Here is a 144,179-nt window from a genome sequence, read left to right on the forward strand (position 1 = left end):
GCACCTAAGAATTAAATGTATCTGCTCTACTAATGAAGCATTTGGTCGATAAGCAAAAGATCTCTACCAGTGATTCCGGGAATGTAGTTATAGCCACAGACACATCCACAAAGAATATAAAAGGGCATGCAATACCCCTCGTAAGGACTTACTATATAAAAAAGAAGGATAATTCTGGGGGCAATTCTGAACAACAAGTTAGACTAATCACACCATACAATAGTTAATGGGATGAACTAACCAGTATCATCTCCAAACATTGAAACATTTTGAAAACAGACTGTGTTAAAGCAAATTCTTCTGCCGAGACCACTAATCAGGACAAAAAGACCTAGCAATCTTTGTGATCTTTTGGTATGTAGCCTTTAGTCACCAGAGCAAAAACAAGCTGGATCTGTGGCAGGTTCCATCCAGGGATTTTTTCCAAGCACTTTCTGTAAAGCATGCAAGAACCTAGTAAATAGCAAAGAATTCAGAAATTCTGAGGGTACTCATGTTTACAAAATTTTACATTTGTTAACCTGTGCGTCTAAGAGTGTTATTTATCGTGCCCAATACCCATGTAAAAAAAATCTATATTGGCATGACTACTCGAGAACTGAAAATCAGAACAAGAGAACATATCAGAGATATTGAAAAAGCAAGAACAGCACAAAATGATGAACAATTGAAAACTTTGTCCAAGCATTTTGCCCAATGTTTTCACAACTGTGACTTAAGTAAACTGTTTATAAAGGCTATTGACGAGATTTTACTGTGACCACGAGGTGGGGACTAGAGATGAGTGAACCTTTTCAAGGTTCGATTCGGTTCCGATCGAAGAATTTCCTAATGTTCTCCAAACAGTTCGCTTAACATATTCGAACTCTATTGAATTCAATGGGAGGCAAAACCAAACGCATAGACAACACCTTCAAAGGGGCCCCAAAACTGGCAAAACAGCTTAAATTAGGGGCAGACACCAGGAAACGTGGCATCAATTGACCCACAGTCGAAATTTTATAATGGCACAGCACCATTCAGCCATGGACCACGTATGAGGTATCAGGGTCTGGGCCAGCATTTACAGACTTGAATTTAAGTTCAAATTAAGATGAAGTGGGTGAGGGATCGGTGTAGGCCTGCTGAGCTGTGAGCCCTGATGCCACACGCAACAGCTCAAGCTGCTTTTATGCTCAGCCACACTCAGGTGGCACAAATATCAATTTTGTAGACTAGTATTGCTGGAAAAATTTAAGGATAGTAACACAAGTAGTTAACTGTAATTGTAGGCCAGCTAGTCTGGGAGCCATACTGCTACAGGCAAGACACATGAAGGAGACCTAACTTGGAGTCTTCACATTTCAAAAAATTATTGCCATACAGCACTAAAGTGGCATCAATTTCACCAAAGTAGAAATAATATAATGGGGCACTGACACTCCTTCCACTACAGGAAACACACCAGATGGGACCTAACCAGGAGTCTCCACATTTCAAAAAATGAATGCCATGCACCACTAAAAAGGCATCAATTTCACCAGAGTAGAAATAGTATAATGGGGCACTGACACCTCTTCCACTACAGGAAACACACCAGATGGAGACCCAACCAGGAGTCTCCACATTTCAAAGAATTATTGATAACATCAGCAGCAGTAGCAACAGCAGGCATATAAGCCACTAAAAAGCTGTCACAGGCTGCAATAACGCAAGATCAATGCAGCACACTAAAAACTACACCATCGCCTCGTCTGCACAGTCTGTGATTGGGGTGCAAAAGTCCTTGGAGATCCATGACTTTTTCATCTTGATGAAAGTTAGGCGGTCTACACTTTCAGGGGACAACTGGATGCACTTATCCATCAGGACACCACAAGCAGCGCTGAAGACACGTTCTGATAGAACGCTGGCTGCCCAGCATGATGAAACCTCCAAGGTGTCACAGGCGAGCTCAGGCCGTTCAGCCATGTTCGAAGACCAAAATTTAAAAGGGTCCAAACCCTCCCTGATGGCATTGATATTGAGCTCGAGATACTCCTACACCATCCTCTCCAGTTGTTCACTACGTGTCAAACTTGTACTCTGTTCTGCTGGGGTGCACAGGCTGGTCTAAAAAATGTGTGAAACGACTCACAGAAATTGCTTCTGTCACACTGCTGCTGCTGCTAATGTTTTTGCAGTGATGAATTGACGTTCCCGGGGTTGGAAGTCTACAACTGTGATGCGCACTGTGTGCCTCACTGCTGTCTTGGGGAAAACCAATTCTTAAGGTTGTGTAAAAGCTTGTTTCGATACTCCAGCATACGCACAGGAAGCATCTGGAAAAATTTACTCTTGCACCATGGATCTAAGAGAGTGGCAACCCAGTAGTAAGTACTATTTCAAATCCTAACAATACAGTGATCATGTTGCAGGTAGTGCAGCAAGAAGGCGTTCGTGTCTCGGGCTCTTCCATGAGGTTTTTTTTGTTGGCAGGGTAACACTTAAGCTTGCTTCCTCGGTCCCCTCTTGCAAACCAGGAACAACAGAGAGGGGATCATTATCCTCTTCATCTCCTGACTGTTGCTCACTCATTACCTCTTCCTCCTCATGCTCTTCCATTTGTTCCTTGGCTCCTGCACCTTCACTAACAGTTTGTCTGGTACCATGAGCCCCATTGATCGCTGTAATCCACCCTCCCTTGACACCCACCTGTGCGACGACAGTCTGGAACTTAAGAGATTTTATCCTCTCCCAATCCTCCTCTGCTTCCTCCTCTTCCTCTGGGACCACCATCTCCTCCCGCAGACTATTCAAAGTGTGCTCCAGCATGTAGATGACCGGAATGGTGATGCTGATTATGGCATCATCAGCGCTAACCATCTTAGTAGCCATTTCAAAACTGCGCAGAAGGGTGCAGAGGTCCTTAATCTGCGCCCACTACAGAAATGTGATTTGTACCGGCGTTGGCCCAGGCTATGATAAATGAGATACTGCGTGAGGGCTCTTCATTGTTGCCACAGTCGCTGCAACATGTGTACAGTGGAATTCCACCATGTCGGCACATCGCATATAACCGATAGGGCCAAAAACCTCTGTAGCGATGCTGAAAGGGATGCAGCATTTCTTGAGTACAAGATCCACACAACTGACAGACCATAAACAATTTGTTTACAATCTTATGTCCTTTATCCTTACCTATAACCATTTTATTTTTAATGGGAGGACCTAGCACCAGCTCAGGGGGACAGCAATGGGAAGTCCCTTTGCCCCATCGAATGTGAATCTTTTCCTGGGCTGGTGGGAGGAGACTGTTGTGCTGCAGGAGGATGCCTTGCGGTTTCCATATATTCTTCTATGGACCAGGTTCATAGATGATGTGCTGTTATTGTGGTGGGGATCCATGGATGAGTTCCATAGATTTATGCAATGCCTGAATATCAACAGGATAGGCATGAGATTTACGTAGAAAATCCAGAAACATGAAATTACATTTTTGGATGTTACAATAGGCAGGGATCAGGAGGGATTCATTACTACCCATACCTTCCGGAAACCTACCTCAGCCAACAGTCTCCTCAGATGGGAAAGTCATCACCCTGGTCCTCTCAAGAGGGGTATCCCCAAAGGGCAATTTCTGTGTATAAGGAGAAATTGTTCCAATCAGGGGGACATTGTCACCCAGGCCCGTGATTTGAGGTGCCGCTTTAAAGAGAGGGGTTACTCGGATGGGCTTTTGGACTCAGTTTATTTACATGTGACGCGCCCCCTGGGCCGTGGGGTACTCGGCAGCCGGGCCTCTGGTTGCTGGGGAATATCACGGTAGCTGGCCCGGTCCATGACCCTGGGCGGTCAACAAAAAAAGGGGGGGTTATTTATGGGGAATTTGGAAAGTTTGTGACGCCACCTGTGGATTGCGGCTAAAGGGTGCCGCTGCTGCGGAGCAGTCCTCTGGAGCTGGCGTTACAGCAGCAGGGATGGTGTGGCTCTCCACAGGTAGAGCTGGCTCGAGGGCAGTGTAGGACGTGTAGGTTACGCTGGGCGCTGTAGTGCCGTGAGGGAGAGATGGCGCAGATGAAAGGAGGGACGGAGACAGTGCGGTGCAGTCATCCGAATTTTTACTCACAGTTCTTATGACGGTTCCACTGGTGCACTGTACAGGAGTCAACCTCCCACGTCGTGCTGCGTTCACCAGGCAGGGGTTCAGCACTTCCTCAGGCAGATCAGGAGTACCTGGCAGAACCCCACTTCTTGTGTTCCTAGCTAGACTGTCTTCACGCTGGGTCTTTCTCCCTCCTGCCCTGTGCTTCCCACTCTCAATCCCGCTAGGGTGCTTTGAAGTCCCTCCTGTCTCGTCGGAGTTCCCGGACCTGCTTGACCCTCACGGGGATTAGAATGAGGCTTCGGAAACTGACTATATAAGCCAGAAGCCTCCGGTTTTCCCAGCCGAGACGTAGAGTAGCACGGCTGGACCAGGGGCCGGTCCCCTTCTTGCGGCCTATGATCCCTCTGTCTTCTGACAGATGCGGGGCGTACGGGTGCCGTCCTGCACTCGCATACCCCCTAGGATCCCTTCTTAGAACGGAGCCTACTCCTCTGCTCCTCTCCTGGGCCTTTAGGACTGGGCCCTGCTTGTGGAGCAGAGCTCCTAAAGAGACTCTGCTCCCTGACAGACTGACGCACTCTTCTCATCTGACCATTCTGTTCTGCCACCCTAAGATAGCTTCCCTTTATATACCTCCTTCTATGGTGCTCGCTCAAACTACTTCCTCCACCCACACCTATTACTGGTTCCCCCTACCTTTGGGTTCCCCCCACTCCAGCCAGCGACAGGGCTCAGCAGCTACGCACATGCATGTTGCCCTTCCAGCTGGCCTGGAGCAGTGTAGTGTTGGATGCAGGTGTTGGGGTTCCGGGCAGCACTCCCTCCTTACCTGAGAGAAGGAGATACCACACCTCTGGGTGAGATGCAGTACCTCTGTGGCGACTGAACAATCAGGGGCGCCACTCTTGCACATAGCCAAAATAGACAGACCCTTCTTAGCCCCAAAAATAGAGAGGTTAAGAATGACCTACCGAGAATTATTGGCACCTTTGTTAATAAAGCCAATGAAATTTTTGGTATCATCAAAAGACACTGGAGTATCTTAATGGCAGATCCTGACTTAAAGGGGTTTGTGTCACCGCATCCAAACATATCATATAGAAAGGGGCATTCAATTAGGGACTTAATGGTACATAGCCTGTATAAACAACCCACTAAGCCAAGGACATGGCTGGACCGCAAAACATGTGGGACATTCAGGTGTGGTAACTGTAAGTTCTGTTCCTGGATCAAACCATATAAAATTTTCTCTGGTACCCCCATGGGCAAGGTCTTCTACATGACGGACTTTGCCAACTGTAAATCGATGGGGGTAGTATACATGGCCATGTGCCCCTGCCCCTGTAACTATGTTAGAAAACCCAAGAGGGAGTTACGGAGGCGAGTGGGGGAACATTTGGGAGATGTGAGACATGAGAGACACGCCCCTGACCCGACATGTGAGGGAATACCAATAACCCCAAGTCGATATCATTTTGTGTACTAGAGGTGGTCAGAAAAAATATCCGGGGGGAGGGACTGGAACAAATTGCTTCTTCAGAAAGAGTGTCAATGGATATACAGACTGCGTACTCTTGTGCCGAATGGCCTTAATGAGCAACAGAATTACTGCTGCTTTATTTAATTCTACGACCCATTTGTATCAGCCTCCATAGTTATATTTATCTATATTTAATATTTGTAGCATTTATAAGAGGAATATATCAGGACATTAGAACGTATATCTAGTTCAACATGATACATTCTACTATGCCATAGATACCTCTTTTTGAACAACGCATATAGGATTATGAATACAATGACCCTCCTGCTTGCTGTGCATATAGTATGATCTGGGATGGTTGCATAATGAATGTATACTTTGCTAAGTCCATCTATTGTATGTGCAGGTATGTCACTGTAGACTGATGCTGTCGACGCATGCGCTGATGCGATATACTGCACCAAACAGGCACTACATGCGCAGGCGCAGAAAGGCTATGGTCAGTAAATGACTGTCATGGGTGTATCAGAGGTGACAGACAGTTGCCCTGCAGATGGTTGCAGCAGATCTCTACCTTTGGCATTACAGACATCTTAGATGAGAGGCTGTCTCTAGGACATAGCGGCTACCTCCCACTGGTAATTAGCTCCCTGGCCTGGATGTATATATACCTGGTGTGTCTGAGAGGGAGGTGCCGGCTATATTCATTTCTACTTGTGAAGGCTTAGCAAGAGCCGTACTTCATCCTCTCTGGAGCTTAAGGCCTAGTTTGCATTTTTCTGGAGTCGTCTAAAGCTAAGCATTCTCCCCCTGTTGTCTATAGAGTTTAGTGGAGATTGACTGGTGCTCATCTCCTCCCATCCCTAGCTTTAGCCATATGCCAGGGAAAGACAGGGTGAGGCACGCGTGCGGCGATTGCTGAAGAGCCAATATAGAGACAGTAGTTGATACAGGGTGCCACTAAACCAGACTAGGATGTCTCCACTTCCCCCTTTCCCTAGAGTCTGGGCTCCCTTTCCCTCTTCCCTCTGTGTTGCACTAAGTCTTTCCCACACCTGGCGTGACAATGACATAATATCGGACATGCGCGGAGGTGCTGGTAGTATCCGCGGCTATATGATGGCTCCGAGGACCTCTAGTGTCGAAGGTAGCGGAAGCCATGCTCAGTGCTGCAGGGGGACAGAAGTCAGCACCAGCTACCTTCCTTACCTGCATCCACTCCAGACGGAGTGTTGTTTTGTTTTTCACCCAACCCTACCCATATTGGGGGGCAGCACTTTTTGAGAAGTATATTAAGTTGATATCTGTGTTATCATAGGTACTGATTTTTATTTGGATAGTACTATGGTGCAAGTGTCTATTCTTATGCTGCTAGTCACTTGGATGTTATGAGATTCATACTGTTACATACAGCATTTAGAAGTACTGTCAACTTCTTACAGGGGTTTGTATGTTATCTATACATTTGTGCATAGAGATTATTCTATATCCACACTGCAACTATCATTAGGTTCTCCATACCAATTATACCTTATGGGATATAGTAAGATAATAACTTGTCTCAAGGGGGAGTATAAATATCGGTTGGTTATATCCTCCACCCTAAGTTGTAGTAGGGTATAAGAGACAAGATTGATACACTTTCTATACACATCCAGCTGGTTTTATATTAGTGACTCGGTGTATACACTGTGTGTGTTTAGGTTATCAGTGTTCTGCATAGAAATATTTATTCCCCAACAGGGGTACTATATTTATAGAGTGTACACCTAATTATATTTATAGACATTTTGATATAAGCTCTAATCCTTGCTTGTCTATTATACTGGGTATTTTGCATTGTACTGTGTCACTTTTTAGCACTGCACTTTATTCGTTTGAGTGTGTTATATGTGTTCAGTTGAACATTTTAATCTTACTTATTAAAAGCTTATCTTTTATTCTAGTGGGTTCTTTTTCGTTAAACAGCCATCACTTAATATTGAGCAGAATTAAGTATGCTGACATCCCTTTATTTACCGTTTGAACCTGAATACAGCCCCTTCGTATGAGCCCCCCACATTCCCTTATATACAATAAGAGCCCCCACACAGCCTCCCCATAAACACCATGAGCCCCACACAGCCTCCCCATATACAGCATGACAGCAGGAGCCCCTCACAGCCTTCCGATATACAACATGAGCCCCCACAAAGCCTCTCCATATACAGCATGAGCCCCACATAGCCGCCCCATTTACAGAATGAGCCCCACGCAACCTCCCCATCTCCAGGATGAAAGCCCCATAGCCTCCCCATGTCAAGCCAAACATCCCATACCCATGAAAAAAAACAGACCTTGCCGGACAGGCCTAATAAAAGTACCAGAATGCCCTTGTTGTGGAATTATTCAAAAAATTTCCACCTGAAAACGCTGGCGGCAGAGGTCACAGTTCGTTGAACAACCAAGGAGTACAGACTAGAGTGACACAAATGCAATCCAGCAGAAGCAGGGGAACACTGTCAAAGTTCTGGGACAGTTTTCTCAGACCCTCTCATGGCACAGGCCCTGAGGCGCGGGGTACTTTCACAAGGAGTGCAAAGTTTTGGAAAATGCTGAGGGAGTACCTTGCCGACCGTACCAACGTCCTTTGTGATTCCTATGTGCCTTATAATTATTGGGTATTCAAGCTTGACACATGGCATGAACTGGCTCTCTACACCTTGGAGGTCCTGGCCTGCCCTGCCGCTAGTGTTTTGTCAGAGCGGGTTTTTAGTGCTGCTGGTGGAATTAGAACCAATAGGTGTATCCGCCTGTCAACTGAAAATGCTGACAGGCTGACTCTTATAAAAATGTAAAAATGAACAAGGGCTGGATTGGGCCAGACCATGCCTTTTTTTTTGGAGGTCTAACTCTATTGGCATGCACCTCTGTCTTTATACCCAGACATGAGCATAAGCTTCCTGATTTTGTCTATTTGCTCTTGTCCTCCTCCTTCTTCTCATTCTCATCCTCCAGCACCATATCACCACAATATCTACTATATCACCATATCTACGTTTCTTGCAAGGGGCATTGGAGTTCCTCCAAATTTTTGGCAACCGTTGCATTCACTGCATAGGCAAACAGTATGGGAAACCCACTGCTTTTTAATGGGAACATGTCGTTACTGTGACCCAGCTCTATGTGTCTTTAAATTCTTATTGGGGTATTTTCTAAATTTTGGCAGCCGTTGGACTCGCTGCATACCCTATAACTGTATAGCAGACCCGCTCCATTCTAGGGAACATGTCGTTACTGTGGCCCAGCTCTGTGTGTCTTTAAATTGGTATTGGTGTTTTTCCCAAATTTTGGACGCTCTTGCAGTCACTGCATGGGCATTACCACAATAGGAGACCCACTACTTTATAATGGGAAAAAATTTTTTACTGAGACCCTCCTCTATGTCTCTTTAAGGGGGTTTTAGGATGCATCCAAATTTTTGTCAGCCCTTGCCGTCACTGCATACGCAATAACAGTAGAGTGCTCTATAATAATGGGAACAACAAAGCATAGCCGACTGCTGGCCCTTTAAAAATATTAACCACTTCGCGCCAGAGCCTGTTTTTGCCTTCGTGACCGGGCCAATTTTTTCAATTCTGACCACTGTCACTTTATGAAGTAATTACTCTGGAACGCTTCAATGGATTCCCCTGATTCTGAGATTGTTTTTTCGTGACATATTGTACTTCATGATAGTGGTAAAATTTCTTCGATATAACTTGCGTTTATTTGTGAGAAAATCGGAAATTTGGCGAAAATTTTGCAATTTTCAAACTATGAATTTTCATGCCCTTAAATCAGAGAGATATGTCACACAAACTAGTTAATAAATAACATTTCCCACATGTCTACGTTACATAAGCACAATTTTGTAACCAAAATTTTTTTTTGTTAGGGAGCTATAAGGGTTAAAAGTTGACCAGCGATTTCTAATTTTTACAACAAAATTTACAAAAACATTTTTTTAGGGACCACATCATATTTGAAGTCACTTTGAGGGGTCTTTATGACAGAAAATACCCAAAAGTGACACCATTCTAAAAACTGCACCCCTCAAGGTGCTCAAAACCACATTCAAGAACTTTATTAACCCTTCAGGTGCTTCACAGGAATTTTTGAAATGTGGAAGAAAAAAATTAACATTTAACTTTTTTCACAAAAATGTTACTTTATACCCAATTTTTTTTATTTTCGCAGAGGTAACAGGAAAAAATGGACCCCAAAATTTTTTGTGCAATTTCTCTTGAGCGCGCTGATACCCCATATGTGAGGGAAAACCACTGTTTGGGCGCACTGCAGGGTTCGGAAGGGAAGGAGCGCCATTAGACTTTTTGAATGTAAAATTTATTTGAATAATTAGCAGACGCCATGTTGCGTTTGGGGAGCCCCTGATGTGCCTAAACAGTGGAAACCCCCCACAAGTGACACCATTTTGGAAACTAGACCCCTTAGGGAACTTATATAGATGTGTGGTGAGCACCTTGCACCCCCAGATGCTTCACAGAAGTTTATAATATTGAGCCGTAAAAATAAAATTTTCACATTTTTCCCACAAAAAATGTTTTTCATCCCCTAATTTTGCATTATCATAAGGGTAACAGGAGAAATTGCACCATTAAATTTGCTGTTCAATTTCTCCTGAGTATGCCGATACCCCATATGTGGGGGAAAACCACTATTTGGGTACACTGCAGGGTTTGGAAGGGAAAGAGCGCCATTTGACTGTTTGAATGTAAAATTTGTTTGAATAATTAGTGGACGCCATGTCGCATTTGGGGAGCCCCTAATGTGCCTAAACAGTGGAAACCCCCCACAAGTGACACCATTTTGTAAACTACACCCCTTAGGGAACTTATCTAGATGGGTGGTGAGCACATTGGGAGACATAATAAACAAATCAGTAGCAGGTGAAGAATTGGTTTTATTTATTTTTTACGCCGTTCCTCGTGCAGTATAAGTGATGAGATTACTTTATTCTTCGGGTCGGTGCGATTACAGTGATACCAGATTTATATCGGGTTTTTATGACTGACAGCTGTCACACACTAAAAGACGCTTTTTTTTGTAAATTCTAGTTTTTGCGTTGCCATATTTTGAGAGCTATAATTTTTCCATATTTCAGCCAACAGAGTAATGTGATGGCTTGTTTTTTGCGGGACGAGTTGACATTTTTATTGGTACCATTTTTGGGTACGTGACATTTTTTGATCGCTTTCTATTCCGTTTTTTGGGAGATAAAATTAACAAAAACCAACAATTCAGGAATTGTTTTTTGAGGGTTTTTTTTATGCCGTTCTGCGTGTGGTAAAAGTGATAAGGCAGCATTATTCTTCGGATCAGTACGTTTACAGCGATACTACACTTACTGTATATTTTTTTATGTTTTGGCGCTTTTACACAATAAAACAATTTTATAGAAAAAATATTTTTTTTGCATTGCTTTATTCTGAGAGGTATAACTTTTTTTATTTTTTGGCTGATGGAGCTGTATGGCAGCTTGTTTTTTGCAGAACAGTATGTCGTGTTCAGCTGTACCATTTTTATTTCCATTTTGCTTTTTGATCGCATTTTTTTCCACTTTTTGTTTGGCGATATGAGGAAAAAGCATAGTTTTTTGCTCCGTTTTTTTTTTATTATTATTACTGTGTGCACAGAAGGAGTTAATTAGTTTGACAGTTTTATAGCTCGGGTTGTTTCGGACGCGGCGATACCAAATATGTGTACTTTTTTTGTTTTTGCATAAATATACGGATTTATCGGTTTAATATTTTATTTATTTATTTTTATTTATTTTGTGATTTTTTTTAAGTAGTTTGAAAACATTTTTTTTTACTTTTTTTTACATTTTTACTTAGTCCTTGTATGGGACATTAATTTTTATTTTTCTGATCACTGATCTCATGTAATGTAATAGACATATATTACATTACATGAGATCTTTGCTGACTGTTTCACAGTCAGTGTCTCCTGCCAGGCTTCAGCTGCAGGCTGAGCCTGGCAGGACACCATATATGGCAGATCTGGAGGCGGTCATGTGACCTCCAGCTGCCATAGCAACGCCAGGTCCTGGAAGGTATCAGGGGTCGTCAGAGAGGTAAGTAGACGACCCCCTCTCCTCCTGCTGTCTTCTATATGCCTCGATCACTATAGATCGGGCATATAGAAGACAGCAAAGGGTTAACATCACTGGGACCTGATCCAAGCAGGTCCTGATGATGTTCCCTGTCAGAGCTATCGCTCTGCACCGCACTCGCAGCGCTTGCAGGACCCTCGGGGTCCTGAGCGCTGCGGGACCACCCACCGTTTTTAAACGTCCGCGCTGCACAGAACCCAGGCAGTGCGGACGTTTATCTACAGTGGGCGGTCGGGAAGCGGTTAAGGGCTGCCTGATGGCCCTATAAAAATAGTGTGTGTGACTTTCAGAGTCCCTCCTTCATAGATGAAATAGGATGTGTTTGATGATGTCTCACTCACCACATGGCCAGATAAGGTAGTAAAATGTTAAAATTACATTTCCTGGTGAATGCATTGTTCACCCTTGAAAGCAATGCAAAAGTGCAAAAACGCATCAAAAATGCTTTATGTGAACATAGCCCAAGGTGTGGAGGAGCATTTTTGTTTTTGGTTATTTATTTTGCCTTATATACAAGTCATTACCCTGGAAAGGATGTTCCTTAACATTTTTTCCAGGAAAATCCATTTTGGTTTCGTTTTTGCATGTTTTATTGTGAGTCCGTAAAAGTAGCGTAATACCTCTGACAACGTTGTTGACAGTAGTGACCTGGGAGTCAGAGATGCTTCCAGGGGCCTTCCCCATGCTGTTCCCATGTCATTTGAGCACTATTTCTGTCGATTTGGGCAATTTTTAGGCCCTCTGCAGACTGCCGGGAGGGGGGGCGCAGGAAAAATGATTGAGTTTCCCATAGAGGTCGTTGGGGTCGTTACTCGGACTGAGCACTTGAGCATTCCAATTTGCTCGACCTGAGCATTTTAGTGCTCGCTCATCACTAATAGGGACCTTACTCTGAAAGAAGCCTTCAATAATGTCGGGGTCATAAACGGGGTGGCACTGGAGCCAGGGGCTGACACCAGGTTTCCCTATTTTATGATAAGTGGGGAATTGTTGTATTGGTTCACGAAAGTGGGGGAAGAGTTGGTGGAACAGTTAATAGTGCCGGGTCCCTATAGACGGGAGGTGTTGGACATGGCCCATTCGCATATCTTGGAGGGACATCTAGGGGTGGAAAAAACGCAGGAATGGATTATGCAGAGGTTCTACTGGCCTGGGTGTCAAATATTAAAATATTGCAGGTCTTTCCTACGTGCCAGTTAACCGACCCCAGCTCTCACTTTCGAAGCCCCGTGGTGCCATTGCCCATTATTGAAGTGCCATTCGAGAGAATCTCCATGGACTTAGTTGGTCCCCTGGTTAAATCTGCTCATGGGCATCAATATACCTTGGTCATCCTGGACTATGCCACACGCTATCCAGAAGCAATTCACCTGAGAAACTCCTCCGCAAAGAGTTTAGCCCGCAAATTGGTCCACATTTTTTCCCGGACAGGTTTACCAAGGGAGATCCTGACCGATCAGGGGACACCTTTTATTAGGAAGGTGATCCAAAATTTGTTGTGCAATTTTCCCTGCGCACGCAGATACCCCATATGTTGGGGGAAACTACTGTTTGGGTGCACGGCAGGGCTCGGAAGGGAAGGAGCACCATTTGACTTTTTGAATGTAAAATTTGCTTCAATAATTAGCGGACGCCACGTTGCTTTTGGAGAGCCCCTGATGTGCCTAAACAGTGGAAACCCCCCACAAGTGACAACATTTTGTAAACTAGACCCCTCAGGGAACTTATCTAGATGTGTGGTGAGCACCCTGAACCCCCAAGTGCTTTACAGAAGTTTATAACATGGAGCTGTGAAAATAAAAGAATCAAACTTTTTCCACAAAAATGATGTTTTAGAACCAATTTTTTTATTTTCACAAGGGTAAGAGGAGAAAATGGACCCCAAAAACTTTTGTGCAATTTCTCCTGAGTACGCCAATACCCCATATGTGGGGAAAATACAGTGTTTGGGTGCACGGCAGAGTTCAGGATGGAAGGAGCACTGTGTGACTTTTTGAACCCAAAATTGGCTGGAATTGAGAGCAGACGCCATGCCGCGTTTGGAGAGCCCCTGATGTGCCTAAATAGTGGAAACCCCCCACAAGTGACCCCATTTTGGAAACTACACCCCTCAAGGGGTATACAGAACATTTTGAACCCAGAGGTATGACACAGAATTAGATAACATTAGGTCATAATATTGAATAAGTTGTTATTAGTCTTGAGCGCAAGTGCTCGCTACTTGAGTTTGCATCGGGAACTCAAGTATGCACCATCTATCGCGTGTGCTCGAGTGACATGCTCGAGTCCCCGCCCGCATGTTTCACGGATATTATACACCCCAAAAAAAACATGCGGAGATCACTCGTGCATGGCAGGCAATCCCCGTGAGGTTTTTCTGGCCGTGAAGGATATGGGGCAGAGACTCGAGCATGTCACTTGAGCACCCGCGATACTCAGTGCATACCCGAGCACCCGATGCAAACTCAAGTAGCAAGCACTTGTTCTCAACAGTAGTCGCCATATCCTTATCTTTTTTTTTTATTTTGAAAAAAATCCAAACCTCAACCCTAATACAACCCCAACCCTAACCCTAGCCCCAACTCTAACCCTAGCCCCAACCCTAACCCCAACCCCAACCCTAGCCCAACCGTAACCCTAACCCCAACCCCAACCCTAGCCCAACCGTAACCCTAACCCCAACCCCAACCCTAGCCAACCCTAACCCTAATCCAAACCCTAGCCCAACCCTAACCCTAGCCGAACCCTAACCCTAGCCCAACCCTAACCCTAGCTCAACCTTAACCCTAACACCAACCCCAACCCTAACCCTAGCCCAACCTTAGCCCAATCCCATCCCTAGCTCAACCTTAAACCTAACCCCAACCCTAACCCTAGCCCGACCCTAACCCTAACCCCAACCCTAACCCTAGCACAACCCTAACCCTTACCCTAGAGTTTATTTTTTACGCCGTTCCTCGTGTGGTATAAGTGATTAGACGACTTTATTCTTCGGGTCGGTGCGATTACAGCGATACCAGAATCATATCGGGTTTTTATGATTGACAGCTGTCACACACTAAAAGACGCATTTTTTTGTAAAATCTAGTTTTTGCATCGCCATATTTTGAGAGCTATAATTTTTCCATATTTTGGCATGTGTCGGCTTGTTTTTTGCGGGACAAGTTGAAGTTTTTATTGGTACCATTTTCAGGCACGTGACATTAATTGATCGCTTTCTATTCCGATTTTTGGGAGGCAGAATAAACAAAAAACAACAATTCAGGAATAGTTTTTTTTTTAAATTTTTTTATACTGTTCCGCGTGTGGTAAAATTGATAAGGTAGCTTTATTCTTTGGGTCAGTATCTTTACAGCGGTATCACATTCATATCGTTTTTCTATGTTTTGTCGCTTTAGCACAATAAAAGCTATTTTAGAGAAAAAAAAATTTTTTTGCATCACTTTATTCTGAGAGCCATAACTTTTTTATTTTTCGTCTGATGGAGCTGTATGGCAGCTTGTTTTTTGCGGGCCAAAATGATGTTTTCAGCGGTAACATTTTTATTTATATTCGTCTTTTTGATCGCATGTTATTTCATTTTTTGTTTGGCGGTATGATGATAAATCATCGGTTTTTTTTCATAATAATATTTATTGATGGGTACATTATATTTTTTATTTTTGGTGGATTATTTTTATTTATTTATTTTTTATATTTTTACAAAAAAATTTGTTTTTTTTTTACATTTTTTAACACATTTTTTACTTTTATACTTTGTCCCACTATGGGATTTCACTTTTTTTTACTCTGATCGCCTGTATAGCATAGGGAGCACCATCCCTGTGCTATACAGGGTGTCAGCGCTGCAGATGCAGAAGATACTTTGGTCATGCACTGCGCATGACCAAAGTATCTTCCTGCTGTCTGGTGACCCGGATGTTGTCATGGCGACATTGGGTCATCATGGCCACATGCGGGAAGCCGCGGCAGACAGCGTTGGATGCCATAAGGAGAAGTGAGTGTCGCGATCACCTCCCCTTGCCCCTGCAATGCTGCGATCAACTTTGATTGTTGGTTAATGTGCGTGGAGCGGTGCAGGACCACTCCCAGCACATAGCACCGGGTGTCAGCTGTGACAATCATAGTACCCGGCGGTGATCGCGCCCGCACAGCCTGTGTGCGGGCAAAATCAACAACTAATACGTAACTGGTTCTTAAAGCCCAGGGCGCAGGTATGTATTAGTACATCTTGGGCTTTTAAGCAGTTAAGAAAGAGTTTATACTCCAAATGGACGCCTCAGATGTCAGTTTAGGAGCAGTACTTTCCCAGGAGATACATGAGGAGGAGTACCTTGTTCTTTACCTGAGTAGGAAGCTGTCATCATGTGAGAGGAATTATTCAGTCATAGAGAAGGAGTGCTTGGCCATAAAGTGGGTGGTGGACACATTACGGTACTATCTGGTAGGACGTAAGTCTAGATTGGTATCCGACCATGCCCCACTCAGATGGTTGAGGGAAACAAAGGGTAAAAATGCTAGGGTCACTCGCTGGTTCTTAGCCCTACAAGATTTCAACTTCCATGGAGAGCATAGAGCAGGGAAGCTACATGGTAATGCCAATGCCCTCTCGAGAATCCCTTGTCTGGTAGTAGAAAGTGCCTAGCACCACGGCTTTAGGCAGAGAGGAGAGATATGTAAGGTTGCTAATGGTTGCATAGACGAAGGGAGTTATGTGTCACAGAGATGGCTGGTCTCTGTGATGTAACCCTGAGTGTTTTCTCTAGTGTAAGCAACCACTAAGAGGATCCTTTGGTGCACCTGGGAGCCCGGGTTACGGGTAGTTTAGAGAGATGGGCGGGTCTAGCTACCCACATACCTCACGTCTGGGTGTGGTTAACAGCCTATATAATGGAGACTGTTGTTTGGCACATGGTCTGTGTGTCTGGAGAGAGAAGGCCTCCTGTGGGTGGCTGTTACCAGACTGAGCCGTGTACTGGATGCCTACCAGCCTGTGTGACTACAGCACTGGCAAACCAGAGTCTTTGCTCAAAGGACTGTTTTTTTGTTTTTGTCTGCACTAAAGGTTGTTGGTTTGCATTTTGCTTTTTGACCGGTTTATGAAGGCAATGAACTGTTATGGACACTTAAAGGAACATACATCTTGTTTGCCTCTCATTGCACCTGAGTGAGTACAATCCGTACAATACACATACATATACAGTGGGTCCGGAAAGTATTCAGACCACTATAAATTTTTCACTCTTTGTTTCATTGCAGCCATTTGGTAAACTCTAAAAAGTTCATTTTTTCTCATTAATCTACACTCTGCACCCCATCTTGACTGAAAAAAACAGAAATGTAGAAATTTTTGCAAATTTATGAAAAAATAAAAAATAAAATTTCACATGGTCATAAGTATTCAGACCTTTTGCTCAGACACTCATATTTAAGTCACATGCTGTCTAATTCCTTGCGGTCCTCCTTGAGATGGTTCTACTCCTTCATTGGAGTCCAGCTATGTTTAAATAAACTGATAGGACTTGATTTGGAAAGGCACACACCTGTTTATTTAAGGCCTCGCAGCTCACAGTGCATGTCAGACCAAATGAGAATCATGAGCTCAAAGGAACTGCCCAGGAGCTCAGAGACAGAATTGTGACAAGGCACAGATCTGGCCAAGGTTACAAAAGAATTTCTGCAGTACTCAAGGTTCCTAAGAGCACAGTGGCCTCCATAATCCTTAAATGGAAGAAGTTTGGGACCACCAGAAGTCTTCCTAGACCTGGCCATCCAGTCAAACTCAGCAATCGTGGGAGAAGAGCCTAGCCTTGGTGTGAGAGGTAAAGAAGAATCCCAAGATCACTGTGGCTGAGCTCCAGAGATGCAGTAGGGAATGGGAGAAAGTTCTACAAAGTCAACTATCATTGTAGCCCTCCACCATTCAGGCCTTTATAGCAGAGGGGCCCGACAGAAGCCTCTCCTCAGTGCAAGACATATGAAAGCCGGCATAGAGTTTGCTCAAAAACACATGAAGGACTCCCAGACTATGAGAAATAAGATTCTCTGGTCTGATGAGACGAAGATAGAACTTTTTGGTGATAATTCTAAGCGGTATGTGTGGAGAAAATCAGGCACTGGTCTTCACCTGCCCAATACATTCCCAACAGTGAAACATGGTGGTGGCAGCATCATGCTATGGGGGTGTTCTCTGCTGCAGGGACAGGACAACTGGTTGCAATTGAAGGAAATATGAATGCGGCCAAATACAGAGATATCCTGGATGAAAACCTCTTCCAGAGTGCTCTGGACCTCAGACTTGCCCAAAGGTTCACCTTCCAACAAGACAATGACCCTAAGCACACAGCTAAAATAACAAAGGAGAGGCTTCAGAACAACTCTGTGACCATTCTTGACTGGCCCAGCCAGAGCCCTGACCTAAACCCAATTGGGCATCTCTGAAAATGGCTGTCCACCAACGTTCACCATCCAACCTGACGGAACTGGAGAGGATCTGCAAGGAAGAATGGCAGAGGATCCCCAAATCCAGGTGTGAAAAACTTGTTGCATCATTCCCAAGATGACTCATGGCTGTACTAGCTCAAAAGGGTGATTCTACTCAATACTGAGCAAAGGGTCTGAATACTTATGACTAGGTGATATTTCAGTTTTTCTTTTTTAATATATTTGCAAAAATTACTACATTTCTATTTTTTTCAGTCAAGATGAGGTGCAGAGTGTACTTTAATGAGAAAAAAAATGAACTTTTTAGAATTTACCAAATGGCTGCAATGAAAGAGTGAAAAATTTAAAGGGGTCTGAATACTTTACGTACCCACTGTATATGTATATATACACATATATATACTGTATATATATATTTTATTTTTCCCAAAAGGTATAGATATGTGTGTATAGATAGATAGATATGTATTCAACATATTATATATAATAATGATATATATAATTATTATTTTTAATTTACTGAAAATTACCCAATTATGGATACTGTATCTCTAAGAGTCTATATACAGCATCACAAAAACATTTGGAGAACATTATTCTAAATCTTGGTATTGCTACTAAATTCATCAATATGGTTGAATTAAAGTTTCAACAATGTAAAAAAATTCCATCAGAGTTATTTACAGTAGTTCCTTACTCCAACACTACTGAGCAGGAGGTCAATTTGTCAGAGTGTCAACGTACTACTTGGCTGTAAGGAACACTAGATTGATTTATGCAGCACTTTCTGAGTCTTCTGACACCTAGCATCAATTTTCTTATTCTCTCTGAGCTGTATGATACATCAAACACACAAACTTTTATAATTACATTTTCTAGAGAATATTAAACTTTATTTTGTATGTTTCTTTTAGAATAGTAGGAAACTTTGTTTACTATGAGTATAAAAAACAAATTATTTTAGATTTCATAATTTACTTGGATTTTATGCATGTAAGCAAACAAATTGCTCAATTTTCCGGTATGACTGGATTACATAAGTGTTAACAGGTTAAAAGGAAATACAAGAACAAGTCACTTCAATGATAGCAACTTGGGTTGTATTGTCACAAAGGATTGAGGGATTATCCTAAAATAGAAAATATTATTAACTTCTGCTCCTCCATTTCTCTCTTATTATATTTGCGTTATCAAACAATCTTGATATCTGAGCTACAGATATATTTATTAACGTTGAGAAAAAAGATTCCTCGGTAGTCTGTGGCCATTGGATCAGAGCCCTGTGAACCCCCTCACACCTGCCAGCATTCTCATGGCTTCTAACTATCATGTGCTGTGTGGCATCATAATTGTGTCACTTTTGTTAGCCAAATAAAAGGTATCATAACTACAAGATTATTATTTTGTCTTTCCCACTGAGAGCAATATTTTTTCAACTGGCTAACATGGTAACAAAACCTTTTTTTTCTGCAATGATGATGTGGTACTGGGCCTACCATTCAGAAAATTCACATGGCTCCAGTCTGTTGGCCATGGATTACCGATGTGACCGCTGAACCAGGGCCCTGCAAATCGTTTTGTTTAACTCTAATATTTAAACTTAAGTGAAGTCATGATTTGCAGTCTATTTTGCCAATGAAAGGGACCTAATAGTATACTAACGCTGCATGAATCAGAAACCTGCTACATTATAAGGTGGGGAAAATAAGTATTTGACTCACTGACAATTTTGCAAGTTTTCCCACCTACAAAGAATGTAATTTTTAATGTCATTTTTGTAGTAGGTAAACAAACTGTGAGAGAAAGAATCTTGAAAAAAAATCATGGTATGATTTTTAAATAATGAAATTGCATTTTATTGTATGAAATAAGTATTTGATCACCTTCCAACTAGCAAGAATTCTGGCTCTCACAGACCTGTTAATTTTTCTTTAAGAAGCCCTACTACTCTGAACTCATTACCTGTATTAATTGCACCTGTTTGAACTCATTATCCATATAAAAGACACCTGTCCACAAACTCCTTTAATCACACTCCAACCTCTCCACTTTGGCCAAGACCAAAGAGCTGTCTAAGGACACCAAGGACGAAATTGTAGACCTGCATGAGGCTGGAGTTGGCTACAGGACAATAAGCAAGAAGCTTGGTGAGAAGACAACAACTGTTGGTGCAATTATTAGAAAATGGAAGAAACACAAGATGACTGTCAATCTTGCTCGGTCTTGGGCTCCATGCAAGATCTCGCCTCGTGGGGTAAGGATGATTCTGAGAAAGGTCAAGAATCAGACCAAAACTACATGGGAGGACCTGGTCAATGACCTGATAAGAGCTGGGACCACAGTCTCAAACATTACCATTAGTAACACACTATGCCGTCATGAATTAAAATCCTGCAGGGCAAGCATGATCCACCTGCTCATGCCAGCATATGTCCAGGCCCATTTGAAGTTTGCCAATGACTATCTGGATGACCCAGAGGAGGCATGCGAGAAGGTCACATCTCAGATGAGACCAAAATAGAACTTTTTGGTATCAACTCCACTCACTGGATGAGTACAACCCCAAGAACAACATCCAAACCATGAAGCATGATGGGAGAAACATCATAGTTTGGGGTGCTTTTCTGCAAAGGGGACAGGACTACTACACTGTATGGAAGGGAGGATGGATGGGGTCATGTATCGTGAGATTTTGGCCAGCAACCTCCTTACTCAGTAAGAGCATTGAAGATGAGTGGTTGCTGAGTATTCCAGCATGACAATTACCTGAAACACACAGCCAGGGCAACTAAGGAGTGGCGCCGAAAGAAGCATTTCAAGGTTCGGGAGTGGCATAGCTAGTCTCTAGACCTGAACCCAATAGAAAATCTTTAGAGAGAGCTGAAACTCAATCTTGCCCAGCGACAGCCCCGAAACCTGAAAGATCTGGAGAAGATCTATATGGAGGAGTGGCCAAAATCCCTGCTGTAGTGTGTGCAAACTTGGTCAAGAACTACAGGAAACGTTTGACCTCTGTATTTGCAAACAAAGGTTTCTGTACCAAATATTAAGTTCTGTTTTGTATTTCTTGCAATAAAATGCAAATTAATTATGTAAATATCAAACAATGTACTTTTCTGGATTTTTTTTTAAGATTCTGTCTCTCACAGGTGAAGTGTACCTACAATATAAATTGTAGACCTCTGTATGACAGACAATACCCAAAAGTGACACCGTTCTAAAAACTGAACCCCTCAAGGTGCTAAGAACTACAGTCAAGAAATGTATTAACCCTTCACGTGCTTCACAGGAACTGAAGCAATGTGGAAGGAAAAAATGAAAATTCATTTTTTTTCCACAAAATGTTTACTTCAGACTCAAAATTTTTATTTTAACAAGGGTAGCAAAAAAAATGGCCACAAAATGTGTTGTGCAACTTCTCCTGAGCATGCAGATACCCCATATGTGGGAGAAAACCACTGTTTGGGCACACGACAGAGCTCAGAAGGGAAGGAGCACCATTTGACTTTTTGAACGCAAAATTGGCTGAAATAGGGAATTGACAGTGGACGCCATGTTGGGTTTGGAGAGCTACTGATGTAGTGACCCCATTTTGAAAACTAGACCCCTCAAGGATTTTATCCAGGGGTTTTAGTGCTCATTTTGAACCCACAGGTACGACACAGAATTTGATAACATTAGGCCGTCATATTAATAAAGTTAATATTTTTCACAAAAATCTTGCTTCACTCCCAAATTTCTCATTTTTTGCAAGAGGTATCACCAAAAAGTGGAACCCACAGGTTCTTAGCCATTTTATTCCGCGGCAATACCCCACATGTAGTCAAAAAGTTCTGTTTGGAAAAACGGTAGGGCTCGGAGCAGAAGGAGCAATATTTGAATTTTGGAACACAAATTGGTTGAAATAGATTGCCGGGAACATGTCATATTTGCAGGGCCCCTAAGGCTTCTAAACAGCAGAACCCCCCTACAAATGACCCAGTTTTGGAAACTAAACCCCTCAAGGATTTTATCCAGGGTTGTAATGAGGATTCTGAACCCAAAGATATTACATAGAATTTGACAACATTTGGTCATCATATTGAATATGTTGTCATTAGTGTTGAGCGCAAGCGCTCGCTACACGAGTTTGCATCAGGTGCTCAGGTATGCGCCGAGTATCACGAGTGAGATGCTTGAGTCCCCGCACCACATTTTTTGCAGCTGTTAGACACCCCAAAAATACATGCAGGAATTGCCTGTGTATGGTGTCTAACAGCAGCAAAACATTTGGGGTGGAGAATTGAGCATGTGACTTGAGCAACTGTGATACCCAGTGCATACCTGAGCACACGATGCAAACTCCAGTAGCGAGCACTTGCGCTGAACATTAGTTATCATATTGTCATCATTTTTCTTTTTTCTTTTGAAAAATCCTAAGCCTAAGCCCAACCATAACCTCAACAGTAACCCATAGCCAACCTGTAACCTTAAGCCCAACCCTAACCTCAACCCAAACCATAAGCCCAATCCTAACTCCAACCCTAAGCCTAACCCTTAGCTCAACCCTAACCCTAAGTCCATCCCTAACCCTAAGTCCAACCCTAACCCTAAGTTCAACCCTAACCCTTAGCCCAACCCTATCCTTAAGCCCAACACTATCCCTTAGCCCAACCCTAACCCTAAGCCCAACCCTAACCCTAACTGCAAAAAATGAAAGAAATAAAAATTATAAAATAAAAATAATCTAAAGGGATAATACAGGGGGTTACATACTAATTATTGGCTTTTGATCACTGTGATGGGGTCTAGCACAGTGATCAAAATGAACCAATAGGAAAAATATCTTTGATGTTGCCGGATGCCGGCCAGCCGATCTCATCGAACACACTTCGCATGCGCCTGCCATTTTGTTTTCGGGAAGATGACATGAAGGGCCGTGGGATGGATCAGGAGGCACTAGGGGATGGTGGAGGTATCAAGGGGGCTCGGGAGACATCATTTCTCTCTCCTCGGACATGTATATCATGTCAGAAGAGAGAGAAATCTTTTTAACAGCCGGCACAGTTTTTTTTTTTTTTATAATCGCCGTTATCTACTGATTAATGGCGATCACATGCTCAGGGACCGGAAAATCTGGCCCTGATTATGTTCTCCAGGGTCTCTGCTACCAGGGGAAACTGAGACCTTGGAGATTTTCAGACTCTGGGGGGCGATTCAGCCTCCTTCCCGATCGCTGTTTTAAAACAGCAATGAGAGAATTAGGCAGTTTAACAGCCGCCGTTTTAATGCGTATCAGCAGTCTTTAGGGGGTTAAAATGGAGAGGTGTTGACTACTTGGTGCTTTTTTCCCTTGAATTCATTGGTTATGCAAGTCATATTAACTTTTCTAATGAGGTGATTTGATCAAAGTAATTGTAAAAGTTTTATTATAAATATGTAGCCTTCATTTATGCTAGAACAGATTGATGTTTAGCTGGTGGAAAACTATGCTGTACAGTGCAGTGTGTGGTCTTTACATGAGACTGACAGCTTGCCCCATATACACACGTGGTCAAAATTGTTGGTACCACTCGTTTAATGAAAGAAAAACCCACAATGGTCACAGAAATAACTTGAATCTGACCAAAGTAATAATAAATTAAAAATTTATGAAAATGAACAAATGAAAGTCAGACATTGCTTTTCGGCCCTGCTTCCACAGAATTTTTACAAAAATTAAACTCATGAAATAGGCCTGGACAGAAATGATGGTACTCTTAACTTAATATTTTGTTGAACAACCTTTTGAGACAATCACTGCAATCAAACGATTCCTGTAACTGTCAATGAGACTTCTGCATCTCTCGACAGGTACAGTTAGGTCCATATATATTTGGACAGAGACAACATTTTTCTAATTTTGGCAGAGCATCAAAAAGGAGGAAACACAGCAGCGTCTGGTGATGTCCATGAGTTCAAGACTTCAGGCAGTCATTGCCAACAAAGGGTTTTCAACCAAGTACTAGAAATGAACATTTTATTACAATTATTTAATCTGTCCAATTACTTTTGGTCCCTTTAAAAACAGGGTGGCACATGTTAAGGAGATGAAACTCCTAAACCCTTCATCCAATTTTAATGTGAATACCCTCAAATGAAAGCTGAAAGTCTGAACTTCAGCTGCATCTGAATTGTTTTGTTTAAAATCCATTGTGGTAATGTCTAGAACCAAAATTAGAAAAATGTTGTCTCTGTCCAAATATATATGGACCTAACTGTATTTTGGCCCATTCCTCATGAGCAAACTGCTCCAGTTGTCTCGTGTTTGAAGGTTGCCTTTCATTGATGGCATGTTTCAGCTCTTTCCAAAGATGCTCAATAGGATTTAAGTCAGGCCTTATAGAAGGTCACTTCAGAATAGTCCAATGTTTTCTTCTTAGCCTTCACAAGATCAGACCTAATATGTAGCCCAGTTTTCTTGCAGCTTGTATAGATGTGGTCAATATATCCTAGTCTTCCTTAAATGATAAAACTTAGAGTACACTAAAATATCAGCTGCCAAGTACGGATGGTATTAATGCTACATTTGCATAAGCGGATCTGCTTGTTCCTAGCAAATCATTTATTCGAAAAGAGCTTAAATAAAAAAGCATAGTATAGTAATAAAACCTAGAATATAAGGAGGTAATTTAGGTTACATTGTTCAGACTAGGTTGTAAGGTTAATTGACATTGGCACGGAGCTCTAAATTCTTTAATACTGAAGTTTCTTTATCACTGACAAAAACAATAGGAACATTTAGGATTCATCCTGTTATCAGTTCATCCACACGTATTTGTTCAAGTGCAATAGACACCATGGCTCCCTCATAGGACATAATTAACCTCCATAAGCATACTTTGATGCCAGACACATTGGTATTTTTAGTGCATTTTCATATGAACCATTGAAAAGAAGCAAATGTAATTTGTTAATGAAACTGGCTTCTCACCTTTGTTTCTAACATTAAATTATCATTCCAAATGTATTTTGATTTATTCAGTCACTCAACCTGCATCTATATTGAGCTACATGTTGTAAGATGCTTGTATTTAGTTGTGCAAAAATAAAATAATCCAAATATTTTTATTTTGTCTCTCGGTTACAAAAAAGGGCAAAAGGCAATCAATAAACCAAAAAGAACACCTGACATTACTGCTGGATATAGTAGTATTATATTAATTACATCAGTTCACTTAAGGTGTTCGTACACTTTTACTAGTTGTAAGATGAGAGAACTACTTTCCTGACACCCTCCTTACACACTTGCATGCTCGACTCGGCCAAATGTGCACATGTGTTCAAATGGGAAAGGGTAATAAGCCCTACCAGACATCTTTGAGAGATCAAAGCATTGGGCATGTTAAAATCTAGCATGCCTTACCTTTTATTATTCTTGACATCTGCTACCAGGAATTTCTATGGAAACACACAAATTAAGCAACCTACCAGTCTTGCAGTAATCAGTGAGTTCACCTACCATTCATCTAATCTGTATGGTTGCCTTAGGGTACGTTCCCACGATCCGAAGCCCCCTGTGGCCCCGACGCTGCAGCCGCAATTTTATTTTTTCACATGCAGACTTTCCTCAATGATGTTAGTCTATGGTGAAAGTCAACATGGAGACCCGCAAGAGAAATTGACATGCTGTGGGTATAAAAGATGCACCGCATGTCAGTTTCCGCAGGTGATATGCAGATGCACAAGGATTACATATAGAAAAAATGGGCTGTATCTGATAAAGTAATAATGGGTGCTATATCCTGCATTGTTTATGACAATAAATAGCATCAAGAGAAGAAAGAATCAATGCTCAGGACGGATATGCACACCAAATTGCAAGCGAATGGTATAAAAAATAATAGCTTTATTAATGCACACTAGCACACTAAAAACAAAAACAACGACCAAAGACCATGATGTAAACCATATCCGAGGAATCACCCTTATTGATAATAAAATACATGAGTCAGAGACTAATGTGCCTCCACAGTGTTATACAGAGTATATACCGTATAACCAGGAGCAGTAGACAACCATAGTATCAAAATGTAGCCACAATATTAAGGAGACTCTTGCTATATAAGTAGCTAATGAGGGTAGTACATATACACATATATAAACCCAAGCCCAGGCGTCCCTGGAAGGGGATAAGCAAGCACCAGAGATATTTTAGCCAAAATGCATAGTCTCATGTGAGAATGTAATAACATGTAGCAGTAAGAGTAGAGAGACAGGCTAAGAGATAAACTATAATGCAAGACCTAGTGTGTCCAGGTCAAGGTTGTTCAAATAAGCCCCTGTCAGGTACAAGTCAGGACCGACAAGGTAAAAAAAACCTGTGGGGAACACAGTATTAGACAGGTGGGTCTACATGGGGCACACGCATATCGCCGTCCCAGCGGCTTCGTCAGGACAGGTCCTGTCACACTGTGTCAGTGTGCACATATAAATACATACAGCGTAATTACCTTACTCAGTGCAGCATTGTGTGGGGCACGCCACCACAGGCAAGAAAGTGGGGCGGGGCCAATTGTGAATCACATGTGCAATGTCATGTGATCACAACCGATAGTGCTACAAGAATGGGCATCAAGGATTGGCCACACAAGATCCAGCCTGCAGCAAACAAGCATGCTCCCAAAAAAAAAAAGAAGGGGATGGAGCGGAGTGAGAAATAACACCCCCCCCCTCCCGAAAAAAAAAAAAAAATCTATCTATCTATCTATCTATCTATCTATCTATCTATCTATCTATATATATATATACTAGCTATCGAACCACCCGTTCTACGCCCGGGTGGCGAGCATTTTTATTGGTATATGGTCTCCCATGCTGGTATGTGCTGCCCCCATCCTGTCCCCACCATCCAATCCCGGTATGCGTGGCTCCCCTCAACCCCGATCCCGGTATGCGTGGCTCCCCTCATCCCCGATCCCGGTATGCGTGGCTCCCCTCATCCCCGATATGCGTGGCTCCCCTCATCCCCGATCCCGGTATGCGTGGCTCCACTAATCCCCGATCCCTGTATGTGTGGCTCCCCTCATCCCCGATCCCGGTATGCGTGGCTCCCCTCATCCCCGATCCCGGTATGCGTGGCTCCCCTCATCCACGATCCCTGTATGCGTGGCTCCCCTCATCCCCGATCCTGGTATGCGTGGCTCCCCTCATCCCCTATATGCGTGGAGATATATATATATACTAGCTATCGAACCACCCGTTCTACGCCCGGGTGGCGAGCATTTTTATTGGTATATGGTCTCCCATGCTGGTATGTGCTGCCCCCATCCTGTCCCCACCATCCAATCCCGGTATGCGTGGCTCCCCTCATCCCCATTTCCGGTATGCGTGGCTCCCCTCATCCCCATTTCCGGTATGCGTGGCTCCCCTCATCCCCATTTCCGGTATGCGTGGCTCCCCTCATCCCCATTTCCGGTATGCGTGGCTCCCCTCATCCCCATTTCTGGTATGCGTGGCTCCCCTCATCCCCATTTCCGGTATGCGTGGCTCCCCTCATCCCCATTTCCGGTATGCGTGGCTCCCCTCATCCCCATTTCCGGTATGCGTGGCTCCCCTCATCCCCATTTCCGGTATGCGTGGCTCCCCTCATCCCCATTTCCGGTATGCGTGGCTCCCCTCATCCCCATTTCCGGTATGCGTGGCTCCCCTCATCCCCATTTCCGGTATGCGTGGCTCCCCTCATCCCCATTTCCGGTATGCGTGGCTCCCCTCATCCCCATTTCCGGTATGCGTGGCTCCCCTCATCCCCATTTCTGGTATGCGTGGCTCCCCTCATCCCAATTTCCGGTATGCGTGGCTCCCCTCATCCCAATTTCCGGTATGCGTGGCTCCCCTCATCCCCATTTCCGGTATGCGTGGCTCCCCTCATCCCCATTTCCGGTATGCGTGGCTCCCCTCATCCCCATTTCCGGTATGCGTGGCTCCCCTCATCCCCATTTCCGGTATGCGTGGCTCCCCTCATCCCCATTTCCGGTATGCGTGGCTGCCCTCATCCCCATTTTCGGTATGCGTGCCTCCCCTCATCCCCATTTCCGGTATGCGTGGCTCCCCTCATCCCCATTTCCGGTATGCGTGGCTCCCCTCATCCCCATTTCCGGTATGTGTGGCTCACCTCATCCCCATTTCCGGTATGCGTGTCTCACCTCATCCCCATTTCCGGAATGCGTGGCTCCCCTCATCCCCATTTCCGGTATGCGTGGCTCCAATCATCCCCAATCCTGGTATACGTGGCACCCCTCATCCCTATCCTGGTGTGTATGGTATCCCTCATCCTGGTATGCATGGCACCCTATCCCTCACTCCCAATCCCGGTATGCGTGGCACCCCTCACCCCCAATCCCATAATGCGTAGCACCCCTCACCCCCCAAATCCTGGTATGCGTGGCACCCCTCACCTCCCAATCCTGGTATGTGTGGCCTCCTCAACCCCCCCAATCCTGGTATGTGTGGGCTTCTCAATCCCCCATTCCTGGTATGTGTGGCCTCCACAATCCTGATATGTGTGGCCTCCTCAATCCAAGTATCCTGGTATGTGTGGCCTCCACAATCCCCCATCCCTGGTTTGTGTGGCCTCCTCAATCCCCCATCCCTGGCATGTGTGGCCCCCTCAATCCCCTAATCCCTGGTATGTGTGGCCTCCTCAATCCCCCATCCCTGGTATGTGTGGCCTCCTCAATCCCCCATCCCTGGTATGTGTGGCCCCCTCAATCCCCTAATTCCTGGTATGTGTGGCCTCCTCAATCCCCCATCCCTGGTATGTGTGGCCTCCTCAATCCCCTAATCCCTGGTATGTGTTGCCTCCTCAATTCCACATCCCTGGTATGTGTGGCCTCCTCAATCCCCTAATCCCTGGTATGTGTGGCCTCCTCAATCCCCTAATCCCTGGTATGTGTTGCCTCCTCAATCCCCCATCCCTGGTATGTGTGGCCCCCTAAATCCCCTAATCCCTGGTATGTGTGGCTTCCTCATCCCCCATTCCTGGTATGTGTGGCCTCCTCAATCCCCCATCCATGGTATGTGTGGCCTCCTCAATCCCCCATTCCTGATATGTGTTACCTCCTCAATCCCCCATTCCTGGTATGTGTGGCCTCCTCAATCCCCCATTCCTGGTATGTGTGGCCTCCTCAATCCCCCATCCCTTGTATGTGTGGCTTCCTCAATCCCCCATCCCTTGTATGTGTGGCCTCCTCAATCCCCCATTCCTGGTATGTGTTGCCTCCTCAATCCCCCATTCCTGGTATGTGTGGCCTCCACAATCCCCCATTCCTGGTTTGTGTGGCCTCCTCAATCCAAGTATCCTGGTATGTGTGGCCTCCTCAATCCACTAATCCCTGGTATGTGTGGACTCCACAATCCCCCATCCCTGGTATGTGTGGCCTCCTCAATCCCCCATCCCTGGTATGTGTGGCCTCCTCAATCCCCCATCCCTGGTATGTGTGGCCTCCTCAATCCCCCATCCCTGGTATGTGTGGCCCCCTCAATCCCCTAATCCCTGGTATGTGTGGCCGCCTCAATCCCCCATCCCTGGTATGTGTGGCCTCATCAATCCCCCATCCCTGGTATGTGTGGCCTCCTCAATCCCCTAATCCCTGGAATGTGTTGCCTCCTCAATCCCCCATTCCTGGTATGTGTGGCCTCCACAATCCCCCATTCCTGGTATGTGTGGCCTCCTCAATCCAAGTATCCTGGTATGTGTGGCCTCCTCAATCCCCCATTCCTGGTATGTGTTACCTCCTCAATCCCCCAATCCTGGTATGTGTGGCCTCCTCAATCCCCCATTCCTGGTATGTGTGGCCTCCTCAATCCCCCATCCCTTGTATGTGTGGCCTCCTCAATCCCCCATTCCTGGTATGTGTTGCCTCCTCAATCCCCCATTCCTGGTATGTGTGGCCTCCACAATCCCCCATTCCTGGTTTGTGTGGCCTCCTCAATCCAAGTATCCTGGTATGTGTGGCCTCCTCAATCCACTAATCCCTGGTATGTGTGGACTCCACAATCCCCCATCCCTGGTATGTGTGGCCTCCTCAATCCCCCATCCCTGGTATGTGTGGACTCCTCAATCCCCCATCCCTGGTATGTGTGGCCCCCTCAATCCCCTAATCCCTGGTATGTGTGGCCGCCTCAATCCCCCATCCCTGGTATGTGTGGCCTCATCAATCCCCCATCCCTGGTATGTGTGGCCTCCTCAATCCCCTAATCCCTGGTATGTGTTGCCTCCTCAATCCCCCATTCCTGGTATGTGTGGCCTCCACAATCCCCCATTCCTGGTATGTGTGGCCTCCTCAATCCAAGTATCCTGGTATGTGTGGCCTCCTCAATCCCCCAATACTGGTATGTTTGGCCTCCTCAATCCCCAATACTGGTGTGTGTGGCCTCCTCAATCCCCTAATCCCTGGAATGTGTGGCCTCCACAATCCCCCATCCCTGGTATGTGTGGCCTCCACAATCCCCCATCCCTGGTATGTGTGGCCCCCTCAATCCCCTAATCCCTGGTATGTGTGGCCTCCTCAATCCCCCATCCCTGGTATGTGTGGCCTCCTCAATCCCCCATTCCTGACATGTGTGGCCTCCTCAATCCAAGTATCCTGGTATGTGTGGCCTCCTCAATCCCCTAATCCCTGGTATGTGTGGCCTCCTCAATCCCCTAATCCCTGGTATGTGTGGCCTCCTCAATCCCCTAATCCCTGGTATGTGTTGCCTCCTCAATCCCCCATCCCTGGTATGTGTGGCCTCCTCAATCCCCTAATCCCTGGTATGTGTGGCCTCCTCAATCCCCTAATCCCTGGTATGTGTTGCCTCCTCAATCCCCCATCCCTGGTATGTGTGGCCCCCTAAATCCCCTAATCCCTGGTATGTGTGGCTTCCTCATCCCCCATTCCTGGTATGTGTGGCCTCCTCAATCCCCCATCCATGGTATGTGTGGCCTCCTCAATCCCCCATTCCTGATATGTGTTACCTCCTCAATCCCCCATTCCTGGTATGTGTGGCCTCCTCAATCCCCCATTCCTGGTATGTGTGGCCTCCTCAATCCCCCATCCCTTGTATGTGTGGCCTCCTCAATCCCCCATCCCTTGTATGTGTGGCCTCCTCAATCCCCCATTCCTGGTATGTGTTGCCTCCTCAATCCCCCATTCCTGGTATGTGTGGCCTCCACAATCCCCCATTCCTGGTTTGTGTGGCCTCCTCAATCCAAGTATCCTGGTATGTGTGGCCTCCTCAATCCACTAATCCCTGGTATGTGTGGACTCCACAATCCCCCATCCCTGGTATGTGTGGCCTCCTCAATCCCCCATCCCTGGTATGTGTGGCCTCCTCAATCCCCCATCCCTGGTATGTGTGGCCTCCTCAATCCCCCATCCCTGGTTTGTGTGGCCCCCTCAATCCCCTAATCCCTGGTATGTGTGGCCGCCTCAATCCCCCATCCCTGGTATGTGTGGCCTCATCAATCCCCCATCCCTGGTATGTGTGGCCTCCTCAATCCCCTAATCCCTGGAATGTGTTGCCTCCTCAATCCCCCATTCCTGGTATGTGTGGCCTCCACAATCCCCCATTCCTGGTATGTGTGGCCTCCTCAATCCAAGTATCCTGGTATGTGTGGCCTCCTCAATCCCCCATTCCTGGTATGTGTTACCTCCTCAATCCCCCATTCCTGGTATGTGTGGCCTCCTCAATCCCCCATTCCTGGTATGTGTGGCCTCCTCAATCCCCCATCCCTTGTATGTGTGGCCTCCTCAATCCCCCATTCCTGGTATGTGTTGCCTCCTCAATCCCCCATTCCTGGTATGTGTGGCCTCCACAATCCCCCATTCCTGGTTTGTGTGGCCTCCTCAATCCAAGTATCCTGGTATGTGTGGCCTCCTCAATCCACTAATCCCTGGTATGTGTGGACTCCACAATCCCCCATCCCTGGTATGTGTGGCCTCCTCAATCCCCCATCCCTGGTATGTGTGGCCTCCTCAATCCCCCATCCCTGGTATGTGTGGCCCCCTCAATCCCCTAATCCCTGGTATGTGTGGCCGCCTCAATCCCCCATCCCTGGTATGTGTGGCCTCATCAATCCCCCATCCCTGGTATGTGTGGCCTCCTCAATCCCCTAATCCCTGGTATGTGTTGCCTCCTCAATCCCCCATTCCTGGTATGTGTGGCCTCCACAATCCCCCATTCCTGGTATGTGTGGCCTCCTCAATCCAAGTATCCTGGTATGTGTGGCCTCCTCAATCCCCCAATACTGGTATGTTTGGCCTCCTCAATCCCCCAATACTGGTGTGTATGGCCTCCTCAATCCCCTAATCCCTGGAATGTGTGGCCTCCACAATCCCCCATCCCTGGTATGTGTGGCCTCCACAATCCCCCATCCCTGGTATGTGTGGCCCCCTCAATCCCCTAATCCCTGGTATGTGTGGCCTCCTCAATCCCCCATCCCTGGTATGTGTGGCCTCCTCAATCCCCCATTCCTGACATGTGTGGCCTCCTCAATCCAAGTATCCTGGTATGTGTGGCCTCCTCAATCCCCTAATCCCTGGTATGTGTGGCCTCCTCAATCCCCTAATCCCTGGTATGTGTGGCCTCCTCAATCCCCTAATCCCTGGTATGTGTGGCCTCCTCAATCCCCTAATCCCTGGTATGTGTGGCCTCCTCAATCCCCCATCCCTGGTATGTGTGGTCCCCTCAATCCCCTAATCCCTGGTATGTGTGGCCTCCTCAATCCCCCATCCCTGGTATGTGTGGCCTCCTCAATCCCCCATCCCTGGTATGTGTGGCCTCCTCAATCCCCTAATCCCTGGTATGTGTTGCCTCCTCAAACCCCCATCCCTGGTATGTGTGGCCTCCTCAATCCCCTAATCCCTGGTATGTGTTGCATCCTCAATCCCCCATCCCTGGTATGTGTGGCCCCCTAAATCCCCTAATCCCTGGTATGTGTGGCCTCCTCAATCAAAGTATCCTGGTATGTGTGGCCTCCTCAATCCCCCAATACTGGTATGTTTGGCCTCCTCAATCCCCCATCCCTGGTGTGTGTGGCCTCCTCAATCCCCTAATCCCTGGAATGTGTGGCCTCCACAATCCCCCATCCCTGGTATGTGTGGCCTCCACAATCCCCCATCCCTGGTATGTGTGGCCTCCACAATCCCCCATCCCTGGTATGTGTGGCCCCCTCAATCCCCTAATCCCTGTTATGTGTGGCCTCCTCAATCACCCATCCCTGGTATGTGTGGCCTCCTCAATCCCCCATTCCTGACATGTGTGGCCTCCTCAATCCAAGTATCCTGGTATGTGTGGCCTCCTCAATCCCCTAATCCCTGGTATGTGTGGCCTCCTCAATCCCCTAATCCCTGGTATGTGTGGCCTCCTCAATCCCCCATCCCTGGTGTGTGTGGCCTCCTCAATCCCCTAATCCCTGGTATGTGTGGCCTCCTCAATCCCCCATCCCTGGTATGTGTGGCCTCCTCAATCCCCCATTCCTGATGTGTGTGGCCTCCTCAATCCAAGTATCCTGGTATGTGTGGCCTCCTCAATCCCCTAATCCCTGGTATGTGTGGCCTCCACAATCCCCCATCCCTGTTATGTGTGGCCTCCTCAATCCCCCATCCCTGGTATGTGTGGCCTCCTCAATCCCCCATCCCTGGTATGTGTGGCCCCCTCAATCCCGTAATCCCTGGTATGTGTGGCCTCCTCAATCCCCCATCCCTGGTATGTGTGGCCTCCTCAATCCCCCATCCCTGGTATGTGTGGCCTCCTCAATCCCCTAATCCCTGGTATGTGTTGCCTCCTCAATCCCCCATCCCTGGTATGTGTGGCCTCCTCAATCCCCTAATCCCTGGTATGTGTTGCCTCCTCAATCCCCCATCCCTGGTATGTGTGCCCCCCTAAATCCCCTAATCCCTGGTATGTGTGGCTTCCTCATCCCCCATTCCTGGTATGTGTGGCCTACTCAATCCCCCATCCCTGGTATGTGTGGCCTCCTCAATCCCCCATCCCTGGTATGTGTGGCCTCCTCAATCCCCCATTCCTGGTATGTGTTGCCTCCTCAATCCCCCATTCCTGGTATGTGTGGCCTCCACAATCTCCCATTCCTGGTATGTGTGGCCTCCTCAATCCAAGTATCCTGGTATGTGTGGCCTCCTCAATCCATTAATCCCTGGTGTGTGTGACCTCCACAATCCCCCATCCCTAGTATGTGTGGCCTCCTCAATCCCCCATCCCTGGTATGTGTGGCCTCCTCAATCCCCCATCCCTGGTATGTGTGGCCCCCTCAATCCCCTAATCCCTGGTATGTGTGGCCTCCTCAATCCCCTAATCCCTGGTATGTGTGGCCTCCTCAATCCCCTAATCCCTGGTATGTGTGGCCTCCTCAATCCCCTAATCCCTGGTATGTGTGGCCTCCTCAATCCCCTAATCCCTGGTATGTGTTGCCCCCTAAATCCCCTAATCCCTGGTATGTGTGGCTTCCTCATCCCCCATTCCTGGTATGTTTGGCCTCCTCAATCCCCCATCCGTGGTATGTGTGGCCTCCTCAATCCCCAATTCCTGGTATGTGTTACCTCCTCAATCCCCCATTCCTGGTATGTGTGGCCTCCACAATCCCCCATTCCTGGTATGTGTGGCCTCCTCAATCCCCCATCCCTTGTATGTGTGGCCTCCTCAATCCCCCATTCCTGGTATGTGTTACCTCCTCAATCCCCCATTCCTGGTATGTGTGGCCTCCACAATCCCCCATTCCTGGTTTGTGTGGCCTCCTCAATCCAAGTATCCTGGTATGTGTGGCCTCCTCAATCCACTAATCCCTGGTATGTGTGGCCTCCACAATCCCCCATCCCTGGTATGTGTGGCCTCCTCAATTCCCCATCCCTGGTATGTGTGGCCTCCTCAATCCCCCATCCCTGGTATGTGTGGCCCCCTCAATCCCCTAATCCCTGGTATGTGTGGCCGCCTCAATCCCCCATCCCAGGTATGTGTGGCCTCATCAATCCCCCATCCCTAGTATGTGTGGCCTCCTCAATCCCCTAATCCCTGGTATGTGTTGCCTCTTCAATCCCCCATTCCTGGTATGTGTGGCCTCCACAATCCCCCATTCCTGGTATGTGTGGCCTCCTCAATCCAAGTATCCTGGTATGTGTGGCCTCCTCAATCCCCCAATACTGGTATGTGTGGCCTCCTCAATCCCCCATCCCTGGTGTGTGTGGCCTCCTCAATCCCCTAATCCCTGGAATGTGTGGCCTCCACAATCCCCCATCCCTGGTATGTGTGGCCTCCACAATCCCCCATCCCTGGTATGTGTGGCCTCCACAATCCCCCATCCCTGGTATGTGTGGCCCCCTCAATCCCCTAATCCCTGGTATGTGTGGCCTCCTCAATCCCCCATCCCAGGTATGTGTGGCCTCCTCAATCCGCCATTCCTGATATGTGTGGCCTCCTCAATCCAAGTATCCTGGTATGTGTGGCCTCCTCAATCCCCTAATCCCTGGTATGTGTGGCCTCCACAATCCCCCATCCCTGGTATGTGTGGCCTCCTCAATCCCCCATCCCTGGCATGTGCTGCCCCCTCAATCCCCTAATCCCTGGTATGTGTGGCCTCCTCAATCCCCTAATCCCTGGTATGTGTGGCCTCCTCAATCCCCCATCCCTGGTATGTGTGGCCCCCTCAATCCCCTAATCCCTGGTATGTGTGGCCTCCTCAATCCCCCATCCCTGGTATGTGTGGCATCCTCAATCCCCTAATCCCTGGTATGTGTTGACTCCTCAATCCCCTATCCCTGGTATGTGTGGCCTCCTCAATCCCCTAATGCCTGGTATGTGTTGCCTCCTCAATCCCCCATCCCTGGTATGTGTGGCCCCCTAAATCCCCTAATCCCTGGTATGTGTGACTTCCTCATCCCCCATTCCTGGTATGTGTGGCCTCCTCAATCCCCCATCCCTGGTATGTGTGGCCTCCTCAATCCCCTATTCCTGGTATGTGTTACCTCCTCAATCCCCCATTCCTGGTATGTGTGGCCTCCACAATCCCCCATTCCTGGTATGTGTGGCCTCCTCAATCCCCCATCCCTTGTATGTGTGGATTCCTCAATCCCCTAATCCCTGGTATGTGTGGCCTCCTCAATCCCCCATCCCTGGTATGTGTTGCCTCCTCAATCCCCCATTCCTGGTATGTGTGGCCTCCACAATCCCCCATTCCTGGTATGTGTGGCCTCCTCAATCCAAGTATCATGGTATGTGTGGCCTCCTCAATCCCCCAATACTGGTATGCGTGGCCTCCTCAATCCCCCATCCCTGGTGTGTGTGGCCTCCTCAATCCCCTAATCCCTGGAATGTGTGGGCTCCACAATCCCCCATCCCTGGTATGTGTGGCCTCCACAATCCCCCATCCCTGGTATGTGTGGCCTCCACAATCCCCCATCCCTGGTATGTGTGGCCTCCAAAATCCCCCATCCCTGGTATGTGTGGCCCCCTCAATCCCCTAATCCCTGGTATGTGTGGCCTCCTCAATCCCCCATCCCTGGTATGTGTGGCCTCCTTAATCCCCCATTTCTGATATGTGTGGCCTCCTCAATCCAAGTATCCTGGTATGTGTGGCCTCCTCAATCCCCTAATCCCTGGTATGTGTGGCCTCCTCAATCCCCCATCCCTGGCATGTGTGGCCCCCTCAATCCCCTAATCCCTGGTATGTGTGGCCTCCTCAATCCCCCATCCCTGGTATGTGTGGCCTCCTCAATCCCCCATCTCTGGTATGTGTGGCCCCCTCAATCCCCTAATCCCTGGTATGTGTGGCCTCCTCAATCCCCCATCCCTGGTATGTGTGGCCTCCTCAATCCCCCATCCCTGGTATGTGTGGCCTCCTCAATCCCCTAATCCCTGGTATGTGTGGCATCCTCAATCCCCCATCCCTGGTATGTGTGGCCTCCTCAATCCCCTAATCCCTGGTATGTGTTGCCTCCTCAATCCCCCATCCCTGCTATGTGTGGCCCCCTAAATCCCCTAATCCCTGGTATGTGTGGCTTCCTCATCCCCCATTCCTGGTATGTGTGGCCTCCTCAATCCCCCATTCCTGGTATGTGTTACCTCCTCAATCCCCCATTCCTGGTATGTGTGGCCTCCACAATCCCTCATTCCTGGTATGTGCGGCCTCCTCAATACCCCATCCCTTGTATGTGCGGCCTCCTCAATACCCCATCCCTTGTATGTGTGGCCTCCTCAATCCCCCATTCCTGGTATGTGTTGCCTCCTCAATCCCCCATTCCTGGTATGTGTGGCCTCCACAATCTCCCATTCCTGGTATGTGTGGCCTCCTCAATCCAAGTATCCTGGTATGTGTGGCCTCCTCAATCCATTAATCCCTGGTGTGTGTGACCTCCACAATCCCCCATCCCTGGTATGTGTGGCCTCCTCAATCCCCCATCCCTGGTATGTGTGGCCTCCTCAATCCCCCATCCCTGGTATGTGTGGCCCCCTCAATCCCCTAATCCCTGGTATGTGTGGCCTCCTCAATCCCCTAATCCCTGGTATGTGTTGCCTCCTCAATCCCCCATCCCTGGTATGTGTGGCCTCCTCAATCCCCTAATCCCTGGTATGTGTTGCCTCCTCAATCCTCCATTCCTGGTATGTGTGGCCTCCTCAATCCAAGTATCCTGGTATGTGTGGCCTCCTCAATCCCCCAATACTGGTATGTGTGGCCTCCTCAATCCCTCATCCCTGGTATGTGTGGCCTCCTCAATCTCCTAATCCCTGGAATGTGTGGCCTCCACAATCCCCCATCCCTGGTATGTGTGGGCTCCACAATCCCCCATCCCTGGTATGTGTGGCCTCCAAAATCCCCCATCCCTGGTATGTGTGGCCTCCTCAATCCCCCATCCCTGTTATGTGTGGCCTCCTCAATCCCCTAATCCCTGGTATGTGTGGCCTCCTCAATCCCCTAATCCCTGGTATGTGTGGCCTCCTCAATCCCCTAATCCGTGGTATGTGTTGCCTCCTCTATCCCCCATCCCTGGTATGTGTGGCCTCCTCAATCCCCCATCCGAATCCCCAAAATCCTGGTATGTGTGGCCTCCTCAATCCCCAAATCCTGGTATGTGTGGCCTCCTCAATCCCCCATCCCTGGTATGTGTGGCCTCCTCTATCCCCCATCCCTGGTATGTGTGGCCTCCTCAATCCCTCATCCCTGCTATGTGTGGCCTCCTCAATCACCTAATCCTGGTATGTGTAGCCTCCTCAATCCAAGTATCCTGGTATGTGTGGCCTCCTCAATCCCCCATCCCTGGTTTGTGTGGCCTCCTCAATCCCCCATCCCTGGTATGTGTGGCCTCTTCAATCCCCTAATCCCTGGTATGTGTGGCCTCCTCAATCCCCTAATCCCTGGTATGTGTGGCCTCCTCAATCCCCTAATCCGTGGTATGTCTTGCCTCCTCTATCCCCCATCCCTGGTATGTGTGGCCTCCTCAATCCCCCATCCGAATCCCCAAATCCTGGTATGTGTGGCCTCCTCAATCCCCAAATCCTGGTATGTGTGGCCTCCTCAATCCCCCATCCCTGGTATGTGTGGCCTCCTCAATCCCTCATCCATGGTATGTGTGGCCTCCTCAATCACGTAATCCTGGTAAGTGTAGCCTCCTCAATCCAAGTATCCTGGTATGTGTGGCCTCCTCAATCCCCCATCCCTGGTATGTGTGGCCTCCTCAATCCCCCATCCCTGGTATGTGTGGCCTCCTCAATCCCCCATCCCTGGTATGTGTGGTCTCCTCAATCCCCCATCCCTGGTATGTGTGGCCTCCTCAGTCCCTCATCCCTGGTATGTGTTGCCTCCTCAATCCCCCATCCCTGGTATGTGTGGCCCCCTAAATCCCCTTATCCCTGGTATGTGTGGCTTCCTCATCCCCCATTCCTGGTATGTGTGGCCTCCTCAATCCCCCATCCCTGGTATGTGTGGCCTCCTCAATCCCCCATTCCTGGTATGTGTTACCTCCTCAATCCCCCATTCCTGGTATGTGTGGCCTCCACAATCCCCCATTCCTGGTATGTGTGGCCTCCTCAATCCCCCATCCCTTGTATGTGTGGCCTCCTCAATCCCCCATTCCTGGTATGTGTGGCCTCCACAATCCCCCATTCCTGGTATGTGTGGCCTCCACAATCTCCCATTCCTGGTATGTGTGGCCTCCTCAATCCAAGTATCCTGGTATGTGTGGCCTCCTCAATCCATTAATCCCTGGTGTGTGTGGCCTCCACAATCCCCCATCCCTGGTATGTGTGGCCTCCTCAATCCCCCATCCCTGGTATGTGTGGCCTCCTCAATCCCCCATCCCTGGTATGTGTGGCCTCCTCAATCCCCCATCCCTGGTATGTGTGGCCCCCTGAATCCCCTAATCCCTGGTATGTGTGGCCTCCTCAATCCCCTAATCCCTGGTATGTGTTGCCTCCTCAATCCCCCATCCCTGGTATGTGTGGCCTCCTCAATCCCCTAATCCCTGGTATGTATTGCCTCCTCAATCCTCCATTCCTGGTATGTGTGGCCTCCTCAATCCAAGTATCCTGGTATGTGTGGCCTCCTCAATCCCCCAATACTGGTATGTGTGGCCTCCTCAATCCCCCATCCCTGGTATGTGTGGCCTCCTCAATCTCCTAATCCCTGGAATGTGTGGCCTCCACAATCCCCCATCCCTGGTATGTGTGGGCTCCACAATCCCCCATCCCTGGTATGTGTGGCCTCCAAAATCCCCCATCCCTGGTATGTGTGGCCCCCTCAATCCCCTAATCCCTGGTATGTGTGGCCTCCTCAATCCCCCATCCCTGTTATGTGTGGCCTCCTCAATCCCCTAATCCCTGGTATGTGTGGCCTCCTCAATCCCCTAATCCGTGGTATGTGTTGCCTCCTCTATCCCCCATCCCTGGTTTGTGTGGCCTCCTCAATCCCCCATCCGAATCCCCAAATCCTGGTATGTGTGGCCTCCTCAATCCCCAAATCCTGGTATGTGTGGCCTCCTCAATCCCCCATCCCTGGTATGTGTGGCCTCCTCAATCCCTCATTCCTGGTATGTGTGGCCTCCTCAATCCCTCATCCCTGCTATGTGTGGCCTCCTCAATCACCTAATCCTGGTATGTGTGGCCTCCTCAATCACCTAATCCTGGTATGTGTGGCCTCCTCAATCACCTAATCCTGGTATGTGTGGCCTCCTCAATCACCTAATCCTGGTATGTGTAGCCTCCTCAATCCAAGTATCCTGGTATGTGTGGCCTCCTCAATCCCCCATCCCTGGTATGTGTGGCCTCCTCAATCCCCCATCCCTGGTATGTGTGGCCTCCTCAATCCCCCATCCCTGGTATGTGTGGCCTCCTCAATCCCCCATCCCTGGTATGTGTGGCCTCCTCAATCCCCCATCCCTGGTATGTGTGGCCTCCTCAATCCCCCATCCCTGGTATGTGTGGCCTCCTAAATCCCCCATTCCTGATATGTGTTGCCTCCTCAATCCCCCTTTCCTGCTATGTGTGGCCTCCTCAATCCCCCATCCCAGGTATGTGTGGCCTCCTCAATCCTTCATCCATGGTATGTGTGGCCTCCTCAATCACCTAATCCTGGTATGTGTAGCCTCCTCAATCCAAGTATCCTGGTATGTGTGGCCTCCTCAATCCCCCATCCCTGGTATGTGTGGCCTCCTCAATCCCCCATCCCTGGTAGGTGTGTCCTCCTCAATCCCCCATCCCTGGTATGTGTGGCCTCCTCAATCCCCCATCCCTGGTATGTGTGGCCTCCTCAATCCACCATCCCTGGTATGTGTGGCCTCCTCAATCCCCCATCCCTGGTATGTGTGGCCTCCTCAATCCCCCATTCCTGGTATATGTGGCCTCCTCAATCCCCCATTCCTGGTATGTGTGGCCTCCTCAATCCCCCATTCCTGGTATGTGTGGCCTCCTCAATCCCCCATTCCTGGTATGTGTGGCCTCCTCAATCCCCCATTCCTGGTATGTGTGGCCTCCACAATCCCCCATTCCTGGTATGTGTGGCCTCCACAATCCCCCATCCCTGGTATGTGTGGCCTCCACAATCCCCCATTCCTGGTATGTGTGGCCTCCTCAATCCCCCATTCCTGGTATGTGTGGCCTCCTCAATCCCCCATTCCTGGTATGTGTGGCCTCCTCAATCCCCTAATCCCTGGTATGCGTGGCCTCCTCAATCCCCTAATCCGTGGTATGTGTTGCCTCCTCTATCCCCTATCCCTGGTATGTGTGGCCTCCTCAATCCCCCGTCCGAATCCCCAAATCCTGGTATGTGTGGCCTCCTCAATCCCCAAATCCTGGTATGTGTGGCCTCCTCAATCCCCCATCCCTGGTATGTGTGGCCTCCTCAATCCCTCATCCATGGTATGTGTGGCCTCCTCAGTCACCTAATCCTGGTATGTGTAGCCTCCTCAATCCAAGTATCCTGGTATGTGTGGCCTCCTCAATCCCCCATCCCTGGTATGTGTGGCCTCCTCAATCCCCCATCCCTGGTATGTGTGGCCTCCTCAATCCCCCATCCCTGGTATGTGTGGCCTCCTCAATCCCCCATCCCTGGTATGTGTGGCCTCCTCAATCCCCCATTCCTGGTATGTGTTGCCTCCTCAATCCCCCATTCCTGGTATGTGTGGCCTCCACAATCCCCCATTCCTGGTATGTGTGGCCTCCACAATCCTCCATCCCTGGTATGTGTGGCCTCCTCAATCCCCCATCCCTGGTATGTGTGGCCTCCTCAATCCCCCATTCCTGGTATGTGTGGCCTCCTCAATCCCCAAATCCTGGTATGTGTGGCCTCCTCAATCCCCCATCCCTGGTATGTGTGGCCTCCTCAATCCCCCATCCCTGGTATGTGTGGCCTCCTCAATCCCCCATTTCTGGTATGTGTGGCCTCCACAATCCCCCATTCCTGGTATGTGTGGCCTCCACATTCCCCCATTCCTGGTATGTGTTGCCTCCTCAATCCCCCATTTCTGGTATGTGTGGCCTCCTCAATCCCCCATTCCTGGTATGTGTGGCCTCCAAAATCCCCCATCCCTGGTATGTGTGGCCTCCTCAATCCCCTAATCCCTGGTATGTGTGGCCTCCTCAATCCCCTAATCCGTGGTATGTGTTGCCTCCTCTATCCCCCATCCCTGGTATGTGTGGCCTCCTCAATCCCCCATCCGAATCCCCAAATCCTGGTATGTGTGGCCTCCTCAATCCCCAAATCCTGGTATGTGTGGCCTCCTCAATCCCCCATCCCTGGTATGTGTGGCCTCCTCAATCCCCTAATCCCTGGTATGTGTTGCCTCCTCAATCCTCCATTCCTGGTATGTGTGGCCTCCTCAATCCAAGTATCCTGGTATGTGTGGCCTCCTCAATCCCCCAATACTGGTATGTGTGGCCTCCTCAATCCCCCATCCCTGGTATGTGTGGCCTCCTCAATCTCCTAAACCCTGGAATGTGTGGCCTCCACAATCCCCCATCCCTGGTATGTGTGGGCTCCACAATCCCCCATCCCTGGTATGTGTGGGCTCCACAATCCCCCATCCCTGGTATGTGTGGCCTCCTCAATCCCCCATCCCTGGTATGTGTGGCCTCCTCAATCCCCTAATCCCTGGTATGTGTGGCCTCCTCAATCCCCTAATCCGTGGTATGTGTTGCCTCCTCTATCCCCCATCCCTGGTATGTGTGGCCTCCTCAATCCCCCATCCGAATCCCCAAATCCTGGTATGTGTGGCCTCCTCAATCCCCAAATCCTGGTATGTGTGGCCTCCTCAATCCCCCATCCCTGGTATGTGTGGCCTCCTCTATCCCCCATCCCTGGTATGTGTGGCCTCCTCAATCCCTCATCCCTGGTATGTGTGGCCTCCTCAATCACCTAATCCTGGTATGTGTAGCCTCCTCACTCCAAGTATCCTGGTATGTGTGGCCTCCTCAATCCCCCATCCCTGGTATGTGTGGCCTCCTCAATCCCCCATCCCTGGTATGTGTGGCCTCCTCAATCCCCCATCCCTGGTATGTGTGGCCTCCTCAATCCCCTAATCCCTGGTATGTGTGGCCTACTCAATCCCCTAATCCCTGGTATGTGTGGCCTCCTCAATCCCCTAATCCGTGGTATGTCTTGCCTCCTCTATCCCCCATCCCTGGTATGTGTGGCCTCCTCAATCCCCCATCCGAATCCCCAAATCCTGGCATGTGTGGCCTCCTCAATCCCCAAATCCTGGTATGTGTGGCCTCCTCAATCCCCCATCCCTGGTATGTGTGGCCTCCTCAATCCCTCATCCATGGTATGTGTGGCCTCCTCAATCACGTAATCCTGGTAAGTGTAGCCTCCTCAATCCAAGTATCCTGGTATGTGTGGCCTCCTCAATCCCCCATCCCTGGTATGTGTGGCCTCCTCAATCCCCCATCCCTGGTATGTGTGGCCTCCTCAATCCCCCATCCCTGGTATGTGTGGCCTCCTCAATCCCCCATCCCTGGTATGTGTGGCCTCCTCAATCCCCCATCCCTGGTATGTGTGGCCTCCTCAATCCCCCATCCCTGGTATGTGTTGCCTCCTCAATCCCCCATCCCTGGTATGTGTAGCCCCCTAAATCCCCTTATCCCTGGTATGTGTGGCTTCCTCATCCCCCATTCCTGGTATGTGTGGCCTCCTCAATCCCCCATCCCTGGTATGTGTTACCTCCTCAATCCCCCATTCCTGGTATGTGTGGCCTCCACAATCCCCCATTCCTGGTATGTGTGGCCTCCTCAATCCCCCATCCCTTGTATGTGTGGCCTCCTCAATCCCCCATTCCTGGTATGTGTGGCCTCCACAATCCCCCATTCCTGGTATGTGTGGCCTCCACAATCCCCCATTCCTGGTATGTGTGGCCTCCACAATCTCCCATTCCTGGTATGTGTGGCCTCCTCAATCCAAGTATCCTGGTATGTGTGGCCTCCTCAATCCATTAATCCCTGGTGTGTGTGGCCTCCACAATCCCCCATCCCTGGTATGTGTGGCCTCCTCAATCCCCCATCCCTGGTATGTGTGGCCTCCTCAATCCCCCATCCCTGGTATGTGTGGCCTCCTCAATCCCCCATCCCTGGTATGTGTGGCCCCCTCAATCCCCTAATCCCTGGTATGTGTGGCCTCCTCAATCCCCTAATCCCTGGTATGTGTTGCCTCCTCAATCCCCCATCCCTGGTATGTGTGGCCTCCTCAATCCCCTAATCCCTGGTATGTGTTGCCTCCTCAATCCTCCATTCCTGGTATGTGTGGCCTCCTCAATCCAAGTATCCTGGTATGTGTGGCCTCCTCAATCCCCCAATACTGGTATGTGTGGCCTCCTCAATCCCCCATCCCTGGTATGTGTGGCCTCCTCAATCTCCTAATCCCTGGAATGTGTGGCCTCCACAATCCCCCATCCCTGGTATGTGTGGGCTCCACAATCCCCTAATCCCTGGTATGTGTGGCCTCCTCAATCCCCCATCCCTGTTATGTGTGGCCTCCTCAATCCCTTAATCCCTGGTATGTGTGGCCTCCTCAATCCCCTAATCCGTGGTATGTGTTGCCTCCTCTATCCCCCATCCCTGGTATGTGTGGCCTCCTCAATCCCCCATCCGAATCCCCAAATCCTGGTATGTGTGGCCTCCTCAATCCCCAAATCCTGGTATGTGTGGCCTCCTCAATCCCCCATCCCTGGTATGTGTGGCCTCCTCAATCCCTCATCCCTGGTATGTGTGGCCTCCTCAATCCCTCATCCCTGGTATGTGTGGCCTCCTCAATCACCTAATCCTGGTATGTGTGGCCTCCTCAATCACCTAATCCTGGTATGTGTAGCCTCCTCAATCCAAGTATCCTGGTATGTGTGGCCTCCTCAATCCCCCATCCCTGGTATGTGTGGCTCCTCAATCCCCCATCCCTGGTATGTGTGGCCTCCTCAATCCCCCATCCCTGGTATGTGTGGCCTCCTCAATCCCCCATCCCTGGTATGTGTGGCCTCCTCAATCCCCCATCCATGGTATGTGTGGCCTCCTCAATCCCCCATCCCTGGTATGTGTGGCCTCCTCAATCCACCATCCCTGGTATGTGTGGCCTCCTCAATCCCCCATCCCTGGTATGTGTGGCCTCCTCAATCCCCCATTCCTGGTATGTGTTGCCTCCTCAGTCCCCCTTTCCTGGTATGTGTGGCCTCCTCAATCCCCCATCCCAGGTATGTGTGGCCTCCTCAATCCTTCATCCATGGTATGTGTGGCCTCCTCAATCACCTAATCCTGGTATGTGTAGCCTCCTCAATCCAAGTATCCTGGTATGTGTGGCCTCCTCAATCCCCCATCCCTGGTATGTGTGGCCTCCTCAATCCCCCATCCCTGGTAGGTGTGTCCTCCTCAATCCCCCATCCCTGGTATGTGTGGCCTCCTCAATCCCCCATCCCTGGTATGTGTGGCCTCCTCAATCCACCATCCCTGGTATGTGTGGCCTCCTCAATCCCCCATCCCTGGTATGTGTGGCCTCCTCAATCCCCCATTCCTGGTATGTGTGGCCTCCTCAATCCCCCATTCCTGGTATGTGTGGCCTCCTCAATCCCCCATTCCTGGTATGTGTGGCCTCCTCAATCCCCCATTCCTGGTATGTGTGGCCTCCACAAGCCCCCATTCCTGGTATGTGTGGCCTCCACAATCCCCCATCCCTGGTATGTGTGGCCTCCTTAATCCCCCATTCCTGGTATGTGTGGCCTCCTCAATCCCCCATCCCTGGTATGTGTGGCCTCCTCAATCCCCTAATCCCTGGTATGCGTGGCCTCCTCAATCCCCTAATCCGTGGTATGCGTGGCCTCCTCAATCCCCTAATCCGTGGTATGCGTGGCCTCCTCAATCCCCTAATCCGTGGTATGTGTTGCCTCCTCTATCCCCTATCCCTGGTATGTGTGGCCTCCTCAATCCCCCATCCGAATCCCCAAATCCTGGTATGTGTGGCCTCCTCAATCCCCAAATCCTGGTATGTGTTGCCTCCTCAATCCCCCATCCCTGGTATGTGTGGCCTCCTCAATCCCTCATCCATGGTATGTGTGCCCTCCTCAGTCACCTAATCCTGGTATGTGTAGCCTCCTCAATCCAAGTATCCTGGTATGTGTGGCCTCCTCAATCCCCCATCCCTGGTATGTGTGGCCTCCTCAATCCCCCATCCCTGGTATGTGTGGCCTCCTCAATCCCCCATCCCTGGTATGTGTGGCCTCCTCAATCCCCCATCCCTGGTATGTGTGGCCTCCTCAATCCCCCATTCCTGGTATGTGTTGCCTCCTCAATCCCCCATTCCTGGTATGTGTGGCCTCCTCAATCCCCCATTCCTGGTATGTGTGGCCTCCACAATCCCCCATTCCTGGTATGTGTGGCCTCCTCAATCCAAGTATCCTGGTATGTGTGGCCTCCTCAATCCCCCAATACTGGTATGTGTGGCCTCCTCAATCCCCCATCCCTGGTATGTGTGGCCTCCTCAATCTCCTAATCCCTGGAATGTGTGGCCTCCACAATCCCCCATCCCTGGTATGTGTGGGCTCCACAATCCCCTAATCCCTGGTATGTGTGGCCTCCTCAATCCCCCATCCCTGTTATGTGTGGCCTCCTCAATCCCTTAATCCCTGGTATGTGTGGCCTCCTCAATCCCCTAATCCGTGGTATGTGTTGCCTCCTCTATCCCCCATCCCTGGTATGTGTGGCCTCCTCAATCCCCCATCCGAATCCCCAAATCCTGGTATGTGTGGCCTCCTCAATCCCCAAATCCTGGTATGTGTGGCCTCCTCAATCCCCCATCCCTGGTATGTGTGGCCTCCTCAATCCCCCATCCCTGGTATGTGTGGCCTCCTCAATCCCCCATCCCTGGTATGTGTGGCCTCCTCAATCCCCCATCCCTGGTATGTGTGGCCTCCTCAATCCCCCATCCCTGGTATGTGTGGCCTCCTCAATCCCCCATCCCTGGTATGTGTGGCCTCCTCAATCCACCATCCCTGGTATGTGTGGCCTCCTCAATCCCCCATCCCTGGTATGTGTGGCCTCCTCAATCCCCCATTCCTGGTATGTGTTGCCTCCTCAATCCCCCTTTCCTGGTATGTGTGGCCTCCTCAATCCCCCATCCCAGGTATGTGTGGCCTCCTCAATCCTTCATCCATGGTATGTGTGGCCTCCTCAATCACCTAATCCTGGTATGTGTAGCCTCCTCAATCCAAGTATCCTGGTATGTGTGGCCTCCTCAATCCCCCATCCCTGGTATGTGTGGCCTCCTCAATCCCCCATCCCTGGTAGGTGTGTCCTCCTCAATCCCCCATCCCTGGTATGTGTGGCCTCCTCAATCCCCCATCCCTGGTATGTGTGGCCTCCTCAATCCACCATCCCTGGTATGTGTGGCCTCCTCAATCCCCCATCCCTGGTATGTGTGGCCTCCTCAATCCCCCATTCCTGGTATGTGTGGCCTCCTCAATCCCCCATTCCTGGTATGTGTGGCCTCCTCAATCCCCCATTCCTGGTATGTGTGGCCTCCTCAATCCCCCATTCCTGGTATGTGTGGCCTCCACAATCCCCCATTCCTGGTATGTGTGGCCTCCACAATCCCCCATCCCTGGTATGTGTGGCCTCCTCAATCCCCCATTCCTGGTATGTGTGGCCTCCTCAATCCCCCATTCCTGGTATGTGTGGCCTCCTCAATCCCCCATCCCTGGTATGTGTGGCCTCCTCAATCCCCTAATCCCTGGTATGCGTGGCCTCCTCAATCCCCTAATCCGTGGTATGCGTGGCCTCCTCAATCCCCTAATCCGTGGTATGTGTTGCCTCCTCTATCCCCTATCCCTGGTATGTGTGGCCTCCTCAATCCCCCATCCGAATCCCCAAATCCTGGTATGTGTGGCCTCCTCAATCCCCAAATCCTGGTATGAGTGGCCTCCTCAATCCCCAAATCCTGGTATGTGTGGCCTCCTCAATCCCTCATCCATGGTATGTGTGGCCTCCTCAGTCACCTAATCCTGGTATGTGTAGCCTCCTCAATCCAAGTATCCTGGTATGTGTGGCCTCCTCAATCCCCCATCCCTGGTATGTGTGGCCTCCTCAATCCCCCATCCCTGGTATGTGTGGCCTCCTCAATCCCCCATCCCTGGTATGTGTGGCCTCCTCAATCCCCCATCCCTGGTATGTGTGGCCTCCTCAATCCCCCATTCCTGGTATGTGTTGCCTCCTCAATCCCCCATTCCTGGTATGTGTGGCCTCCTCAATCCCCCATTCCTGGTATGTGTGGCCTCCACAATCCCCCATTCCTGGTATGTGTGGCCTCCACAATCCCCCATCCCTGGTATGTGTGGCCTCCTCAATCCCCCATTCCTGGTATGTGTGGCCTCCTCAATCCCCAAATCCTGGTATGTGTGGCCTCCTCAATCCCCCATCCCTGGTATGTGTGGCCTCCTCAATCCCCCATCCCTGGTATGTGTGGCCTCCTCAATCCCCCATTTCTGGTATGTGTGGCCTCCACAATCCCCCATTCCTGGTATGTGTGGCCTCCACAATCCCCCATTCCTGCTATGTGTTGCCTCCTCAATTCCCCATTTCTGGTATGTGTGGCCTCCTCAATCCCCCATTCCTGGTATGTGTGGCCTCCACAATCCCCCATCCCTGGTATGTGTGGCCTCCTCAATCCCCTAATCCCTGGTATGTGTGGCCTCCTCAATCCCCTAATCCGTGGTATGTGTTGCCTCCTCTATCCCCCATCCCTGGTATGTGTGGCCTCCTCAATCCCCCATCCGAATCCCCAAATCCTGGTATGTGTGGCCTCCTCAATCCCCAAATCCTGGTATGTGTGGCCTCCTCAATCCCTCATCCATGGTATGTGTGGCCTCCTCAATCACCTAATCCTGGTATGTGTAGCCTCCTCAATCCAAGTATCCTGGTATGTGTGGCCTCCTCAATCCCCCATCCCTGGTATGTGTGGCCTCCTCAATCCCCCATCCCTGGTATGTGTGGCCTCCTCAATCCCCCATCCCTGGTATGTGTGGCCTCCTCAATCCCCCATCCCTGGTATGTGTGGCCTCCTCAATCCCCCATCCCTGGTATGTGTGGCCTCCTCAATCCCCCATCCCTGGTATGTGTGGCCTCCTCAATCCCCCATCCCTGGTATGTGTGGCCTCCTCAATCCCCCATTCCTGTTTTGTGTGGCCTCCTCAATCCCCCATTCCTGGTATGTGTGGCCTCCTCAATCCCCCATTCCTGGTATGTGTGGCTCCCACAATCCCCCATTCCTGGTATGTGTGGCCTCCACAATCCCCCATCCCTGGTATGTGTGGCCTCCTCAATCCCCCATTCCTGGTATGTGTGGCCTCCTCAATCCCCCATCCCTGGTATGTGTGGCCTCCTCAATCCCCCATCCCTGGTATGTGTGGCCTCCTCAATCCCCCATCCCTGGTATGTGTGGCCTCCTCAATCCCCTAATCCCTGGTATGTGTGGCCTCCTCAATCCCCTAATCCGTGGTATGTGTTGCCTCCTCTATCCCCTATCCCTGGTATATGTGGCCTCCTCAATCCCCCATCCGAATCCCCAAATCCTGGTATGTGTGGCCTCCTCAATCCCCAAATCCTGGTATGTGTGGCCTCCTCAATCCCCCATCCCTGGTATGAGTGGCCTCCTCAATCCCTCATCCATGGTATGTGTGGCCTCCTCAATCACCTAATCCTGGTATGTGTAGCCTCCTCAATCCAAGTATCCTTTTATGTGTGGCCTCCTCAATCCCCCATCCCTGGTATGTGTGGCCTCCTCAATCCCCCATCCCTGGTATGTGTGGCCTCCTCAATCCCCCATCCCTGGTATGTGTGGCCTCCTCAATCCCCCATTCCTGGTATGTGTGGCCTCCTCAATCCCCCATTCCTTGTATGTGTGGCCTCCACAATCCCCCATTCCTGGTATGTGTGGCCTCCACAATACCCCATCCCTGGTATTTGTGGCCTCCTCAATCCCCCATTCCTGGTATGTGTGGCCTCCTCAATCCCCCATCCCTGGTATGTGTGGCCTCCTCAATCCCCTAATCCCTGGTATGTGTGGCCTCCTCAATCCCCTAATCCGTGGTATGTGTTGCCTCCTCTATCCCCTATCCCTGGTATATGTGGCCTCCTCAATCCCCCATCTCTGGTATGTGTGGCCTCCTCAATCCCCCATCCCTGGTATGTGTGGCCTCCTCAATCCCCCATCCCTGGTATGTGTGGCCTCCTCAATCCCCCATTCCTGGTATGTGTGGCCTCCTCATCCCCCCAATCACTGCACACATAAAACAATAAACACTTATACTCACCTTCCTTCCTCACCTCTGCTCCAGCGCTGAGTCCTGTCTGCAGCAGCCCTTGTCGGCATCTGAGCAGCGCGTGCTCACAGAAACCGAGGTGAGCTGCTGCCGGCACATTTACTCCTCTGCACTGACAGCAGGAGCCGGGGCTCTGCTCTCCTCCGTGCCCGCTACTAAAGAGAATGAATATTCCGTCTTCTCCACGCCCATGGGAGTGGCCTCAGAGGGAATATTCATGTCCCTTTAGCAGCGGGCACACGTGGTAGTGTGCTCCGCTCCTCCACTGCCGCAACTCGCTCCTCTGCCGCCGCCACCTCCTACTCACCTATCCTCCTCGTTCCTCACGGGCCCCCTCCAGGCGGGCCCCAGAGCATTGGCTGTCTTACCTGTAACGGCTGGATGCTGTCTTCTGTCTGGAGCCAGACTGCACGTCACGCATGCGCAGTCTATCGAGGCTTCGGACAGAGATGCGCTTCTGCAGTTATATTATAGATAGGATGCCGTAAGGAGGGAGAAAGTGGGGAACTCTACACGGAATGAGCAGCAATTGCAGGTGGGGAAGAGACAACCTGAACAGTGTACAAATAAAAAAAAGAAAAAAAAATTGTATATATACACTGCTCAAAAAAATAAAGGGAACACTCAAATAACACATCCTAGATCTGAATGAATGAAATATTCTCATTGAATACTTTGTTCTGTCCAAAGTTGAATGTGCTGACAACAAAATCACACAAAAATCATCAATGGAAATCAAATTTATTAACCAATGGAGGCCTGGATTTGGAGTCACCCCCAAAATTAAAGTGGAAAAACATACTACAGGCTGATCCAACTTTGATGTAATGTCCTTAAAACAAGTCAAAATGAGGCTCAGTATTGTGTGTGGCCTCCACGTGCCTGTATGACCTCGCTACAACGCCTGGGCATGCTCCTAATGAGGACAGTCTGTGGTTCAACGTGACATTGGTGGATGGAGCGAGACATGATGTCCCAGATGTGCTCAATCGGATTCAGGTCTGGGGAATGGGTGGGCCACTCCATAGCTTCAATGCCTTCATCTTGTAGGAACTGCTGACACACTCCAGCCACATGAGTTCTGGCAGGGCCAACCGCACCAGCATATGGTCTCACAAGGGGTGTGAGATCTCACCTCGGTACCTAATGGCCGTCAGGCTACCTCTGGCGAGCACATGGAGGGTGTAACGGGTCTGGGAGGCGGAACCTCTGGGCTACTATACAAGGGAGCGGTCCTTGTAAGGGAGCGGGTGGCGACCAGGCAGGCAGTCACAGCAGGTGACCGGGACAGTCTCTGGGTGTACGGGCAGGAGGTCACGGCAAGTGATCAGGGCAGTCTCTGGAAGAACGGGCTGGAGGTCACGGCAAGTGACCGGGGCAGTCTCTGGAAGAACGGGCTGGAGGTCACGGCAAGTGACCGGGGCAGTCTCTAGGTAAGGGGTAGGTACGACCTGTGATGGCTGAACCTCCAGGTAGGCTAGCAAGGCAGATGGAGGATGTATGCTCCCAGGTGAGCAAGCGAGAGTCTCTGGAATAGCAGGTGGTCACAGCACGTGACGGCGGAGCCTCCAGGTAGGCAAGCAGGCAGGTAGCGGAGAAGCGCTCCCAGGTGAGCGGGCAAGAGTCTGGAATAGCTGGTGGTCACAGCACGTGACAGCGGAGCCTCCGGGCAGGCAAGCAGGCAGGTAGCGGAGAAGCGCTCCCAGGTTAGCGGGCAAGCTGGTCCATAGACAGACTGACCGGAGTTGTAAGGCAGACCGTCGGACCTCAGGCAAGCAGGCAGGTAGCTGATGTGCGCTCCCAGGTGAGCGGGCAAGTTGGTCCTTAGACAGACTGACCGGAGTTGTAAGGCAGACCGTCGGACCTCAGGCAGGCAGGCAGGTAACAGGAAATCAGGCAGGATTGGGACAGCAAGCTGGCAGGAATCTGGCAGGTAACTGGCAGGTAACTGGCAACGGGACCTGAGGGCTGAAGCAGAGTAGAACGGTGCAACAACATTGCTCGGGCACCTCCATTTTGGAGGAGGTGCCTTATATATGGTAAAGTCCTCCGGCCATTGGCCGGGGACTCCTTAGGACGGCGCGCGCGGCCCCTTTAAGAGGGAGGGAGGGTGCGCGCGCGCGCCCTAAGCACAGTGGCCGGGAAGGAGCGCGCGCTGCCAGCAGAGCGGGAGAGGGACGCCGGGCACGGAGCAGAGCGGTGAGGGGAACAGCGTCCCTGCCTAGCAGAGGGCAGGGACGCCGGCACTACAGTACCCCCCCCTTTAGGCCCCCCCTTTTTTAGGCCAGATAGAAATTTAGCTAGGATGAGAGGGGCATGGATGTTCTCCCGGGGCTCCCACGTTCTCTCCTCAGGACCAAACCCCTTCCAATCTACCAGAAAAAAGGTCTTTCCTCTTACCCTTTTGGTGGCAAGAATGTTCTCTACCTCAAACTCGTCCTCAGCAGAAACCGGAGCAGGAGGCGTACCTGTAGACTTGGAAAAAGAGTTAAGCACCACGGGTTTGAGGAGAGATACATGGAAGGAGTTAGGGATCCGTAAGTTGGCCGGGAGTTTCAATTTATAGGCCACCGGGTTGATCTGACTGATGACCTCCAGAGGACCGATGAACCGAGGCCCTAACTTGTAAGAAGGTATCTTGAGTCGAACATATTTAGATGAGAGCCAGACTTTATCTCCTGGACGAAATTGTGGAGGATCCAGGCGTTTTTTGTCAGCGTGTCTTTTCATACGCTCGGATGACAGAAGGAGTGCGGACCGGGTACTCTCCCATATGGAGGAAAATTTGCTAACGAGAGATTCCGCAGCCGGGTTGTCCACAGAGGTGGAGACAGGAAAAGGAATCCGAGGATGCTGACCAAAGACTACAAAAAACGGGGATTTGGAGGAGGATTCGCTCTCGTGATTATTATAAGAGAACTCGGCCCATGGTAGGAGATCCACCCAGTCAGAATGGTGGGCATTAACGAAGTGCCGGAGGTAACCGGTCAGGTTCTGATTGATCCGCTCCACTTGACCATTGGACTGTGGGTGGTAAGCGGAAGAGAAGTCCAGGGTGACGTCTAGTAGTTTACAAGTGGCTCTCCAGAAACGTGAGGTGAACTGTACCCCACGATCCGACACGATGTGGAGGGGCAGGCCATGAAGACGGAAGATGTGGCGGATAAAGTCTTTAGCCAGCTCGGGTGCAGACGGAAGGCCTGGCAGGGGAATAAAGTGAGCCATCTTGGAAAAGCGGTCAGCGACCACCCAAATGACCGTACAACCGGCAGAGACGGGGAGATCAGTTATAAAGTCCATTGCTATATGCTGCCAGGGGGCAGCAGGTACAGGAAGCGGAAGGAGGCGTCCGGCTGGCAGATGTCTCAGGACTTTGTTGCGGGCGCAGGACACACAGGCAGAAACAAAGTCTATTATGTCCTTGTGCAGGGTAGGCCACCAATAGTGCCGGGCAATAAGCTGGAGGGTCTTTTTCTGACCGGCGTGGCCAGCTAGTTTAGACGAATGGCCCCAGTGTAGGATCTTCTCCCGATCAGGTACTGAAACAAACGTCTTACCGGGAGGGAGACGATTTAGACTCACGGGAGCCACCTGCATTACTCTGGCGGGATCGATGATATGTTTAGGTTCTTCCTCGAGATCGGACACCAGAAAGGATCGGGACAAGGCATCTGCTTTGACGTTTTTGTCAGCCGGGCGAAAATGAAGAACAAAATCAAAGCGAGCAAAAAACAAGGACCACCGGGCTTGGCGCGGGTTAAGTCTTTGGGCATGCTGGAGGTAAGCCAAGTTCTTGTGGTCAGTGTAAATTATTACCGGATGAAGAGCCCCCTCGAGTAGGTAACGCCACTCCTCCAACGCCAGCTTGATGGCCAATAACTCTCGGTCTCCTATGGAATAGTTGCGCTCAGAAGAGGAGAAGAGTCTGGAGAAGAAGCCACAAGTTACCATTCTCCCGGAAGATGATTTTTGAGTAAGTACCGCTCCGGCTCCAGAGGAGGAGGCTTCAACTTCCAGGAAGAACTGCTTGTTGCCGTCCGGGCGATGCAGCACCGGGGCGGAAGAGAAGGCCTGTTTTAGGGAAAGAAAGGCCTCCTCTGCTTCGGGCGGCCACTCTTTGGGATTAGTACCCTTACGGGTGAGCGCGGAAATTGGGGCAGTCCGGGAAGAGAAGTGCGGGATGAAGAGGCGGTAATAGTTGGCGAAGCCCAGGAACCGTTGAATAGCCTTCAACCCCTCTGGTCGGGGCCATTTCTCGATGGCAGACAGTTTCTCAGGATCCATTTGTAGGCCGGTCTGAGAGATAATGTAGCCCAGAAACGGAAGCGAGGTCTGCTCAAAGAGGCACTTCTCATATTTAGCGTAGAGATGGTTCTGCCTGAGCCTGAGCAGGACCTGACGAACATCCCTCCGGTGAGTCTGGAGATCCGGAGAGAAGACCAAGATGTCGTCCAGGTACACCACTACGCAGGAGTAGAGAAGGTCCCGGAAGATGTCATTGACCAACTCTTGAAAGACGGCAGGAGCGTTACAGAGGCCAAAGGGCATTACCAGATATTCATAGTGGCCGTCCCGGGTGTTGAATGCCGTCTTCCATTCATCCCCCTGACGGATACGAACCAGGTTGTACGCCCCACGGAGGTCCAGTTTGGTGAAGATTCTAGCCCCCCTCAGACGATCAAATAACTCCGGAATGAGCGGAAGGGGGTACTTATTCTTCACCGTGATCTGGTTAAGGCCTCTATAGTCTATACAGGGACGGAGAGAGCCGTCCTTCTTTTTGACGAAAAAGAAGCCTGCTCCCGCCGGGGAGGTAGATTTCCGGATGAATCCCCTGGCCAGATTCTCCTCAATATATTCGGACATCGACCGGGTCTCAGCAGCGGATAATGGATAAATACGCCCACGGGGAGGAGAAGTACCAGGTAACAGGTCGATAGGGCAGTCGTATGGTCTATGAGGGGGTAGTGTCTCTGCCTCCTTTTTATTAAAGACATCAGCATAAGACCAATAAGGAATCGGAAGTCCAGGTAGATTAGCTGGGGTAGGAGAAGGACGGACGGGATGAACGGGAACCAGACAGGTCTTATGGCAGCCCTGTCCCCAGCGAAGGACTTCTCCGGTCTGCCAGTCAAGAACGGGTGCATGTTTCTGGAGCCAAGGTAGGCCTAGCAAGAGGGCGTGAGAGAGTCCAGGCAGAACATGGAAGGAGATACTTTCAGAATGCAGCATTCCCACCTGCAGAGTAATGGATTCGGTGATGAGTTGGATGGGGCGTGGTAAGAGCCCCCCATCCACGGCAGCAACAGACAAGGGTACAGCCAGAGGTTTGGTGGGGATGCGGTATTTCTCTACCAGGGACTGTGAAATAAGATTCCCGGCTGCTCCAGAGTCCAGTTGGGCTAGTTCGAAATAACGGTTCTCCCCGTAGACGATTGAAACTGACAACAGCAGGGATGGAGAGGATTTATTCTTGTCTAGGTGGACCTCTCTGAGCGAACCTAGACACAGGCGTTTCCCGACCTCTCCGTGCAGGCACGGATCCGGTGCTCCTTAATGCCACAGTAGAAGCAGGTCCCCTCGGCACGGCGTAAGTCCTGACGGGTCTTGACCATCTTGGTCTGGTCGACCTGCATAGGCTCAGGAGGGTGTACCTGGTTAGAGACAGAAGGAGTGACGGGTTTCTGAAAAGTAGGAGCTAGACGTGGTAACCTCCTCTCACGGGTGACCTCTCTGGCACGCTCCTGGAACCGTAGGTCAATCCGGGTGGCAAGAGTTATTAAGTCATCGAGAGTGGTAGGAATGTCCCGACCGGCAAGTTCATCTTTAATACGGCCGGACAGACCCTCCCAGAAGACGGAAACCAGAGCGTCGTTATCCCAGGCCAGCTCCGAGGCAAGGGTACGGAACCGTATGGCATATTGGCCCACGGTGAGACTTTCCTGACGGAGGCGTAGCAACGATGATGCGGATGAGGTCTTCCGTCCGGGTTCGTCGAAGACTTTCCGGAAAGCCGTGAGAAAAGCAGGCAAGTTGGACACCAGGGGGTCTCCTCTCTCCCATAGAGGATTTAGCCAGGCCAGGGCCTCCCCGGTGAGATGGGACATGATGAATGCAATTTTGGCTCGGTCGGAGTTAAACTGGTGGGACAATAGTTCAAAGTGCAGGGTGCACTGATTAATGAAGCCCCGAGCCTGGGCTGAGTCACCTCCGAAGCGAGGAGGTGCAGAAAGCCGAGGTCCGGGGTAGGATATCATGGTGTTAGTGGACAGCGGAGCTGCCGGATTGCGAGACATGGCACTGGCGGAGGTTGTTGGTGGAACAGTCAGAGTGTCCAGGCGAGTATTGACATTCCGCAGGTGACCCAGGATGGACTCCTGTTGGGACCTTTGACGGGACAGTTCATGACACAGGTCCGAGAGCGAGGGAGCTTGGGTGCTACCGGGTTCCATGGCCCGAGCAAACTGTAACGGGTCTGGGAGGCGGAACCTCTGGGCTACTATACAAGGGAGCGGTCCTTGTAAGGGAGCGGGTGGCGACCAGGCAGGCAGTCACAGCAGGTGACCGGGACAGTCTCTGGGTGTACGGGCAGGAGGTCACGGCAAGTGATCAGGGCAGTCTCTGGAAGAACGGGCTGGAGGTCACGGCAAGTGACCGGGGCAGTCTCTGGAAGAACGGGCTGGAGGTCACGGCAAGTGACCGGGGCAGTCTCTAGGTAAGGGGTAGGTACGACCTGTGATGGCTGAACCTCCAGGTAGGCTAGCAAGGCAGATGGAGGATGTGTGCTCCCAGGTGAGCAAGCGAGAGTCTCTGGAATAGCAGGTGGTCACAGCACGTGACGGCGGAGCCTCCAGGTAGGCAAGCAGGCAGGTAGCGGAGAAGCGCTCCCAGGTGAGCGGGCAAGAGTCTGGAATAGCTGGTGGTCACAGCACGTGACAGCGGAGCCTCCGGGCAGGCAAGCAGGCAGGTAGCGGAGAAGCGCTCCCAGGTGAGCGGGCAAGCTGGTCCATAGACAGACTGACCGGAGTTGTAAGGCAGACCGTCGGACCTCAGGCAAGCAGGCAGGTAGCTGATGTGCGCTCCCAGGTGAGCGGGCAAGTTGGTCCTTAGACAGACTGACCGGAGTTGTAAGGCAGACCGTCGGACCTCAGGCAGGCAGGCAGGTAACAGGAAATCAGGCAGGATTAGGACAGCAAGCTGGCAGGAATCTGGCAGGTAACTGGCAGGTAACTGGCAACGGGACCTGAGGGCTGAAGCAGAGTAGAACGGTGCAACAACATTACTCGGGCACCTCCATTTTGGAGGAGGTGCCTTATATATGGTAAAGTCCTCCGGCCATTGGCCGGGGACTCCTTAGGACGGCGCGCGCGGCCCCTTTAAGAGGGAGGGATGGTGCGCGCGCGCGCCCTAAGCACAGTGGCCGGGAAGGAGCGCGCGCTGCCAGCAGAGCGGGAGAGGGACGCCGGGCACGGAGCAGAGCGGTGAGGGGAACAGCGTCCCTGCCTAGCAGAGGGCAGGGACGCCGGCACTACAGAGGGCTGTGGGGCCCTCCAAAGAAATGCCACCCCACACAATTACTGACCCACTGCCAAACCGGTCATGCTGAAGGATGTTGCAGGCAGCTGATTGCTCTCCACGGCGTCTCCAGACGCTGTCACGTCTGTCACATGTGCTCAGTGTGAACCTGCTTTCATCTGTGAAGAGCACAGGGCGCCAGTGGCGACTTTGCCAACCCTGGTGTTCTGTGGCAAATGCCAAGCGTCCTGCACCGTTTTGGGCTGTGAGCACAACCCCCATCTGTGGACGTCGGGCCCTCATACCACCCTCATGGAGTCGGTGTCCAACCGTTTGTGCAGACACATGCACATTTGTGGCCTGCTGGAGGTCATTTTGTAGGGCTCTGGCAGTGCTTCTCCTGTTCCTCCTTGCACAAAGGCGGAGGTAGTGGTCCTGCTGCTGGATTGTTCCCATCCTACTATCCCTCCATGTTTCCTGGTGTACTGGCCTGTCTACTGGTAGCGCCTCCAGCCTCTGGACACTACGCTGACAGACACAGCAAACCTTCTTGCCACAGCTTGCATTGATGTGCCATCCTGGATGAGCTGCACTATCCGAGCAACTTCTATGGGTTGTAGAGTCCGTCACATGCTACCACGAGTGTGAAAGCACAACCAACATTCAAAAGTGACCAAAACATCAGCCAGAAAGCATTGGTACTGAGATGTGGTCTGTGGTCCCCACCTGCAGAACCACTCCTTTATAGAGTGTGTCTTGATAATTGCCAATAATTTCCATCTATTGTCTATTCCATTTGCACAACAGCATGTTAAATTGATTGTCAATCGGTGTTGCTTCTTAAGTGGACAGTTTGACTTCACAGAAGTTTGACTTACTTGGAGTTATATTCTGTTGTTTAAGTGTTCCCTTTATTTTTTTAAGCAGTGTATATTATATATATATATATATATATATATATACAGTACAGACCAAAAGTTTGGACACACCTTCTCATTTAAAGATTTTTCGGTATTTTCATGACTATGAAAATTGTACATTCACACTGAAGGCATCAAAACTATGAATTAACACATGTGGAATTATATATTTAACAAATAAGTGTGAAACAACTGAAAATATGTCTTATATTCTAGATTCTTCAAAGTAGCCAACTTTTGCTTTGATGACTGCTTTGCACACTCTTGGCATTCTCTTGATAAGCTTCAAGAGGTAGTCACCGGAAATGGTTTTCACTTCACAGGTGTGCCCTGTCAGGTTTAATAAGTGGGATTTCTTGCCTTATAAATGGGGTTGGGGCCATCAGTTGTGTTGTGCAGAAGTCTGGTGGATACACAGCTGATAGTCCTACTGAATAGACTGTTAGAATTTGTATTATGGCAAGAAAAAAGCAGCTAAGCAAAGAAAAACGAGTGGTCATCATTACTTTAAGAAATGAAGGTCAGTCAGTGCGAAAAATTGGGAAAACTTTGAAAGTGTCCCCAAGTGCAGTTGCAAAAACCATCAAGCTCTACAAAGAAACTGGCTCATATGAGGACCGCCCCAGGAAAGGAAGACCAAGAGTCACCTCTGCTTCTGAGGATAAGTTTATCCGAGTCACCAGCCTCAAAAATCGCAGGTTAACAGCAGCTCAGATGAGATACTAGGTCAATGCCACACATAGTTCTAGCAACAGACACATCTCTTCAACAACTGTTAAGAGGAGACTTTGTGCAGCAGACCTTAATGGTAAAATAGCTGCTAGGAAACCACTGCTAAGGACAGGCAACAAGCAGAAGAGACTTGTTTGGGCTAAAGAACACAAAGAATGGACATTAGACCAGTGGAAATCTGTGCTTTGGTCTGATGAGTCCAAATTTGAGATCTTTGGTTCCAACCACCGTGTCTTTGTGCGACGCAGAAAAGGTGAACGGATGGACTCTACTTGCCTGGTTCCCACCATGAAGCATGGAGGAGGAGGTGTGATGGTGTGGGGGTGCTTTGCTGGTGACACTGTTGGGGATTTATTCAAAATTGAAGGCATACTGAACCAGCATGGCTACCACAGCATCTTGCAGCGGCATGCTATTCCATCCGGTTTGCGTTTAGTTGGACCATCACTTATTTTTCAACAGGACAATGACCCCAAACACACCTCCAGTCTATTTGACCAAGAAGGAGAGTGATGGGGTGCTACGCAAGATGACCTGGCTTCCACAGTCACCAGACCTGAACCCAATCGATATGGTTTAGGGTGAGCTGGACCGCAGAGTGAAGGCAAAAGGGCCAACAAGTGCTAAGCATCTCTGGGAACTCCTTCAAGATTGTTGGAAGACCATTTCCAGTGACTACCTCTTGAAGCTCATCAAGAGAATGCCAAGAGTGTGCAAAGCAGTCATCAAAGCAAAAGGTGGCTACTTTGAAGAACCTAGAATATAAGACATATTTTCAGTTGTTTCACACTTTTTTGTTAAGTATATAATTCCACATGTGTTAATTCATAGTTTTGATGCCTTCAGTGTGAATGTACAATTTTCATAGTCATGAAAATACAAAAAAAATCTTTAAATAAGAAGGTGTGTCCAAACTTTTGGTCTATACTGTATATATATATATATATATATATTTTTTTTCCTTCTCTTTTCCTTTCCTTTTTTTCTTTTTCTTTCTTTTTTTTCCTTCTTTTCTTATCCTCTCTTCCCTTTCTGTTCTTTTTCCCCTCTCTCTTTTATTCTTCTTTTTCTCTTCCTTCCTATCCCTTTTCTATAATATACATAGGTCAAAAATGGACCCAGGGGTGCCTGTCCAATGGTCAAAGATAAGGTACATACAATCAAAGAGATATATGTACTGTATGTAAAGTTATAACTCTCAAACGAGAGTCAAAGGATGATATAGATCAATCAAAGGACGGTCTGAGAACAGTATAACCTTAGGGAACCCCCATACATATGGAAAGTAACACAGAATAAATCACGGTGTAGGAAGATAAATAAGGTCAGAAGTATGCTTATAGTGTCCATGAGTCCATTTTAGAGCATATTTCCAATGATACATGAAATCTGGTGCTGGAAATCCAGTGCAGACACCATCAATTCATGCCAGGGAGCCAATCATCCCAGGAAACCAGTGTGTAGATGTTCTTTGTTGGGTCCTGAAGGAGCAACAGACCGTAGTTGAAATATCCACCTCGACTCCATGCATAGGAGCAATTTCTGGTTGCTACCTCCTCTGCTGTTATTGTGGACCTTCTGTAGACCAAAAACAGAGACATTATGTGATTTGCCGCCACGTACTGTCAAGAAATGAGAGGCAATGGGCGTGAGCGTTTTGCCCTTGTCAAGATCTGAGGAAGCCAGGTGTATGGTTGACAGATGTATTTGGATCCGCCGCCTCAGTTCCTGTGAGGTTTGGCCCACATAGACTTTGGGACAGGAACAAACAATTGCATAAACTACATTCCTTGTCTTGCAGTTGATATAAAACTTCAGCGGATGATGCAGGTCATCCAAAGGGTTATGGAAATGGTCCCTAGTGGGGGGCATGTGGGTGTAAACATAAGTCACTACAAGGGAAGGAGTCCCTCAATGTAATACTGCGAATGAGCCTGACAGTGGGCCTACTAAAGTGGCTAGAAGTAAGAATATCGCGGAGACTGGGGGCCCTCCTAGCTGCCATCATGGGTCTTGGGCTAACAATGGAAGAAATATGTGTGTCCAGAGTAAGCACGGACAAATGTTGGTGCAGAATGCTCCTCACCTGTTTCCATCCCGTGCTGTAGTCCATAATAAATCTTGGGGTAGGGTCCGGTGGACATAGAAGCGGTGCCAAGAGAGATTACTGGGTGTGTATTTTGGCCCTCTGGAAGGCCCTTGATATGGTCTTCTTAGGGTAGCCCCTATGTAGAAACCTCTTAGTGAGCTCTCGGGCCTATTTATAAAAGTCATCATCACTGGTGCAATTGACGCGCCCCCTGGGCCGTGGGGTGCTCGGTGCCGGGCCGTTCGTTGCTAGGGAAGATGTCACAGTGGCGGTGACCCGGTCTGTGACCCAGGGCGGTCAGTAAAAAGGGGATATTTACAGGGGATTTATAGTTTTTAAATACAGTTTGTGAAGCCACCTGTGGTATGCTGCTAAAGGGAGCCGCCGCTGCGGAGCAGGTCCTCTGGAGCTGTTGTTAATGGAGCAGAGTTGGTTTGGCTCTCCACAGGCAGAGCTTAGCTCCAGGGCAGTGTAGACGTTGCTGTTATGGTGTAGTGAAGAGGATGGCGCAGTTAATAATCAGTCCACAACTTAATGGCGGTTTCCTCTTATCTTTACTTGCGGTGGTTAGGCAGACCGGGGCACAGGTACTAGCTGGTAGTAGAGGTCTGGGTGGCCTGGAAGCAAGTTGAGGGATACACCTAGCCAGGTGGAGTTGTACGCCTTCCCTTTGTGCTACATCCTTGGCCCTGCTGCGTATAGCTATGCTGCGGCCCTCGTCTCTGAGTAAAACGTCTTTGTGCTCACCCGTGTGGCAGGCAGCTCGGGCCTTCCTGCAGTGTCGCTCCCACGTGGCAGTGCTGGGCCCTATGATGCTGCTGAGCCTCCGGGCATCTGATGGGGCCAGGAGACCTGCAGTCTCCTGCCCTTCCGGTTTCTACTGCTGGGCTTTCGGTGCCCCACAACCTCGGACTCCGGTGTCCGGTTCTTCTACGCTCCTTTCTGGGGTGAGCTGCCGTGCAGCTCCACTCCCTAGGTCTTTCCTCGTCGACGTCCTGACTTCAACTCCTCTCTGCTCTCCTCACACTAACTAACCCCACCTCCAGATCCAGTTGCTAAGGGGAGGAGTTCCCCTTGCTGGGCTGGAGCCAGGAAAGTGTTGCATGCTAGCAAAGCCTAATTAGGGGACCCCTCCTTGCTTCCAGGCATGGCATCACCCCCTTGTGAGGGAGGCAAAGCCACTGTGGCAACCGGACTCCTGGGGTGCCACACAATTGCGTCGGATCTGAAGGTACTGGCCAACAGGTACTCCCTTCTTCGTATGCACCGAATGGAAGCTCTTGTACTGTTAGTCGAGGTAGGTTTCTGATAAAGATTGGTTGTAAGTTTATTGTCCAAGGTAAGGATCTTGAGGTCCAAAAATGTGGGGGTACTAGACAAAAGGGAATGAGTCATGAAGATATTGTTGGTATTATGATTTAAATCACATATGAACTGCAAGCAGTCCTCCTCTGTGCCTGACCAGACAAAAAATACATCGTCTATGTACCTGTGCCAATGCGATACCCTTTGTTGATAGGCCATGGTTTGATATACCACCGTCTCCTCCCACCATCCTAGGAAGATGTTTGCGTACGCTGGCACACATCGTGCAGGTGCACAGGGATGCTTAGTGAACATGGGATTTCTAGAAATCCCATTCACTATGCTGTAACATCTGGAGGCTGCGTGCTTATGCAGCATCAAACCCACAGCGGTTCCTGATCGAGTGTACATACCCTAAAAGGATGCAACTAGTATTCATTTGCAAGGCTGGGCTCACATCACATCATTAATTTGTAGCTTAATAAATATAGACACCAATTATCAAACCTTACAAAGGACAAGAGGACATTCATTAAATGTGGAGGAAAGGTGAATCCAGCAGTTAAATAGGAAAGAGTTCTTTACAGTTAGAGCAGTCTGACTGTGGAATGCCGAGCCGCAAGAGGTAGTAATAGCAGATACTGTAACAGCATTTAAAAAAGGACTATATGCTTTTTCTTACAACAAATGGCATTGCAGGTTACAAATAATCTAGCGCTAGAGAATGTATAACTGATGGAGAAAGGTTGAACTTGATGGACCTCTTTCTTTTTACAACCTGTAACTAAGGAATCCAAACCACACAATTATGGACTCTATTTGAGCTTTTTTTTATTAGAATCCATCAATTTAAAAGATAGTGTAGGGGGCTGAGGGTGATGAAGATGTCGGGTCAAGAAGGGGTTAAGTGTTTTATATTCGTTATATGTTTGTGTGGTCTATGATAAAGTGTTTGCTGTGAAATCCCTATAGCCGATTATTGTATGCCGGTTCTCCTATAGGCTTTGCCTATGGCTGCCCCTGGAATGCGGGAGGTCTGCCCAGAAGAGGGATCTATACAATAGATAGGGATTCAGCTGCACTACACTGCTTAGGCATCAGAGAGTTAGGACAAGGGTTAAAGACAGTTGGGGGAGAGTGAGGAGTGAGGAACATAAGGCAGTGTACGCCTGCCGTCAGGAGAGGCCTGTATCAGGCCACTCCATTCCTGGGTTCAAGACCCAAGTGCACAGAACCGGGGTAGGTTCTGTTCCCATACACAGAGAGAGACAGAGTGTGGAGGATGACCGAGCAGAAAGGAAAGCAGACTACAACAGCAGTATCAGCAGTGAAGAGGTGTTTTACTAGTACAAGTTATTGGAACAGAATGAGGACGCATTTGAGACAGAATCTGGATGCTGGCTATGTCCTAGGCTCATGGCCTGTAAGAGGTGCTCAGTGCCAGGCCTCTGTTTACCTAGAGGCGAGTCTCTCAGCCGGGTTACAGAAGATGTGGAAGATGTTGAGTCTCAGGAAGGGATGAGAGCAAACACTGGAAAGGCACATTCCCAAGGGGGCTTCACTAACCAAAGATCTTTTCTTGATCTGTATACTGCAGCCGTGTATGGAAGAATTGCACAGTAAAAGCGAGTCTGTTAACCCGGATCTACGATCTCCTGTCTTGCTTGCGGTCGTTGTCGATCCTGGTCCAAGGGACGGCGTAACAGTGAGTACAGCAAATCAGCAAATCCTCCATTGAAGCACACACTCCAGTCTCAGTCCTTAATAGTAGTGAGGGCATTGGGCGAAGAAAAGATAGTTCTGGCACACAGCATGATGGTAGCGGCCCCATGTGCTCCCCTGTACAATAGCATATTAGACTATACTATTGTTTCCGACTTCAAAGATGAATACAGTCAAAAAGAAGGTCTAAAATTGCATGTTTTGATAATTGAACTCCATGGCTTTGTTAGTGGCTTGTCCAAATTAAATGTTTAGGGGTTCAGAACTCAGTTGGAGCTGTTGCTGAAAAGTGATGTAGCATCATCAGTGTGGTTAAGTAATAAAATGTAATTGTGGAACATCTTAAAGTAACAGAACATTTACATTTCTTACTGATAGACCACAAAAATACAATTACAATTATAGAATGCAGAAAAACAAATAGTATCCTACTGTAGTTTCAGTAGGGCCACACCTGCCATGAGGTGAGATGAGCATTCTCATTGTAATCTGAGTTGTCGTTCAAGGGGACGTCAAAATGTTTTTGCATCACTCCTGGCCACACTTTGACTGAGAGGCAGTGCCTCCTCACAGCTCCTCACTCTAACCCAGCAAGCATTGTAGTGTTCTTTGCGGGTGGGAAAGAGTAAACTTCAGCCTCTCATAGTTGCCCTCACCTGCTCGCTGGTCACATTGTGATTGGCTGCCGAGTGACCTCCTGAGGCACTTGTAACACTCTTGTAGTTCCCAGACTAAAGTAAAAAATGCTTTTATTCACCTCCTGCAGTGGAGCCATTCCAGCAATGTTGACATCAACTCTCTTGGTGCTTGTGTGACATTGGCTGCAGCACTCATGAGACACAATATCACACAAGCGCCGGGAAAACATGTGTCGGCATTGCTGGAACAGTGCCAATGCAGGATGTGTGTATACACTTTTAATATTTTACTTAGGGGACGACTACATTTAACAAGGAATTGTCAAAGTAGCAGGCAATTCCTTTAACAGAACTATTTGTTCTTAAAGGGAACCTGTCATCAGGTTTTTACCATATGAGGTAAGACCACCACCTTTCAGCCCTAATATACAACATTCAATAATGCTGTATATATGCCTCCAACCTGACCTGCAAGATAAGAAAAATACATTTTATTATACTTACCTCTGGGGCGGGGCGGTCTGGTGCGAGGGGCATCGCTTGTCATGGTCTGTTGCTTCCCTTCTTCTTGCACTGCCGTCCTTGCTTCATGTGGATGACACGTACCACATGTCATCCACACAGTCTCCCTGGCATCGTGCTCCTGTGCAGGCGTACTTCTCAGCCCTTTCGAGGGCGCCGGACCAAGACGAGCGACGCCCCTCGCACCGAACCGCCCCGCAGGTGAGTATTATAAAACGTCTTTTTCTTGTCTTGCAGGCCGGTTTGGGGGCATATATACTGCATTATAGAATATAATGTACTGTATCTCAGGGCTGAAAGGTGGTGGTCTTACCTCATATATAGGTTTGCTTTAAATATGTACAATTATAAAGTGCTTGTGAAAACAAGCAATTTTGCAATGGACAGCTTATCAAAAGTCCTATCTTTTTGATAACGGAGGGATTTTTAATGTTATAGTTTAATGATTACTATGTAGTTCACCAGCTACTTCTGCAGCCTATCAAAGGAGATCTATCTCACAGGCAAGAAGCACAGAGCTTACAAGGTCTTTTGCTATGTAAGCGCTACAGTGAAGCATGCAGGATCAAGAGATTTAGCCTTCTTAAGTGCTACTGCACTATTTTGTTGCTGTAAAGTGATTCTGCCTCATATAGCAGTATCAGAGAGTGTGTAAGCATGGTGGACTGTGCTGCTGTGTTCCTACCACTGGAGACACCAATCGCGTCAATATTGTGTAATGTGAATAGTGTCATGCATTTCTATGCATCCAGTGTGTAATGTATAGGTGTAGTATAAGTACTGTTAATATAGGAATGTAAGGTATAATTTGCATAGTGTGTATACTGTACAGTATAAGGATAAGCACAATAGGCTTAGTACAGACTGTTATATACACATAGTCAAAATTGTTGGTACACCTCGTTTAAAGAAAGAAAAACCCACAATGTCACAAAAATAACTTGAATCTGATAAAAGTAATAATAAATTAAAAATCAATGAAAAGGAACAAATGAAAGTCAAACATTGCTTTTCAACCCTGCGTCCACAGAATTAAAAAAAAAAAATTAAACTCATGAAATAGGCCTGGACAAAAATGATGGTACCCCTGAAAATAATGTGACAAAAGGGACATGTTAAATCAAGTTGTGTCCATTAATTAGCAAAACAAGTGTCTACAATCTTGTAATCAGTCAGTGGGCCTGTATATAGAGCTACAGATACTCACTGTGTTGTTTGGTGACATGGTGTGTACCACACTCAACATGGACCAGAGGAAGCAAAGGAAAGATTTGTCTCAGGAGATTTGAAAGAAAATTATAGACAAGCATGTTAAAGGTAAAGGATATAAGACCATCTCCAAGTAGCTTGATGTTCCTGTGACTACAGTTGCACATATTATTCAGAAATGTAAGATCCATGGGACTGTAGCCATCCTCCCTGGATGTGGCCGCAGGAGGAAAATTGATGACAAATCAAAGAGACAAATAATACCAATGGTAACAAAAGAGCCTAGGATAGCTTCTAAAGAGATTAAATGTGAACTTCAAGCTCAAGAACCATCAGTGTCAGATTGCACCATCCGTCGTTGTTTGATCCAAAGTGGACTTCATGGGAGACGACCGAGGAGAACCCCATTGTTGAAAAAAAATCATAAAAAAGCCAAACTGGAATTTGCCAAACTACTTGTTGACAAGCCACAAAGCTTCTGGGAGAATGTCCTATGGACAGATGAGACAAAAATGGAAGTTTTTGGCAAGGCACATCTGCTTTATGTTCACAGACGGAAAAATGAAGCATATCAAGAAAAGAACACTGTCCCTACTGTGAAACATGGAGGAGGCTCTGTTATGTTCTGGGGTTGCTTTGCTGCATCTAGCAAAGGGTGTCTTGAATCTGTGCAGGGTACAATGAAATCTCAAGACTATCAAGGGATTCTAGAGAGAAATGTGCTGCCCAGTGTCAGAAAGCTTGTCGCAGGTCATGGGTCTTGCTAGAGATAATGACCCAAAACACACAGCTAAAAACACCCATGAATGGCTAAGAGGAAAGCACTGGACTGTTCTGAAGTGACCTTCTATGAGCCTTGACCTAAATACTATTGAGCATCTTTGGAAAGAGCAGAAACATGCCGTCTGGAAAAGGCAACCTTCAAACACGAGTCAACTGGAGCAGTTTGCTCATGAGGAGTAGGCCAAAATACCTGTCAAGAGGTGCAGAAGTCTCATTGACAGTTACAGGAATCGTTTGATTGCAGTGATTACCTCAAGAGGTTGTTCAACAAAATATTAAGTTAAGAGTATCATCATTTCTGTCCAGGCCTATTTCATGAGTTTATTTTTTTTTAAAAATTCTGTGAAAGCTGGGCTGAAAAGCAATGTCTGACTTTCATTTGTTCATTTTCAAAGATTTTTAATTTATTATTACATTTGTCACATTCATGTTATTTCTGTGACCATTGTGGAAGCACTAGTGAACCAACACAAACAGGTCCTATCCAAAGACAACTGAAAACTTATGTTAGTGGATGGCCTACTGCACTTCCTTCCTTTGGCAGACACTCTGCGATACGCTTTGTTGATAAGGCCCAGAAAGAGCAGGTGCTACAGTGGATGGCAAGCTCTGCTTCCAGTGGCCTCTCCTCTTCTTTCTGCACCTCAACATCACATGCAGTACAGTCCACAGAGGTGGCACCCCAATTACCCATGCTTCTACGTGCGTCACAACTGGCTAACTGCCCAACTGACTGTAGCGAACCACAGATAGGCGAGTCTGTAGAACTCTTCACCCATTCTACACTATGGGCATCAGAAGTGTACGCCAAACAGTCACAGAGTCAAGGGGAGGAAAGCATCTGCACCAATGGCCAAATTTTTTTAGCTTGGATTCGGGGCAGAACGAAGAAGGGTCCGAGCATGTTCCTAACCCTCGTCACTAGACATTAACCGCAGGGGAGGAAGGTAATCCCGATGAGACTCAGCTACCTGAGGCTCATGCGGACTGTACTGTGCTGTCAGCGAAACAAGAGGAGAGGGGTCACTCTAAAGGCGAGGAATGGGATAACACATTTGATGATGAAGAGGTTGAAGATCCTACTTGGTGTGAACCCAGAGTCACGCTGCGGAGTAGCTCATCTGAGGAGGTGGAGGAGGAAGACGAGGAGATTACATTTCGCACTACGGCACAGACATGGAGTGATGCAAGTTACTCGCCCCCTGGGCCGTGGGGTACCTGGTGCTGGGCCGGTAGATGCTGGGGGAATGTCACAGTGGCAGTGACCCGGTCCGTGACCCAGGGCGGTCAATAAAAGGAGTTATGGATAGGGGATTTATAGTGTTTTCATAGAGTTCGTGACGCCACCTGTGGAATGCGGCTAAAGGGAGCTGCCGCTGCGGAGCAGTCCTCTGAAGCTGATGTTACTGCAGCAGGGATGGTGTGGCTCTCCACAGGAAGAGCTAGCTACAGGACAGTGTGGATAGTGCAGGTTGTGCTGGGCGTTGTAGTGCAGAGCTTGATGGCGCAGCAACAAACACAGAGACAAGGAAGTGCAGTCCCAGGGTCTTTACTGGTGCTGATTAAACAAGCCGGGACTAGGGTACTGGCTAGAAGTGGAAGTCCGGGCAGCCTGGAAGCAAGTAAAGAATCCTCCTTGCCAGGTGAAGTTGGAGGCCTTCCCTTTCCACTAAACTCTTTGGCCCTGCTACTGGTAGCGGTGCGGTGGCCCTTGTCCCTGAGTGCGGCGTTTCTGTGCTCACCCGTATGGCAGGCAGCTCGGGCCTTGCTGGTGCGTCACTCCCGCGTGGCGGTGCTGGACCCTGCGGTGCTGCTGAGCCTCAGGGCATCTGATGGGGCCAGGAGACCTGCAGTCTCCTGCCCTTTGGTTTCTGCAGCTGAGCCTTCAGTGCCCCACAGCCTCGGACTCCGGTGTCCGGTTCTTCGGTGTTTGCTCCTTCTGGGGTGAGCTGCAGCGCATCTCCAGTCCCCAGCTCCTCTCTCCTCGACGTCCTCGCTTCAACTCCTCACACTAAGACTCACTAACCCCACCCCCGGATCCCAGTTGCCAAGGGGAGTGGCTCCCCTTGCTGGTCTGGAGCAAGGAAAGTGTTACATGTTTAGTATACCTGACTAAGGGATGCCTGCTTGCTTCCAGGCATGGCATTACCTCTTTTGAGGGAGGCAATGCCACTGTGGCAACCGGACCCCTGGGGTGCCACATTCCCCCCTAGTTAATTTCAGTACTCCCGGACTGAGGATACCTTTCAAAACATTATAAAACACTGTTAATAACATTCTTCTTTACTCAGGTGCAATTTTGAGCAACATGAGGGACCCATCCGAAAACCCTCAACGTAGGCCCTGGGCGTGACTGCAGGGCATAGATGATCCAGGTGTTGGACCACGTCTTCGGCCACGCCAAACGGGTTTTTGTTATGAGGTCATTTGTTGTAATCATAAAACCAATAGGGGGCACTCTAATAAGTGCAACTATTTACAATGGAAAGTTCTTTGGTTATTCATCGTCCATAACCTACAAGTCTTTATACCCTTACTGGGTAACTAAATGCACACATGACCAACTTTTGCAATTCACTTTGAAAACACAACTTTTCTGCTTTACCCTTACAGGTAACTATATACAGCATACATTTTAGTTCTCTTATACTTTAATTCTTTACATTTTAGTTTCTCCAACGGGCAGGGAGCTGACCTTTTATACTCCTAGTCAATCTACGTAGTGCATTGGTAGTCACTGCTCTACCCCGATCCCTTGTGTCTACCCCTGGTGTGGTGGGTTCAGTGGGAACTACTCTACGGGTAGTCTGAGGTAACATTGGTAGGCTGGGCAATCTCCTACGAATTCTTTGGCTCACCATGGGTAACACAGGTTCACTGTTAGCAGAGGGTTGATTCTCCTGGTCTGCTGATGATAATACTTCTGTTTCTGAGGCCGACAGGTCTTCCAGCTGTTCTGGGACTTCTGCAGCTTCCGGTGCGGCCGCTTGGAGAAAGGTAAGGACCGGTACTACAATTGCATTGTTCACCTGCGTCCAAGACCGGGGAAATTCTCAGAGTACTGTTTGGACCACTTCCTCCACTCCTTCTGTGGGCTGAGAGTTGTCTTGATCTTCTTCTGTGTGTTTCAACTGTTCAGGACATATCTTCAAGTGATCTCTTGAGACTGCCGCTGAAGTTTCCCCTCCATCTTTACTGATGAGGCACACTTTGGTGTTATCGTAATTCGAGGGTAGGGCGGTGTATGGCTCAACCTCCCACTGGTCATATAACTTGTGGACTTGTCTTTTCTAGTGTTGAGCGAGCACTAAAATGCTCGGGTGCTCAAAGGTCGGGCCGAGCTCGCCGTGATACTCGGGTGCTCGACCCAAGCAATGAGCCCAATGTTAGTCTATGGGAGACTCGAGCATTTTTGCGGCGGCACCCCCAGCAGTCTTTTAAAAGCCTAACAAGTGCCCAAAACGATAGTGACAGTGCTCAAATGACATGGGGACAGCATGGGGATCGCCCCAGGAAGCATTTCTTACCCCCAGGTCACGGCTGTCAACAACGTGTGGTCAGAGGTATTAAACCACTTTTAAGGGCTCACAATAAAACTTTCAAAAACGAAACTGAAACTGCTTTCCTGTGAAATATGTTAAGGAAGTTCCTTTCCAGGGTAAAGACTTGTGTATAAGGTAAAATAAATAACCCCCAAAAAAATACTTCTCCACACCTTGGGCTATGTTCACAAGTAGCATTTTTTATGCGTTTTTGCACTTTTGCATTGCTTTCAACCGTGACAAATGCATTCACCGGGAAATGTAATTTTAACATTTTACAACCTTATCTGGCCATGTGCTGTGTGACACATGCATACAGTGCTGAAAAGACATGGGAACAGCATGGGGAAGACCCCTGGAAGCATCTCTGACACCCAGGTCATTGCATAAAAGTGTGCCCATCAGAAGTGATCCTTGCCGCATCAGAAGATGCAGACTTGCAACTATCCCCGTGCAAGTCCTTGTCCCAGGGCAGTGTTCAATTGTACCTCCCCCATTACTTGCAATGCAAGCGTAAATATTCAGCCAACCACCCACCCGCAGGCTGCAATACTATACTGCTAGCTTGCACTTGAAATGGGGCCTTTTAGTTTGGAGGAGGCTGAAGCTGGCCTCTACCTCATGGCTGCGTCGGCGGTGAGGTCTCCATACTCAGTCCCCAGCCGCCACTATTTGTCCCGGGAACCTTCCCCACACTTTTCTTAGCCTGGCCTGCTTTAGGGCAGCATTGAACGAGCCCACCAGACAACCAGAGACTCCTCCGGTGGGCCCTGGCTTCTCCATCAGAGGAGTTGAGAGTGCCAAGGTGAGGAGCATGATGATGATGATAGAAGTTAGCATCTGCTTTGTTCTCTTGGAATGCAAGCGTAAGTGTGCAGCCTGCCACCCACCCACCCCCAGGCTACAATGCCATACTGCTAGCTTGCACTTGAAATGGGGCCTTTTAGTTTGGAGGAGGTCAAAGCTGGCCACTACCTCATGGCTGATTCGGCAGCGAGGTATCCATACTCAGTCCCTAGCCGCCCGGCGGCCGGGTGTCCATGCTCTGTCCCCAGCCACCAGGGGGCGGCCGGGTGACCATACTCGGTCCCCAGCCGCCCCGCGACCGCATGTCCACACACGGTCCCCAGCCGCCCCTATTTCTCCTGTCACCTTCCCACACACTTTTCTTAGCCTGGCCTGCTTTAGGGCAGTATTGGACGAGCCCACCAGAGAAACAGACTCCTCCGGTGGGCCCTGGCTTCTCCATCAGGGAAGTTGAGGGTGCCAAGGTGAGGAGCATGATGATGATGATAGAAGTTAGCATCTGCTTTGTTTTCTTTTAATGCAAGCGTAAGTGTGCAGCCTGCCACCCACCCACCCCCAGGCTGCAATGCCATACTGCTAGCTTGCACTTGAAATGGGGCCTTTTAGTTTGGAGGAGGTCGAAGCTAGCCACTACCTCATGGCTGCTTCAGCAGCGAGGTCTCCATACTCAGTCCCCAGCCGCCACTATTTGTCCCGGGAGCCTTCCCCACACTTTTCTTAGCCTGGCCTGCTTTAGGGCAGCATTGGACGAGCCCACCAGACAACCAGAGACTCCTCCGGTGGGCCCTGGCTTCTCCATCAGGGGAGTTGAGAGTGCCAAGGTGAGGAGCATGATGATGATGATAGAAGTTAGTATCTGCTTTGTTCCCTTGGAATGCAAGCGTAAGTGTGCAGCCTGCCACCGACCCACCCCCAGGCTGCAATGCCATACTGCTAGCTTGCACTTGAAATGGGGCCTTTTAGTTTGGAGGAGGTCGAAGCTGGCCACTACCTCATGGCTGCTTCAGCAGCGAGGTATCCATACTCGGTCCCCAGCCGCCCCGCGACCGGGTGTCCACACACGGTCCCCAGCCGCCTGGGGGAGGCCGGGTGTCCATAAACGGTCCCCAGCCGCCCCTATTTCTCCTGTCACTTTCCCACACACTTTTCTTAGCCTGGCCTGCTTTAGGGCAGCATTGGACGAGCCCACCAGAGAACCAGACTCCTCCGGTGGGCCCTGGCTTCTTCATCAGGGGAGTTGAGAGTGCCAAGGTGAGGAGCATGATGATGATGATAGAACTTAGCATCTGCTTTGTTTTCTTTTAATGCAAGCGTAAGTGTGCAGCCTGCCACCCACCCACCCCCAGGCTGCAATGCCATACTGCTAGCTTGCACTTGAAATAGGGCCTTTTAGTTTGGAGGAGATCGAAGCTGGCCACTACCTCATGGCTGCTTCGACAGCGAGGTATCCCTACTCGGTCCCTAGCCGCCCCTATGTGTCCTGGTGCGCCTTATACATAAGATTAAGCGCACATACCAAAACATTACCTGTGCCCTCCCCAGTGCATTTAGTGGGAAGGACAGCCTATTCCGCTGTAGTGTGTGCATGCCAAACCCCTGTTCATGGTACATGCGAAGATGCCTCCCACCCTGCACCTGTCGTTGCAGACTTGCAACTATCCCCGTTCACGTCCTTGTCCCAGGGCAGTGTTCAATTGTACCTCTCCCATTCCTTGCAATGCAAGCGCAAGTATGCAGCCTGCCACCCACCCATCCCCAGGCTGCAATACCATACTACTTGCTTGCTTGCACTTTAAATTGGGCCTTTTAGGCATGTGGAGGCAGAGTCTGGCCACCACGTCATGGCTGCGTTGGCGGCCTGGTATCCATACTCAGTCCCCAGCCGCCAGGCGGCTGGGTGTCCACACTCGGTTCCCAGCCGCCCCGCGGCCGGGTGTCCACACACGGTCCCCAGCCGCCAGGGGGCTGCCGGGTGTCCATACTCGGTCCCCAGCCGCCCCGCAGCCGGGTGTCCACACACGGTCCCCAGCCGCCTGGTGGCGGCCGGGTGTCCATAAACGGTCCCCAGCCGCCCCTATTTCTCCTGTCACCTTCCCACACATTTTTCTTAGCCTGGCCTGCTTTAGGGCAGGATTGGACGAGCCCACCAGAGAACCAGACTCCTCCGGTGGGCCCTGGCTTCTCCATCAGAGGGGAGTTGAGAGTGCCAAGGTGAGGAGCATGATGATGATGATAGAAGTTAGCATCTGCTTTGTTTTCTTGGAATGCAAGCATATGTACGTAGTAGCGGCTAGGCCTGAGGTGGTCAGCGTTTTGGCGCATATCCTACCTCCTCCGAGGATTGCTGGATGTTTTCCTGCTAATATCCCAGTTCTATGACTCCCGCTAAAACAAAGCTTCAGGTGATAAATGATGGATGAGGTAGTGGCAAAGGAGAAAGAGCAGGAGGAACAGGGACCATTCACATCAATATCAGGCCAGTCAACCACATATGTCTTGTAGGATACGTTTCTGTAACAAAAGGAGCGGTTCGGCTACACAGTTATAGGGCATACAGTGAGTGCAATGCCTACCCAAAATTTCGAGGCACTCCAATGCCCCTTGGAAATGACATGGAGGTCAGAGGGCCTTAACTAAACCATTTTTTCCAATTATAGCAACTGGGTCTCCTGTACACTGTTGGCCTAAGCAGTGAATGGAAGGCTTTCCAAAAATTATCATGAACTGCAATGCCCCTTGAAACAGACGTGGATTACAGCGTACTAAAAATCTTCTACCCATTATTGGGGAGTGGGTCTCCCTTAGTTTTCGCCTTTGCATTGAAAAGCAAAAGGTGACTAAAATTAGGAGGAAATGCAATGCCCGTTGGAAGAGTCGTGGAGGTTAGAGGTAATTAAAAACAACATGTCAATGCCCCTTGGAAGAGCTGTGAAGTTCAGAGTGGTTTAAGAAGACGCTTTTAATGCCCCTCGGAAGAGACGTGGAGGTCCCAGTAGCTTAACAAGACGGTTTGAATGCCCCTCGGAAAAGTGGTGGAGGTCGCAGTAGCTTAACAAGATGGTTTTAATGCCCCTTGGAAAAGTGGTGGAGGTCACAGTAGCTTAACAAGACGGTTTTAATGCCTCTTGGAAGAGACGTGGAGGTCACAGTAGCTTAACAAGACGGTTTTAATGCCCCTTGGAAAAGTGGTGGAGGTCACAGTAGCTTAACAAGACGGTATTAATGCCCCTCGAAAGAGACGTGGAGGTCACAGTAGCTTAACAAGATGGTTTTAATGCCCCTCGGAAGAGACGTGGAGGTCACAGTAGCTTAACAAGACGGTTTTAATGCCCCTCGGAAGAGACGTGGAGGTCCCAGTAGCTTAACAAGATGGTTTTAATGCCCCTTGCAAGAGCCATACAGTACAGCATCTTAAAAACATTATTCCCATTAATGGGGAGTGGGTCTCCCATAGTCTTTACTTATGCCTTCCAAGCAAAAGCTGCCAAAAAATAGGACAGAGGAACTTGCAATGTCCCTTACAAGAGCCATGCAGTACAGCATATTACAAACATTATTCCCATTATTGGGGAGTGGGTCTCCCATAGTCTTTGCTTATGCCTTCCAAGCAAAAGATGCCAAAAATTAGGAAGGAGGAACTTGCAATGCCCCTTACAAGAGCCATGCAGTACAGCATATTACAAACATTATTCCCATTATTGGGGAGTGGGTCTCCCATAGTCTTTGCTTATGCCTTCCAAGCAATAGCTGCCAAAATTAGGATGGAGGAACTTGCAATGCCCCTTACAAGAGCCATGCAGTACAGCATATTACAAACATTATTCCCATTATTGGGGAGTGGGTCTCCCATAGTCTTGGCTTATGCCTTCAAAGCAAAAGCTGCCAAAAATTAGGATGAAATGCAATGCCCGTTCGAAGAGTCGTGGAGGTTAGAGTTAATTAAAAACAACATTTCAATGCCCCTTGGAAGAGCTGTGGAATTCAGAGTGGTTTAACAAGACGCTTTTAATGCCCCATGGAAAAGACGTGTAGGTCCCAGTTGCTTAACAAGATGGTTTGAATGCCCCTCAGAAAAGTGGTGGAGGTCACAGTAGCTTAACAAGACGGTTTTAATGCCCCTTGGAAAAGTGGTGGAGGTCACAGTAGCATAACAAGACGGTTTTAATGCCCCTCGAAAGAGACGTGGAGGTCACAGTAGCTTAACAAGACAGTTTTAATGCCCCTTGGAAGAGACGTGGAGGTCACAGTAGCTTAACAAGACGGTTTTAATGTCCCTCGGAAGAGACGTGGAGGTCCCAGTAGCTTAACAAGACGGTTTGAATGCCCCTTGGAAAAGTGGTGGAGGTCGCAGTAGCTTAACAAAACGGTTTTAATGCCCCTCGAAAGAGACGTGAAGGTCCCAGTAGCTTAACAAAATGGTTTGAATGCCCCTCAGAAAAGTGGTGGAGGTCACAGTAGCTTAACAAGATGGTTTTAATGCCCATCGAAAGAGACGTGGAGGTCACAGTAGCTTAACAAGACGGTTTTAATGCCCCTCTGAAGAGACGTGGAGGTCACAGTAGCTTAACAAGACGGTTTTAATGCCTCTTGGAAGAGACGTGAAGGTCCCAGTAGCTTAACAAGATAATTTGAATGCCCCTTACAATTAGAATGGAGGAACTTTCAATAATGGCAACACGGACCACGGTCACCCTGGTGGTATAGTGGTGGTGGAGGCCGAGGATAAGGAGAAGAACATAAAACAGCCGAAATGAGGAAGCGTATACCCATGTGTGGGTGTGAAGCGGTGCATGTGAATACACCTCCCGAAATAACACAGTGGATTTGACTTTATGTTACTCTGCTGTCATTTGGTGGTGATGAGAAGTCTGGCCCAATCCAGCCCTTGTCCATTTTGATAAGGGTCAGCTTGTCAGCATTGTCAGTTGACAGACGAGTGCGCTTATCAGTTATAATTCCCCCAGCGGCACTAAAAACACGCACCGATAACACGCTAGCGGAAGGGCAGGCCAGGACCTCCAAGGCGTACAGAGCGAGTTCATTCCAAGTGTCCAGCTTGGATACCCAATAGTTAAAAGGCACAGAGGAATCACGGAGGATGCTGGTACGGTCTGCAAGTTACTCCCTCACCATCTTTTGAAACTTTCCACTCCTTGTGAGAGTACCCTGCGCCTCAGGGCCTGTAAGCTGGACGGGTCTCAGAAAACTGTCCCAGAATGTTGACAGTGTTCTCCTGCCTCTGCTGGATTGGAGTTGCATCTCTCTCGCGTGCACGCCTCACCAAGATGAGGACTGACCATGCTCTCCTCCTTCTCATCTTCCTCCCCCCTGTCCTCAGGCCACCCACGCTGAACCGACGGTATGACAGTTGTACAGGTACTAAAGTCTACAGCGCATGATACAAGCTCCTGTTCTTCATCCTCCTCCTCCTCTCCCTCATTGTTCCCCAATGCACGTTGGGATGAGATGAGGCTGGGCTGTGTGTAATTGACCGCTACGGCTTCTTGATCCATCTCATCATACTCTGGCTGCAATGCCTCCTCTTTAATTCTCTGCAGAGAGCGTTGCAAAAGACAGAGAGGTGGAATGCTGACGCTAATGATGGCGTCATCGCCACTCACCATCTTGGTTGACTCCTCAAAGTTTGTCAAGATGGTACATAAGTCAGACATCCAGGTCCACTCCTGAGGTCTTATGTGTGAAGTCTGACCTGAATATCGATGGCCTTGTTGCAGCTGGTACTCCACAACTGCTCTCTTCTGCTCACAAAACCTTTGCAACATGTGGAGGGTAGAGTTCCAACGTGTGGGGACATCACACACCAGTCGGTGTGACGGAAACTGCAAATGCTGCTGCAACACAGCAAGGGCGGCGGAAGCTGTAGCCGACTTGCGAAAATGAGCTGACAGGCGGCGTACTTTGACGAGCAGATCTGGCAACTCGGGGTACGATTTAAGAAACCGCTGAACCAAGAGGTTAAGCACATGAGCCCGGCATGGTACGTGTGTGATCTCGCCTCTCCTCAGAGCCGCCACCAGGTTACGGCCATTGTCACACATGACCATGCCTGGATGTAGGTTCAGCGGTCTCAGCCACAGATATGCCTGCTCTTTCACAGCTGTCCACAACTCACAAGCAGTGTGAGGTTTATCACCTAAGTTTATGAGTTTCAGCACAGCCTGTTGCCGCTTGGCAGAGGCAATACTGCAGTGCTTCCAGCTTGTAACTGATGTGGTAATATCTGAGATGGAGGCTGAACATGAGGAGGAGGAGGATGATGCGCAGGAGCTGTACACTGTGGGGGCAACTCTGACTGACATAGGGCCCGCAATCCTCGGTGTGGGGAAGATGTGTTCAGTCCCAATGTCCGACTGGGTCCCAGCTTCCACTATGTTTACCCAGTGTGCCGTCAGGGAGATGTACCGTCCCTGGCCACAAGCACTTGTCCACGTGTCCGTTGTCAGGTTGACTCTCCCAGTAACTGCGTTGTTGAGGGCACAGCAGATGTTTTGGGACACGTGCTTGTGTAGTGCGGGGATGGCACACCGGGCAAAATAGTGTCAGCTGGGGACCAAGTACCAAGGGACGGCCACCGCCATAAGGTTGCGGAAGGATTCCGTCTCCACCAGCCTAAAAGGCAGCATTTCCAACGCAAGCAGTCGTGAAATGTACGAATTTCGGACTGTGGCCTGTGGGGCGTTAGCTGCGAATTTCCGCTTTCGTTCAAAGGTCTGGGATATGGACAATTGAATGCTGCGGTGGGACGTGGACATGGACGTTGATGCTGTTTCTTGAGAAACTGCCATAACAAGTGAAGACTGAGAGGAGGGGGCATCTTTGCATGCAGTATGGACAGGGGATTGCCTTGCACACGCAACAGGGTGTTCTATTTCACGCACAACAGCGGAAGAAGCAGTGGTGACACCCACTGACACTGGTCGTGGGCCCTGGGGTTCGTCCCACAAAGTCGGGTGCTTTCCTGCCATGTTTTGTCACCCCTGCTGATGCTGGCATGGCAGGTGATACAAATGGCCATTTTGGGGTTATCAGCAGAGTCTTTAAAAAAATTCCAGACTCTGGAAGACCTACAGGTTGTACTGGCAACGTCCCTCGTGTTTGTGTTACGGGGAACTGTTGCTTGCCTTCTGTGTGCGGCCACCACACTGCTTCTTCCTGCCTGTTGGGGTACTCTGCCTCCCTCACCCTGTGTGCTGCTGGCCTCGCTCTGCATGTCCTCCTGCCACGTTGGGTCAGTTACTACATCATCCACCACCTCTTCCTCTTCCACTTGCGCACCACGATCCTCCTCCTCAATTCCTGGCAATTGTGTCTCGTCATCGTCCACCTCTTGTGACAAATTGCCAGCGTCGACTTCCTGTGGCCGTGGCTGTTCAAATAATTGGGCATCGCTACATGGGATCTCCTCTTCCACCACTTCCAGCGGAGCAGGCGAGGGGCACAAATCTGGAAATGGACCAGTGAACAGCTCTTCAGAGTGTCCAAGTGTGGGATCAGTTGCTGTCTGACGACACTCGGCATGGTGGGAGGAAGGAGCATCAGGGTGAGGAGGAGTATGCGGTCGAGACTCATGGCTACTAAGATTTGACCGTGTGGAAGACATACCGGAGGTGGTGGTGCCCAGGTAACTGGAAGTATTATCTGCTATCCAATTAATAACCTGTTCACACTGATCAGTTCACAATACTGGTGTTGTCCTGTGCTTCCCTAGTAATTCGGTCAAGAAGTGGGAGCGAGAAGATGTGGCTGTTGGTTGTGGCTAGTGTTGAGCCACCCCCGTAGTGTTCGAGTTCGGTTCGGTTCGTCGAACACCCGTGTGTTCGCCGAACTGTTCGTCGAACTGTTCGTCGAACACCTTCGAACACCGTTAAAACCAATGGCAGGCAAACAAAAACACATAGAAACACATAGAAAACACCTTCAAAGGTGTCCAAAAGCTGACAAACTGCTCAGAAGACACAACTAACACATGGAAAAGTGACAAGTACATATAGTCATGCGAAAAGAAAAGAGGTGGAGGAGTAAAAGGAGGGGGAGACACAGATATAGGCATGTCATGCCCTTCTAAAATCCAAAAAGTGAGATGCCGACACGGCCAGTCCGTTCCTGCCCGTGCCACCTCTGTGTCGCCGTGTTTGTGCCAGAGCCGCGGTGGACCCTGACGGCCAGCCCCCCTATCCCAATACTGGTACCTGTCCGCCGGTGGGTCGAGGCCCCCCACGGTGGGGGGGGAGTAACATCTGCAGAAGAAAGACCATCTTCCAGCCAAACTAAGATGTCGACTTCTTTTCGTGGACAATGTGATACGATCCCATTCTTACGGACACGCCCATCGCTACAAATTCTAAATGAGGCACAAAAACAGCAGGTGCTTCAACGGATATCAAGTGCTCCTTCAAGTGGGCTCTCCATCACCTCAATTTCAACATCACAAATACTCCAGTCCTCAGAGGTGTCACCCCAATCGCACTTGCTTCCTCACAGCTCCCAAGTCTCCAGCTGCCCGTCTGAGTATGGGGTAGCACAGATGGTTGAGTCTGCACAGCTGTTTACTCATACTATAGCCTGGGAAACGGAGGTCGGCTCCAGAGCTTCTGTTAATCCAGATGAGGAAATGATCTGATCTGATGCCCAGAATCTTTATAAGTCGGATCCAGGACCAGATGAAGAAGGTTCTGAGCATAATGTAGACCCTTGTTCCCAAACTGTAACTCCTGTTGGTGGAGACAATGATGAAGACGATGATGAGACTCAAATACCTGATTGGAGCGACAACTTGACTTTTCGGTCAGGGCAGGAAGAGGTTGGCTCTGAGGACGACGGGTGTGATAACACACAGGGTGATGATGACGAGGTTGGAGATCCCACTTACTGTCAACCCACAGTCAGCCAGTCGATGAGGTCAGCAGAGGAGGTGGAGGAGGATGTGACTAGCCCTGGGGATGGGGATGACTCGGTACCCGGGCATTTGCCTGGCCTTGGGGACGTCGCGGTGGTCGGCTCCCTGGCCCGTACCCTGGGGTCTCTCTTTAAAAGGGTGGATAATTGTTAATTTTATAAGAGTTCATGACGCCACCTGTGGTATCTGGTGACAAGCACCAGCGCTGCAGCAGTCCACTGAGGCCGATGATAAGGCAGCTCGATGGTATAGCTCCCCACAGGTGGACCTAGGTCTCAGGGCAGCGTATGCAGGGGGAATGCAGGACAGGCGAGACCCAGCTGGGTCAGAGCAAGAACGGGAACGGACATGGTAGTCACTTCAGTACCTTTTACTGGTGGAAATTCAGGCACATCCCGGAGCACTGTAGGGTGAAGGGTGCATATCAGGATCCTCCCCAATGAGCGGGTGTAGGGCCTCCTGTTTCTTGCCTCTGCGTAGTAAGTTTTTGACCTGCCTGGAGCTAGGCCTAACTTTGTCTCTGTCCTGCGCTGGCTGACCTTGTGGTAGGGCCTTCTCTTGGAGTTCACGCTCCCAGTATGCGGGGCCTAAGCGTCTCCTGGCTCTGTTACATATCAGCACCTTAGCGATCCTGGGACTTGTAGTTCTCCAGGGATTCCGGTTATGCCTTACTGGGTCATAGAGATACCGGTAAGCTCGGATCCTGTGTCCGGTAAATGCTTCGGGGTGAGCTGGTTAAGCTCCTCTGCCCCTTATGTACTAACTCGCCACTCGCCTTCGGCCTACTCGGGCCCTCACTAGGCTATACACACTAACGGCAGCTTGCCACGCTTCACTGATCTTACGGCACCGGCACACCTTAAGCTCTATCTGGGCTCCCTGAATCTAGCAAGCAGGAGCCTTGTGCTCCACTGCTGAACTATTAACTGCGTTCTCTAGACTAGACTGAGCTCCACTGCAGACTGACCTCTCTTAGGCTTCTCTACTGCAGGAACTCTTCAGAGGAACTGAACTGCCTAGCTCCACCTTCCCTATTTATATCCTTAATGGGCTCCCTCTGCTGGTCTGAGGTGGAAGGTGGAGATGTGTGAATGTTTATGGGGGCCTCTTGTGGAGGATTCCATCAATGCACTCTTCTAGGATCTGTGATACCAAGCGCAGCGGGGCATCACAGATGCTATTGACGACGAGGTTAGGTTGCGCCTTCCTGAACAGAGACGGACTACTGGAAGCACGTCAACAACTGCATCCTCAACAACAATTTTGCCTCTGACCACAAGTCGTAGTGGCTCTTCAGGTCACATGGGCTCTAAGCCTTGCATAGCCTGGGCATTTATTCAGATCGATAAGGATGACCCAACTCGTGTTATCTGTAATATTTGTCAGCAAAAGCTAAGTAGAGGCCAAAAAATCCATAGTTTGAGTACTTCATGCATGTACCGATATGAAGCATAAGTTGCAGTGGGAAGCTCACTGTGCTACAATGCGGCCTAGCCGGCTGAGCAAACCACCGTCTGCCCCATCTTGTGCTTCCGCAGCCTCTTCATCCTCTGTGACTGGGGGGACAGCAGTCACACATGTTTTTGGACGCAGACCTGCCACCTCTTTACCCGCAACAGCCAGTGTGATTGGCAGGTCGTCAGTTCATTGGGAAGCGGAAACACCTGCTAGTGTTGAGCGCTCTCCGACATCGAGAGCACCACCTTGGGATCAAGGCAACCTAACATGTCCGCCTGCATCTTCCTCACAGACCGGCAGTTTGCCAGGGACACCCTACTCAACACCGTCTAAGCACAACAGCCAGCCCTCGGTCCCTCAGATGAGGAAAAGAAAAAGACCATTTCCTCCTAGCCATGAGAAAGCTAAGAGGTTGAATTTCACCATCTGCAAGCTGTTGGCTACAGAAATGCTGCCTTTCCACCTGGAGGACACAGAGGATTTTCAAGACCTTATGTCCGTCACAGTGCCCCAGTACCAGATGCCCAGTCGGCACTACTTCTCAAAGAAAGGTGTGCCTGCGCTCCACTAGCATGTCGCACACAACATCACCGCTTCTTTGAGAAACTCTGTGTGTGACAGGGTGCACTTCACCACAGACACTTGGACGAGAAGGCATGGACAGGGGCGTTACATGTCGCTGACTGGGCACTGGGTAACTATGGTGACAGCAGGACAAGGGGCTGCTGTCCAAGTCTTACCGTCCCCACGAGTTGTGCGTCAATCCTCTTTATCTCGAAGTTCCTCCACTGCTTCTGCCTCCTCAACCTCCTCTCGGTCCTCCACCTGCACCCAAAGCCTGTCTGGTAATGCCACCTGCTTTCTAACTGCGCAGAAGGAATCCTGCACACCTCCTTACTATGCTGGCAGAAGGGCTCAACGGCATCAGTGTTTACTTTGAAATGTCTGGGAAATGTGAGTCACACAGCTGAGGAGTTGTGGTCAGCTCTGGAGACCCAGTTTCATGAAAGGTTGTCTCCACTGGACCTGCAACCAGGGAAGGCCATGTGCGACAATGCTGCAAACCTGGGTGCGGCACTTCGCCGGGGCAATGTCACACACGTGCCTTGTATGGCTCACGTGTTGAACCTGGTTGTCAGCAATTTTTAGCCCACTATCCCGGACTAGATGGCCTTCTGCAGAGGGCACGGTCGCTGTGTGCTCACTTCCGCCGTTCGCATCCCGCAGTTCAACGACTTACATCTCTACAGAAGTCGTTGGGCCTGCCAGTTCATCGGCTGAAATGCGATGTGCCGACACGGTGGAATTCAACTCTGCACATGTTGCAGCGACTGTGGCAGCACCGACAAGCCCTGGTGCAATACGTTCTGACGTATAGCCTGGGCCAACGAGATCCAGAGGTGGGGCAAATCACGCTGCAGGAGTGGTCTCAGATCAGGGACCTATGAAGTTGACGCGCCCCCTGGGCCATGGGGTACCCTGAGCCGGGCCGGTAGACGCTGGGGGTTGTAGTCACTTTGGGTAATTTGTATATATGGATTTTATAATGTCTGACTACGCCACCTGTGGAGTGCGGCCAAAGGGGCCGTCGCTGCGGAACAGTCCTCTGAAGCTGGTGGTTTTGCAGCAACGGTATTATTACTCACCACAGGAAGAGTGTAGCTTCAGGGCAGTGTGGGTGGATGATGGTGGTTGTAGTGCAGGGAGTCAGTAATGAACACAGAGTCCGTGTGATGCCGTCTCAAGATATTACTCACAGTTGTTGTAGTCCAGATTACAGGTACCAGAGCAATCTCCCCCGTCGTGCTGTGCATACTCAGTGAGGGGCTCAGTCCACCCCCAGATAGCTCCGGAGTACTTAGCAGGACACCCTTCTGTGTGTCCTTTCTCTGGCCTTCTCCCTGCACCTCACACCCAGTGACACTTCTATCCGGTATCCTCGGGCCTTGGCGGGTGACGTGTGTTCCGTCCCCTGGGTCCTATGTGGCTACCTTCTTAGTGAGACTGGTGTGGACTTTGGCCTGCAGTACATGAAATGCAGCAGCCTCCGGTTTCTAGTTGAGCCTTGCTGTTTCTCCGCTAGTTGAGGGACCGGTTCCCCTTATCTGGCCTGACCCCTCTACCTCCTGGTAGCAGCGGGAGTACGGGTGGCCTTCTGCACGGCCCGTAGCCGTAGGGTCCCTTCGGTTCCTGGAGCCTTCCAGCTCCCACTCCTCTCTTCTCTCCTTCAGTCCTGGGCCTCCCAGGCTAGGCCCGCCTCCGGAGCAGAGCTCATGCCTAGTCTCTGCTCCTGTCACTTTTCCTCCTCTGTCTGGCTTGCTCTTTCTAAGATGGCTTCCTATTTATACTCTCCTTGTCATGTGCTCCCCTAAGCTGCTACCCTAAGCACCCACTACATAGGACCCTCAAACCAGCTAGGGACCTGGGACTGTGCTCTCCCTTAGGAGCAATCTCGCCCTACCCCCACTGCGGGTATGTGTTGGATGCAGGAGTCAGGGTCCCGAGCCATACGCCTTCCTTACCTGAGAGTGAGATACCACACCTCTGGGTGAGATGCAGTAACTCTGTGGCGACTGAACCCTCAGGGGCGCCACACACCCTTCTGCACAGTTTTGAAATGGCGACGAAGATGTTTAGTGCTGACGACGATGCCATTATCAGCATGACTATTCCGGTGATTTACATGCTGGAGCACACATTAAACAGAATTCAGAGTCAGGTGGTGGGACAAGAGGAGGTGGAGGAAGTAGAGGAGGAGTCGTATGCGGAAGGGATAACATCTCTAAGGTCCAGACGGTTGGCAGCACCAAGGCGGCAGGCATGGGAGGGTGGGGGAGAGGGATTAACCAGGGCGCATGGTAGCAGCCAAACTGTTGAGGAAGGTGCAGAAGCCGAGGAAGAAGTGGAGGACGAGCTGGCGATGGGCATGGAAGACTCATCAGATGAGGGAGACCTTGATCACATTTCTGTTGTGCGAGGTTGGAGGGAGAGGGCAGAGGAAGGAAGCATGATTCTTACCTCGCTACCAACACAACAAGGACTTGGTACTTCTGGATGCGCAAGACACATGAGTGCCTTCTTACTGCACTACCTGCAACATGACCCCCGGATTGTCAGAATTCGAAGTAATCCCGACTACTGGGTTGCCACACTATTAGATCCCCGGTACAAAAGTATATTTGCTGAAATAATTCCTGCCATAAAAAGGTATTGACGAATGCAGGAGTATCTGCAGACGCTGTTGCAGAATCTTACATGTGCTTTTCCACAAAACACCAGTGGTGCACGTAGTGAATCTCACAGTTCTAACTTGCCAACGGTGGAACTGTCGAGTCTTCATCACTCAAACAGTAACAGTAACACAGTATCTGCTGGTAACAGCAATTTTGTGGAATCGTTTCACCACTTTTTTAGACCATCCTTTGCAAGGCCACAGGAGACAAGAAGTCTGACACATAGTCAATGCCTAGAGAGGATGGTACAGGAGAATCTCCAAGTGAACATCGAAGCCATGACTGTGTCACTGGACCCTTGCTCATTTTGGTATTCCAATCTGGAATAATCGCCGGAGCTCGCCACTCACGCCTTGGAGATCTTGTCATGCCATGCAGCCAGCGTTCTCTCTGAATGTGTGTTCAGCGCTGCTGGTGGTGTGCTGACAGATAAGCGCACGCGGCTGTCCACTGAGAATGTAGACAGACTCACGTTCATAAAGATGAACAAATCATGGATTCGCAAGGACATTTCTACCCCTGTGTCATCCTTGGGAGACTAAAAGCTTGGGGATTTGGTAAAATCACCTCACCAACCGTTTTAAGCAACAGTGGGGCAATTGATGCCACTTAACCCTAGAACGCATGACCATAAAAATCTACACTTTCACATACCTGGGGCCCTTTAGGCCCGTGTGCAAATAACATGGAATAACTCAAACTCAAATGACAAACAACTATATACATGAAGAATACCTAGAGTTTCAAAATTCTAACTAAAGTAATCTTGCAGAAAATAGAAAACAATTAACTGGGCGGGCCTGCAAGGCCACAGGTATGCGTTCTAGGGTTAAGTGGTGCCTGTGCCACAATTTTGGGAGTCCCCTTGCTGTGTCTTACGTGACGTTGGCATCGTCAATTCCAGGTGGGTTGGGTCGCACCCCCCCCTTTTAACTGTAAGAAACTACATACACTATGGCTTGGGGTAACACAGATGGTTGAGTCTGAAGAGCTGTTTACTCAGAGGTCTGCTCCAAATCTTCAGTGTCTGCTAGTCAGCGTAGAATTTTTAACTGCATCTAGCCTAGGCAATACTTTGGGCGTAGTAGCCCAGCTGCAAAGCAAGCTGCACCGCCTGTGTATCTAATAAGAATTTTTAAATGAATCTAGCCTAGGCAGACTGTGGGGACCCCCAACCAAACCCAGACGCTCAGCCCCCCTACCGCCCCCCTTTCATGGACAATACAATAATGTAACTCTTACAACTGGATGGGTGAGGATCGGTCACAGCTTTATTAACTCTTTATACTCATTCCATTAGAAAGGCATTTTATTTCTAAAATAATTCAGCTTGTTGCAGCATGCCCTGGGTCCCCACTCCGACAAGTTGGCCAACAAGTGTAACTCTCCAACATGTCCTTTCTATTTCCAGGCCACGGAGGATCCAGCGTACTCGTATGCAGGACTCTGACCCCCACCCATCACTCTTAACGCTTGTTCCACTCCGTCCTGGAGTCCTGACAGGAATATGTCCAGTCCAATATCTATTAAGTGAACACCGTCGGGCCGTATGAGGCCTGCTTTATCTCCTTCCAGTTGTCGGTGTCGTATCACTACACCGCCTCTGTCTCTTCTAAATTTTGCAATCCGAATATTTATTACCCACCTTGTCCATTCGATGGCCGTGATGTCTCGCGCACCTTGCCATACCGCTATCGGCACAATCTCTGACCATACTATAGCTAATTTTGTGAAAAATTCTCTGAAGCGCTCAGTGTCTAGTTTCATTATTGCCATTAGTTATGCGCTCTTGTGATGACCTAGGTTGTTTCCCCCGGCCTGTATAACTAAGATGACCGGACCTCTTGCCTCTCTCCCTACCTTGATTACCTCCATTAGTACCTGTGGCCATAGCAGGCCTCTAATACCTCTCCAGTTGAAATATGTGTTATGAAACTCTAATTTCCTCCCGCCTGGGCGGACTTTCACCCTTTTTTGTGCCCAATATATATACGAGTGGCCTATCACTCACACTGTTGGCTTAGCGTCACCTGTAAAAGAAACAAACCACGTTAGGATAACAAGTCCGGTCTTATGTATCTCGCCAAACACGTGGATCGCCATCTCCCTATCCTCTGAACTTCCGTTTCTGACAGTCCTGCTCTTGCTGCTTCCGTGGCCGCACCTATGCGGAATGAGTGTGTCCCGTAATCTTTGGGGTGGTTCCCTGCCGATGTTATGCATTTATTAAATATAGCTTGGAACAGGTATCTTGATAATGGCGTTCCATCAATGTGTGATAGGAAGAAATTACTTTGTGATCTGATGGTTAGATATGTTTTTACTATTGTTACCCGACTCAGTGTACCGTTTGTGGGTTGTAGAAGTACCCAAGTACCCCTGCCCGCTGGAACCCATTTTCGATTGGTGTATGCGTAGACGTATTGCATTATTGGCTATGACTACGTCCTGGTGTAATAAGCCTCCACTGGTGGTAATTTTGGATTGAGGGACTAATTCGCTTATACATAGCGCCCCGAAGAAGGCGATCACAAATGCAGTAGACATTAGTGTTGCTTCAAATTGTGAGTGTCATGTTAATGGTGTTAGGGATATGATGTGAGAAATCAGTTTTAGTGACACGGGACGGGACGTCTACATTCCTGACTTGGCTGACCCCTTTTCCACCCTTTTATGGATTGTCTGATGATGAATCTTTGTCACATCTCCCCAATTCAGTAGTTGGAAGTGAAATGCTACTCCGGTCAGACACCGCTACGCTGACGCTCCTGATATGCCCCTCATCATTAGCTGGTAAAGAGAAATTATATTGTGACTTGTGATCTGGCTTGTTCACATTGGTCAACCCGTCTGCCTGCTACTAGTCGTGTCCACTCTTCCCATGCCTTAGCGTATGCTTGCCACGTTGACGGGGCAACTGACGCTCTGGTTAATGGCATCAACTATTCGCCACTAGATCCCATAGGGAGGGTGGGCAACTGTTGCCCGATGGGTGGGCGTTGTGGAAGAGCTCTGTGAAAATCTGCCAATTGAATTGTTATAAAGCGTTAGCAGCAGCTTTATACCCCTCAGCATAGTGGCTAGCGCGGACCCATACATTGTGTTTTAGGCACAGGAATGCTAGCCTGCGTAGTAGGCCTAGCACTGGGAGAGACGATGATGCCATCTTATTAATGCAGTGCGCTAGGCTGGTGTTTTGTGTTATGAAGCGTATATTTTTGTTAGCCAGGCGCGCACCCCATATTTCTATTGCTACCACTATTGGGAAAAATTATTTTCAGGGCTAGATGCAGCTAAAAATTATTATTAATTTCAAAGCTGTTGGAGCTTGGTATAGATGGCCTAATACAATGAGTCCCACACACTGCTAGAAGCCCAAATATTTTTTCAGAGCTAGATGCAGATAAAAATTATTTTTAATTTGCAACCTGATGGAGGTCAGTAGAGATGAACTAATAGACCCAGTCCCACACACTGCTAGAAGCCCAAATATTTTTTCAGAGCTAGATGCAGAAAAAAATTATATTCAATTTGCAGCCTGATGGAGGTCAGCATAGATGGACTAATAGAACAAGTCCCACTCACTGCTAGAAGCCCAAATATTTTTTCAGAGCTAGATGCAGAAAAAAATGATATTCAATTTGCAACCTGATGGAGGTCAGTATAGATGGACTAATAGACCAAGTCCCACACACTGCTAGAAGCCCAAATACTTTTTCAGAGCTAGATGCAGATAAAAATTATTTTTAATTTGCAACCTGATCGAGATCAGTATAGATGGACTAATAGACCAAGTCCCACACTGCTAGAAGCCCAAATATTTTTTCAGAAGTAGATGCAGAAAAAAATTATATTCAATTTGCAAACTGATGGAGGTCAGTATAGATGGACTAATAGAACAAGTCCCACACACTGCTAGAAGCCCAAATTTTTTTTCTGAGGTAGATGCAGAAAAAAATGATATTCAGTTTGCAACCTGATGGAGGTCAGTATAGATGGACTAATAGAACAAGTCCCACACACAGCTAGAAGCCTGTTATGCACATGCCCGGACTGACTGGCGTGTGCGGGTGTTGTGGTTCCACTGGACCATGGACCGGAGAGTGCCTGGAGGGGCGTGACTAAGTATCTGGCCGATCCGACCAAGGTGGCACGACGGCATACGACGCCAGTGCACCAGGGAGAAACCGGGCAGAGGGACCAGGTGCTACTCCAGGTCAAACTCCGGACACGGGGATTGACCCACACTAGGATTACTGGAACAGGCAGGTTAGGCTGGCACAGACTGGTGGATGTAAGCAAACACGGCAGGTATGCAGATGGGTGGATACAGGTGAGTATGCAGGCAGGGAGGTACTGGCCGAAAGGATGGGCTGGAGCACACAGAGGTTAAGACCCAGTACAGACTGGGTCACAGAACCGCAGATGCGGTAGACAACCACAGCAGAGAGGGAACGCCCGAAGCGGTGGGCAAGAACAGAGCAGGACGGGGCTGCAGGAGCAGCGAGCACAAGCAGGGCAGGACAGGACTGCCGGAGCAGCGGGCAGAAGCAGGGCAGGGCGGAAACCGCAGAAGCAGTAAGCAAGATAAGAGCAGAGCAGAAACCGCAGGAGCGGCAAGCAAGGCAAGAGCAGAGTGAAAACCGCAAGAGCGGCAAGCTAAGCAGGAGCAGAGCGGACACCGCAGAGCGGTAAACAAGGCAGGAGCAGAGCAGAAACCGCAAGAGCGGCAAGCTAAGCAGGAGCAGAGCGGACACCGCAGAGCGGTAAACAAGGCAGGAGCAGAGTAGAAACCGCAAGAGCGGCAAGCTAAGCAGGAGCAGAGCGGACACCGCAGAGCGGTAAACAAGGCAGGAGCAGAGCAGAAACCGCAAGAGCGGCAAGCTAAGCAGGAGCAGAGCGGACACCGCAGAGCGGTAAACAAGGCAGGAGCAGAGCAGAAACCGCAAGAGCGGCAAGCTAAGCAGGAGCAGAGCGGACACCGCAGAGTGGTAAACAAGGCAGGAGCAGAGCAGAAACCGCAAGAGCGGCAAGCTAAGCAGGAGCAGAGCGGACACCGCAGAGCGGTAAACAAGGCAGGAGCAGAGCAGAAACCGCAAGAGCGGCAAGCTAAGCAGGAGCAGAGCGGACACCGCAGAGCGGTAAACAAGGCAAGGGGATAGGACTCTGTTCACAAAGAACAGACGGAGAAGGAAAGGCAGAACCAGAAGCACGCACAGTACTTACATAGAAGTAGCGAGCGTACACTAAATTCACAACAGAGGTACAGAGATGACGAGAAGGAATTTAGGAGCGGGTTCAGACTCTGCAGAAAGACACAGAAAACAGACATAGAGGGAAAAGGGAGACAAGGTTAAAGTAGAAACGAGGCACAGACAACAGGGAACAGAGGAACGGGAACAGAGACAGCAAGGCAGGAACACAAACAGGACTCTGTTCAGACGGGAACAGATACCGCAAGGCAGGAACACAAACAGGACTCTGTTCAGACGGGAACAGATACCGCAAGGCAGGGACACAAACAGGACTCTGTTCAGACGGGAACAGATACCGCAAGGCACAGACAGGCAGATCTAGGAATACGGCCCCTAGAAGGCGAAAGAACAGGCAAGAGGCGTGTTCACAAGAACAGACCACAGTTCAGACACAGAACTGGAAAACAGGCAGGAAAACAGGATAGGACCTGGCATGTCAGAGACAAAAAGCCAACTGACAAGAAACAATGCTCAGGCGCCATCTTGAGGAAGAAGGTGGTATAAATACCCAAAGATGGACAGCAATAGGCTGAAGGTGCAACAGGGGCGTGTCCGCAGCAGGTACAAGAAACAGGAAGTTCAGCGGGCGTCGCCCTATGCAGCCAAAGTGGAGCAGAGCAGAGCACAAGGAAAGAAGCCAGACCAGGAAGCTGGGCGGGAGATGAAGTTTGCGATCTTGCATGATGAGAGATGGAACACCATGCAAGAACGCCGCCAGGTATGCTACAGTACCCCCCCCTTACGCCCCCTCTTCTTCAGGCCTGCAAGGATCTTCCGCAGGGAATTTGGGGGCCAATCCCTCTCTTCAAGGAGAATACTTCTATTGTCCACAGGAGGAGGCAAAACTGGTCTTATAATCTGGATGGCTAGGATGCGACTTCCCATCCAGCCATCTTCAGCAACAGATGAAACGGGTGAAGTACCAGAAACAGCACACAAAAAAGTCTCTCTACATTTATTTTTAGGCAGCACCCCAAAAAGTTCAGGAGACAACTGGAGGTCCTCTGCCGGGTTGGAGGGGTGCAGAGACTCGGGGGTAGCCTCTGCTTCGGGGTACATCTTGTCAAGCTCACAGGATGAAATGGGCAAAGTATCAGGTACAAGGTGTAGAGAAGACACTGCCTCTTTGTTATGTGGTGGTACCCCGGAGGATTCAGGAAACAACTGGGGGTCCTCCGCCAGGTTGGAGGGATACCGAGACTCGAGGGTAACCTCTGCTTCGGAGTACACAAGGTCAGGCTCACTGGAAGAAGCGGGCGAGGTATCAGGTACCGAGTAAAGGAGAGCCTCTGTCCATTCGCTATCAGCTAGCATCCCGGAGGGTTCAGGAGACGACTGGAGGTCCTCCGCCTGGTCGGAGGGGTGTAGAAACTCGGGGGTAACCTCTGCTTCGGAGTACACTAGGTCGGACTCACTGGAAGAAGCGGGCGAGGTATCAGGTACCGAGTAAAGGAGAGTCTCAGTCCATTCGCTATCAGGTAGCACCCCGAAGGGTTCAGGAGACGACTGGAGGTCCTCCGACTGGTCGGAGGGGTGTAGAGACTCGGGGGTAACCTCTGCTTCGGAGTACACTAGGTCGGACTCACTGGAAGAAGCGGGTGAGGTATCAGGTACAGAGAATAGGAGAGTCTCTGTCCTTTCGCTACCAGGTAGCACCCCGAAGGGTTCTGGAGACAACTGGAGGTCCTCTGCCTGGTCAGAGGGGTGTAGAGACTCGGGAGTAACTACCACTTTGAGGCACCCATTGTCAGGCCCACAGGACTGAGCGGACGAAGTATCGGGTACCGGGTGTAGGGAAGTCTCTCTCCAATTGTCATCGAGTGGTATCCCGGAGGATTCAGGAGGCAACAAGGGGTCCTCCGCCAGGTAGTAGAGGTGTACAGACTCGGAGGTAAACACAGCTTCGGAGCATCCTTGGACATGCACACTGGTTAAAGTGGGTGTAGAATCTGATGCCAGGTGCAGGAAGCTCTCCTGTGTGGACTCTGGATGGGTAGCAGTCTCTTCTGGCTGGAGAACTGGTGCACCACCCACGCACATCACCCGCTGGGGCTTCTCCGGGATACAGGAAGATGAAGCTTCAGTAGGGACTTCAAGGTTGGGGTCAGGAGGTCTCAGGGAGGACAGAACCTGGCGTGACGGCTTGCCTCTGCATCTAGCACGTCTGGACTGCCTCTTGAGGTTGGGAGCAGTATTCCGGAGAGTGTAGTCATCCTGAGTGGATTCAGGGCAAGCAACAGTCTTTTCGGGCAGGAGAACTTGTGCGCTACCTATGCACATTACCCGTCGGGGCTGCTCCGGGATACAGGGAAGTGAAGCTTCAGCAGGGGCTTCAGGGTTAGGATCATCGAAAGCCAAAAGGAAGGCCACCAGGAAGGCCTGTAGGTCAAGAACGATAGGATCCTGTGCTTCCCATAGGGGGTTGATCCATTCCAAGGCATCACCCGCTAGGTTGGACATTATAAATCCCACCTTAACCCGATCAGAAGAATAGGCATTAGCATAGAACCCGAACTGCAGCAAGCATTGCCACACAAACGCACGGCATTGTTTTGGATCCCCGTAGTACCGTGGTGGATCCGCGGGAGCAGGTGCAGCTTCAGCAGGGACTCCAGGGTTGGGGTCATCGAAGACCATTAGGAAGGCCACCAGGAAGGCCTGCAGGTCAAGGACGATAGGATCCCAAGCTTCCCATAGGGGGGTGACCCACTTCAAGGCATCCCCCGCTAGGTAGTCAATTATAAATGCCACTTTAGACCAATCAGAAGGAAAAGAAAGAGGGTAGAACTTGAAGTGCAGCATGCATTGCTCCACAAATGCACTACTTTGTTTTGGATCCCCATAGTACTGGAGCGGATCCGCAGGAACGGGTGCAGAAAGCTCCATCTGGACGGGTGCGAAATTAGCCTGGAACTCAGCTAGAGAAAAAAAAAAAAATTATTTATTTATTTTTAATGCACGTATTAGCTGGAAAACGTCTCAGAGAGCGAAGGCCGTGGGGCTCAACGGGAACCAGGGCCTGAGCATGCTGTTATGCACACGCCCGGACTGACTGGCGTGTGCGGGTGTTGTGGTTCCACTGGACCATGGACCGGAGAGTGCCTGGAGGGGCGTGACTAAGTATCTGGCCGATCCGACCAAGGTGGCACGACGGCATACGACGCCAGTGCACCAGGGAGAAACCGGGCAGAGGGACCAGGTGCTACTCCAGGTCAAACTCCGGACACGGGGATTGACCCACACTAGGATTACTGGAACAGGCAGGTTAGGCTGGCACAGACTGGTGGATGTAAGCAAACACGGCAGGTATGCAGATGGGTGGATACAGGTGAGTATGCAGGCAGGGAGGTACTGGCCGAAAGGATGGGCTGGAGCACACAGAGGTTAAGACCCAGTACAGACTGGGTCACAGAACCGCAGATGCGGTAGACAACCACAGCAGAGAGGGAACGCCCGAAGCGGTGGGCAAGAACAGAGCAGGACGGGGCTGCAGGAGCAGCGAGCACAAGCAGGGCAGGACAGGACTGCCGGAGCAGCGGGCAGAAGCAGGGCAGGGCGGAAACCGCAGAAGAAGTAAGCAAGATAAGAGCAGAGCAGAAACCGCAGGAGCGGCAAGCAAGGCAAGAGCAGAGTGAAAACCGCAAGAGCGGCAAGCTAAGCAGGAGCAGAGCGGACACCGCAGAGCGGTAAACAAGGCAGGAGCAGAGCAGAAACCGCAAGAGCGGCAAGCTAAGCAGGAGCAGAGCGGACACCGCAGAGCGGTAAACAAGGCAGGAGCAGAGTAGAAACCGCAAGAGCGGCAAGCTAAGCAGGAGCAGAGCGGACACCGCAGAGCGGTAAACAAGGCAGGAGCAGAGCAGAAACCGCAAGAGCGGCAAGCTAAGCAGGAGCAGAGCAGACACCGCAGAGCGGTAAACAAGGCAGGAGCAGAGCAGAAACCGCAAGAGCGGCAAGCTAAGCAGGAGCAGAGCGGACACCGCAGAGCGGTAAACAAGGCAGGAGCAGAGCAGAAACTGCAAGAGCGGCAAGCTAAGCAGGAGCAGAGCGGACACCGCAGAGCGGTAAACAAGACAGGAGCAGAGCAGAAACCGCAAGAGCGGCAAGCTAAGCAGGAGCAGAGCGGACACCGCAGAGCGGTAAACAAGGCAAGGGGATAGGACTCTGTTCACAAAGAACAGACGGAGAAGGAAAGGCAGAACCAGAAGCACGCACAGTACTTACATAGAAGTAGCGAGCGTACACTAAATTCACAACAGAGGTACAGAGACGACGAGAAGGAATTTAGGAGCGGGTTCACACTCTGCAGAAAGACGCAGAAAACAGACATAGAGGGAAAAGGGAGACAAGGTTAAAGTAGAAACGAGGCACAGACAACAGGGAACAGAGGAACGGGAACAGAGACAGCAAGGCAGGAACACAAACAGGACTCTGTTCAGATGGGAACAGATACCGCAAGGCAGGAACACAAACAGGACTCTGTTCAGACGGGAACAGATACCGCAAGGCAGGGACACAAACAGGACTCTGTTCAGACGGGAACAGATACCGCAAGGCAGAGACACAAACAGGACTCTGTTCAGACGGGAACAGATACCGCAAGGCACAGACAGGCAGATCTAGGAATACGGCCCCTAGAAGGCGAAAGAACAGGCAAGAGGCGTGTTCACAAGAACAGACCACAGTTCAGACACAGAACTGGAAAACAGGCAGGAAAACAGGATAGGACCTGGCATGTCAGAGACAAAAAGCCAACTGACAAGAAACAATGCTCAGGCGCCATCTTGAGGAAGAAGGTGGTATAAATACCCAAAGATGGACAGCAATAGGCTGAAGGTGCAACAGGGGCGTGTCCGCAGCAGGTACAAGAAACAGGAAGTTCAGCGGGCGTCGCCCTATGCAGCCAAAGTGGAGCAGAGCAGAGCACAAGGAAAGAAGCCAGACCAGGAAGCTGGGCGGGAGATGAAGTTTGCGATCTTGCATGATGAGAGATGGAACACCATGCAAGAACGCCGCCAGGTATGCTACAAAGCCCAAATATTTTTTCAGAGCTAGATGCAGATAAAAATTATTTTTAATTTGCAACCTGATGGAGATCAGTATAGATGGACTAATAGACCAAGTCCCACACACTGCTAGAAGCCCAAACATTTTTTCAGAAGTAGATGCAGAAAAAAATTATATTCAATTTGCAACCTGATGGAGGTCAGTATAGATGGACTAATAGAACAAGTCCCACACACTGCTAGAAGCCCAAATATTTTTTCAGAGCTAGATGCAGAATAAAATTATATTGAATTTGCAACCTGGTGTAGGTTAGTATAGATGGACTAATAGAACAAGTCCCACACACTGCTAGAAGCCCAAATATTTTTTCAGAGCTAGAGGCAGAAAAAAATGATATTCAATTTGCAACCTGATGGAGGTCAGTATAGATGGACTAATAGACCAAGTCCCACACACTGCTAGAAGCCCAAATACTTTTTCAGAGCTAGATGCAGATAAAAATTATTTTTAATTTGAAACCTGATGGAGGTCAGTGTAGATGGACTAATAGACCAAGTCCCACACACTGCTAGAAGCCCAAATATTTTTTCAGAAGTAGATGCAGAAAAAAATTATATTCAATTTGCAACCTGATGGAGGTCAGTATAGATGGACTAATAGAACAAGTCCCACACACTGCTAGAAGCCCAATTTTTTTTTCTGAGGTAGATGCAGAAAAAAATGATATCCAGTTTGCAACCTGATGGAGGTCAGTATAGATGGACTAATAGAACAAGTCCCACACACAGCTAGAAGCCCAAATATTTTTTCAGAGCTAGATGCAGATAAAAATTATTTTTAATTTGCAACCTGATGGAGATCAGTATAGATGGACTAATAGACCAAGTCCCACACACTGCTAGAAGCCCAAACATTTTTTCAGAAGTAAATGCAGAAAAAAATGATATTCAATTTGCAACCTGATGGAGGTCAGTATAGATGGACTAATAGAACAAGTCCCACACACTGCTAGAAGGCCAAATATTTTTTCAGAGCTAGATGCAGATAAAAATTATTTTTAATTTGCAACCTGATGGAGATCAGTATAGATGGACTAATAGACCAAGTCCCACACACTGCTAGAAGCCCAAAATTTTTTCAGAAGTAGATGCAGAAATTTTTTTTATTCAATTTGCAACCTGATGGAGGTTAGTATAGATGGACTAATAGAACAAGTCCCACACACTGCTAGAAGGCCAAATATTTTTTCAGAGGTAGATGCAGATAAAAATTATTTTTAATTTGCAGCCTGATGGAGGTCAGTATAGATGGACTAATAGAGAAAGTCCCACACACTGCTAGAAGGCCAAATATTTTTTCAGAGCTAGATGCCGACAAAAAATTATTTTTAATTTGCAACCTGATGGAGGTCAGTATAGATGGACTAATAGAGAAAGTCCCACACACTGCTAGAAGGCCAAATATTTTTTCAGAGCTAGATGCAGATATAAATTATTTTTAATTTGCAACCTGATGGAGGTCAGTATAGATGGACTAATAGAAAAAGTCCCACACACTGCTAGAAGGCCAAATATTTTTTCAGAGCTAGATGCAGAAAAAAATTATATTCAGTTTGCAACCTGATGGAGGTCAGTATAGATGGACTAATAGAACAAGTCCCACACACAGCTAGAAGCCCAAATATTTTTTCAGAGCTAGATGCAGATAAAAATTATTTTTAATTTGCAACCTGATGGAGATCAGTATAGATGGACTAATAGACCAAGTCCCACACACTGCTAGAAGCCCAAACATTTTTTCAGAAGTAGATGCAGAAAAAAATGATATTCAATTTGCAACCTGATGGAGGTCAGTATAGATGGACTAATAGAGAAAGTCCCACACACTGCTAGAAGGCCAAATATTTTTTCAGAGGTAGATGCAGATAAAAATTATTTTTAAATTGCAGCCTGATGGAGGTCAGTATAGATGGACTAATAGAGAAAGTCCCACACACTGCTAGAAGGCCAAATATTTTTTCAGAGCTAGATGCAGACAAAAAATTATTTTTAATTTGCAACCTGATGGAGGTCAGTATAGATGGACTAATAGAGAAAGTCCCACACACTGCTAGAAGGCCAAATATTTTTTCAGAGCTAGATGCAGATATAAATTATTTTAATTTGCAACCTGATGGAGGTCAGTATAGTTGGACTAATAGAGAAAGTCCCACACACTGCTAGAAGGCCAAATATTTTTTCAGAGCTAAATGCAGAAAAAAATTATATTCAGTTTGCAACCTGATGGAGGTCAGTATAGATGGACTAATAGAACAAGTCCCACACACAGCTAGAAGGCCAAATATTTATTCAGAGGTAGATGCAGATAAAAATTATTTTTAATTTGCAGCCTGATGGAGTTCAGTATAGATGGACTAATAGAGAAAGTCCCACACACTGCTAGAAGGCCAAATATTTTTTCAGAAGTAGATGCAGAAAAAAATTATATTCAATTTGCAACCTGATGGAGGTCAGTATAGATGGACTAATAGAACAAGTCCCACACACTGCTAGAAGCCCAATTTTTTTTTCTGAGGTAGATGCAGAAAAAAATGATATCCAGTTTGCAACCTGATGTAGGTCAGTATAGATGGACTAATAGAACAAGTCCCACACACAGCTAGAAGCCCAAATATTTTTTCAGAGCTAGATGCAGATAAAAATTATTTTTAATTTGCAACCTGATGGAGATCAGTATAGATGGACTAATAGACCAAGTCCCACACACTGCTAGAAGCCCAAACATTTTTTCAGAAGTAGATGCAGAAATTTTTTTTATTCAATTTGCAACCTGATGGAGGTTAGTATAGATGGACTAATAGAACAAGTCCCACACACTGCTAGAAGGCCAAATATTTTTTCAGAGGTAGATGCAGATAAAAATTATTTTTAATTTGCAGCCTGATGGAGGTCAGTATAGATGGACTAATAGAGAAAGTCCCACACACTGCTAGAAGGACAAATATTTTTTCAGAGCTAGATGCCGACAAAAAATTATTTTTAATTTGCAACCTGATGGAGGTCAGTATAGATGGACTAATAGAGAAAGTCCCACACACTGCTAGAAGGCCAAATATTTTTTCAGAGCTAGATGCAGATATAAATTATTTTTAATTTGCAACCTGATGGAGGTCAGTATAGATGGACTAATAGAAAAAGTCCCACACACTGCTAGAAGGCCAAATATTTTTTCAGAGCTAGATGCAGAAAAAAATTATATTCAGTTTGCAACCTGATGGAGGTCAGTATAGATGGACTAATAGAACAAGTCCCACACACAGCTAGAAGCCCAAATATTTTTTCAGAGCTAGATGCAGATAAAAATTATTTTTAATTTGCAACCTGATGGAGATCAGTATAGATGGACTAATAGATCAAGTCCCACACACTGCTAGAAGGCCAAATATTTTTTCAGAGGTAGATGCAGATAAAAATTATTTTTAATTTGCAGCCTGATGGAGGTCAGTATAGATGGACTAATAGAGAAAGTCCCACACACTGCTAGAAGGCCAAATATTTTTTCAGAGCTAGATGCAGACAAAAAATTATTTTTAATTTGCAACCTGATGGAGGTCAGTATAGATGGACTAATAGAGAAAGTCCCACACACTGCTAGAAGGCCAAATATTTTTTCAGAGCTAGATGCAGATATAAATTATTTTTAATTTGCAACCTGATGGAGGTCAGTATAGTTGGACTAATAGAGAAAGTCCCACACACTGCTAGAAGGCCAAATATTTTTTCAGAGCTAAATGCAGAAAAAAATTATATTCAGTTTGCAACCTGATGGAGGTCAGTATAGATGGACTAATAGAACAAGTCCCACACACTGCTAGAAGGCCAAATATTTATTCAGAGGTAGATGCAGATAAAAATTATTTTTAATTTGCAGCCTGATGGAGGTCAGTATAGATGGACTAATAGAGAAAGTCCCACACACTGCTAGAAGGCCAAATATTTTTTCAGAGCTAGATGCAGACAAAAAATTATTTTGAATTTGCAACGTGATGGAGGTCAGTATATATGGACTAATAGAACAAGTCCCACACACTGCTAGAAGGCCAAATATTTTTTCAGAGCTAGATGCAGAAAAAAATTATATTCAGTTTGCAACCTGATGGAGGTCAGTATAGATGGACTAATAGAACAAGTCCCACACACTGCTAGAAGCCCAAATATTTTTTCAGAGCTAGATGCAGAAAAAAATTATATTCAATTTGCAACCTGATGGAGGTCAGTATAGATGGACTAATAGAATGATGCTATGCCCAAAAGATTTTACTTCACTAGGTGCAGTAAAAAAATTGGTATTCTATACACAGGTGGTATGTCTTGCAACACAGATAGGCTACTCCACTGACTAACACACTCTGCAATAGGCCAAAAAGGATTAGCTTTGCTAGATTCAGCCAAATGCTGTGAAAAAACTTGCACAGCACTGGCACAGACCTGCCTGGCAAAAACTGATAGGAACTGATGTAACCTAGTCCTGAAAAGGACTGCAATTACAATTAGTCTTTACTCCCACAATCTATCTATTTAAGTGCACAGACCTGCCTGATAAAAGTCGTAGGAAATGCTGTAACCTAGTCCTTAAAAGGACTGCAATCACAACTATTCCCTACTCCCAAGCTATCTGTAGATTTGTGCGAAAATTGGCTTGAAATTAACAAGGTATAGCGCACACAGCAACAGCGGTGCCGTCTAACACGCAGCTGCAGCAGTGAGAAAATGGTGGCGACAGGGAAAATGGCTGGGTCTTATAGGGCAAGGACATGTGACATACACTACCAATGACACATGCCCTTGCTTGTGTGAAAAAAAGCAGTTCGCTCCGTGTGTGCGCTGCTGATAGGCTGACAGATTGCACCTCCCCACTGTAAATGCGGGAAAGAGAAAAAAAAATGGAGATCTTCATTATTCCTGCAGAGATGCATCCCCTGCCCCTCCCCCCACCCCGCTGTACACTCAAACTGTGTATTAACATTAATTTTCATCATTACTGAGAAAAAATCCAGTTATGATTTTGGTGCACGAATAGTTATTGAACATAACCTCGAACAGCCGAATTTTTCTCAAATCGTTCGTGTTCGCTGAACGGCTCGAACACCGCCCAAAACAGCTCAAATTTGAGATTGGCGAACAGTTCGAGTAGAACAACGCTCATCTCTAGTTGTGGCACATTTTCACCTTGGCCACGGCCCCGTCCTCTGCACGCACCATCACCAGAGCATCCAGTTCCACATCCCTTTCCACGCGCCTTGCCCATTGTAAAGGAAGTAAAATAGCTTACACTCGCACTATCAATGGAAAAAGGGTAATAAAAAGTAGATTAGAACCGTGGAAGAGGAAAACCACAGTTCTATTTCTCTGGCCTACACCCGACTCTTTTAAACAATCTGAACAATCAGGGAGAAACTTATACTGTTTTTCTTTACGGAAAAATTAACAAAAGCTGGATAACATAGATTTTTTACCGTGGAACGGCAAAACCACAGTTATAATTTACTGGTGTTTACCAGACTTTTTTAAATATATATATTTGTGGCTGAACAGTGAGAGACACACTCAAACTGTTTTTTTTTAGATACAAATGGCCCAAAAGTGGATAATACAGAGGTTTGAACCGTGGATAGTGTTGAGCATTCCGATACTGAAATATCGGGTATCGGCCGATATTCGCAGTATCGGAATTCCGATACTTAATTCCGATACTTTTACAATATCGTATATCGGAATCGGAAGTTCCCATAATGCAATGAGCCAGTTTCATTTTATTCAGCCAATGAGGATCCTAAGAAGTGTGGGCACATCCTGTTAGGCATGTAGGCATGTAAACTAATGGCATGGCTGTGATTGGCTGCTGAAATGATGTCATGATGCACTATAAAAGCCGCAGCCGCCATTTTGAGCTCACTCTGCTGTGAATTCAGTTAGGGATAGGACGCTGTTGTTCTGAGGGACAGTTTTAGCTACCTATTTGGTCTATTCTGCTTTACCCAAGCTACTTTATAAATCGCTGTGCCTTGCAGCGCTAGTGCACAGTTCTCTGTGCTGTTCACCGCTGTCTGCAAGGTCTCTGTGTGTGAGTGCAGCTCACCCTGTAGTGTGTGCTTCAGCCACGTCTGGTTGTAGTGCACTCAGTGTGTGTCACTGCCTCATACATTGTCCTTTGTTGCTAATTCATAATTTTTCCTGATATCTCCTATTAGTGTGGTTGTTCCATCCGTATTCAGCTAAATTGGTTCCAAACACACTATATAGGAGTAGATAGAGAATTTTTTTTTGTCTTGCAGCGCTAGTGCACAGTGCTCTGCATCTGCACTGTTCACCGCTGTCTGCAAGGTCTGTGTGTGTGAGTGCAGCTCACGCTGTAGTGTGTGCTTCAGCCACATCTGGTTGTAGTGCGCTCAGCGTGTGTCACTGCCTCATACATTGTCCTTTTTTGCTAATTGAACATTTTTCCTGATTTCTCCTATTAGTGTGGTGGTTCCATCCGTATTCAGCTAAATTGGTTCCAAACACACTATATAGGAGTAGATAGAGAATTTTTTTTGTCTTGCAGCGCTATTGCACAGTGTTCTGCATCTGCTCTGTTCACGCCTGTTTGCAAGGTCTCTGTGTGTGAGTGCAGCTCACGCTGTAGTGTGTGCTTCAGCCACGTCTGGTTGTAGTGCGCTCAGCGTGCGTCACTGCCTCATACATTGTCCTTTTTTGCTAATTGAACATTTTTCCTGATTTCTCCTATTAGTGTGGTGGTTCCATCTGTATTCAGCTACATTGGTTCCAAACACACTATATAGGAGTAGATAGAGGAGCCTTTCTGCAGCATTGTGCCCTGCAGCCCCAGCCAGATTAGTAGTAGCCTATTTTTTGTAGCCTCATCTATTGTATTGTAGGTTACCTTCCTACATTGTAATAGCTACAAATAGTTTGTGATACTATCGGTATTACATCTTTGGGCACACCCAGTGTCATTTTGTGACAAAAAAAAACCTAAATAAAGTTCACCAAACACTCCACTTTACAGTTGTGTAGGCCACATTAGCTCAAATTAAAGTCTAGTCCACACTTTATAAAATTAGTGTTTCTTATACCTGTTAGCAGCTGTTCAGGAGTCAGCACACTAAGCCCTTAGTACTTTTCTGCCTATCTTTATCAGTCTACGTGGGCGTGGGCATGGAGTTTCTGCAGGGAGAGGACGTGAGGATTCTGTGCCTGCAGGGAGAGGACGTGGGGATTCTGTGCCTGCTGCAGGCACCAGTGACTCAGCATCCCCCAGTTTTACCAGGGAAGAGTCCTTTATGCGCAGCTTTGTAGGAGCTAACCGTACCCCACTGCTGCGGGAGGACCAAATTGAAGCTGTTGTCGGATGGATGGCAGGTAACGTATCGACTTCAATTAGTTCCAGATCCTCTCAGGTCCTGAGCACTGAAGAGCACCCATCTGTCTCTTCACCACCGGCCAAATTGCTCAGGCAGTCAGAGAGCCCTGGACTGGAGCCATCTCTACTTCTGTTCTCTGAATCTCTTGGCTTGGAAAGAGGGGGCCAGCCAAGCAGAATTCGAGAATTTGAAGAAGAGGTAGTATGCAGTGATGCGCAACCGTTTTGTCTCTCTGAATCTGAAGAGGCGGGTGGGCCAGTGCCTATGGTCAGCAGCACACCTCAGTACGCATCTGATGATGAGACTCAGGTGCCACTTTCTTGTGCGTACTGTGCTGTCAAGACTACCCAGGAGAAGCAGTTGTTTGAAGAGGGTGGTGTAGATGATGAGGTCCTTGACCCATCATGGCGTGAGGGACAGGAAGGTGGTGGGAGCAGCTCTGAGGAAGAGATTCCCCGAACGGCCCAAAAAGGAGGGAGGGGGAGGGGGCAGACTTGGTTGCCTGTAGCCTCCACTTCGGCACCCATTTGGAGCATGGCTCTTCCAAAATCCAAAGCGGGCGCTCCCAAGACTTGCAGTGCCTGGTCCTTTTTTGACACAGTTGCAGATGACATTTGCTTTGTCAAATGCAAGCTGTGTAATCAGAAGGTGAAAAGAGGGAAAAGTGTCAGCAACCTCAATACCACAAATATGTGAAAACATGTGAAGACCAAGCACGTGGTGGAGTTACAAAAACACACTGAAGACCTAGGCCAACCTACAGCGCCACCTACCACCTCTTCAGCTCGTGTTGTAGCCTCTTCCTCCAGCTCACACACAGCTGGTTCGGCTTCCTCCCAGGATCGCCATGGAAGAATCTCTGGCACTGTTGTACAGAGACACAGTGTAATTCCACCCACAGCACCACTTTCCCTGTCATCCTCACACTCCCAGGCCAGTCTACAGCCATCGTTAGCACAGGCATGGGAGAAAACGCTCCCATACTCGGCAAACCACCCCCGATCACAGGCTCTGAATGCTGGCATTGCTAAACTACTGGCCCTTGAAATGCTATCATTCAGGCTGGTGGAGACTGACACCTTCCGTAACTTTATGGCATTGGCAGTCCCACAATACAACGTGCCCAGCCGCTTTTATTTCAGCAGGCAAGCCGTCCCTGCCCTGCAACAGCATGTGGAGGGAAAAATTAAACATGCGCTACAAAACGCCGTCAGTAGCAAAGTCCACCTGACCACCGATGCGTGGACCAGTAAGCATGGACAGGGACGATACCTTTCCCTCACTGCCCATTGGGTAAATGTTGTGGAGCCGGGTACAGATCTTGAGAGTGGCACTGTACGTGTTCTGCCAACTCCAAGGATTGCAGGAATCCAGTCTGTACACATTGACTCCTCCTCATACTCCAATTACTCTGAATTAGCGCTGCAGGAGCCGTCATGGTCTACCTCCACATCGACCCGTGAACGGTTACCTGTTATGATGACCGATATGAGCACAGCCGTGACCAAACGTCAACAGGCCATATTAAAATTAATTTCTTTGGGGAATCGAAGCCACACAGTGCAGGAGCTCTGGAATGCCATCAAGCAGCAGAGAGACGTGTGGTTTGTGCCAGCGAATCTCCAGCCAGGCATGGCAGTGTGTGACAATGGCCGAAATCTGGTGGCAGCTCTGGGCCTAGGCAACCTCACTCACATCCCATGTCTGACACATGTGCTCAACTTGGTCGTGCAGAGTTTTTTGAGGGACTATTCGGATCTTGATGCACTGCTTCACAAGGTCCGCATAGAGTGCGCTCACTTGCGGCGTTCCAGCAATGCAAGATTGCGCATTGCAGCTCTGCAGCGCCGATTACGTCTTCCGTAACATCGCATCATATGTGACCTACCCACCAGGTGGAATTCAACGTTACATATGTTGGAGAGGTTGTGTGAGCAGCAGGCAGCAGTAATGGAGTACCAGCTGCAGCAGGCGCAAACAAGTCGCAGTGCGCGCCGTTCGCACTTCACCACCACTGAGTGGGCCTCTATGAAGGACATTTGCCACGTTTTGCGTGCCTTCGATTATTCCACGCGGATGGCAAGTGCAGATGATGCACTAGTCAGTATGACTATCCCCTTATCTGCCTGCTTGAAAAAACACTGCAAGCACTAAGGGAGGAGGTTTCGGAAGAAGTGGAGGATGAGGAGTCACAAATGCCATCTGCTTCTGTACAGTCTGCGCAACGTGGTTCCTCACAAAGGCCTAGGCAGGGGACACTTTGTGAGGAGGATGAGGAGGAGTCAATAGAGGAGGAAGACATCTGTACAGAGGAGAGAGGTACACAATGCTCTAGTAGTCAGTATCTAGAGCGAGGCTGGGTTGATGCAGAGCAGGCAGAGATCACGCCTCAAGCAGGGGACAGCGTTTCTTGGCCAGTTGGCAGTCTGCAGCACATGGTTGATTTCATGCTGCAGTGCCTGAGAAACGACCGTCGCATCGCCCACATTCTCAACACGGCTGATTATTGGGTGTCCACCCTCCTAGATCCTCGCTACCGGGACAACTTACAAAGCCTCATAACAACGTTGAACCGGGAGCGTAAAATGTGGGAGTACCAAGACGCACTGGTGCATTCCATCATGTTCTCCATTCCAACCGAGATCAGTGCTGCTAGTGCTTTACAAAGCAGCTCAGTGCGTCGAGGCAGTGGAGGAAGCTCTGCACAAAGAGGGAGCAGAAGCAGCGCCTCAGCACAAGGCAAGACCAGTATGGCCCAAATGTGGCAAAGATTTGTGTCCCTGCCGCCACAAATGTCTAAACCATCACAGACGGCTCCAGTCAGCAGGAGGCAACGTTTCCGTCAGATGGTGACAGACTACATGTCTTGCCCTCTCAGTGTACTCCCAGACGGCTCTTCTCCCTTCAAGTTTTGGGTCTGTAAGCTGGATACATGGCCAGAGCTTAGCCAGTATGCATTGGAGGTGCTAGCTTGCCCTGCTGCTAGTGTATTATCGGAACGCGTCTTTAGTGCCGCAGGTGGTGTCGCATGCGACTATCCTCCGCTAACGTTGACCGGCTTACTTTTCTCAGATTGAACAAGGCCTGGATCTCGCATGAATTTGCCAGTCCTCTTCCAGAATAAATAATCGGTTGGCAACAGTATCCAGGTCTCCTGTTGTGTTCATGTTTCTACCACCTGAACTGTAATCCCTGAACTCCAACACCGCCAGTTGCTGCTCAGAAGTGCCGTCTGCACAGTCAATGCTTGCTCCAGTGTTATTGGGGTTCAGCAACATCAGCTGATCCCCAGCTGTGTGTGCGGCAAATTCTCCTGCTCTGTCCACATCCACTGTACTACTGATTTAAAACTTGCTCCAATTACACCTCTGGCTCCTCTGTTTTCAGTATTATCCCTGAGCTCCAACACCGCCAGTTGGTGCTCAGAAGTGCTGTCTGCACAGTCAACACTTGCTGCCGTGTTATTGGGGTTCAGCAACGTCAGCTGTTCCCCTTCTGTGCGGACGGCAATTTATCCTGCTGTGTCCACATTGAAACTACTACAGATTTTAAAGTTGCTCCATTTACACCTCTGGCTCCTCTGTTTTCAGTATTATCCCTGAACTCCAACACCAGCAGTTGGCGCTCAGAAGTGCTGTCTGCACAGTCAACACTTGCTGCCGTGTTATTGGGGTTCAGTAACGTCAGCTGTTCCCCTGCTGTGCGGACGGCAATTTCTCCTGCTCTGTCCACATTCACATTACTACAGATTTTAAAGTTGCTCCAATTACACCTCTGGCTCCTCTGTTTTCAGTATTATCCCTGAGCTCCAACACTGCCAGTTGGCGCTCAGAAGTGCTGTCTGCACAGTCAACACTTGCTGCCATGTTATTGGGGTTCAGTAACGTCAGCTGTTCCCCTGCTGTGCGGACGGCAATTTCTCCTGCTCTGTCCACATTCACACTACTACAGATTTTAAAGTTGCTCCAATTACACCTCTGGCTCCTCTGTTTTCAGTATTATCCCTGAGCTCCAACACCGCCAGTTGGCGCTCAGAAGTGCTGTCTGCACAGTCAACACTTGCTGCCGTGTTATTGGGGTTCAGTAACGTCAGCTGTTCATCTGCTGTGCATACGGCAATTTCTCCTGCTCTGTCCACATTCACACTACTACAGATTTTAAAGTTGCTCCAATTACACCTCTGGCTCCTCTGTTTTCAGTATTATCCCTGAGCTCCAACACCGTCAGTTGGCGCTCAGAAGTGCTGTGTGCACAGTCAACACTTGCTGCCGTGTTATTGGGGTTCAGTAACGTCAGCTGTTCCCCTGCTGTGCGGACGGCAATTTCTCCTGCTCTGTCCACATTCACACTAATACAGATTTTAAAGTTGCTCCAATTACATCTCTGCCTCCTCTGTTTTCAGTATTATCCCTGAGCTCCAACACCGCCAGTTGGCGCTCAGAAGTGCTGTCTGCACAGTCAACACTTGCTGCCATGTTATTGGGGTTCAGTAACGTCAGCTGATCCCCAGCTGTGTGTCCGGCAAATTCTCCTGCTTTGTCCACATCCACTGTGCTACTGATTTAAAACTTGCTCCAATTACACCTCTGGTTCCTCTGTTTTTATTATTTACCCTGGGCTCCAATACCGCTAGTTGCTGCTCAGAAGTGCCGTCTGCACAGTCAATGCTTGCTCCAGTGTTTTTGGGGTTCAGTAACGTCAGCTGATCCCCAGCTGTGTGTCCGGCAAATTCTCCTGCTTTGTCCACATCCACTGTACTACTGATTTAAAACTTGCTCCAATTACACCTCTGGCTCCTCTGTTTTTAGTATTTACCCTGGGCTCCAATACCGCTAGTTGCTGCTCAGAAGTGCCGTCTGCACAGTCAATGCTTGCTCCAGTGTTATTGGGGTTCAGCAACATCAGCTGATCCCCAGCTGTGTGTCTGGCAAATTCTCCTGCTTTGTCCACATCCACTGTACTACTGATTTAAAACTTGCTCCAATTACACCTCTGGCTCCTCTGTTTTTAGTATTTACCCTGGGCTCCAATACCGCTAGTTGCTGCTCAGAAGTGCCATCTGCACAGTCAACGCTTGCTCCAGTGTTATTGGGGTTCAGTAACGTCAGCTAATCCCCAGCTGTGTGTCCGGCAAATTCTCCTGCTTTGTCCACATCCACTGTACTACTGATTTAAAACTTAGACCAATTACACCTCTGGCTCCTCTGTTTTTAGTATTTACCCTGGGCTCCAATACCGCTAGTTGCTGCTCAGAAGTGCCGTCTGCACAGTCAACGCTTGCTCCAGTGTTATTGGGGTTCAGTAACATCAGCTGATCCCCAGCTGTGTGTCCGGCAAATTCTCCTGCTTTGTCCACATCCACTGTACTATTGATTTAAAACTTGCTCCAATTACACCTCTGGCTCCTCTGTTTTTAGCATTTACCCTGGGCTCCAATACCGCTAGTTGCTGCTCAGAAGTGCCGTCTGCACAGTCAACGCTTGCTCCAGGGTTATTGGGGTTCAGTAACATCAGCTGCTCCCCTGCTGTGTGTGTGGCAAATTCTCCTGCTCTGTCCACATTCACACTACTACAGATTTTAAAGTTGCTCCAATTATGCCTCTGGCTCCACTCTGTTTTTAGTATTTACCCTGGGTTCCAGCACCGCCAGCTGTTTCCCAGCAGTGTCTTTGGCACGGGTACTCCCTCCTGCCCAGCCTGGCTCCAGCACGTCAGCTGTTTCCGGGTAGTGTCAACGTCACTTTGCCTCCAATGCGTTGTCCTGTCGTGTTGCGGTCGGGTTAGCCGACTCTATGGTGCCTGCGCTTTAGGTGACTCCTATGTGGGCTGCGGGATCTGGAAATGAAGGCTGGTTCCATAGTGCCAATAGGACAAGCACCCCCTGTAGGACTGTGGGTTTCGGTAACTCAGGCCGGCTCGCGGCCTTGCAACTTTTTTTTTCATGGGTACCTTCTGCTACCCATCCGGGTTCCGGTACCGTCAGCTGGTTCTCGGCAGTGCCTTTGGCATAGGTGCCTCCTTCGCGGTATCCAAGTTCCACCAACGTCTGCTGGTCCTTGGTAGTGCTTTCTGGCACAGGTACCTCCTGCTTAGTAACCGAGTTCCATTACCGTCAGCTGGTCCTCGGTAGTTCCATTGGCTCTTGTACCTTCTGCTACCCATCCGGGTTCCAGTACCGTCAGCTGTTCCTCGGTAGTTCCATTTGCTCTTGTACCTTCTACTACCCATCCGGGTTCCAGTACCATCAGCTGGTTCTCGGCAGTGCCTTTGGTTTAGGTGCTCCTTCGCGGTATCCAAGTTCCACCAACGTCTGCTGGTCCTTGGTAGTGCTTTCTGGCACAGGTACCTCCTGCTTAGTAACCGAGTTCCAGTACCGTCAGCTGGTCCTCGGTAGTTCCATTGGCTCTTGTACCTTCTGCTACCCATCTGGGTACCAGTACCATCAGCTGGTTCTCGGCAGTTCCTCAGCCTTCTTGTACCTTCTGCTACATTTCCAAGTTCAAGCTTTTTGAAATGGTTCTTGGTAATCACTCTGGATCTCCCTAACGAGGACCCTGAAGACGAGGACCCTGAAGACCAACCTGAAGAAGACGAGGACCCCGAAGATGACGACCCTGAACACGAGGACACTGAAGACCACCCCGAAGAAAACGAGGACCCCGAAGACGATGACCCTGAGCACGAGGACCCTGAAGACCACCCCGAAGAAGACGAGGACCCCGAAGACGACGACCCTGAAGACGAGGACCCTGAAGACCACCCCGAAGAAGACGAGGACCCCGAAGACGATGACCCTGAAGACCACCCCGAAGAAGACCAAGAAGATGACCCTGAAGAAGTTGACCAAGAGGACAAAGAACAAGAAGACAACCACCAAGATACAGAAGAACAAGAGACAGAAAACCAAGAGGCAGAAGTACAAGAAGCTGCAGAACAAAAAGCGGAAGAACATTAAGCATAAGACTAAAAATCAGAGCAAAAGATATTATCTAAATTATAAGCAGAAGATGACTAAGCAGTGTATGGGGGTGAGTCCGTTCCTCCTCGTGGTGCCCCTGGAAAAGACCTGCTGCTGCAGGCCAAACTGAAAGCGGACAAATCCTATTGTAAATCTTTTGTGACGGGCAGAACGAAAGGTGTAATGTTCAAACTTTTATAGATAACAACTACAGGAATGCCTGTCACAAATAAGAATATGATGAAGAAGAAGATGAAGAAGATGAAGAAGTAGGATATGAAGAAGAATAATAGTTGAATAAGAAGAATATGAAGAATGTAAAAAAAAAGAATAATAGAAAGAAGGTGAAGAAGAAGAAGATGTAGAAGGTGAAGAAGAAGTTGATGAAAAAGATGCTGATGCTGAGGATGATGAAGGAGAATATGTGGGAGAAGTAAAAAAGAAGGTGAAGAGCATGGAAGTAGTGAAACATAAATATCTGACAAAATATAAAAAAGCTTAACATAGTCAATATTTCCATAACTCCGAACGTCTTAAAATAAATATTAATTCCTGCTATTCCATTTGATTGGGCTAAACCTCTATGCCTTTATTGTCTCCCCCACCTCCCCCAATACATTCTACATTATTCTTAGTTGTTTTCCTTCATGTAGAATTAACCTACAAGGAAAGAAAGGGTTTATTTTTATTCCGATATTTCTGTTCCATTGATTTGCATTGGTTTCCGGTATCGGAATCGGCGATATCCGATACTTTTTGGGTATCGGTCCGATCCAATCCGATCCGATATTTCCCGATATCGGAAGGTATCGCTCAACACTAACCGTGGAACTTCAAAACCACACTTCTGTTTCTCTGGCCTACACCAGACTATTTTCAACAGATATATTTGTGTCTGAAAAATCAGGGAGACACTATTCGTTTTTTTTTTACCGCAATTTACTGGTGTATACCAGACTTTTTTAAATATATATATTTGTGGCTGAACAGTGAGCGACACACTCAAACAGTTTTTTTTTTAGATGCAAATGGCCCAAAAGTGGATAATACAGAGGTTTGAACCGTGGAACCTGCAAAACCACACTTCTGTTTCTCTGGCCTACACCAGACTATTTTCAACAGATATATTTGTGTCTGAAAAATCAGGGAGACACTATTTTTTTTTTGGGGGGGGGGGACACCAAGAGGTTAATAAGACGGGTATTTGTACAGTGTGAATGAGGAAAAAAAAAGAGGATTTAGATGAAAAGAAAAAGGATTTTTCTTGGCCCCCGAGACCTGGAGCTAAGTCCAGCAATTTCAGAAACAGGAGCACACAGGACTGTAATGCAGCGTTTGCTGGTATAACCACTGCGTCTCCTATACAGCCTGCCTGCCTGATATCTGGGATGGATATTAGTCCTGAGAAGGACTGTTTGTTTGATCTGGCATCCTTTACAGACCCTGCACTAACTATTTTGCAGTATATATCTCTCCCTAAATCAGCAGTGCTGTCCCTACACTGTCTGATCCCAGCCGTCTGTGTCCAAGATGGCGGCGCCCGGTTTTAAATACTCGAGGTGACGCTGTGCGGCCAGCCAATCAATGTAATGCTGGCAATCCCTGCATGTTCAATGGCTCTGTAAAGAGCGCCAAACATGCAGGGCAGAGACCCGAGCTCCCGCCCGAGTAACCCGGAAATGCTCGGTGCTCGCCAAACATCCTGAGTAGCGTGATGCTCGGGCGAGTACCGAGCAGTGTCGAGCATGTTCGCTCAACACTAGTCTTTTCCTCTTAAGTACCTGTTTTCCAGGTGATAAGGGAACGGCAGGTGTGTGCTGATTATAAGTCTTCTCTTGCTTCTGTCTTGCCTGGCACAAACTTCTTTCAACACACTCTTGCACTTTGCGGTATTGTTGCTGCCGCTCGGTATCCCAATCCGCATCTGGTAATGTTGTCTCTGGCATTAGGACTCCCATGTCCAAGTTGATGGGTAGCTTACCAGATCTTGCTCTCATCAGGTAAGCGGGTATACAGTTGGTGGAGTTCACCGGGATGTGGTTATATAGGTCAACCAAATCTGGTAACTTCTTTGGCCACAGGCTACGTTCTTCAAGAGGCAACGTCTTCAACAGGTCTATTACCACCTGGTTCATCTTCTCACACAACCTGTTGGTCTGGGGATGATACTGCATTGTCCTTATTTTCTTGCAGCCGTACAAGTTACAGAATTCCTGGAACACCTCTGCTTCAAAGGCTGGACCTTGTTCGGTAAGCACCCGTTCAGGGTAACCGTGCGGGCGACAAAAGTGCTGTTGGAATGCTTTGGCTGCCATCTGAGCCATCTGGTCTTTTACTGGCACTACTACCAGGAACCGGGAGTAGTGGTCTACTATGGTTAGAGAGTAGACATAGCCTGACCGGCTCGGAGCTTGCTTCATGTGGTCCAAGGCTACCTGTTCAAGTGATTGTTTGGTGATTATGGGCTGCAGGGGAGCCCTCTGGCTGTCACGGTCTTTTCATCTCAGGTTGCATGGACCACATTCTCGACACCATCTCTCGATCGCTTTCCTCATGCCAGCCCAGTAGAATCGCTCACGTAGCAGGACTTCCAACTTCTTCCACCCGAAGTGTCCTGCTCCATCTTGGTATGCTTCTAAGACCATTGACGCATCCTGCCTCGGGACTACCACCTGCCAGACCAGTTCATGTGTTCGGGAGTTGATGCTTCTTCGACACAGCTTTCTTTTGTAGATGAACAGTTTGCCCTTCTCCTTCCACAACTGTTGGGTCTCCTGTGGAGCATCTGGATCAGGGTGCAAGTCAGCTTGCATCAGCAACTCCTTGACTAGGCGGACAGCCGGATCGCTATCCTGCGTTTCTGCCCATCCATGGTGGGGCAATGAGTTGAACGTGGCCTCTCTGTTGGCAGCGCGCTTGTCCCTCACACAGTGGGAACACTGGGTTACCCCATGACGATGGAAAGCGGGGATCTCTATCTCCTCCAGCTCTTCTGGGTCTTCTCCCCCATCTGGCAAGTTGGGCATTCTGGACAGTGCATCAGCATTTGGATTTTTATGCCCCGCCCGATACTTGATGGTAAACTCATATTTCGGCAGTCAGGCCATCCATCGTTTCTCTAGGGCACCAAGCTTCGCAGTCTCCAGGTGCGTCAGAGGGTTATTATCTTTGAAGACTGTAAATTTGGAGGAGGCGAGATAGTGCTTGAAGCGCTCCGTTACAGCCCAGACTATGGCAAGAAACTACAACTTGAAGGAACTGTAGTTGTCGGGGTTCCTTTCCGTTGGACGGAGCTTCCTTCTGGCATAGGCAATCACTCTCTCTCTGCCTTGCTGTACCTGGGACAGCACCGCTTCCAATCCCACGTTGCTGGCATCCATATGAAGTATAAAGGGTTGGCCATAGTCGGGGTAGGCCAGGACTTCGTCTCCGGTCAGAGCCATCTTCAGTCAGGTGAAGGATTCGTCTTCTGGTTTACCCCATTTGAACGGAGGTTTCGGGTTCTTGGCCTTCTTGGACTGGCCTACCAGGAGGTCCTGCATGGGTGATGCTATCTTGGTGAAACCCTTGATAAATCTTCTGTAGTAGCCTACCAGCCCGAGGAACTGCCGCACTTCCTTAATAGTGGAGGGTCTTGGCCAGTCCTTGATCACGGTGACTTTTTCAGGGTCTGGCGCTGCACCTTCGGTGCTTACCACATGACCTAGGTACTGCACCTTGGGCTTCAACAGGTGGCATTTGGACGGCTTTACCTTCAGGCCAATACCGGATAGGGCTTCAAACACATCGGCCAGGTGCTCCAGGTGGTCTTCATTAGAGATGAGCGTTGTTCTACTCGAACTGTTCGCCAATCTCAAATTCGAGCTGTTTTGGGCGGTGTTCGAGCCGGTCGGCGAACACGAACAATTTGAGAAAAATTCGGCTGTTCGAGGTTATGTTCGATAACTGTTCATGCACCAAAATCATAACTGGATTTTTTCTCAGTAATGATGAAAATTAATGTTAATACGCAGTTTGAGTGTACAGCGGGGCGGGGGGAGGGGCAGGGGATGGATCTCTGCAGGAACAATGAAGATCTCCATTTTTTTTTCTCTTTCCCGCATTTGCAGTGGGGAGGTGCAATCTGTCAGCCTATCAGCAGCGCACACACGGAGCGAAGTGCTTTTTTTCACACAAGCAAGGGCATGTGTGATTGGCAGTGTATGTCACATGTCCTTGCCCTATAAGACCAAGCCATTTTCCCCGTCGCCACCATTTTCTCACTGCTGCAGCTGCGTGTTAGACGGCACCGCTGTTGCTGTGTGCGCTATACCTTGTTAATTTCAAGCCAATTTTCGCACAAATATACAGATAGCTTGGGAGTAGGGAATAGTTGTGATTGCAGTCCTTTTAAGGACTAGGTTACAGCATTTCCTACGACTTTTATCAGGCAGGTCTGTGCTCTTAAATAGATAGATTGTGGGAGTAAAGACTAATTGTAATTGGAGTCCTTTTCAGGACTAGGTTACATCAGTTCCTATCAGTTTTTGCCAGGCAGGTCTGTGCCAGTGCTGTGCAAGTTTTTTTCACAGCATTTGGCTGAATCTAGCAAAGTTAATCCTTTTTGGCCTATTGCAGAGTGTGTTAGTCAGTGGAGTAGCCTATCTGTGTTGCAAGATATACCACCTGTGTATAGAATACCAATTTTTTTACTGCACCTAGTGAAGTAAAATCTTTTGGGCATAGCATCATTCTATTAGTCCATCTATACTGACCTCCATCAGGTTGCAAACTGAATATAATTTTTTTCTGCATCTAGCTCTGAAAAAATATTTGGGCTTCTAGCAGTGTGTGGGACTTGGTCTATTAGTCCATCTATACTGACCTCCATCAGGTTGCAAATTAAAAATAATTTTTTTCTTCATTTAGCTCTGAAAAAATATTTGGGCTTCTAGCAGTGTGTGGGACTTGTTCTATTAGTCCTTCTATACTGACCTCCAGCAGGTTGCAAATTGAATATAATTTTTTTCTGCATCTAGCTCTGAAAAAATATTTGGGCTTCTAGCGGTGTGTGGGACTTGGTCTATTAGTCCATCTATACTGACCTCCATCAGGTTGCAAATTAAAAATATTTTTTTTCTGCATCTAGCTCTGAAAAAATATTTGGGCTTCTAGCAGTGTGTGGGACTTGGTCTATTAGTCCATCTATACTGACCTCCATCAGGTTGCAAATTAAAAATAATTTTTTTCTGCATCTAGCTCTGAAAAAATATTTGGGCTTCTAGCAGTGTGTGGGACTTGGTCTATTAGTCCATCTATACTGACCTCCATCAGGTTGCAAATTGAATAAAAAAATTTTCTGCATCTAGCTCTGAAAAAATATTTGGGCTTCTAGCGGTGTGTGGGACTTGGTCTATTAGTCCATCTATACTGACCTCCATCAGGTTGCAAATTAAAAATAATTTTTTTCTGCATCTAACCCAGCCAATAGTTTTGGCCTAATACCACAGTTTGGCCACTCAGCTCTGCTCGGTTACCATCCATTGTTTTTTTGTGCAAACAACTCCAGAGTTGTGAATTAGTTAACCACCAAAATGAGTGGAAAAAGGCCTGCTGCTGGTGGAAAGGGGAATAGGCGTGTTGGGAAGGGGAAAAAAGGTTGTGTCCGTGGGGTAGGTGCAGAAGAAAGACCATCTTCCAGCCAAACTAAAATGTCTACTTCTTTTAGCGGACAATGTGATAAGATCCCTTTCTTACGGCCACGCCAATCGCTACAAATTCCAGATGAGGCACAAAAACAGCAGGTGCTTCAACGGATATCAAGTGCTCCTTTAAGTGGGCTCTCCTCCACATCAACTTCAACATCACAAATACTCCAGTCCTCAAAGGTGTCACCCAAATCGCACTTGCTTCCTCACAGCTCCCAAATCTCCAGCTGCCCGTCTGAGTATGAGGTAGAACAGATGGTTGAGTCTGCAGAGCTGTTTACTCATACTATAGCCTGGGAATCAGAGGTCGACTCCAGCGCTTCTGTGAATCCAGACGAGGAAATGATCTGCACTGATGCCCAGAATCTTTATGAGTCGGATCCAGGACCAGACGCAGAAGGTTCTGACCATAATGTAGACCCTCATTCCCAAACTGTAACTCCTGTTGGTGGAGACAATGAGGAAGACGATGATAAGACTCAAATACCTGATTGGAGCGACAACTTTAGTTTTTTGTCAGGGCAGGAACAGGTTGGCTCTGAGGACGACGGGTGTGATAACGCACAGGGTGATGATGATGAGGTCGGAGATCCCACTTACTGTCAACCCACAGTCAGCCAAGAGATGAGGTCAGCAGAGGAGGTGGAGGAAGATGCTAGTGACGACGAGGTCAGGTTGCGCCTTCCTGGACAGAGACGTAGTACTGGAAGCACGTCAACAACTGCATCCTCAAACACAACTCTGCCTCTCACCACAAGTCGTGGTGGCTCTTCAGGTCGCATGGGTGCTAAGCCTTGCATAGCCTGGGCATTTTTTCAGATCGATAAAGATGACCCAACTCGTGTTATCTGTAACATTTGTCAGCAAAAGCTAAGTAGAGGCCAAAAAATACATAGTTTGAGTACTTCATGCATGAACCGGCACATGGACATGAAGCATAAGTTGCAGTGGGAAGCTCAGTGTGCTACAATGCGGTCTAGCCGGCCGGGCCAACCACCGTCTGCCATATCTTGTGCATCCGCGGCCTCTTCATCCTCTGTGACTGGGGGGACAGCAGTCACACCTGTTTTGGGGCGCAGACCTGCCACCTCTTTACCCGCAACAGCCAGCGTGATTGGCAGGTCATCATTTTCTTTGGAGGTGGTAACACCAGCTGGTCTTGAGCGCTGTCCGACATCGATAGCACCACCTTTGGATCATGGCAACCTAACATGTCCGCCTGCATCTTCCTCACAGACCGGCAGTTTGCCGGGGACACCCTTATCAACCCCGTCTAAGCACAATAGCCAGCCCTCGGTCCCTCAGATGTGGACAAGTAAAAGACCATTTCCTCCTAGCCATGAGAAAGCTAAGAGGTTGAATTTCACCATCTGCAAGCTCTTGGCTACAGAAATGCTGCCTTTCCGCCTGGTGGACACAGAGGATTTTCGAGACCTTATGTCCGTCGCAGTGCCCCAGTACCAGATGCCCAGTCGGCACTACTTCTCAAAGAAAGGTGTGCCTGCGCTCCACCAGCATGTCGCACACAACATCACCGCTTCTTTGAGAAACTCTGTGTGTGACAGGGTGCATTTCACCACAGACACTTGGACGAGTAGGCATGGACAGGGGCGTTACATGTCGCTGACTGGGCACTGGGTAACTATGGTGACAGCAGGACAAGGGGCTGCTGTCCAAGTCTTGCCGTCCCCACGAGTTGTGCGTCAATCCTCTTTATGTCATTTTTCCTCCACTGCTTCTGCCTCCTCAACCTCCTCTCGGTCTTCCACCTGCACCCAAAGCCTGTCTGGTCATGCCACAAGCTTTCTAACTGCGCAGAAGGGATCCTGCACACCTCCTTACTATGCTGGCAGTAGGGCTCAACGTCATCAGGCGGTTTTTACATTGAAATGTCTGGGAAATGTGAGTCACACAGCTGAGGAGTTGTGGTCAGCTCTGGAGAACCAATTTCATGAATGGTTGTCTCCACTGGACCTGAAACCAGGGAAGGCCGTGTGCGACAATGCTGCAAACCTGGGTGCGGCCCTTCGCCGGGGCAATGTCACACACGTGCCTTGTATGGCTCACGTGTTGAACCTGGTTGTCCAGCAATTTTTAGCCCACTATCCCAGACTAGATGGCCTTCTGCAGAGGGCACGGTCGCTGTGTGCTCACTTCCGCCGTTCGCATCCCGCAGCTCAGCGACTTACATCTCTACAGAAGTCGTTGGGCCTGCCACTTCACCGGCTAAAATGCGATGTGCCTACCCGGTGGAATTCAACTCTGCACATGTTGCAGCGACTGTGGCAGCACCGACAAGCCCTGGTGCAATACGTTCTGACGTATAGCCTGGGCCAACGAGATTCAGAGGTGGGGCAAATCACGCTGGAGGAGTGGTCTCAGATCAGGGACCTATGCACCCTTCTGCACAGTTTTGAAATGGCGACGAAGATGTTTAGTGCTGACGATGCCATTATCAGCATGACTATTCCGGTGATTTACATGCTGGAGCACATGTTAAACAGAATTCGGAGTCAGGTGGTGGCACAAGAGGAGGTGGAGGAAGTAGAGGAGGAGGAGTTGTATGCGGAAAGGCTAACATCTGCAAGGTCCAGACGGTCGGCAGCACCAGGGCGGCAGGCATGTGAGGGTGGGGGAGATGATTTTACCAGGGCGCATGGTAGCAGCCAAACTAGTGAGGAAGGTGCAGGAGCCCAGGAAGAAGTGGAGGACGAACTGATGGAAGACTCATCAGATGAGGGAGACCTTGATCACATTTCTGTTGTGCGAGGTTGGGGGGAGAGGACAGAGGAAGGAAGCATGATTGTTACCTCGCCACCAACACAACAGGGACTTGGTGCTCCTGGATGCGCAACACACATGAGTGCCTTCTTGCTGCACTACCTGCAACATGACCCTCGAATTGTGAGAATTAGAAATAATCCTGACTACTGGGTTGCCACACTGTTAGATCCCCGGTACAAAAGTAAATTTGCAGAAATTATTCCTGCCATAGAAAGGGATGCACGCATGCAGGAGTATCAGCAGAGACTGTTGCAGAATCTTACATGTGCTTTTCCACAAAATACCAGTGGTGCACGTAGTGAATCTCACAGTTCCAACTTGCCAACCATGGTCTGTATGGAATTGTTCAATAAAGGGCCCAAAATTAAGATAACATAGATGGGAGAGGTCTCTATGAATAGGAATTCCTAAGTATTTGATACCCTGTGAGGGCCAGGCAAAGGGAAAGTTGGACTGGATGGAATCCTATATGGATTTAGGGAGGGAGACATCGAGGGCCTCAGACTTCGCTGCATTGATTTTAAAATTTTACCATGTAACAAAGTGATCTATTTCAGCCATAACAGCAGGGATGGATATATGTGATTGAGTGATATATACTAGGACATCATCAGCAAATAGAGAGCACTTGTACTCGGTGCCTCCCACCTCAATCCACCTAATATTGGGGTTATGGCGAATTGATGAGAGCAGGTGCTCCGTCACTAGGATGTATAAGAGAGGGGACAGAGGACATCCCTGCCTTGTCCCATTGGTGATTGTGAAAGGTGATGAAAATGTTCTGACGCACCCCCTGGGCCTTGGGACACCCGGAGCCGGACCCTTTTTGGTGGATGCTGGTGGTTGTAGTCTTCGTGGCGGCGATCCGGTTCCGTGGCTCAGGGCGGTCAAACCAGTGGCGGAACTATTTATGTGGTTTTGATGTTTAAATGTCCGACTACGCCACCCGTGGATTGCGGTCAGAGTGAACCGCCGCTACAGGGCAGACCGCTAAGGCTGGTGTTGTGGGTGCAGCAGAGCGTAGCATAACTCCCCACGGGAGGAGTATAGCCTCAGGGCAGTGTATGCGGAGGATGGGGGTGATGGTGCAGGGCAGCAGCAGTAACGACACGGAGTCAGTGATGCAGTTCAGGGCCTTTACTCACAGTTCTTATTATCCAGACCACGTCTGCAGGTAACGGCTGCCCACGTCGTACTGTGCTCACCAGGTGAGGGGCTCAGACAACTCCCAGATAACTTTGGAGCGCTTCACAGGACCCCGTTTGTGTGTCCTTTGTCTGGCCTTTCTTACCAACACTTCTGTCCGGCTGCCTCGGGCCTCCTCTTGGTAAACTTGGCGCCAGTTTCCCTGACCCTATGTGGTGCCTTCCTAGCGGGTGGAGCAAGGGGCTGCGCCACATAAAATGTCAGAGCCTCCGGTTTCTAGCTGAGGGTCGTTTCCTGCCTCCACTAGTTCGGGGACCGGTCTCCCCCTTTGGCCTGACCCCTCCACGCAGGTGGATTCGGGCGTGCGGTGGCGACTCGCCCGTCCGCACCCCTGGGATCCCTTCATTCCTCGTTCCTGGAGCCTTCTCCGCTCCTCTTCCTTCCTTCTCCCTCTTGCAGGCCTGTTACTAGGCCCGCCTCCGGAGCAGAGCTCATGCAGAGCCCCTGCTCCCTGCCACTTCTGCTCAGACTTCTCTGCACTGAACTAAGATGGTGCCCACCTTTTATACTCCCTTCTCAATGCACCCAGGAACTGCTTCCTCCCTGCTCCTGCACTGCAGGGTTCCCCTTCCTCAGTGTTCCCTCCCCCCACTCCAGCCAGGGACAGGGACTGTCGTGCCCATCTCAGGGGCATATTGGTCGCCCTGCCCCACGGCAATGTGGTGTAATGCATGCAGGTGTCGGGTCCTGATCCACACTCCATCCTTATCTGAGAGTGAGATATCACACCTCTGGGTGAGGTGCAATACGTCTGTAGCAACCGAGCCCTCGGTGCTACAGTTCCATTTATCTTCAGCCTAGGTGACGTATTGTGATACAGGGCCGTGATTTTGGCTATAAAAGGGTCCCCTAGACCCCTACCCCAAGCTTTTTAAGAGAATCATATATGGCGTGCCAGGAGACTCTATGGAATGCTTTCTCAGCATCCAACGAGAGTATCTACTTACAAATTTTTAACTGCATCTAGCCCAGGAAATACTTTGTGCCTAGTAGCAGTGTCTGCTAGTCAGCGGATTATCCCGGCTGTTAAGCAAGCTACACCACCTGTAGTTTGGACACTTAATTTTTTCAAAGGAAATGCTTCGGGACCACGGGATACTTAGTGAAGAGCATCAGGAGGCACCCCAAGGCATAGGGGCTGGGACTGGCACTAGGATGCCTTGCGGTGGACAGCCGAGCTCGATCCTTATAAAAGCTTTTTAACTGCAGCAGCTTTAGTGGACGCTACTGGAGCTGGAATTACGCGGCTGCTGGCATGAGACTTGCCCTCCAATAGATCCTTGTAAATGGATTTAAAGTGTATTCATTCAAATTAGAGGGACAATTTAAATTAAAAAGCTTAGAGCTGCCTCCACCACAGGGGGGCTCTCTCGACCCACCAGCGGACAGGCACCAGTATTGGGAGAGGGGGGCTGGCCGTCAGGGTTCACCGCGGCTCTGGCACAAACCCGGCGACACGGAGGTGGCACGGGCAGGAGCGGACTGGCCGTCTCGGCTTCTCACTTTTTGGATTTTAGAAGGGCATGACATGCCTATATCTGTGTCTCCCCCTCCTTTTACTCCTCCACCTCTTTTCTTTTCGCATGACTATATGTACTTGTCACTTTTCCATGTGTTAGTTGTGTCTTCTGAGCAGTTTGTCAGCTTTTGGACACCTTTGAAGGTGTTTTCTATGTGTTTCTATGTGTTTTTGTTTGCCTGCCATTGGTTTTAACGGTGTTCGAAGGTGTTCGACGAACAGTTCGACGAACAGTTCGGCGAACACACGGGTGTTCGACGAACCGAACCGAACTCGAACACTATGGGGGTGGCTCAACACTAGTCTTCATATGTCTTTGAGTAGACAATTACGTCATCCAGGTACAGCAGGACAGTTTCAAAGTTCTTATGTCCTAGGCAGCACTCCATTAACCGCTGGAAGGTTCCTGGGGCATTGCAGAGCCTGAATGGCATGCAGTTGAACTCGCTGAGGCCCATTGGTGTTGTAAACGCGGTCTTTTCTTTGTCCGCCTCTGCCACAGGAACCTGCCAATACCCACTGGTGATATCCAAAGTGGAGAAATAATTAGCAGATCTTAATGCAGCTAGTGACTCCTCAATCCTGGGTAATGGGTAGGCATCCTTATGTGTAATGCGGTTAATCTGCCTGTAATCAACACACATTCTCATTGTACCATCCTTCTTTCTCACAAGAACTAATGGTGCTGCCCAGGGGCTACAACTATCTCTGATCACCCCAGCCTCCTTCATCTCCCGTAACATCCCTTTGGCACATTGATAGTGAGCTGGGGGTACAGGCCGGTACCTCTCTTTTATGGGTGGATGATCTCCCGTGGGGATATGATGTTGGACCCCTTTTACCTGCCCAAAGTCTAATGGGTGTTTACTGAAGACCCGCTCATACTCTTGGACCATGCGGTATACTCCATGCTTTTGGTGCAAAGGGGTGGAGTCAGTGCCCACTTGTATCTTCTGACACCAATCCTCCATTTGCCCCTTGGAGCCATTATCCTCCGCCGGTTTGGATGGAGGCAAGGGTTCCACTGTTTTTATTGAGATGTTACTGACAGTGAATAACTTAGCAAGGGTAGCATACCGGGGTAAATGGACCTCTTTCTCCCCACCATTCAGGATGCGGATCGGCACTCTCCCCTTGCGGACATCAACCACCCCCTGGCTGTCAAGATGGTGGGCCTACTGTCAGAGTATACGGGTTCTACCAGGGCCTGATAATCTTGACCCCTGAGACCAATTGCTGCTCGACACCATATCAACATTTCACTCCTAGGGGGCATTGCAATGGGGAACGGATCACTCATCCTTACACTGCCAATTTCTCCAAAAGACAGTTCTACCTGTTGTCTTTTCATCAGGGCTCTGATTTCTTTCTGTAGAACCCGCTGCTGACTGGAACTGGCAGTCTCTGCGACCTGTTGTAACAAAATAATAATTTCTGCAAGACAATTTTCTATCACATTAGTGCCTAAGGTTATCATGGGATGACTTTCTCGACGATCAATATCAACAATAATCATTCCTTGTGATGGCAATTCTACTTTGCGAACTTTAATGGTCACCTCTTTATACCCCACCTGAGGCAAGGGCTGACCATTGCTGGCATAGATGTTAAGATGTTCATCTGGACTGTGCGTAATGTCTGAATCAGTCCAGTATTGCTTATAAAGGATATATGGCATCGTGGTCACCTTGGACCCAGTGTCAAGCAACGCGTTCATTGGGATGCCATCAAGCACGACAGGTAGGACCGGTCGTCCTCCCATGTCAACTTCGTGGGCCTGGTAGTCTTACTCCTGGGGGTTGGCCCTCTGCCCCAGGTGTTGCCTGTTTAAATTGCAGAACGTTGCGTAGTGTCCCGCCTTTTGACAGCGGCGGCAGATGGGTTGTCCGTCGTGGTCGTAGCGATCGCTGTTCCTCCCTCTGATCGGTGGAATTCTTTTCTGTCGTCGCCACAGGACATCATCTGGACTGGAAGTCAGCTGGATCTTTTCCTTGGGGGACACTTGAATGGCCTGCATGGTTTTGGTTAACGCGGCCACGCTTTAGGTAAGCTCCTGGACCTGAAGGCGCAGGTCTGCAGACGGGTCATTGTCCAGAGGCTGCGCATCAGCCCCCACAGGTTCTGGGGAAAAGGATGCCACCTCCTGGTGGTAGGTGATAGCTGGGCGCCGGTGAGATGCAGCGCCTCCTGGTGTTGATTCCTGCAGCACCCGGATGGCTCTGTCTTTAAATTGCGCAAAGTTCAGATCAGGGTTTTGCAGGGCCATAATACGCAGCTGTGTCCTGTGAGTGCTGGACAGGAGCCCCTCAATAAACTGCTCAGTCAGCAATCTGTCCTCATCATACACACTGTCGGGGTCTACCTGTTTGATGGCCCGCAGCGCCTCCTGCAGGTTTAGAGCATAGGTCCGTACACTGTCCTGCACTCTTTGTTTGCACCCGTAAAACTTCATTTTAATTTCTGCTGCGGTGCTGGTGTCAAAGGTATCCTTTAACCGGGCCAGTATTTCTTTTACAGTGCCTTTGTCTCTGCTCTGCCAGGACTTCACTTCTCTCTGGGCTGCACCGATTAGCTGGCCTATGAGGATGCTGTCTTTTTGCTCCTCAGACAGGGGGTATGCTTTAAACAAACTGCGCAGTTTCTCCTCAAAGTCGTTCAGGGTGTGCGACTCTCCTGAGTACTGGGGCAACCACGCCGCCCCCGATATGTATGGCATTGATAACGGCATTACAGTGGCAGCGGCCGCACCTGTGGCTGAACCCTCCTCCATGTTGGGCATCTCCCCCCCCCCTAGTGAACCTCAGCCAGGTCCTGGGCATCTCCTCACACACCAGTATGCTGCTCTGCAGGCGGAGGGATCTCTTACCTGGCGGTTCCGGATCGGGGCTTCTTTCTTCCCCTCGGCGGGCGGCAAACCACGTGATCACACCATTCAATAAAGTCTATGGCACACAGGACCCGGTTATGCCGGGCTTCGTGAATCCTGTTCATGAGGCCAAGTTGACGCGCCCCCTGGGTCGTGGGGTACCCGGTGCTGGGCTGGTAGATGCTGGGGGAATGTCACAGTGGCAGTGACCCGGTCCGTGACCCAGGGCGGTCAATAAAAGGAGTTATGGATAGGGGATTTATAATGTTTTCATAGAGTTCGTGACGCCACCTGTGGAATGCGGCTAAAGGGAGCCGCCGCTGCGGAGCAGTCCTCTGAAGCTGATGTTACTGCAGCAGGGATGGTGTGGCTCTCCACAGAAAGAGCTAGCTCCAGGGCAGTGTGGATAGTGCATATTGTGCTGGGTGTTGTAGTGCAGGGCTTGATGGCGCAGCAAGAAACACAGAGACAAGGAAGTGCAGTCCCAGGGTCTTTACTGGTGCTGTTTAAACAAGCCGGGATTAGGGTACTAGCTAGAAGTGGAAGTCCGGGCAGCCTTGAAGCAAGTAAAGAATCCTCCTTGCCAGTTGAAGTTGGATGCCTTCCCTTTCCACTAAACTCTTTGGCCCTGCTACTGGTAGCGGTGCGATGGCCCTCGTCCCTGAGTGCGGCGTTTCTGTGCTCACCCGTATGGCAGACAGCTCGGGCCTTGCTGGCGCGTCACTCCCACGTTGCGGTGCTGGACCCTGTGGTGCTGCTGAGCCTCTGGGCATCTGATGGGGCCAGGAGTCCTGCAGTCTCCTGCCCTCCAGTTTCTGCAGCTGGGTCTTCAGTGCCCCACAGCCTCGGACTCCAGTGTCCGGTTCTTCGGTGTTTGCTCCTTCTGGGGTGAGCTGCAGCCTCCAATGCGTTGTCCTGTCGTGTTGCGGTTGGGTTAGCCGACTCTATGGTGCCTGCGCTTTAGGTGACTCCTATGTGGGCTGCGGGATCTGGAATGAAGGCTGGTTCCATAGTGCCAATAGGACAAGCACCCCCTGTAGGACTGTGGGTTTCGGTAACTCAGGCCGGCTCGCGGCCTTGCAACTTTTTTTTTCATGGGTACCTTCTGCTACCCATCCGGGTTCCAGTACCATCAGCTGGTTCTCGGCAGTGCCTTTGGCTTAGGTGCCTCCTTCGCGGTATCCAAGTTCCACCAACGTCTGCTGGTCCTTGGTAGTGCTTTCTGGCACAGGTACCTCCTGCTTAGTAACCGAGTTCCATTACCGTCAGCTGGTCCTCGGTAGTTCCATTGGCTCTTGTACCTTCTGCTACCCATCCGGGTTCCAGTACCGTCAGCTGTTCCTCGGTAGTTCCATTGGCTCTTGTACCTTCTGCTACCCATCTGGGTACCAGTACCATCAGCTGGTTCTCGGCAGTTCCTCAGCCTTCTTGTACCTTCTGCTACATTTCCAAGTTCAAGCTTTTTGAAATGGTTCTTGGTAATCACTCTGGATCTCCCTAACGAGGACCCTGAAGACGAGGACCCTGAAGACCAATCTGAAGAAGACGAGGACCCCAAAGATGACGACCCTGAACACGAGGACACTGAAGACCACCCCGAAGAAAACGAGGACCCCGAAGACGATGACCCTGAACACGAGGACCCTGAAGACCACCCCGAAGAAGACGAGGACCCCGAAGACGATGACCCTGAAGACGAGGACCCTGAAGACCACCCCGAAGAAGACGAGGACCCCGAAGACGATGACCCTGAAGACCACCCCGAAGAAGACCAAGAAGATGACCCTGAAGAAGTTGACCAAGAGGACAAAGAACAAGAAGACAACCACCAAGATACAGAAGAACAAGAGACAGAAAACCAAGAAGCAGAAGTACAAGAAGCTGCAGAACAAAAAGCGGAAGAACATTAAGCATAAGACTAAAAATCAGAGCAAAAGATATTATCTAAATTATAAGCAGAAGATGACTAAGCAGTGTATGGGGGTGAGTCCGTTCCTCCTCGTGGTGCCCCTGGAAAAGACCTGCTGCTGCAGGCCAAACTGAACGCGGACAAATCCTATTGTAAATCTTTTGTGACGGGCAGAACGAAAGGTGTAATGTTCAAACTTTTATAGATAACAACTACAGGAATGCCTGTCACAAATAAGAATATGATGAAGAAGAAGATGAAGAAGATGAAGAAGTAGGATATGAAGAAGAATAATAGTTGAATAAGAAGAATATGAAGAATGTAAAAAAAAAAGAATAATAGAAAGAAGGTGAAGAAGAAGAAGATGTAGAAGGTGAAGAAGAAGTTGATGAAAAAGATGCTGATGCTGAGGATGATGAAGGAGAATGTGTGGGAGAAGTAAAAAAGAAGGTGAAGAGCATGGAAGTAGTGAAACATAAATATCTGACAAAATATAAAAAAGCTTAACATAGTCAATATTTCCATAACTCCGAACGTCTTAAAAAAATATTAATTCCTGCTATTCCATTTGATTGGGCTAAACCTCTATGCCTTTATTGTCTCCCCCACCTCCCCCAATACATTCTACATTATTCTTAGTTGTTTTCCTTCATGTAGAATTAACCTACAAGGAAAGAAAGGGTTTATTTTTATTCCGATATTTCTGTCCCATTGACTTGCATTGGTTTCCGGTATCGGAATCGGCGATATCCGATACTTTTTGGGTATCGGTCCGATCCAATCCGATCCGATATTTCCCGATATCGGAAGGTATCACTCAACACTAACCGTGGAACTTCAAAACCACACTTCTGTTTCTCTGGCCTACACCAGACTATTTTCAACAGATATATTTGTGTCTGAAAAATCAGGGAGACACTATTCATTTTTTTTTTACCGCAAAAAATTCCAAAAGCAGGATAATAGAGATTTTTTACTGTGGAACAGCAAAACCACAGTTATAATTTACTGGTGTATACCAGACTTTTTTAAATATATATATTTGTGGCTGAACAGTGAGCGACACACTCAAACAGTTTTTTTTTTAGATGCAAATGGCCCAAAAGTGGATAATACAGAGGTTTGAACCGTGGAACCTGCAAAACCACACTTCTGTTTCTCTGGCCTACACCAGACTATTTTCAACAGATATATTTGTGTCTGAAAAATCAGGGAGACACTATTTTTTTTTGGGGGGGGGGGACACCAAGAGGTTAATAAGACGGGTATTTGTACAGTGTGAATGAGGAAAAAAAAAGAGGATTTAAATGAAAAAAAAAAGGATTTTTCTTGGCCCCCGAGACCTGGAGCTAAGTCCAGCAATTTCAGAAACAGGAGCACACAGGACTGTAATGCAGCGTTTGCTGGTATAACCACTGCGTCTCCTATACAGCCTGCCTGCCTGATATCTGGGATGGATATTAGTCCTGAGAAGGACTGTTTGTTTGATCTGGCATCCTTTACAGACCCTACACTAACTATTTTGCAGTATATATCTCTCCCTAAATCAGCAGTGCTGTCCCTACACTGTCTGATCCCAGCCGTCTGTGTCCAAGATGGCGGCGCCCGGTTTTAAATACTCGAGGTGACGCTGTGCGGCCAGCCAATCAATGTAATGCTGGCAATCCCTGCATGTTCAATGGCTCTGTAAAGAGCGCCAAACATGCAGGGCAGAGACCCGAGCTCCCGCCCGAGTAACCCGGAAATGCTCGGTGCTCGCCAAACATCCTGAGTAGCGTGATGCTCGGGCGAGTACCGAGCAGTGTCGAGCATGTTCGCTCAACACTAGTCTTTTCCTCTTAAGTACCTGTTTTCCAGGTGATAAGGGAACGGCAGGTGTGTGCTGATTATAAGTCTTCTCTTGCTTCTGTCTTGCCTGGCACAAACTTCTTTCAACACACTCTTGCACTTTGCGGTATTGTTGCTGCCGCTCGGTATCCCAATCCGCATCTGGTAATGTTGTCTCTGGCATTAGGACTCCCATGTCCAAGTTGATGGGTAGCTTACCAGGACTTGCTCTCATCAGGTAAGCGGGTGTACAGTTGGTGGAGTTCACCGGGATGTGGTTATATAGGTCCACCAAATCTGGTAACTTCTCTGGCCACAGGCTACGTTCTTCAAGAGGCAACGTCTTCAACAGGTCTATTACCACCTGGTTCATCTTCTCACACAACCCGTTGGTCTGGGGATGATACTGCATTGTCCTTATTTTCTTGCAGCCGTACAAGTTACAGAATTCCTGGAACACCTCTACTTCAAAGGCTGGACCTTGTTCGGTAAGCACCCGTTCAGGGTAACCGTGCGGGCGACAAAAGTGCTGTTGGAATGCTTTGGCTGCCATCTGAGCCATCTGGTCTTTTACTGGCACTACTACCAGGAACCGGGAGTAGTGGTCTACTATGGTTAGAGAGTAGACATAGCCTGACCGGCTCGGAGCTTGCTTCATGTGGTCCAAGGCTACCTGTTCAAGTGATTGTTTGGTGATTATGGGCTGCAGGGGAGCCCTCTGGCTGTCACGGTCTTTTCGTCTCAGGTTGCATGGACCACATTCTCGACACCATCTCTCGATCGCTTTCCTCATGCCAGCCCAGTAGAATCGCTCACGTAGCAGGACTTCCAACTTCTTCCACCCGAAGTGTCCTGCTCCATCTTGGTATGCTTCTAAGACCATTGACGCATCCTGCCTCGGGACTACCACCTGCCAGACCAGTTCATGTGTTCGGGAGTTGATGCTTCTTCGACACAGCTTTCTTTTGTAGATGAACAGTTTGCCCTTCTCCTTCCACAACTGTTGGGTCTCCTGTGGAGCATCTGGATCAGGGTGCAAGTCAGCTTGCATCAGCAACTCCTTGACTAGGCGGAAAGCCGGATCGCTATCCTGCGTTTCTGCCCATCCATGGTGGGGCAATGGGTTGAACGTGGCCTCTCTGTTGGCAGAGCGCTTGTCCCTCACACAGTGGGAACACTGGGTTACCCCATGACGATGGAAAGCGGGGATCTCTATCTCCTCCAGCTCTTCCGGGTCTTCTCCCCCATCTGGCAAGTTGGGCATTCTGGACAGTGCATCAGCATTTGGATTTTTATGCCCCGCCCGATACTTGATGGTAAACTCATATTTCGGCAGTCAGGCCATCCATCGTTTCTCTAGGGCACCAAGCTTCGCAGTCTCCAGGTGCGTCAGAGGGTTATTATCTGTGAAGACTGTAAATTTGGAGGAGGCGAGATAGTGCTTGAAGCGCTCCGTTACAGCCCAGACTATGGCAAGAAACTACAACTTGAAGGAACTGTAGTTGTCGGGGTTCCTTTCCGTTGGACGGAGCTTCCTTCTGGCATAGGCAATCACTCTCTCTCTGCCTTGCTGTACCTGGGACAGCACCGCTTCCAATCCCACGTTGCTGGCATCCATATGAAGTATAAAGGGTTGGCCATAGTCGGGGTAAGCCAGGACTTCGTCTCCGGTCAGAGCCATCTTCAGTCAGGTGAAGGATTCGTCTTCTGGTTTACCCCATTTGAACGAAAGTTTCGGGTTCTTGGCCTTCTTGGACTGGCCTACCAGGAGGTCCTGCATGGGTGATGCTATCTTGGTGAAACCCTTGATAAATCTTCTGTAGTAGCCTACCAGCCCGAGGAACTGCCGCACTTCCTTAATAGTGGAGGGTCTTGGCCAGTCCTTGATCACGGTGACTTTTTCAGGGTCTGGCGCTGCACCTTCGGTGCTTACCACATGACCTAGGTACTGCACCTTGGGCTTCAACAGGTGGCATTTGGACGGCTTTACCTTCAGGCCAAAACCGGATAGGGCTTCAAACACATCGGCCAGGTGCTCCAGGTGGTCTTCATATGTCTTTGAGTAGACAATTACGTCGTCCAGGTACAGCAGGACAGTTTCAAAGTTCTTATGTCCTAGGCAGCACTCCATTAACCGCTGGAAGGTTCCTGGGGCATTGCAGAGCCTGAATGGCATGCAGTTGAACTCGCTGAGGCCCATTGGCGTTGTAAACGCGGTCTTTTCTTTGTCTGCCTCTGCCACAGGAACCTGCCAATACCCACTGGTGAGATCCAAAGTGGAGAAATAATTAGCAGATCTTAATGCAGCTAGTGACTCCTCAATCCTGGGTAATGGGTAGGCATCCTTATGTGTAATGCGGTTAATCTGCCTGTAATCAACACACATTCTCATTGTACCATCCTTCTTTCTCACAAGAACTAATGGTGCTGCCCAGGGGCTACAACTATCTCTGATCACCCCAGCCTCCTTCATCTCCCGTAACATCCCTTTGGCACATTGATAGTGAGCTGGGGGTACAGGCCGGTACCTCTCTTTTATGGGTGGATGATCTCCCGTGGGGATATGATGTTGGACCCCTTTTACCTGCCCAAAGTCTAATGGGTGTTTACTGAAGACCCGCTCATACTCTTGGACCACGCGGTATACTCCATGCTTTTGGTGCAAAGGGGTGGAGTCAGTGCCCACTTGTATCTTCTGACACCAATCCTCCATTTGCCCCTTGGAGCCATTATCCTCCACCGGTTTGGATGGAGGCAAGGGTTCCACTGTTTTTATTGAGATGTTACTGACAGTGAATAACTTAGCAAGGGTAGCATACCGGGGTAAATGGACCTCTTTCTCCCCACCATTCAGGATGCGGATCGGCACTCTCCCCTTGCGGACATCAACCACCCCCTGGCTGTCAAGATGGTGGGCCTACTGTCAGAGTATACGGGTTCTACCAGGGCCTGATAATCTTGACCCCTGAGACCAATTGCTGCTCGACACCATATCAACATTTCACTCCTAGGGGGCATTGCAATGGGGAACGGATCACTCATCCTTACACTGCCAATTTCTCCAAAAGACAGTTCTACCTGTTGTCTTTTCATCAGGGCTCTGATTTCTTTCTGTAGAACCCGCTGCTGACTGGAACTGGCAGTCTCTGCGACCTGTTGTAACAAAATAATAATTTCTGCAAGACAATTTTCTATCACATTAGTGCCTAAGGTTATCATGGGATGACTTTCTCGACGATCAATATCAACAATAATCATTCCTTGTGATGGCAATTCTACTTTGCGAACTTTAATGGTCACCTCTTTATACCCCACCTGAGGCAAGGGCTGACCATTGCTGGCATAGATGTTAAGATGTTCATCTGGACTGTGGGTAATGTCTGAATCAGTCCAGTATTGCTTATAAAGGATATATGGCATCGTGGTCACCTTGGACCCAGTGTCAAGCAACGCGTTCATTGGGATGCCATCAAGCACGACAGGTAGGACCGGTCGTCCTCCCATGTCAACTTCGTGGGCCTGGTAGTCTTACTCCTGGGGGTTGGCCCTCTGCCCCAGGTGTTGCCTGTTTAAATTGCAGAACGTTGCGTAGTGTCCCGCCTTTTGACAGCGGCGGCAGATGGGTTGTCCGTCGTGGTCGTAGCGATCGCTGTTCCTCCCTCTGATCGGTGGAATTCTTTTCTGTCGTCGCCACAGGACATCATCTGGACTGGAAGTCAGCTGGATCTTTTCCTTGGGGGACACTTGAATGGCCTGCATGGTTTTGGTTAACGCGGCCACGCTTTAGGTAAGCTCCTGGACCTGAAGGCGCAGGTCTGCAGACGGGTCATTGTCCAGAGGCTGCGCATCAGCACCCACAGGTTCTGGGGAAAAGGATGCCACCTCCTGGTGGTAGGTGATAGCTGGGCGCCGGTGAGATGCAGCGCCTCCTGGTGTTGATTCCCGCAGCACCCGGATGGCTCTGTCTTTAAATTGCGCAAAGTCCAGATCAGGGTTTTGTAGGGCCATAATGCGCAGCTGTGTCCTGTGAGTGCTGGACAGGAGCCCCTCAATAAACTGCTCAGTCAGCAATCTGTCCTCATCATACACACTGTCGGGGTCTACCTGTTTGATGGCCCGCAGCGCCTCCTGCAGGTTTAGAGCATAGGTCCGTACACTGTCCTGCACTCTTTGTTTGCACCCGTAAAACTTCATTTTAATTTCTGCTGCGGTGCAGGTGTCAAAGGTATCCTTTAACCGGGCCAGTATTTCTTTTACAGTGCCTTTGTCTCTGCTCTGCCAGGACTTCACTTCTCTCTGGGCTGCACCGATTAGCTGGCCTATGAGGATGCTGTCTTTTTGCTCCTCAGACAGGGGGTATACTTTAAACAAACTGCGCAGTTTCTCCTCAAAGTCGTTCAGGGTGTGCGACTCTCCTGAGTACTGGGGCAACCACGCCGCCCCCGATATGTATGGCATTGATAACGGCATTACAGTGGCAGCGGCCGCACCTGTGGCTGAACCCTCCTCCATGTTGGGCATCTCCCCCCCCCCTAGTGAACCTCAGCCAGGTCCTGGGCATCTCCTCACACACCAGTATGCTGCTCTGCAGGCGGAGGGATCTCTTACCTGGCGGTTCCGGATCGGGGCTTCTTTCTTCCCCTCGGCGGGCGGCAAACCACGTGATCACACCATTCAATAAAGTCTATGGCACACAGGACCCGGTTATGCCGGGCTTCGTGAATCCTGTTCATGAGGCCAAGTTGACGCGCCCCCTAGGTCGTGGGGTACCCGGTGCTGGGCTGGTAGATGCTGGGGGAATGTCACAGTGGCAGTGACCCGGTCCGTGACCCAGGGCGGTCAATAAAAGGAGTTATGGATAGGGGATTTATAGTGTTTTCATAGAGTTCGTTACGCCACCTGTGGAATGCGGCTAAAGGGAGCCGCCGCTGCGGAGCAGTCCTCTGAAGCTGATGTTACTGCAGCAGGGATGGTGTGGCTCTCCACAGAAAGAGCTAGCTCCAGGGCAGTGTGGATAGTGCATGTTGTGCTGGGTGTTGTAGTGCAGGGCTTGATGGCGCAGCAAGAAACACAGAGACAAGGAAGTGCAGTCCCAGGGTCTTTACTGGTGCTGATTAAACAAGCCGGGATTAGGGGGTACTAGCTAGAAGTGGAAGTCCGGGCAGCCTTGAAGCAAGTAAAGAATCCTCCTTGCCAGGTGAAGTTGGATGCCTTCCCTTTCCACTAAACTCTTTGGCCCTGCTACTGGTAGCGGTGCGGTGGCCCTCGTCCCTGAGTGCGGCGTTTCTGTGCTCACCCGTATGGCAGACAGCTCGGGCCTTGCTGGCGCGTCACTCCCACGTTGCGGTGCTGGACCCTGTGGTGCTGCTGAGCCTCTGGGCATCTGATGGGGCCAGGAGTCCTGCAGTCTCCTGCCCTCCAGTTTCTGCAGCTGGGTCTTCAGTGCCCCACAGCCTCGGACTCCAGTGTCCGGTTCTTCGGTGTTTGCTCCTTCTGGGGTGAGCTGCAGCGCAGCTCCAGTCCCCAGCTCCTCTCTCCTCGACGTCCTCACTTCAACTCCTCACACTAAGACTCACTAACCCCGCCCCCAGATCCCAGTTGCCAAGGGGAAAGGCTCCCCTTGCTGGTCTGGAGCCAGGAAAGTGTTCATGTTTAGTATACCTGACTAAGGGATCCCTGCTTGCTTCCAGGCATGGCATTACCTCTTTTGAGGGAGGCAATGCCACTGTGGCAACCGGATCCCTGGGGTGCCACACAAGCACGAGGAGCACTGCATCCTTAGCCACAACCGTGGCTGTGACCAACAGCGGTCACGGGTCTGCAGCTCGCGGCGTCAGCAAGGGTTGCCTAGCATGGGCCTTTTTTGTCACTGCAAAGGATGAGCCAACTCACGTTATCTGCAAACTTTGCAATAAAAATCTCAGTAGAGGGAAAAACTGCAATAATTTGACTACTACATTGATGAACGTTCACATGCTCAAACAACATTCTTTACACTGGGAATCTTACCACACTGAAATGTGGACCAGCGCACCTCAACAACCATCAGCTGTCCCATCAAATGCATCCGCTGCTTCTTCCTCCTCCTTTGTTACCTTGCCAAGTATTGTCACGCAGGTCTCCCATCGCAGAAACTCCTGTTCTTTACCCCCTCCAGTCAGGCTGAGTGACAGCCCGTCAGCTGGAACGGAAGCGAACACGCCTGCTGTGTTTGTTTCACCGAACACACCGCATGTTTCTCAATCCACCGTAACATCTGCACCTCACTCACGCTCCACCAGTTTAACGGTTCACTATACTCCGCCCTCTCTCAGCACCTTAGCCAGCCCTTGGTCCTGCAGTTGTGGTCATGTAAAAGATTGTTTTCATCCTACACATGACAAAGCTAAGAGGTAGAACTACACAATCTCCAATCTGTTGGACACAGAAATGCTGCCTTTCCACCTAGTAGATACAGACGGTTTCTGAAAACTAATGGCCATCGCAGTCCCCCAGTACCAGTTTCCCAGTCGCCATTACTTCTCTAAGAAAGCTGTGGCTGCGCTACACAAGCATGTCGCAGACAACATCACTCATTCCTTGTCTAAATTTACATGTGCCAGGAGGCATTTCACCACAGACACATGGACGATTAAGCATGGCCAAGGGTGTTACATCTCGCTGACTGGGCACTAGGTGACTCTGGTGGCTGTGGGGGAGGGGCTGCTCCACAAATCTTGGAATACCCAAGGCTTGCAGAAGAAACCTCTGTATTTCCCACTTCCTCCGCTGCTTCTGTGACTTCCACCTCCTCTAGGGCCTCCACCTGCGCACTCAACCTTTGCCTTGACGAGACATGCGTTCCAAGGGTGCGGAGCGAATACACACCACCTCCGTACTGTGCAGTCAGGACTCACCGTAATCAGGAAATCTTCAAATTGGAGATCGCAGTCAAACAGGTGAACATTTGTGGGCAGCTCTCCAGGCTCAGTTTGAGCAATGGCTGTCTCCGCTGAACCTAGAGCCAGTGAAGGCCCTGTACAATAACGGTGCAAACCTTTTAGTGGCCCTAGGCCAAGGCAAGCTCACACACGTGCCTTGCATGGCTCACGTCCTCAACCTGGAGGTACAGCGATTTCTCCGCCACTATCCTGGCCTGGATGAGCTGCTTCACAAAGTACTGAAGGTGTGTGCTCATTTCCACCGTTTCCACCCCTCATGTCATCGACTTTCATCGATACAGAGGTCTCTGTCTGTGCCAGTTAACAGGTTGATCTGCAATGTGCCGACGCGGTGGAATTCCACTCTACATATTGCAGCGACTGTGCCAGCAGCAACGAGCTCTGACGCAGTATGTCATGACGTATAGCTTGGGGCAACGCAGTACGGACTTGGGGCATATCACATTTGCGGAGTGGGAACAGATTAAGTACCTCTGCACCCTTCTGCACAGTTTTGAAATGGCTACTAAACTGGTTAGCATTAATGATGCCGTCATCAACATCACTATTCCCGTCATATACCGTACAGACCAAATGTTTGGACACACCTTCTCATTTAAAGATTTTTCTGTATTTTCATGACTATGAAAATTGTACATTCACACTGAAGGCATCAAAACTATGAATTAACATTTGTGGAATTATATACTTAACAAAAAAGTGTGAAACAACTGAAAATATGTCTTATATTCTAGGTTCTTCAAAGTAGCCACCTTTTGCTTTGATGACTGCTTTGCACACTCTTGGCATTATCTTGATGAGCTTCAAGAGGTAGTCACCGGAAATGGTTTTCACTTCACAGGTGTGCCCGGTCAGGTTTAATAAGTGGGATTTCTTGCCTTATAAATGGGGTTGGGACCATCAGTTGTGTTGTGCTGAAGTCTGGTGGATACACAGCTGATAGTCCTACTGAATAGACTGTTAGAATTTGTATTATGGCAAGAAAAAAGCAGCTAAGTAAAGAAAAACGAGTGGCCATCATTACTTTAAGAAGTGAAGGTCAGTCAGTGTGAAAAATGGGGAAAACTTTAAAAGTGTACCCAAGTGCAGTTGCAAAAACCATCAAGCGCTACAAAGAAACTGGCTAACATGAGGACCGCCCCAGGAAAGGAAGACCAAGAGTCACCTCTGCTTCTGAGGATAAGTTTTTCTGAGTCACCAGCCTCAGAAATCGCAGGTTAACAGCAGCTCAGATTAGAGACCAGGTCAATGCCACACAGAGTTCTAGCAGCAGACACATCTCTTCAACAACTGTTAAGAGGAGACTTTGTGCAGCAGGCCTTCATGGTAAAATAGCTGCTAGGAAACCACTGCTAAGGACAGGCAACAAGCAGAAGAGACTTGTTTTGGGCTAAAGAACACAAGGAATGGACATTAGACCAGTGGAAATCTGTGCTTTGGTCTGATGAGTCCAAATTTGAGATCTTTAGTTCCAACCACCGTGTCTTTGTGCGATTCAGAAAAGGTGAACGGATGGACTCTACATGCCTGGTTCCCACCGTGAAGCCTGGAGGAGGAGGTGTGATGGTATGGGGGTGCTTTGCTGGTGACACTGTTGGGGATTTATTCAAAATTGAAGGCATACTGAACCAGCATGGCTACCACAGCATCTTGCAGCGGCATGCTATTCCATCCGGTTTGCATTTAGTTGGACCATCATTTGTTTTTCAACATGACAATGACCCCAAACACACCTCCAGGCTGTGTAAGGGCTATTTGACCAAGAGGGAGAGTGATGGGGTGCTACGCCAGATGACCTGGCATCCACAGTCACCAGACCTAAACCCAATCGAGATGGTTTGGGGTGAGCTGGACCGCAGAGTGAAGACAAAAGGGCCAACAAGTGCTAAGCATCTCTGGGAACTCCTTCAAGATTGTTGGAAGACCATTTCCGGTGACTACTAGAGTTGAGCCACCCCCGTAGTGTTCGAGTTCGGTTCGGTTCGTCGAACACCCGTGTGTTCGCCGAACTGTTCGTCGAACTGTTCGTCGAACACCTTCGAACACCGTTAAAACCAATGGCAGGCAATCAAAAACACATAGAAACACATAGAAAACACCTTCAAAGGTGTCCAAAAGCTGACAAACTGCTCAGAAGACACAACTAACACATGGAAAAGTGACAAGTACATATAGTCATGCGAAAAGAAAAGAGGTGGAGGAGTAAAAGGAGGGGGAGACACAGATATAGGCATGTCATGCCCTTCTAAAATCCAAAAAGTGAGAAGCCGAGACGGCCAGTCCGCTCCTGCCCGTGCCACCTCCGTGTCGCCGGGTTTGTGCCAGAGCCGCGGTGAACCCTGACGGCCAGCCCCCCTCTCCCAATACTGGTGCCTGTCCGCTGGTGGGTCGAGAGAGCCCCCCTGTGGTGGAGGCAGCTCTAAGCTTTTTAATTTAAATTGTCCCTCTAATTTGAATGAATACACTTTAAATCCATTTACAAGGATCTATTGGAGGGCAAGTCTCATGCCAGCAGCCGCGTAATTCCAGCTCCAGTAGCATCCACTAAAGCTGCTGCAGTTAAAAAGCTTTTATAAGGATCGAGCTCGGCTGTCCACCGCAAGGCATCCTAGTGCCAGTCCCAGCCCCTATGCCTTGGGGTGCCTCCTGATGCTCTTCACTAAGTATCCCGTGGTCCCGAAGCATTTCCTTTGAAAAAATTAAGTGTCCAAACTACAGGTGGTGTAGCTTGCTTAACAGCCGGGATAATCCGCTGACTAGCAGACACTGCTACTAGGCACAAAGTATTTCCTGGGCTAGATGCAGTTAAAAATTTGTAAGTAGATACTCTCGTTGGATGCTGAGAAAGCATTCCATAGAGTCTCCTGGCACGCCATATATGATTCTCTTAAAAAGCTTGGGGTAGGGGTCTAGGGGACCCTTTTATAGCCAAAATCACGGCCCTGTATCACAATACGTCACCTAGGCTGAAGATAAATGGAACTGTAGCACCGAGGGTTCGGTTGCTACAGACGTATTGCACCTCACCCAGAGGTGTGATATCTCACTCTCAGATAAGGATGGAGTGTGGATCAGGACCCGACACCTGCATGCATTACACCACATTGCCGTGGGACAGGGCGACCAATATGCCCCTGAGATGGGCACGACAGTCCCTGTCCCTGGCTGGAGTGGGGGGAGGGAACACTGAGGAAGGGGAACCCTGCAGTGCAGGAGCAGGGAGGAAGCAGTTCCTGGGTGCATTGAGAAGGGAGTATAAAAGGTGGGCACCATCTTAGTTCAGTGCAGAGAAGTCTGAGCAGAAGTGGCAGGGAGCAGGGGCTCTGCATGAGCTCTGCTCCGGAGGCGGGCCTAGTAACAGAGGCCCAGGCCTGCAAGAGGGAGAAGGAAGGAAGAGGAGCGGAGAAGGCTCCAGGAACGAGGAATGAAGGGATCCCAGGGGTGCGGACGGGCGAGTCGCCACCGCACGCCCGAATCCACCTGCGTGGAGGGGTCAGGCCAAAGGGGGAGACCGGTCCCCGAACTAGTGGAGGCAGGAAACGACCCTCAGCTAGAAACCGGAGGCTCTGACATTTTATGTGGCGCAGCCCCTTGCTCCACCCGCTAGGAAGGCACCACATAGGGTCAGGGAAACTGGCGCCAAGTTTACCAAGAGGAGGCCCGAGGCAGCCGGACAGAAGTGTTGGTAAGAAAGGCCAGACAAAGGACACACAAAGGGGGTCCTGTGAAGCGCTCCAAAGTTATCTGGGAGTTGTCTGAGCCCCTCACCTGGTGAGCACAGTACGACGTGGGCAGCCGTTACCTGCAGACGTGGTCTGGATAATAAGAACTGTGAGTAAAGGCCCTGAACTGCATCACTGACTCCGTGTCGTTACTGCTGCTGCCCTGCACCATCACCCCCATCCTCCGCATACACTGCCCTGAGGCTATACTCCTCCCGTGGGGAGTTATGCTACGCTCTGCTGCACCCACAACACCAGCCTTAGCGGTCTGCCCTGTAGCGGCGGTTCACTCTGACCGCAATCCACGGGTGGCGTAGTCGGACATTTAAACATCAAAACCACATAAATAGTTCCGCCACTGGTTTGACCGCCCTGAGCCACGGAACCGGATCGCCGCCACGAAGACTACAACCACCAGCATCCACCAAAAAGGGTCCGGCTCCGGGTGTCCCAAGGCCCAGGGGGTGCGTCAGAACATTTTCATCACCTTTCACAATCACCAATGGGACAAGGCAGGGATGTCCTCTGTCCCCTCTCTTATACATCCTAGTGACGGAGCACCTGCTCTCATCAATTCGCCATAACCCCAATATTAGGTGGATTGAGGTGGGAGGCACCGAGTACAAGTGCTCTCTATTTGCTGATGATGTCCTAGTATATATCACTCAATCACATATATCCATCCCTGCTGTTATGGCTGAAATAGATCACTTTGTTACATGGTAAAATTTTAAAATCAATGCAGCGAAGTCTGAGGCCCTCGATGTCTCCCTCCCTAAATCCATATAGGATTCCATCCAGTCCAACTTTCCCTTTGCCTGGCCCTCACAGGGTATCAAATACTTAGGAATTCCTATTCATAGAGACCTCTCCCATCTATGTTATCTTAATTTTGGGCCCTTTATTGAACAATTCCATACAGACCACGGTTGGCAAGTTGGAACTGTGAGATTCACTACGTGCACCACTGGTATTTTGTGGAAAAGCACATGTAAGATTCTGCAACAGTCTCTGCTGATACTCCTGCATGCGTGCATCCCTTTCTATGGCAGGAATAATTTCTGCAAATTTACTTTTGTACCGGGGATCTAACAGTGTGGCAACCCAGTAGTCAGGATTATTTCTAATTCTCACAATTCGAGGGTCATGTTGCAGGTAGTGCAGCAAGAAGGCACTCATGTGTGTTGCGCATCCAGGAGCACCAAGTCCCTGTTGTGTTGGTGGCGAGGTAACAATCATGCTTCCTTCCTCTGTCCTCTCCCCCCAACCTCGCACAACAGAAATGTGATCAAGGTCTCCCTCATCTGATGAGTCTTCCATCAGTTCGTCCTCCACTTCTTCCTGGGCTCCTGCACCTTCCTCACTAGTTTGGCTGCTACCATGCGCCCTGGTAAAATCATCTCCCCCACCCTCACATGCCTGCCGCCCTGGTGCTGCCGACCGTCTGGACCTTGCAGATGTTAGCCCTTCCGCATACAACTCCTCCTCCTCTACTTCCTCCACCTCCTCTTGTGCCACCACCTGACTCCGAATTCTGTTTAACATGTGCTCCAGCATGTAAATCACCGGAATAGTCATGCTGATAATGGCATCGTCAGCACTAAACATCTTCGTCGCCATTTCAAAACTGTGCAGAAGGGTGCATAGGTCCCTGATCTGAGACCACTCCTCCAGCGTGATTTGCCCCACCTCTGAATCTCGTTGGCCCAGGCTATACGTCAGAACGTATTGCACCAGGGCTTGTCGGTGCTGCCACAGTCGCTGCAACATGTGCAGAGTTGAATTCCACCGGGTAGGCACATCGCATTTTAGCCGGTGAAGTGGCAGGCCCAACGACTTCTGTAGAGATGTAAGTCGCTGAGCTGCGGGATGCGAACGGCGGAAGTGAGCACACAGCGACCGTGCCCTCTGCAGAAGGCCATCTAGTCTGGGATAGTGGGCTAAAAATTGCTGGACAACCAGGTTCAACACGTGAGCCATACAAGGCACGTGTGTGACATTGCCCCGGCGAAGGGCCGCACCCAGGTTTGCAGCATTGTCGCACACGGCCTTCCCTGGTTTCAGGTCCAGTGGAGACAACCATTCATGAAATTGGTTCTCCAGAGCTGACCACAACTCCTCAGCTGTGTGACTCACATTTCCCAGACATTTCAATGTAAAAACCGCCTGATGACGATGAGCCCTACTGCCAGCATAGTAAGGAGGTGTGCAGGATCCCTTCTGCGCAGTTAGAAAGCTTGTGGCATGACCAGACAGGCTTTGGGTGCAGGTGGAAGACCGAGAGGAGGTTGAGGAGGCAGAAGCAGTGGAGGAAAAATGACATAAAGAGGATTGACGCACAACTCGTGGGGACGGCAAGACTTGGACAGCAGCCCCTTGTCCTGCTGTCACCATAGTTACCCAGTGCCCAGTCAGCGACATGTAACGCCCCTGTCCATGCCTACTCGTCCAAGTGTCTGTGGTGAAATGCACCCTGTCACACACAGAGTTTCTCAAAGAAGCGGTGATGTTGTGTGCGACATGCTGGTGGAGCGCAGGCACACCTTTCTTTGAGAAGTAGTGCCGACTGGGCATCTGGTACTGGGGCACTGCGACGGACATAAGGTCTCGAAAATCCTCTGTGTCCACCAGGCGGAAAGGCAGCATTTCTGTAGCCAAGAGCTTGCAGATGGTGAAATTCAACCTCTTAGCTTTCTCATGGCTAGGAGGAAATGGTCTTTTACTTGTCCACATCTGAGGGACCGAGGGCTGGCTATTGTGCTTAGACGGGGTTGATAAGGGTGTCCCCGGCAAACTGCCGGTCTGTGAGGAAGATGCAGGCGGACATGTTAGGTTGCCTTGATCCAAAGGTGGTGCTATCGATGTCGGACAGCGCTCAAGACCAGCTCGTGTTACCACCTCCAAAGAAAATGATGACCTGCCAATCACGCTGGCTGTTGCGGGTAAAGAGGTGGCAGGTCTGCGCCGCAAAACAGGTGTGACTGCTGTCCCCCCAGTCACAGAGGATGAAGAGGCCGCGGATGCACAAGATATGGCAGACGGTGGTTGGCCCGGCCGGCTAGACCGCATTGTAGCACACTGAGCTTCCCACTGCAACTTATGCTTCATGTCCATGTGCCGGTTCATGCATGAAGTACTCAAACTATGTATTTTTTGGCCTCTACTTAGCTTTTGCTGACAAATGTTACAGATAACACGAGTTGGGTCATCTTTATCGATCTGAAAAAATGCCCAGGCTATGCAAGGCTTAGCACCCATGCGACCTGAAGAGCCACCACGACTTGTGGTGAGAGGCAGAGTTGTGTTTGAGGATGCAGTTGTCGACGTGCTTCCAGTACTACGTCTCTGTCCAGGAAGGCGCAACCTGACCTCGTCGTCACTAGCATCTTCCTCCACCTCCTCTGCTGACCTCATCTCTTGGCTGACTGTGGGTTGACAGTAAGTGGGATCTCCGACCTCATCATCATCACCCTGTGCGTTATCACACCCGTCGTCCTCAGAGCCAACCTGTTCCTGCCCTGACAAAAAACTAAAGTTGTCGCTCCAATCAGGTATTTGAGTCTTATCATCGTCTTCCTCATTGTCTCCACCAACAGGAGTTACAGTTTGGGAATGAGGGTCTACATTATGGTCAGAACCTTCTGCGTCTGGTCCTGGATCCGACTCATAAAGATTCTGGGCATCAGTGCAGATCATTTCCTCGTCTGGATTCACAGAAGCGCTGGAGTCGACCTCTGATTCCCAGGCTATAGTATGAGTAAACAGCTCTGCAGACTCAACCATCTGTTCTACCTCATACTCAGACGGGCAGCTGGAGATTTGGGAGCTGTGAGGAAGCAAGTGCGATTTGGGTGACACCTTTGAGGACTGGAGTATTTGTGATGTTGAAGTTGATGTGGAGAGCCCACTTAAAGGAGCACTTGATATCCGTTGAAGCACCTGCTGTTTTTGTGCCTCATCTGGAATTTGTAGCGATTGGCGTGGCCGTAAGAAAGGGATCTTATCACATTGTCCGCTAAAAGAAGTAGACATTTTAGTTTGGCTGGAAGATGGTCTTTCTTCTGCACCTACCCCACGGACACAACCTTTTTTCCCCTTCCCAACACGCCTATTCCCCTTTCCACCAGCAGCAGGCCTTTTTCCACTCATTTTGGTGGTTAACTAATTCACAACTCTGGAGTTGTTTGCACAAAAAAACAATGGATGGTAACCGAGCAGAGCTGAGTGGCCAAACTGTGGTATTAGGCCAAAACTATTGGCTGGGTTAGATGCAGAAAAAAATTATTTTTAATTTGCAACCTGATGGAGGTCAGTATAGATGGACTAATAGACCAAGTCCCACACACCGCTAGAAGCCCAAATATTTTTTCAGAGCTAGATGCAGAAAAAAATTATTTTTAATTTGCAACCTGATGGAGGTCAGTATAGATGGACTAATAGAACAAGTCCCACACGCTGCTAGAAGCCCAAATATTTTTTCAGAGATAAATGAAGAAAAAAATTATTTTTAATTTGCAACCTGATGGAGGTCAGTATAGATGGACTAATAGACCAAGTCCCACACACTGCTAGAAGCCCAAATATTTTTTCAGAGCTAGATGCAGAAAAAAATTATTTTTAATTTGCAACCTGATGGAGGTCAGTATAGATGGACTAATAGACCAAGTCCCACACACTGCTAGAAGCCCAAATATTTTTTCAGAGCTAGATGCAGAAAAAAAATATTTTTAATTTGCAACCTGATGGAGGTCAGTATAGATGGACTAATAGACCAAGTCCCACACACCGCTAGAAGCCCAAATATTTTTTCAGAGCTAGATGCAGAAAAAAATTATTTTTAATTTGCAACCTGATGGAGGTCAGTATAGATGGACTAATAGACCAAGTCCCACACACTGCTAGAAGCCCAAATATTTTTTCAGAGCTAGATGCAGAAAAAAATTATTTTTAATTTGCAACCTGATGGAGGTCAGTATAGATGGACTAATAGACCAAGTCCCACACACTGCTAGAAGCCCAAATATTTTTTCAGAGCTAGATGCAGAAAAAAATTATTTTTAATTTGCAACCTGATGGAGGTCAGTATAGATGGACTAATAGACCAAGTCCCACACACCGCTAGAAGCCCAAATATTTTTTCAGAGCTAGATGCAGAAAAAAATTATTTTTAATTTGCAACCTGATGTAGGTCAGTATAGATGGACTAATAGACCAAGTCCCACACACTGCTAGAAGCCCAAATATTTTTTCA

This window comes from Phyllobates terribilis, unplaced genomic scaffold (genome assembly GCF_046119375.1).
Source record: "Phyllobates terribilis strain yellow unplaced genomic scaffold, ASM4611937v1 Scaffold_4__5_contigs__length_816908805, whole genome shotgun sequence".
Classification (NCBI taxonomy): Eukaryota; Metazoa; Chordata; class Amphibia; order Anura; family Dendrobatidae; genus Phyllobates; species Phyllobates terribilis.